Source organism: Pithys albifrons, chromosome 1, assembly GCF_047495875.1.
Source record: "Pithys albifrons albifrons isolate INPA30051 chromosome 1, PitAlb_v1, whole genome shotgun sequence".
Taxonomy (NCBI): Eukaryota; Metazoa; Chordata; class Aves; order Passeriformes; family Thamnophilidae; genus Pithys; species Pithys albifrons.
In genome coordinates, this window is record NC_092458.1 from 99,004,594 (window position 1) to 99,145,666 (window position 141,073).

The window sequence follows — 141,073 nt, forward strand, 5'->3', positions numbered from 1 at the left end:
CACTTGCATCCTGCTAAGAGATTCTGCTGCAAAAGACTTGGTCCTGAGTCTTGGTCGAGAGCCTGTTGGAGCTATTCATATTGCTCAATAGCTGTAAAATGGTCTGGTAAATCCCACAAAAACCATTTTTTCATTAATTTCATATTTTGATCAGGCCAGAATGCCCTTCTAGAAATTTTGCAGGAAAATGCAACTATGAAAATAAGGAAAGGAAAATAAGATACCTCAAATGCAAAAGACATAGTATGAAACAATTGCACTTTGCAGACTGATGCGAATTAATTATTGAACCTGCTCAAAAGCACATGCAAAATGTTTATTTAGAGGATACCTGATCTGTTTCTGTTTTCAGATTAATTATTACTTGAGAGGAGACAAGGAACTGTAAATGTTTAAGCATGTCTAAGAATTTTTTGTGAAAAGTTATGACTTGGGTCCGTTGGCTTTCCCCAGACTATTTGCATGATTCAAGGCTTATCTGTGCAGCCATTCGGCTGAAAGAAAACATTTTAATTGTACTCATAATCATTTGGAGTAATACGAATTTGCAAAAATTTAAGCCACATCGTCAGAAAGCAGAAACATGAAACACGGTTTACCAGTAGAAGTTTGATTAGCAAATGAGGTGTCACTGGTTGGCTGCCCCAACATGCAGTGTGTGAGCCACCCGTGGGCTGAGGGTTTGGATGGTTTCAGCAATGTGATCACAACCACAGAAAAAAGGAAAACACTGAAGTAACAATGAGAAAGCAAAAATGCACAAAAACAATGTCTCAAACCAGCTGTGTCACCTATTTTTATGTCACCTCAAATGAGAGTGTAGGAGCGTACTTGTGAGACAGTAGACCTAGCTTTCCTAGAGACAGGGCTGAGGAAGGATTATGGATTATGGACTTGTGGAGATGGGGGCAACCTCAATGGAAGAGAGAAGAGACCAAAGCTCTACTTTTTCCCCGAGGCATCATATGACCTAGGCCCTGGGACTAGCCCGCGGCTTGATGTGGTCTCCTTAACCTAGAAAAAGAGTTGTGTGCTACAGTAGCATCAGCAGCTTCCAGCTGTCTACTGACCTTGTGTACGAAGGGTGCAGGCCTCAAACTTCTGAGTTACATACTGGGGCCATTTGCGCTACTTATTGTAGCGTGGTTATTAACCTGAGCTCCTTTCCTAGAGCTCAGATCAGGAACAGGGTGGCCTTTCATTCTGCAACCTGCAGACATTGGGTGCTCAGCCAGCTTAGAAAACCTGTGCTTGTATTTAGGCACTTGTGAAAACTCAACCTAATGGAAAAAGTGCTTGTGAAAAACCCATTACCCCTGTCTGTCTAACAGCCCATCTGGGAAATCTTCAGTTTCCAACTCTGACATTTGTTGTCACGTCTTCCAAAAATTTTGTTTTTCAGCTGAGTATCAGAGGGGCAGGAGGTTTTTATGAGGTCTCTCTTACTGTAGTTGAAGGGAGTGGGAATGTCCCTAGAGTAAGAGCACAGTGTATAAAAAAGGGAAGTCACACTTGATGGATCAGTCGTTCACTTGTCTCACTGAGCACACAGTTAAGATGATGATGATTACTTGCCTGCTCCTCTCCAGCATCTGGACCATTGCATCAGGTAACTCTTTTGTCTGTCTGTGTGTCTGTGTCATTACTGTAATGGCCTTGGGGACCTCAGTGGCCCTGCCAGCCTTCTGTGCTGCTGGATGCTGCGGTCGTCATCCCGTACCTGCCTGGGGCAAGCCCAGAGGTGATATGGCACTTGTGGCACTGCACACAACTGCAGTGCTCACCTGGCTTCAGGCATGTCACTGCTGTTTGCATTGACAGCACCTGCTCCTTAGTTTATCACCCGTTCATTTATAATCTCCAGGGAGATGTACAAATTTATTGCAACCAGCCAAACATTGCTTGTAGGTATCAGCTCAGGCCACCAAAAGTGTGTGTGTGTGTGTGCGCGTGCGTGCGCATGTATGTACGCGTGCGTGCGCGTATGTGTGTGTGTGTGTGTTATACCGGTTTTGTATTTTAAAATCATGTATAAAAGCTGAATTAGTTTCAAACTTCAAAGCTGAGTTCTTGGTCTCTAGTGATGATCTGCCTGGCCATGGCCACAGACAGAACGTGATAGCAGTTTGTCAAGTGGGTTAGCCAAGTGTACCTTTGGGCACTGCAGACAGCTTCACTCCTCTTTAAAGCCTGAAAAGATATTTTCTGTTTTCAGTGTTGCACCTGTCCTTGCTGATGTCTCCCTTCCCGTGCTGGTGTACACAAATAAACTTTGAAAACTATTATCCTAAGAGGACTATGGAGCTGAGCTATCAGCCTGGGGGCATCCCTTTTCCTTGCCTGTACCTTTAGTTTTTTTCACTAAACTGGAAGAGGAGACTGTTTTTTCTTTCTTCTGGAGACCTTTAATACCATGGCATTTATGCTGTGAAAGTATTCTGTCTGTGGGCCTTCAGCAGGGTCTGTTTTACAGCTGCTTCCTAGCTGCACGGCCTCAAGCCTGAGATAGTAGGGCACATGCAGTTTATCTCTTGTCTCCATACCTCGCTTTTTCCTTCTGGTTTTCCGTTCTCTTGCCACTCTCAGCAAGTGCAAATGCATGGTGTATAGTGAAACACATAATACTTTTCAGCAGTTTTACTGATTTGCTTCACTCTGCACCACAGGAAAGCTAAGAGAACAGTAATTGCCCAATGACTGTTTGGTCATTAGCACAGCTGAATGTTTAAGAAACCTCTCTGTGGATGCCCATGGGATAGCAGTCCTAGCAGACAGAAATCAGTGGCTCTTAACATCAGAGCTGCCTTTCTCACTGGTACTCTCTGCAGCACAGGTATCAGGCTGATGAGAAGCTTGGTGTGAGAGGCAGATCCAGTGAAATTCTCAGAGTCGTTCTTTCAAGCTACATTTTTTTCCCTGGATAGAGGGGCAGAGAGATCCTCCAGAGTTGCTCTGGTTGGAAGTGAGGGTGAGGGGCTGTGGCGGGGACCTCTTCTAGGGGTAGGCTGCAGAAGAGTATAAGAAATGCTGAGTGTGGCACCTGCTTCTCTCACAGCCTCTGTGCAGGTGATGAACAGAAAGATCCAGTCAGTCCAGGCAGGAGGAAACATTACTTTTTCATGCCGGTCAGTCACAAAAGAAGATGTGATACAGGTGACCTGGCAGAAGGAGACGAACGGGCCTGAAGACAACATAGCGACTTATAGTACAATGAATGGCCAAAAGATAGCCAAGGGCTATGTCAGCCATGTGAGCTTTGCCCACAGCGAGTTGCAAGCCTCGGCCATCTCCCTTCATGCAGTCACTCTCCAAGACGAAGGATGCTACAAATGCATCTTCAACACATTTCCCTCGGGGGCTGTCACCGGCAGGATGTGTCTCAAGGTTTATGGTAAGGCATTGTAATTGCATACAGGCTTTCATCTAAGGACCAAGTAATTTTCCCTGTAAAAAACCTTCCCTGACATTGCTACATTGCTGTGGAAAAAGTGGTTCAGCTTCCTCTTTGGCTCTCTCTCCCTCTTTGGTTTTACCTCTGGTGGGAAACCAGCGTTCAACAGTAATTTAATTTTCTTCCCTTTAAAGTCAGCAACAGTGAGATTCAAAAGCTGATGTGTAACCCATGAACTTCCTCCAAGCTTCCCTGGTTCTGTGCTGTGCTGACAGCTGGGTAGCCACAGCCATGAACCCTGCACTCCTCTGCTTCCTTTAACTGCGGCTCTCACCTCCTAAGCCTGGAACTCAGGCAATTTTTTCCTTGCTCTGCATTTGGTCTTAAAAAAATTGCAAAGTATTTTCAAAAGGCAAAGAGACACATGCATGGCCAGACTAGTTAGAAGCTCATTTTGAAGCAATAGTAAAAAATAGCATTAGTGGTGCTTGGATCAGGAAAAGGATGCAAAAAAAACCCAACCAAAACAAACAAACAAAATAAACAAAACACAAAAGGGCTGAAATACAGCATAGGTCATATGATTTGTCACCTAAATATCTTGAGCAGGTGAGCATCAATTAGCTTAAAGAAGAGAGTTAAAAAAATTGTGAGTCAAGGTGGCAATATTTGTCACCTCCATACGAAATCATCAACTAGCAAATACAAGCTGAAATAAAGACAAATAGATAAAGTTAACTGAAACAAATTAAAAGCTGCTTATCTTTTCTACCTGTGAGCAAGCTGAGACATTAAACATGCTCTGAGGCCACCCTATTGGCTCTTGAGTTTCTCATGGATGACTCTGCTGTGGGGACATAGGCCAAAGATCATATCCCATGTGGAGAATATCAGTGTCTATAGTCTGTTGCTGGTGATATGACCTCTGCTGAGTATTTTATCTCTAGTGTTTTCTGCTGACAAAGACACAGACACACATGTCCACACACATGTGTCTGGAATCATCTACGTGGAAAAAAGATGCCCCTGGATTACAGGAGAAAGATGATTTAAGCAATAGGGGAAAGGGGGTGGTGGTGGGAAATACAAGGGAAAACCAAGTCTGGAAGAAAAGTGCTTCTTCCCCATATTTTGGAAAACTCAGAGCAGAAAAGAGAAATTAGGAGAAATTTGTGCAGTATTTCATATATGAAGAGGAAGGTGTTCTTAAAGACACCCAGCTCTGAGTCATTTGGAGGGTAAATGCTAATTACACATTACAGGAAAAACATGGAAGTATCTTGCAGAAGGATCCCATTCTTGTTTATCATGTAAATCTAAACACAAAGATTTCTTTTGTTTTCTGGTTTTGATTGTTTTTTGAGTTTTTTTATCCAAGTGGGGGAGTTTCTTGCCAAAATCACCAGCCTTGTGGTTCTGGTTCATCCTTCACCAGAGCACTACTTCTAAAAAAAGAAGTTATCTTTTTGCTCACTCATGCAAGTATCCCTTCCTGCATCTTAGATGAAAACACATCAACTGAGAAGGGTTTCAGTTCTTTCATGGGCTCGTGGGCCCGTGCCAGGGGCTGCCTCATGTGGGTCATGGTGGCCTTCCTGTAACGTGCTGTATTAAACTTGTTCTGGGGGGATCAGCATGAACAATCTGAGTATTTGGGACTGTGACAGAAGATTTATGGTGTATTTCATTGAAGCTAACTTATGTGATGCTACTTAAAAGCCACAGTCTTGCTCCCTTATTCCCTGACTCATAATGATGGAAATAACTTGTCTGAACAAGCCCAGAGGGTGCCCTGTGATAGAGTGTGAAGCCAGAAGGAATCTCCCAAGGCTCAGGGGCTCAGGGCAAGGTAAGCAAGTCAGACGCACCAGCTGAACATGAAATGCTGCCATGTCTTTGCCCTCAAGAGGGGACCACCAGGGAGTTTACAAGCTGGTAATTGCCCAATTACAAAAGCCTTGCAAGGGGCTATTCCAGAATGAGCATCATTGCTGCATGGTGAGGGGAAGTGAAACCACATAAGAACTGGATACAACACTGTGAAAAAAAGAAACAGATATGACTGGAGGGACCTCAGACTTGCCTGACTGAAAACAGCAAACCCATGAAGAAGCAGAAATTTCTTACCTTTAGCATAGTACATTTTAGAACAGAAGAGTGTCAATAATTCTTGGTTGCTCTCTCCCACTCCACTTTACTTTGGGAATGTTTTGCCAACCTTCATTGCCAAAGAGGACGAGAATGAAATCCAGGAAAGGGATTGAGGGACACATATGGAGGGAGGAGAATGTGACACATGAGAATGGGCAACACTTGCTGGGTCACAAAATTCCCTGGGCATTTGCTGGACCACCTCTGGAGACCTTCTGCCTTCATTGTAGACAGTACCATTTGCCTGGAAGTCTTGAGCACAGTGGAGAAATGCCATCACTCTCTTGGGCAGGGAAGCTGAGGCACAGTGCTGCTGTTGTATACCCATATAGTTGGAAAAGGCTTGATGTCATCACGAGGCATACTATAATTCCTATAATCTTTTATCCGTCTCTATGACACCACTGTCAAACCTTTAAACGTAAAAAGCACATCATGACCTTACAGTCCCCCTCTAATTACAGAAGCCATTACAGATAATCAAAGTGATGTATCTCATTAGAAACTCCCTTTTTCAAATATTGGGGAATGCCGAGAGAGCTCAAATATGGGAACATCTACATTACTGCTCTTCAAGACCAACTAAAGCAAGTACTTGCACACAACCTTTCTTGCAGAGACTTTTTCACTGGAAACAAATATTTTGATGAAAGGTGAAAGAAGCAAGTAATTTAAGTGTATGCATCAAACATCAACCGCAGGCACACACTAGCAAACACTGTAGCAGGACTTCACTGCAAAAGCAGGCACTTGCAGGTTTTGACAGTGCATCTATTACAGACATTTGCTAGATGCTCAGCCCTATAGGATCATTCCTTGGGGTCCAGTGTGCAAAGAGAGAGAACTGCTTAATCAAAAGAAGAGCAGGCATGGAGTGCATGAGTTTCTGGCAAAATAATGAGCAATTTTTCTCAACTTCTGTGGAAACATCTATGATTGGTCTCTTTGATTGCTTTTGAATTTTGCAACCTAATACTTGAAGTTAATGCTGTGGGTGGATATGTTATTTTTATGCATCCCGTGAGTGAAAGAAGAAGTTCAGAGATCATTTATTAGTTGAAACATAAACTGTTTGTGACACTAGTCTTTTCATACATGGGAGATTTTGAGAAGTTCCAGCTGAAATCCCCCTACACACTTTCCTTGTTGCTCTCAGAGGTTTCAGCAGCTGTGTGGGGTTTGAGTTTCTGTCTGTTGGTAATGTAAAAAATGAGAAGTATGCACTTACTTTTTCTAGGCAGGCACAACCATAGTAAATAAATAAGGTCAGGCTTTTTAAAAAACCAAACAACAAAGAAAAAGCAGCAAAGCTGATGGTATACAAAGCCTAACTTCCACTCTCTGGCAGTTATGGCTCGGAGGATACAGACAACCTTGTGAGGTGTTTTTGGAGTTGTACCAGGTGGTTATAAGTGCCTTTTTGCATCTAGCACAAGCATTTTCCCCCTTTCATGGTGTTTGCTACACCTCATTCCTATGCAAATCTTTGTTTACCTCACAAAAGGAAAAATAATAATTTTTCCTAAGAAGAATAAATAGAACTTTTGTTTCTTTGTTTGTTTAAAATCAGCATTGCTAAATTAAAGTGGTATGTTTGCTAGTGTTGGGAAAAAAATGATTTTCAGTGTAAATATTGCACACTGACCATTATTATTTTTGCTACATAAATAGTAATACACACATGGAGTTCTACTAAATATAATCATGGATACTTTTTTTATTCCGAGGACATTCATAGTAACTCAGGCTTGATTGAAACTAGAGTTGCCACTGCACTTAAATTGTTTTTAAAAAGTAATATTTTGAGAAACAGGGACCTAAAAGTAAAGTGTGGTTTGGACTCCTATTCCATCAGCACATGCACTGAAGTAGAAGGCAAGCTGGTGAGCTGCCCATGGACTGCACTTCCAAATAGAACTAGATGCCTTTATAGTTGTTCACCTGAGCAAACTGACCTAATCAAACTGAGCAGAGGCTTGAACTAGATGACCTCCAGAGGTCTTTTCTGACTTAAATTATGGTATGATTTTATGGCCAAGGATAAATAGGAACAGATGTATCCTTATGTGTTCAGATCTCACCTGGAGTTCTGTCCAGCATTGGGGTCACCCTTTATTGGGGTAATGTAGATTATCTTAGCAGTGGTTGAGGAAGCAGAGACAACTCAGGCTACAGTGTGATCAGAAGGCTCACCAAAGAGAAAGGACTTTATTTTTAGTAACGGCTTCACTTTTATCTACTCTACATATAACATGCCAGTATACTATTGGTCAGTAGTCCACGTAACATACATGGAAAGATTCTACTGGTTACAAGGCATCTCACATTCCACAGGTGCCTCTCTGGTCCTTAAGGATCCATTCATCAATCACCTCAGACCTTAAGAGATCCACACACACTGTCACCCCCACAGTCCAGGTTGAAAACAGATTCCTGAACTCCTCTTCTTTCTCTGTTTCTTGCAAATACGGTTTCTATAAATAAGAATCAACAAGCAGGCTGCATGCGAGTATGAATGTAGTTCATCCTTCTTTCTGACTTAGATTAAATGTGACAGTATCTCCAAATCTTCTAGGGTGAGAAAGAGTTCAGAGGAAGTAATTTTTAATGAAGGTTTTGAGGGATACCATGGTGCACTCAAATCCCCGCACTAGAGGGAAGAAATTTGTAGAAGCATAAACCCTCCCCAAATGAGGGTTCACTGTTACTATCTTGCATAAACACATGCATTTAGTTCTTTGATCCACAGTGCTACACATCTCAAACAGCAGTAAACCTAATCCTGCGGGTAAGTTTAAGGGAAAAGAACAAAAATTTTAACTCATTTAAGTAGTTCAGCTCTTTCAGAGAGAGGACGGCATAGTTTCGTAGTTTCACTACCTACTGATTTTAATTCATCCATAATCACCATTTCTCAGTTGGGATGCTGCAGTGCAGCTGTTAATAACAGAATTGCAACACAGATTTTTCTACCCTCTTGTCTTTTGTTTTTGTCAGGCTCTTCACTTTCAGACTGCTGCCTGATCACTTTCATGTTTACTTGTCACTGAGAAGTAAGATATCAAGCTTGTCCTCCAATATAATTGCAAATACAGATGCTCTTTGCTCAAACATGGGCAGAAACTAATGGATTTTTTCACTTTGTCATTTACAGTCATCTCAGATCCCAAAGTGGAGGCTAAGCTTATACCCAAAGATGAGGATCCTGAGAAACTGGTGAGGATGAGCTGCTCAGCAACAGGGAAACCAGCTCCAAAAATAACATGGCACCTTCCCAGCATCCTGCAGCATAAACCAAGGGAATACCACATCAAGTTCAGCAACCAGACTGTAACTGTCATCAGCAATTTCACCCACATCCACTCCAAAATCCTTCAGGAGTACCCCATTGCCTGTGTGTTCCAACACCCTTCTCTAAATACGACCCTGGTCCTGCCCATGGACAGCCTGGAGCAAGGTCAGTATGTAACTCTGCTCCTGCTCTGGAGTGGGGTGAAGAAACACCTCCTGGGGTAGATCAGAAAACTTAGGTTTGGGGGCACATGGGGAAGGCACCCTGAAGAGCAGCCGGAGGGGGGTTTGGGAGTGATGGAGCAGATGCCCTGGAACATACAGATGCCCTGGGCTATGACATATTATGTCTTTCTGCTCCCTAGGTTCACCTATGTGCTATGATGTGTCCTAGCCTCCCTGTCTCTGTGACAGGTTTCCCTGTCATGTAGCCTGACACACCAACAAGATGTGCCAGTGTTGGGTAATTTGGAGGGCTGGGTTCCTCACACTTGACCATGGCATCAAACCCCAATAACAGGTCTGCTGGCAGTGCTGTTTGTGTGTGTCATGCTGGCATGTGTTCCCAGTGCCTCTATCCACCCAGGGAATGGCAAAGGGACGTTTGAAATTGATTTTGCATTGTTTTTTTACTTCATGAGCAAACCAAGTACCTGCTGCCTTTCCCACAGGTCTGGACAGCACCACGGCACCAGCCATTGCCATTGCAGTGGGGGTACTCGTCCCCCTAATTTCCCTCTTCCTTCTCACCTGCCTCCTCTGCCACTGCCTCATGCACCTATGTGACCCGGAGAGAAACCCAGCCTGGCCATGCTGGGTAGGTCTGCCTTTCCCCAGGGTGCTGCAGGGCTCACCCCCATCAGTTCCAGGGATCATTACCATGACCCAGCTCTGGACAGCCACACCAGGGGCACCTACACACTGCCCAGACCAGGCTGCTCCTGAGCTGGAGCGGGACACAGGGATTAGCCCCCAGCCAGTGGGCAGTGGGACACTGGAAAGGGGAAACCTGATTCTTACACAGACACCCAACAGCACTGGCAGCTAGAAGACATTCACTGTGTCAATGACAAGGCATACTGCAGCAGAAGAGTCACTCTACTACTATATATATGCACAAATTATTTGTGCAAGCAGTGCCCAGACCCTTGCACCATTTTTATGCAGCTCCCAAAATAACATCCCTCAGCACAGCCAGTGCAGGTCACAAAGGCAGCAGCTTCGAGGATATGTCTCAAATAAAACAGCATCTTAGAGAAAAACTGTGCCTCTATAAGGAAAGCCCAGGGTGGCAGGGGCTGAGGTACTGCTGTTTGTTCACCAAGGTCATCCTGATGATGAAGGATGCAAGCTTGAGGTGAAAGCACACTGAGTGAGGTGGGATCATTTCAGAAAATCACAGCCCAGTTTTATGAAAGCTCTTCATCCTCCTTGCAAGATATGCCTAACATATACACCCTGACTTTTGATAAGCATTTTGGAGAAAAATAAGAAGCGGAGGAAATGCAATAAATTATGCCGCTAGGTCCAAGCTGAAGACTGCTGGTGGAATTGCAAGGGGAAAATTTGAGGCTCCCTTCACACAGAGAGATGCAAGGACTCATTTAGCATTACAAATAGTCAGGATCTTTACCCTTACACTTAAAACATCCGTGTATTTTGAAGAACTAAACACCCTCTCTTTCATCAGGTACTTCCTGCCTGTACCAAGGCCAAGAAGTGCAGGCAGTGTGGAGCTGCAGGCAGGTGGGCTCCTGTGGTGTCCCCCAGCCCCAGTACACCACTGAACACCTGAGAAACTAACTACCCTACATATATGCAAGAGAGAAACTCTTACAATGCCACCTCAAGCTTCCGAGCAAACCTGCTGTGATTCTTTTCAAGAATAATACAAAAAAGGACAATTTAAATAGATATTTATTTTGTTACACTATAATATTCTGTTTTGTAGAGAAAAGCTGTATTCATTTGAGATTTAGGCTGGCTGTGTGAATCCACTTAATGAAACTCATTCTTTGTATTTTCTGGGGGTTTGAACATTATGTTTATTCCTTTTCAATATTTTAACATTGCAAGCTCAAAAGCAGGTGGGGGGAATTGCCTGAAACAGGGCAGCATTTTGTAGGACAGCTGGTCTGGGAAGTGTTGCTGATGAGCCAAAGGAGATCCCCACTAGGATCTGGGCTGCAGAAAACTGATGGAGCAGCAAAGCATACTGCTGTGAGATTCAAGTGTTGAACTTGTTCCGCAAAGGGCACAAGAGATCAGACCAGGACTGCAGCTGGCCTGAACCTGTAACCGAGGCACCAGGAGCAACAGACCTCAAGCCAGGAATCATCATGCATGTGGAAGTGCCAACTTTGACTTCCACCAGCCTTTCCTAGAAAGTAAAGCAGAAGGCACATAGCTCTATTCTCCTCTTCTTCAGCGGTTTCCACAACCCTCTTTGTAATTTCCCTGATCTATTACAGCTGCCTTATGTTTTCAGGCATACCATCCACCTGCAGGAGGAAACAGGGCAATAAAAGAGCAGTTGGAGGGATTGTAGGGATGCTTGGTGTATTTTGTTTATCCTGGTGTAGTGGCAGATAAGTACAGTGGGATACAGGAGGCTGGTATGTCTAAGGAGGTGGGTGCTGCATATTGGCAGATACACACAAGCACAGGGCAACAAGTGTTACTTATTACAAAAGTTTTTCGCTTATAACCTGTAGGTCAGATTGGAGCTTGTATAATTCTCTGAATTGCACCATATGCTCATGAAATCTTATAGATCCAGGGAAGGATAAATGAGCCCACCTGTCTGATGTTGGTCTTGTGGGGAACATAAAGAGTAGAAATGCAGGATGTTTCCTTTTTCTGACTTCCTGAAGCAAGTGCATGTGTGCTGGTTTAAAGGCGAACCAGCAGGGGAAATGAACTCACCACAAGAGAGATTATAAGTCAGACCTAAAATTTAATAATAACATTAAAATAAATACACTGACACAAAAGGGAAATTGCTTTCAACTCACAAAAACCCAGCAGTATAACCCAGTGTCCTGGGGCACAAACGCAAGGAGGTTTGTTAGCCCTTGTGTTGAGACCCCTGTGGCTCCCCCAAGTCCAGAGCAAAAAGGAAATGAAAAACCTGTTGGTGCAGGCAAGGGCTGTCGTCTGGGCGACAGCAGTGATCTACTCCTGTCGAGGTCCTGCTGCTCCTCTGGATCCAACAAGAAGTTCCCGAGGTCTTCTTACCCACCACTTATGTACCCTCAGGGAGCACCCAGTCCCTCCCCCAAGGCGGGGAGTCACACAATGGGTGATTAACTCTGGGAGCCAGGGGGTATTGTTGAACTGTTGATGGCCCATTAGCAGCTCCGCCCCCTCAGCCTGGGTGTGAAGGTGATAATGACTCCTTGGGCAGCTGCTGCTAATGGTCCATTGTCCTTGGGGAATGAATAGAGGGGGTAGAATACACAGCTTTGATCACCCCTCACACAGTGTTAACTGGTCCCTCCTGCTGAACTAGGACAGCATGTCATCTAGATTTTCCTCATCCATGTATTTCAAATGGACATCTGTTCTAGTTACAGCAGCCAAGGCTAATTTATCACTACGTAGGTGTAACCAAAACTGTCATTTCTGTTGAACTGTTAATCATTTGCAGCAGGTGCCCAGGGCACACCTGACACCTCAGGCTACAGACTGGGTATGAAAGACACATGGGAGAGAGAGGAGTGTTTCTGTCCTCACACCAATGACTCAGCTGTGATAACTCCCATCTGGGGAGGCTTAGCACCTTCACATTCAGCCTGAGGGGTCATGTGTGCTAATGGGCTGTTAGGGACTGCCACAATAGGGAGTTGCAAGGACCTAGACCATCAAAGATTCCAAAAATATCCCACGACTCACAGAGTTTCACCTACTGTGAAACATCCCAGCCTGGGGGAGGTACTGGGCATTCCCACCTGAACCTGAGTGTTTAATTTTGGGGATTGGGGACTTCTGATACCACTCATCAGATCCAGAGGAGAACCAGAGCCTTGGCAGAACTACAACTGCCACTCTTGACCAGTCTGCAACCGTCATCCTCACCAACAGGTTTTCCTTTACTTTTACTTTTTTTTCAGGGGACCATGTGGTGCTCATCACAGTGGCCATTACACCATTCTGTTAGTGCCCCAGGGTGATGGGTTATACTTCTGGGTTTGGGGGGTTAAAACCAATCTTTCTCCGTATCATTGTATTTATTGTAATCTTTCTAAGTAAATTGTAACTGACTTGTAATCTCTCTTGAGTAGGGTTCATTTCTCCTGCTGGTTTACCTTTAAAGCAGCACAACATCCCAGATAAGTTGTAGTCAAAACCCAAGAAACCTAAAATGAATGCAAGTGGGTGAGTCAAGAATAAATAAACCTGATTCTTGCCATAAAATGCCTTTTTAGATTTCCTAACACTTAGTAATAGTGCAGCTGGTGATTGAGGGGAAAAGGGAACTGGCTGCAGGTGTCACAATTGGGATTTTTTTCTCTTGGGCCCCCTAGTTTTCAAAGAAGGAAACAATGCTTTTTCCAAACTTCTCCACCATTGCATCTTCATTTCTTTCTCTCAGAGGGAAGAAACCAGGGAAGAAGTAGCTTTTCCCCCTGAGTTTTTGGAGAAGGGAAAGGGGGTCACAGCATCTAGCACCATTCCTGAGCAGGCTGTGCAGCCTCAGTTCTTGCCCTTCTGCACAGTCTGCACTTGCAATTTAGAGAGGCTTATTTGAATTTTAATGTAAGGCTTCTGCTAATGTTTAGACTAAGGGGTCCTTTAAAAAAACATAAAAAAATCTCTCACAGAGACAGCGAGTCTGGACATGGGTAATGAAAAGGATTTTCTGAGGAAGAGAGCAAGGTGCAAAGTTGTAAAGAAACCTTTTCAAACCCAGGAAGATGGCAAGGATTACCTGTTATTCTTTTCTACATTCTGATCACCTGGAGTAGGGGAAAGGAGGGTTTGGAGTCATGAAAGTATGTGTTTATGTGTGGGATTGCAATTTGTTTTGCTTTTTAGCTGAATGCTGAAATGCGAAAAGCTTTTTTAGATTTCTACTTAGGAACAGCATAGGTCCAGAGACTGAGTGAAAGAAAGGGATGAGGTGGTTTACTTATAAGCTCCACACAAAATTAATTTTTCTTTCATAATATTGGAAAGGGAACAGCAAATGACATCCAAAGGCAGAACACTTGAAACCTCTACATGTATTTGCCTTCATGCTGTACAAAGTTTCACATAAAAACAAAATGAATGCAAACATACAGACTATGGATAACCAACTGTTAGCTGTTGGCGGGGGGGAAGAGTATGAAATAAAGACAAACCACCTTTTGTGGAACAAATAAGCATGTGACTGAGGAGATCAGAAGTTTTGACTGTGGGTGATGAACATTCCAACTGCTGTTCTGAGGTTTCTTTGTGATTATTTTGTCCTTGTCTGTCTAGTTATCTCTGTTAACTATTTCACAGTGATTCCTTGGAGTTTATATTTCAAGTGGGTTTATACAGATGCCTAAAATTTATTTTAATAAACAGACAGGTTCAATCCCCCAGACCTTTTGGCGGCAGTGGCCCTTCATGGCTGTAGGTGTAGGTAGGAGGGTGGGGTTGGGTGGTATTGGTGTGAGGCTTGAGATGTAGAAATAAAACTGGTAGAAAATTTCAGTAAAAATAGACTGCCCTGTTTTGCTACTTCAATACAGGCAACATGAAACAGGTTAACTTTTTAAGTAAATGCCGGGGGGGGGGGAGGGGGGGGGCGGGGCGGAAAGGAAGAAAAAGATAAAAGCCTAGGCTTTTCCCACTTTTGGGACTGGACAGTTGTTGGTCTCACTCAACTCTGCCTTTGGTCACCTCTTGTCACTGCCACTTGTCCAGCCCAGGGCAACAGTTTGGTATCAATGCAGGGCATAATTTCTCCTAACATAAGGAAAGAGGGCAAGTGAGAACATCACCCTCTTGCTTGCCTCTTACTTGGGTAAAATTGGCTCTGGGTAATGCATTTCTCAATATAAAGCAAATTTAGCCTGCTGTCAGAGACTGAAATGGTTAATGATTTATGCATTCTAAGAAACTTTGCAGGCTTTTGACTTTTGCATTATACCCCTGATGGGCAGTTGGGGCCCATCCCTCCCTCCAGTGCTAAAAGTGTTGATCCCTGAAGAGGCAAGAAGAGCCGTTGCCCTGCCCTATGGGGGTTCACAGCCCGGCTGGCACCGACACTGCTTCATGGAAAACAACCCCCTGCCTCGGGGGGAAGGGCAAAAGGCATGCTGAGGGTATAAAAATGGACTGGTGACTTTAGGAATTTGGTTTCTGTTCCTTGCCCCCGCCGTCTGCAGGACTGCTGAGATGCAACGCTGGATCCCTAGGGCAGTGACTGTTTAACCTTCTCATCTTTTCTTATCTCTTCTTTTTCCTTGCTGTCCTGGACTCTTCTCCTGTCTTTCTTCCCCCTATGCATCTTCCCCGCCCCCCCAATAAGGTTATTTTCTATGTCACACTATACGGAATTGTTAAATAAACACCAGTTATATAGTGTCCTTTCACTTTAATCCACTCCAAAGGGAACAATTAATAACAATCTAAGTTACCCCTGTCCCCTTCCCAGGAGCTGGTCATGACACCTGCACCTCTGGGATCCTTTGATCTTGACATTAACCAATTTGGGTTAAGGTTTTAACTTACACAAGGAGTGTCTTTTTTAACTGTTTTTATACAATACTTATATACCTTGATATATAATGAAGGGTCCTCAGGCTGTATAAAATGCCCATGTTCCTGTTTTGGCATGTGAGGCTTTTTCAGAAATGTATTGTGCTGGTATGTTTCTCGGTCCAGGTCCTGGGTTCTGGGTTCTAAGAGAGCAGTAAGGTGCAAAGGAAGTGCCCCAACAGCTCTGGCTGAAAGCATGACTTTGAAATGCAGCTGAAATGCTGGCCTGGCCTTAGATATTTTACAAGTCAGGGCTGAAATAGAAAAAGTATTCTTCTTCTGAAACCACTACTGGCAGTTGGCTGGGCCTAAATTCATACAGTGAAAATGAACTTCATTTTGGTGATAAAAGTTTGAAAGCATTGTTCATCAAGTCTCTGTTGCATGACCCTAGGGGAATGACTCATCTAAATAGCACACCAGTAAATTTTCTTATTAACTCAGACCTGGAAGAAAATATAACCTATTGTTTTTCATTCAATTTTCAGCACTTGAGCCCTGGAAATCAGTTGAAATAAGAGAATTGCACTAATCAAGTACATTTTTCTCTTTTATAAATGAGACTATCAAACCAGGCAGATACAAAGCAAGAATACTTCTGAACAGATCAGTACCCACTATTACAGAAGAACTTCTACCTGAAAGCCAGTGTGGTTTCAGAGCCAATAGGAGAACAACAGACATGGTATTTGTTCTCAGACAAGTGCAAGAGAAGTGTAGGGAACAGAACAAAGGTCAAGAGAGAAGAGAGTCACAGCTGCTTCAGGACACACTGCAGACTTACTCTTCTGGGGACTGACTTGAACTGCAAGGATAATTCCTGGGAATTATCACCACTCCTTCACTCCCAGCTTTTCCTTCTTTTTGAACAAAGAACAAGGAGGAAGAGAGACTGCTTTTCCCCCACGAAAAAGGCTCCATCCTGTACCACATGAGTTGTCCACACTCTTGTTTCTGCCTATCTGGCAAAAGACTGAAAATTCACCTTGCAGACAGCTGAGGCGTGACAGTTACACTGTTCATAAATATAACTGCACCAGGAGTAACCTACCTTTTTTTTGGGAGGGGAGGGGGGGGTGTTCTTTGTTTTTGGTGCTGGGGGAGTAGTTTGCTCTGGTCTGTTTATGGTTATGTCTGTATAGTAGTTAAGAACAGTTATCCTCCTTATATCCATTTTCTAATTAAAGTTCCTTTTTCTTCAATTTAATAAAGAGTGACATGGTTATTGAGGAGGAATCCTCTCCTCTGGTTTTGGTAAACGTTTTGGTTTCCCTCAAACTTAGACACCATCAGGGGTCAAAAAGAGACCATCCATTGATTATGAACTCTGCAGACTTTGCAAAACAGGACTGTTGCTGATGCTCTTAAGTGGTATGCTTTCCAAGCACTCCTCAAATTCTTTTGCCAATCTACTGGCACATATTCTGTGGTTTGGTTGTCAAACTGGCCAAACTCCTCAAGCCAATTAGTTTGCTAATGCCTGCTGAAGAGAGGCCACAGAGAGGTACAGATTCCAGTTAACATTCTCAATGCAAAGCTAATCTTGTAAGAAGTGTTACTCCTGGAAGCAGCTAAGGCCTAAGCACCCATTTTCTATAACAAATTACCAACTTGAGAGATTTCCTGGGAAAATGATTCCTGCATTTGGCTTCAAGACCTTCCCCCTCTCTTCAGGGTCTGTGTGTGCCCTTTTGCCCTGATCTATCTTTCCCTTCTCCCTCCCTAGCTGCCACTTCCTAGATCAGCCCTATGACAACCCTAGATGGAGAACGAGAGGTGCCCAGCAGGGCAGAGATGATCCCAGCAGGAAGACAACATCTTCAAATGTGTAATGAGACAGAATAACATCAGGGAGAGGAAACAACCTTGAATCAACCAGGAGAGACAAACAAGGTGGCTGTGTCATGCAATAAGCAAAGCAGAGGACAAACTTGTTTGAGGCAGAGGTATTGCATTGTTTGAAAGTTCAATATGAGGTCTGAATCCCATGGACAAGAAAAAGAGCAAAGGAGGAGTAAATGTGATAAGGGAATGAAGGAAACTGTAGAGAATCAAGTAGAGGGTCCCTAGGCCTTGTTTCTCACCTGTCAGGAAAAACATCTGTTCCACTATTGATGACTGGTGCTGTTTCTCGACAGCTTCTGGCTTCATTTTCTCCAAGCTGGCCTCCCAACCCATGTCTGCCAGTTCCACACCAGAATGATATAGAGAGACTAGAGGAGTTAAAACTGAACAATGGCCACAAGATTCTTCTGCTGGGCCAGAGCCCACTGGAGACCCTGTTGCATCACACCCCTTCAGGCTGGCGTGTTATTATCTGTAACCCACAACTTGGCCCCCTTTTATTTTGCATCCTAGTCAGAAGGTTTCGACTCCATAAGAGCCTACAGGATGCTCAGCACTTTCTCTTGGTGGTGCATCAAGGTCTTGGTTTGCCTGCGCAGCCTTGAGAAATGTTTTCTGATTCTCTTGATGTGGTCAGAAATTGTTATAATATGGATTTTCTGAAGAAAATGTTGAATATATACATATATAAATACTGCAGTACTGAATAGAGAGCTGACACCTTGTTTCTATTAATAAATTCTAGAAAGTAAACAGCATACATTTAAATTAAACTCTTAAAATTAAACCATTCTAAAGTAAGTATGCAAAGATTTTCAGAAAACTATTTAGGACATTCCCCCTTTTCTCCTCTTTGTGTATAGGTTCTGGTATTTAGAGAAAAACCTGCAGCAAACAATGATATTTCTTGTTACTCAGATGACAGGCTGAAACCCACCCCAATCTCACTTATGAAAATATCAACATTTCTGTAGACAAGGAAGACTCAGGGCAATGTGGTTTCTTTAAACATAAAATGCAAGCTTGGATGTTTATGATGAAACACTGGACTTTCTGTAATTTATTTGAAGGAGAATATAAAAAAAATATTCTGATTGGAGAAAAAAAATACTTTTTTTAGACTAAAAGTGTAGGGTTCACTGAGAGCAGCAATGTCAATGTTGAGCCATGACAGTTCATGGGCAATTAGAGCAGAACGATGCTCATGACGTCCACTATCCACAGTATCAAGCATGGTTCTGATGTTCCAACATGTGAGTGTTAATTTGAACACACCTTTGGAGGCAGGTGTATGCCTTTGAAATCTCTTTGTTTGACCGCATGGAAGATGACAGTTGGCCACGGTTATGCAACTGGATGTGGAGATGAGCTTTGTTTAGGCCACCTTTGCTAGGCCCCTCTCCGTGTAGAGCAGGCAGTGCTGTCCCTAGAAAAGGCTGCTTGGTCATTCAGGATGCTACCTCAAGAGACTGTCATCTCTGGGGTCAGTCTCGAATGACCCATATCCTGAACCGCCTGCATGCAGGGTTGGGGCTGCGGCTTCCAGTGTTTCCTATCACCTGCTGCTTTGACCCTCGCCTGTCGCTACAGGGCTTTGCAATGGTGGGTGAATCCTTCGAGCCTGCGCAATGGATTTTTTAGCTGAGGCACAGCGTGCGCAGAACTGGCCCCACCCTTTACTCCTAAGGCTCATCTGCCACGGCCTAGCGAGCTTGGATGGTGACAGTGAATACCTCAGGACGTAGGTTTGGTTAGAGTATCCTTCTCTTAGATGGATGGCCTTACAGGGCTAAGCGAGCTCCATCTGCTTGAGTTTGGAGTTAGAGTTGTCCTTCTCCTAGGATGGTTGCCAGAGGGCTAGCGAGCTGTTGTAGTTTGGGATTATTATGTAAATTCTCTCCCCTGCCACTTAACTGCCCAGGCCAGCGGTTAACAAAAGAAGCAGTTAACTGCTGATGGCTGGGGTGGGGGCAGGCTTGTCTCTTTTGTTTTTTTTTTTTTTGGATATTCTCCCCAGTCTTGGCTCGGTGGAACGGGGGAGTGGGGGCTCGAAGGAGGCAGGCTGCCCTGCTGGTTACTGCTGGGGTTTTCCTGGCTGTTTTGCCGCTGCCTACTTCGGACTACTTTTCGTGCCGTGCTGCTGCCTGCCTTGGATTTGCTGCTGGTTGCTCGTATCTTTCTGCTTCTTGGACGGGGAACACAGGGGGAAGAGACTGAGTCCATCTGAAAGCTCACTGCTCGTCTGTCTTGCTGGAGAGGGACTGAAACTCACTCTTCAGCCAGACGGGCTGTGATATGAACACTTGAGTATAACCTTTCCTCCCGAAAAAAAAAACCTGCTGGGTTTTGTTGTTGTTTTTTTTGGTTTTTTTTTCCTCTCTTGTGGTGTTGGGGAAGTGGGTTGCACTAGTCTGTTTACATATATATATATATATATATATATATATATATATCAGTTATCCTTCTTGTATTAAAATTCCTTTTCTTAAATTTGATAAAGAGTGGTGTGATTATCGTGGAGGAGGCCCCTCCCCTGCTTGTGGGTAAAACATTTTGGTTTTTTCCCCTCAAACCGAGACATTTCTTGGCGCCCAACATTTGAGGCTTGTAAACAAAGAAGGATAACTGCTATTTTGTGGCACCATGTGGGTCTTGAGTTTAGGGTTCATCAGGACCATCCTGTATAATATATTGGCTTTTTGTTGGTACAAATTCATGCCAAAAGGAGCGGCAGGTTTAAGTCTTATCAACAAATCAATGAGTAAAACTCAAATAGCCGCAATTATTATTGAGTTCTTACTCTGGATTTATGGTGCCATGAATTCGATGCCTTTGGATGTCATGTGGGTGGTGTTCTCCAGACTGTTTTCCTGCCGCAACCTAAGCTGCTACCTCTGGGGATTCAGTGATAATAGTACGGACCCTTGGGAAGGAACAAAGGGGAATCTCTTCTCCCAACCCTTTGTCCATTCCCCATTCAAGTCTGCTACAACAGCTTTTGAGATGTTTAAATTCTCCCTGGATGCCAGAGATATCTTGCTCTTTATGGTTTTTCTGCAAGGTTGTATCCCTGCGGCTTACAGAGTGTTTGAAGGTAGGGCCAGGTTTTTTCGAGAATGCATTCAGAAGCCTAGCCCAGTGAAGGGGGAAAAGCAAGAGAATAAAACCCCTGATGCCACAGTGAATGGGGAAAAGCAAGAGAATAAAACCCCTGATGCCACAGTGAAAGGGGAAAAGGAAGAGAGTAAAACTCCTGATGTTATAGTGAAGAGGGAGAAGGAAGAGGGTAAAACCCCTGACGTTACAGTGAAGAGGGAGAAGGAAGAGGGTAAAACCCCTGACGTTACAGTGATGCAGGATGGGGCTAAAAAAAGGGAAGAGGATAAAACCTCTGATGTTACAGTGATGCAGGACGAGGCTAAACCAGGAGGACAGGCCAAGCCTATGGAAGTTGCCCCTATCCAGAAAAGGAAATATAAGACCAAATCAGACCATCCAGCGGACGATGAGGGGGCTGCTGCACCTCCACAGCAAGCAGACCCAGAGCCTGAGATCATCACTGAGTCATTGTCATTTGATAATCTCCGTAGTTTGCGGAAAGACATTGCTCGACACCCGGGTGAGCCCATCCTGACTTGGCTGATCCGAGTTTGGGACCTTATGGGTGAAACCTTACAACTGGATGGTGCTGAAGCCAGGTTTTTGGGGGCTCTGGCCCAGGATGTGGCTATTGAACAGGTGTTTGTGAGGGAATCAAAGCCCCTTTCACTCTGGGCATGACTTCTAACGAGTGTAAGAGAGAAGTTTGTTTATAGAGAAATCCTGCAGGAACATCATATTAGGAAGACTTGGAAGACGATGGAAGAAGGAATTTTACGTCTGAGGGAGATGGCAATGATGGACGTGCTTTTTGGAAGAGGTGGGCAAACCAATAATGACCCTGACAAGGTCAGATGCACACCACATATGTGGTGGAACCTTTCACACTCGGGGCCAGCTGAATACACCGATTTCCTGGCATCCATGTATAGGGAAGAGAACCAAGAAACAGGGCGCTGTAGCAAATAAGCTCCGGATATATGAAGGCATGACCCACAGCCCAATGCAGGCCCGTATTTCTGCTGTAGAGACATTGGTTGAGAGTCTCAAGACGCTGTCTGCAGAGGTAAAAGCGATCAGAGAGGAAATTAGGGAAAGTCTCCAAGTGGCACCAGTGCGAATGAGAACCTCTGAAGTCAGAGCCAGACGCCCCCCAGCCAGAGGAAGTGGACAGACCTCACGAACTGAGATGTGGTACTTCCTGGTCAAACATGGAGAAGACATGGGACGGTGGGATGGGAAACCTACCTGTGCCTTTGCAGCCCAAGTACAAGAACTGAAGGAGAATGGAAGAAGGTCAGTGAGAGTAAGTGCAGTCCCAGTTTCCCACGGGCAAGAATCTGACCCACAGGAGGGCACCTCCCAGGTGTACTCATCGAGAAAAGGTTCTGACCGCTATGACCAGGATCAGTGTTAGAGGGGCCCTGCCTCTAGCCAGGTAGAGGCACGGGACAACCGTGTCTATTGGACTGTGTGGATTCGATGGCCTGGTACATCAGACCCACAAAAGTATAAGGCTTTGGTTGATACTGGCGCTCAATGCACATTAATGCCATCAGGACATGTGGGCTCAGAAACTATTTCTATTTCTGGGGTGACAGGAGGATCTCAAGAGTTGACTGTGCTAGAAGCTGAAGTGAGCTTGACAGGGAGAGATTGGCAGAAACACCCCATTGTGACTGGTCCAGCCGCCCCATGTATCCTGGGCATTGACTACCTCAGGAATGGATATTTTAAGGACCCAAAGGGGCATAGATGGGCTTTGGAATAGCCACTGTACAGACAGAAGGGATTGAACAATTGAACTCATTGCCAGGTCTCTCAGAAAGTCCTTCTGCTGTTGGACTGTTGAAAGTTGAGGAACAGCAAGTGCCAATTGCCACCACGACAGTGCACCGTCAGCAATACCGAACGAACCGCGATGCTGTGATCCCCATCCATAAGATGATCCGTGAACTGGAGAGCCAAGGGGTGGTCAGCAAAACCCACTCACCCTTCAACAGCCCCATCTGGCCTGTGCATAAGTCTGATGGAGAATGGAGATTGACTGTGGACTATCGTGGCTTGAATGAAGTTACCCCACCGCTGAGTGCCGCTGTGCCGGACATGCTGGAGCTCCAGTATGAACTGAAGTCCAGGGCAGCAAAGTGGTATGCCACTATTGACATTGCTAATGCGTTCTTCTCCATTCCTCTGGCACCAGAGTGCAGGCCACAGTTTGCTTTTACCTGGAGGGGCGTGCAGTACACCTGGAACCGATTACCCCAGGGGTGGAAACACAGTCCCACCATCTGTCATGGACTGATCCAGACTGCACTGGAGAAGGGTGAGGCTCCAGAACACCTGCAATACATTGATGACATCATTGTGTGGGGGGACACAGCAGAAGAGGTTTTTCAGAAAGGAGAGAAAATCATCCAGATCCTTTTGGGAGCTGGCTTTGCCATCAAACGGAGTAAGGTTAAGGGACCAGCCCAAGAGATCCAGTTCCTGGGAGTGAAGTGGCAGGATGGACGCCGTCAGATTCCAACAGAAGTCATCAATAAGATCACAGCAATGTCTCCACCTACCAGCAAAAAGGAAACACAAGCCTTCCTGGGTGCCATAGGGTTCTGGAGGATGCATATCCCAGCATACAGTCAGATCGTAAGCCCTCTCTACTTGGTAACCCGTAAGAAGAATGATTTCCACTGAGGCCCTGAGCAGCAACAAGCCTTTGACCAGATCAAGCATGAGATTGCTCAGGCTGTAGCCCTTGGACCAGTCAGGACAGGACCAGACATACAGAACATGCTCTACTCCGCCGCCGGGAATAATGGCCTGTCTTGGAGCCTTTGGCAGAAGGTGCCTGGTGAGACTCGAGGCCGACCACTTGGATTCTGGAGCCGAGGCTACAGAGGATCTGAAGCCAACTATACCCCCACAGAGAAAGAGATCCTAGCCGCCTATGAAGGAGTTCAAGCCGCCTCAGAGGTGATTGGCACAGAAGCACAGCTGTTTCTGGCACCTCGACTACCAGTGCTGAAGTGGATGTTGTCAGGACAGGCTGCCTCTACACATCACGCCACTGATGCCACCTGGAGCAAGTGGATTGCCCTGATTACGCAGCGCGCCCGTATAGGAAAATCAAATCGCCCTGGGATCCTGGAAATCATCACGAACTGGCCTGAAGGTGAAAATTTTGGTCTAGCAGATGAAGAGGAAGAGCAGGTGACACGTGCGGAAGAAGCTCCACCATACAATCAATTGCCAGAAGAAGAAATATGCTACGCCCTCTTCACCGATGGCTCCTGTCGCATTGTAGGGACTAATCGCAAATGGAAAGCAGCTGTATGGAGTCCCACCCGACAAGTTGCAGAAGCTACTGAAGGAGAAGGTGGGTCGAGTCAGTTTGCAGAGCTTAAAGCCGTGCAGTTGGCCCTGGACATTGCTGAACGAGAGAAATGGCCAAAGCTTTACCTCTACACCGACTCATGGATGGTGGCCAATGCTCTCTGGGGATGGTTAGACCGATGGAAGAAAACCAATTGGAAACGCAGAGGGAAACCCATCTGGGCTGCCGATATATGGCAAGACATTGCCACCCGAGTAGAGAAGCTGATTGTGAGAGTCCGCCACGTAGACGCACACGTGCCCAAAAATCGGGCCAATGAGGAACATCTCAACAACCAACAGGCAGACCGAGCTGCGCAAGTGAAAGTATCACAGACAGATCTGGACTGGCAGCACAAGGGAGAGCTGTTCTTGGCTCGATGGGCCCATGATGCCTCGGGCCATCAGGGCAGAGATGCCACTTATAAATGGGCACGAGACCGAGGAGTGGATTTAACCATGGACATTATCTCTCAGGTTATCCACGACTGCGAGACATGTGCTGCCATTAAGCAGGCTAAGAGAGTGAAGCCCCTGTGGTATGGTGGACGCTGGGATAAGTATAAGTACGGGGAGGCCTGGCAGGTTGACTACATCACACTGCCACAGACCCGCCAAGGCAAGCGCTATGTGCTCACCATGGTGGAAGCAACCACAGGGTGGCTGGAGACACACCCAGTGCCTCACGCCACTGCTCGGAACACCATCCTAGGCCTGGAAAAACAAGTGCTGTGGCGACATGGCACCCCAGAACGAATTGAGTCAGATAATGGAACTCATTTCAAAAACAGCTTAGTTGCTACCTGGGCGAGAGAACATGGCATTGAGTGGGTGTATCATATCCCCTACCATGCACCAGCTGCCGGGAAAGTTGAGCGATGTAATGGACTGTTGAAAACCACTTTGAAGGCGTTGGGTGGAGGGACTTTCAAACACTGGGATCAACACTTAGCAAAGGCTACATGGCTAGTCAACACTAGAGGCTCTGTCAATCGAGCCGGTCCTGCCCAATCAGAACCCCTTCACACTGTAGATGGAGACAAAGTCCCTGTAATACACCTGAGAGGTATGCTAGGGAAAACAGTCTGGATCAACCCTGCCTCAGGCAAAGGCAAACCCATTCGTGGGGTTGTCTTTGCTCAAGGATCTGGTTCCACCTGGTGGGTGATGCAGGAAGATGGAGAGACACGATGTGTACCTCAAGGGGAACTTATCTCTGGGTAAACGACTCATATTACTGTATTTGTAAACACTTAATTATTTGAAAGAAAATTTAAGTTTAATGTAGAGTATCGGCATGGAAGAGAATTTAGGGGTGGATAATGTTGTAGTTTGGGATTATTATGTAAATTCTCTCCCCTGCCACTTAACTGCCCAGGCCAGCGGTTAACAAAAGAAGCAGTTAACTGTTGATCGCTGGGGTGGGGGCAGGTTTGTCTCTTTTGGTTTGTTTTTTTTTTTTTGTATATTCTCCCCAGTCTTGGCTCGGTGGAACGGGGGAGTGGGGGCTCGAAGGAGGCAGGCTGCCCTGCTGGTTACTGCTGGGGTTTTCCTGGCTGTTTTGCCGCTGCCTACTTCGGACTACTTTTTCGTGCCGTGCTGCTGCTGCTGCCTGCCTTGGATTTGCTGCTGGTTGCTCGTATCTTTCTGCTTCTTGGACGGGGAACACAGGGGGAAGAGACTGAGTCCATCTGAAAGCTCACTGCTCGTCTGTCTCGCTGGAGAGGGACTGAAACTCACTCTTCAGCCAGCCAGGCTGTGATATGAACACTTGAGTATAACCTTTCCTCCCGAAAAAAAAAACCTGCTGGGTTTTGTTGTTGTTTTTTTTGGTTTTTTTTTCCTCTCTTGTGGCGTTGGGGAAGTGGGTTGCACTAGTCTGTTTACATATATATATATATATCAGTTATCCTTCTTGTATTAAAATTCCTTTTCTTAAATTTGATAAAGAGTGGTGTGATTATCGTGGAGGAGGCCCCTCCCCTGCTTGTGGGTAAAACATTTTGGTTTTTTCCCCTCAAACCGAGACACAAGCCCATCCTGCCCATGGGATGACCCTTCAGCTTAGACCTGTCTGGCATGGGAGACACTACCGGAGGCACAAACCACCGCCAGCATAGCTCTCAACCTCATGAGGGCACGCAAGCTTCTCCTCCGCGACAAGGGGGTGTCCCCAGAGAAGTGGAGGAACATACAGTGCTACAAAACTGTTGATGAACTGTCTTCCGTCTTACTAGTAGTTCTCCTCTTTAGCATCAGCCGAAATAGCAAAATTAAAGCCTGAAATAGATGTTGTGTTGCCCCCAGAATGTTGTGTTTTCAACTCAAACCTAGAGCAGTTGGGCAGACTTTAAGACTTTTTTCTTCAGAAAATAAGAATTAAGTAATTAAGGTCAGAGCTTCCAGTACTCACAGTCTGAACACACTGCTTTACGCAAAATTTTGAAAACATTGAGGTCTGGCTTGGACAAGCAATCCTCTGGAATAGTTCTGTCTAAACAAACAACTGCATCTTCCAGAAACTTTGATAAAGTACTGAAAAGTGAAAAGCTAGCTTCTTTTTGTGTACAAACTTCAGGAACTATACACAAAAAGTAAAAGTTGGGGAAGGGGGCTGTGGGAAATAATGTAAGAAATTGGACAATAATCTGACCTGTTACTTGGCCATTCAAGAGCTGTAAGTGGCATTTCTGCATGTTGTTATTTTGAATATGAGGAGGTGGGAACATGTTTGGTGTAACAGTTTGTTTTGGATACATGTCCAGAATAAAGATAATCACAGTCATAAGATACCACAAACAGCATTTATTGCAATAACAAAAAAAGATAATTAAAAGGATAAAATACTTAATACAAAAGAGACTAGAAAGAATAAAATATTTAAAACTTAATTAAAGGATATAAAAAGATACACTATAGTTGAAACATAGTTGATGCTGCAGCAGTTTCTTCCTATTTCTGATGCTTACTTGAGCAGACAGGCCAGGGCTACCAGGGTGGCAGAAGCTGGATGGCACTCATGCTTAGCAGGCATCCCTGTGGAGCTAACACAGCCTCGGTGGAAGGATGGGTGTTGTTCAGCTCCCCCACTCCAGGTGTTCCTATTTATCAGCTATCCATTATACTACGTAGGGCCAGGACACAGTATAAGGTGATGCCTGAGAGGCAGCCAAACACCGCCTATTAATTACATAAAGTGGCAACAGTCTGTGCATGCTCTCCTGTGGGGTAGTGGTCCTACAACCCCTGCCCACCTATTCTTCCTCCCATCATCAGCTTTCTCACCCCCCTGTACAACCTTCACCATTGTGTTCCCATGCGTGCAGCCAAGTCAGAGAGGAACAAGACCTTGATAATGAAGAACATCTAGTGTTACATAGTTACTGTGTATACTAGTCTGCCTAGTTTCCCAGTACGTACTTTCTCACCCTTCTATGCTCCATTGATCACCTAAATTTAAAAGTACTCCCCTTATATTTGGCCACACAGCTGGCAAGTAGGATTGTTGCCCAGGTGAAAAACAGTGAGATTCAGAGGGTAAAGATTGTTGCTGTAATCCAAACAGCTGACCCTATTTTGCTACCTGGACAATGAAGTTTCTAGAGGGGAAGTAGTCACAATTTAAGATAACTGCACCAACCTTCCTTCTCACATAGGAAAGAAACTGAAGATGTGCCTCCACAAAACTCTTAATGTGTGTGACCCTCTGTTACGACCCACCCCTGGAGGATAACCCAGGTTCTTGTCAACAAATTTCTTGGGGTTGATTAGAGTAAAAGGACACTGAATAATTGATGTTTTGTAAACATATTTATGTTGGGTTTATTTTAGAACAATTTTGTTTCAAAGGTAAACAGGTATGTTGTCATTTTGGGTGTTATCATCTATAGTAATACAGCAATATTAAAGCATAAAAATAACATTTAAGGAACTGTATAAGGAATACAGTAATATTAAGGAATAAAAACATCACCTAAGGAAATCTATGAGGAAAAGGTAAAGAAATAAAAAAGAAGGTAGGAAAAAATATATATATATTTATATATGTAGTCACAACCCACTGGATCCAGTAATGAAACTTGGTCCTTGAATGAAGTGATGCTCTTGATCCGTTGGGGGTGGGAGAAGCCCCCCATCCCAAAACTCAAAGATTTCATGAGTTATTATACACTTCAAGCTCAGGTGGGAACCTTATGCCTCCCCTGAGGCAGGGAGTTTTACAATGCATAGTGTCATGGGACATGTCACGAGTCTCTGGCACCTCCTAAGTGGTTATAGCAGCCCGTTATGTCAGCATCGATCATTGGTCCATCATGGTACAACATTTGAAATAAATAGCCCAGTCCGCTTTCCCGTCTCAAACCAGGTTCTGGGGACTGATGTGAAAGGAGCAGACCTGCTCTGCTGTGTCTCCTGTATCTCGGGTGCAGGATCTATGTGGCAGTGATATTTGTGCTGGTTGCTCAGTGTTAGCTAGACTGTCTGTTTGCTTGGGGCAGTGAGCTTGTGTCCCCAGGGAGTTGCCTAAATGCATTGAGCATATTCACCTTCATATGCTCCTTGAACCTTCTAAGCCAGGAAAGTTCCCTGTGTGACCTCCACAGCATTAGCTGCAACCTCTCTTGTCCTTGTCAATCATTTCTTTCTTGAGTTGCTTCTCCAAGAATCTCTTAATGCTTGTTTTGGTTGAAGTTTTTAAGTATGTTAATGAAGTGCCTGAATTTGGTTGGCACTTCTGACCCCAGGAAAGCAGGACATAAGCAAGTTGTCTTGACTTTCCCTGCTACGTGTCAGAGAGTTTGCAGTGGAGCCTCACTCAGCCAGCCCCTGGCAGCTTGCTCTGAGCCATAAATGCTTCTGCCTGGCTAGCAGTAGGGCCACCCCTTCTGCCCAGAGCCAGAAGACTAGAAAGAGGAGGCTGAGATAGGAACCTGCATAGGAGGACAGAGGTGATAGGGTCAAGAACGGGAACAGAAGCTGAAAATTCCTGGTGGACCCTGTAGAAAGGCTCTGACACATGGGTTGGTGTAGACTGGTTTTCCTTCTCTGCTCTTTGCCTTCAGTGCAAGCTGTTCCTGTGAGGCTAAATGAGAGGCTGGACGGAGCACCTTCCTCTAACACAGGTGCCAGGAGGAATGTTTTGGATTCCATTTCACCTTGCTATGAATTAATCTGCAAAATGGGTTGTTTGGAGGCAGGGGGGACTGATATAAACACCTCCAGACCTACAAGAAGACCTGGAACAGATGACAGCTGGAGACCTTGATAGAGGGAAGAGTTAAATTCATAAACAGCAAAGACGAACACAGAATGGTATTTGCTTCTCATATTTTCCTTAATATAGCCCTCTCCCTTTCTTAAAGAAAACTTGTGCAGGGTATGGTAGGTATCATTCTGCAAGTACAGCTAGGAACTTCATGTGGTGCTTAATCTTGATGCTGGGTTACCATGTGGCAGGGAGCTGTACTATGTGGTTTTACAGTAAAACCCACAGGCACAAGACATCACCAGGATGTGCCCAGGAGCACAGCACACCACTGGACTTCTCCTTCTGAAATTATCCAAAAGGCAGACATTTGGGGTGGGGAGACTTCAGCCAATCCTGCCCCCTGTAGTGACTCCTTTCATAATCCATGGTGGGTTTGGTTTGCTTGTGAGTTGGAGTAACGTGGTGGCATCTACGTGTGTCTCCACAAAGCCCTCTTGGTGGAGAATCATCTCCTGTTCTTGCTTATGACTCCCCTGTGCCAGATCCAGGTGAGGAAAATGATCTCCTTCAGAAGTCCAGTATCAGTGCCCAGTGTGGTGTCCAGCAAGCAGCAGAGGCAGTAATCCACAGGCACCATCTTCCTGCCCACTCTCCCTTTCCTGCAAACGAGAAAGGGATTTTGGGCTGTCAGGCCTTGTCTGGATCTGTGGTTACTCATTTCCTTCATCTCCACCAGCCACCACCCATGCTCACCACAAAGATCCTACATTTACACTCTGTGAGGCGCAAGTCCTTCTGATGGTTCATAGCAGAGCCCCAGTAGCACAGGGACAACACCACATATTGTTGGGGGGGCAAAAAAACCAAAGTGGGTACTGTTTGTTTCTAGCTCTGGCAGTCAGTACTATGAGCAGAAAACAATTATTAATGATTCACCAGGGTCCTGGAACAGTTGCTGCCTGGCACTGCTCATTGGCCTCTGAGGAGGGCACACAAAAAAGGTGTAAAAATCTTCAGCCGTTTCCCTGGGCACACCAGCTGTCTTCTGAAGGATACGGGGAAAGGAGTGAGCTTTCTCAGGCAATTGCATTGACCCACAAAGCTTTTGCCCCTGCTTTTCCAGGTTGAAATCTGCCACCTGCTGCTCTGTGGTGACTGCCAGCCAGAGAAACAAGTAATAGGTGAGTGGAGTGTCCTTTCTCCACACCTGGTTAACTCTGGAGCAGCACCAGCCTTTCCTGGCAAGCAGACAGATCCAGATACTGTCCTAACTAAAACATACTGATCAGAGACTGGAGTAATAGCTAAGAACATGGGGAATAGTTAGCAGGCAAACTGGGAAATGCAGGTCAGAGAGCACTGTTTGTCTTTGCATTCAAGCTGTATGTGCTGCCTGTATATTCCCTTTCTTTGTAAGTATTGCAAAGCTCATTGGTACAAGGGATGGTGTAGGAGTGCGTTTTCCATGTACATATGTGGCTGGTGCACACTTCTTTGGAGAAAGGCTGGGGCCAGGGGATATCCCTCTGCAGCCCTTTGCACAGACCTTTGTTTGTGGGGTGCCCAGGGCTCCTCTGCCCACACCCCTGCAGGTGCCGGCAAGAGGGGAGCAGAAGTGTTCTCGGGAGCCACATGTTTTCTGTGGGTGGTTGCTGTGCTTACTAAGGAGCCTGCCCGTCCCCTGTTCCCATGCTGCCTTCCTCTTCTCCATGGGATTTGTACAGCAGAGCCTAAAGATGGGACAGCCACCTGTGAGACCAAAGTGTCTGATGTCTCTCAGTGTGCCACACAGCCTTATGGTGGAGTTCCTTTCTCCAGCGCTCTGCAAGATGGGAACAACTGCAACTGGCTGCAACTGTCTCCAAGGCATTACAGCCCCACAGCCACGGGAACACCAGCCAGCCTGGAGCTGTGGGTACCATGGGGACAAGAGCCACTGGTCCCAAGTGGACACGAGCCAAGCTGGAGACGTGGGTTCCATGGGGACAAGGGTAGCCTAACAGGAGCTGAAGGTCCCATGGAGAGAAGTCCGTCTACTCTTGCTCCGGGAATGCCAGTGTTCCGGGAAAGAGGAGCATGTGGTACTGGGACTCTGAGGCAGCTGCCACAAGGTGGCACTGGTCTCTTGTCATCCAGCCTGGTGTATGCAGCCGGCAGCTCCAGGGTGGGGAAACCCTGGGCAGCCCACCCCAGCGCTGCCACAGGCTCTGGCCCAAATTTAACTGCAAGGATGGGCAGGAGGAGCTGCCGATGGATCAGAAATCGCATGTATAATGATCACTGCAGAAGTTATGTCTTGCAAGAGGGATTTTTGCCCTTTAGAGTCTTCTGGATTAGAGAAAAGAACCATTTTTCCCCCCAATTCTTATGATATGCCACCCTTTATCAGGGTTATCCCCCTTGGGTCACAGCAGAAGAGACTCCAGGCTCACCACATTCATCCTTCTCTCCGAGAAGTGGGAAAAGCAACAAGACACCTTCACCAGGGAGGATTTGGGGTGCCATGCTCACCGTCCAGTACCCATCCCATTCCAGGGCTCCACATCCTGGCCCTGGCACTCAAGGCTGCTCCATGGCTCATCCACTGGAGGAGGACAAACACCATGAAGGTGGAGGAAACTCAAGAGTGCTTTGTGTCTCTGTCCCCAGCTGGCCCAGTTCCCCTGATTTATTTGCAGATAAAAGGTTTATTTTCTTTCCCAGGGCTGCAACTGCAAGATAAACACAGCGAAGCCTCTCCAGCTACTTCCTGCTTGGGCCAGGTGCCGGAAGACACACGTACCTGGACCCAGAAAGACTTGCTGGCTCAGGAATCCCAGTGGGATCAGCCCCAAAGTGGGCTCCCTAAAACCCGTTTCAGGTTTTGTGCCCAAGCTGAGCGCATGGAAAATCAGGAATCAGTTGCTGACCTGCTGCCATATCAATGCCTCTGGTGCCAACATTTCCAGCCCTACCCCAAACACACTCACATCCACTATTATTTTTTGGATTAAGGTTTGTCATCACTGTTCGGGCTCAGGATTGCAGCCATGTTTAACCCTGGAATGCTAGCGGAAAGGCCCCTGTTGGCCAGCTAATCTAGCTGCAATTAAATGGTATTCATTATGCTATTATGAACAGACCTGCAAGATACTGGGTCATCAGTGCTTCCCACAGACTGTTTTGAGTGACGGGGACATTCAATGTCCTGGACACTGGCCACTCCACAGGCAAGGTCCAAACTCAGCCAGCTTAATAGCAGAGCCAAAGCCAAGATGCCGAGCAGGACACAAGAACATCCCTTTCCTGTCCATCACTGCGCCCTTACCCCATGGAAAACACATTTGCAACCTGCAGTACAAAAGGCCAAAGCTGCAGCTGACAGCAGGAAGGAAGCCGGAAAAACCAGCATCACTGTCCAGAGCCTGGAGAGACCTTGGGAGTTGCATGGAGCTACACGACTCCAGCTAGGCTCAGGCAACGCTCACAGTATGCCCACAGCTCCAGCAATATTCTCCGGACAGCAGCAGAGACAAAGCAACTTCTTGGGTGGTGAGGCTTGCTCTACCCTGCTGTAGGGGCTGTGACGCCACCCAGGGATTGCCCTTGAATCCATCCCTTGGCAGCACTCAGGGAGCAGGTTTAGCCCTTCCAGCATACTCTGGGCTCTGATACAGAGTGGTGCCCCATAGACTGTCCCCAATGCCAATTCTGCTCAGAGAAGAAGGAAAAAAAATCCACCTGGAACCTGCCACGTCCTTTAATTCCCTCCCCAAAAAAAGCAAGGCCTAGACCAGCTCAAAAATTACAGGGTTTCAGCACCAGAAAAGCCCATGTCACACAGCTGCTGGGAGCCCAAGGAGGTCACTGCTGGCTGATCCAGCAGGGATCAGGGAAATGAGGAATTCTTTTCCTGTAAGACCCCTGCCAGCTTCATCAGGTGGGAAAGCAGCTACCTTAACTATGAGGCTCAGCCAAGGTGGGCTGCAGCACCAGGACCCGCCTGTGGGTCATATCCTGCCAGCTCCTGCCAGCCAGGAGCTGTATCCTGGTGAGGATGTTCTGGTGCTGCTCATACCAAGGCTGAGCACCTACATGGCAGGGGTTCCCAGCAGATTTGGGGCTAGCAGCACTGCCACATTGCACAGACAGCAGAATGTGCACAGTGACATGACCCCAAACCCACTGGCTCCATAGGGAAAAGGCATCAGGGCCGGCCTCAGACCATGGAGACTCTGTTCTTAATGTAGACATGGTATGGGTCGCTGCGCTTGTCCACTTTCCGGGAGCGGGTGTAGCCCAGGATGAGGCTGCCCACCATGGCGGCAAAGAGTGTCATGACGAAGAGGATGTACATGTAGGCATTGTCGTTCCGGCCAGGATGACCATTGCGGGTGTTCCATGAGGCAGTCGCAGTGGTGATAGGGCAATTGGCAGAGCAGTGGATGACCCCATGCAGTGTCTGGTTTAAGACATTAAGCACAGCCTGCAGGCCTTGGTGCCAGGTCTCTGTCTGGTTGTTCTCTTCCATATTCTCCTCCAGGCTGCAGGGAAGGACAAGGAGACTCAGCACAGGCCACCCTCATGGTGGGGCAGCTCCTGGGATAATGGTCCTTCTGGATGCAACAATGACCCCAAAATGGCCCTTGAAGCACCTCCTCTGCTACAAAGCAGGCGTGTCCAAACCCTTTGCATTCCTGGCAGCCCTTTCCTTAAATTTCACTCCTTCCATGGAGTGGATAAAGCTCTTGGGGCTCTGAAACAGCTGCCTGTCCCCCTCTCATGTCTCTGTTGAGGACAAGGGGATGAAGCTGACCCAGGGGGCCAGGATGGTTGGGTTCAAAGTCATCTTTCCCTGGGGATGTGTGGGGGTGGTGGGCACATCTCCTGCACCCTTGCAGGGCGCAAGCTGGCACAGCATCCCACACACCCCTGTGAACACATCTCTAGGGGTCAATGCCCTAAACCTCCCTTCCTATGGGTCCCAGATCCCCTCTGACCTGTCCTCCTTTGAACATCATGCCCCTCTACTAGCCTCCCCTGGACCTCCTTGTGCCCTCTGTGCCCTTGCCTGAGCCAGGAAGGGACACCAGAACACAGTCCCCTACATGTGCCATCCTTTGGGCCATGCTGGTCCCATAAACCAGTCACTCCCCAGGCATCCACCCTATTTCCCCCTGCTCTCAAGCACCAGCAGCCCACAACACAGGCAGCTGATTCCTCCGCCCGAAAAAGTCACCCCAAACTCAGGATGCACCTCTCAGGATGAGACCCCAGCAGTGAGGAGGAGGAGGAAGGGGCTGAGCAGCAACAAAGGACTCAGATCTGGCTGCCTTCCTGACTTAGAGATAGGTTGAACTTGAGATATTTAGGGCATTATCTGGGTTTATACCAGGAGGGGACCTGCAAATGTGGTGCGGCATGCTGGGGCGGGGGGGGGGGGGCCCACCTTAGAGAGGGTCTGGGGCCAGGGAGGGGACTGGGGGTCAGGGAGTGGGAAAGGGGGATCACACTCACCCAGCGTGCCCTCCCTGCCTGCGCTGCTGCCAGCTAAGCCAGACTGAGCATCGAAGGCGGTAGGAAGGGATGCAGCCAGGCTGGGAATGCTGCCAGTCTCCTCCCCTTCCCGGGGCAGAGTCACCTGTCACAGCCACCCAGCCTCGCCACAGACCACCAGCCTGTTCCCAGTTCCACGGGTCCTGCCACAGCCCCCTTTCCCCAGCCAAATACCAGGGGCCTTATGGGTCCGGCAGGGCTGGACTCTGGATTTTCCCCCAGCACATGCTGGCAGTCACACTATCCTGTCCCTCCTCATCCACCCCCATTGTCCCTGAGCTTTCACACTGGCACCGAGCCTGCCTGGGCACGTTGTTCCCTGCTTGCCATTCCCTTCCAGAGCTCAGCCTGCTCCGTGAAATGAGATTTTCACCTGTTTCCAGCCCCATCAGTGCCAGCTGCACCCTTTGTCCGCCCAAAATCCCAGGGGGGCAGATGCACAGAAGCCTCAAAGCTTGTGGGGCAGAAAGAAGGCCCAGAGCAGCCATGAGGGTCTGTGGGTGAGAGTCAGGTCTTGTCTGAGCAGGGTGTGGGGACTTTAGTCTCAGGGGACTTTCTTACCCCTTAAGAAACCTGTCGATGAAAATCAGTTTATGATGCTGTGGCTGGGACAGCAATGTCAGAAGTGCCAACATGGACCTCAGCAACATCTCCTCCAGCACCACAGACCCAGTGAGAGCAGGTCCCCATCACCCAGCTGGTGTCCTGCAGGGTCCATGACAGCTGTGGTTTCTCTCCTCACACAGCCTGACCTCTTGCCCTCCTCCTGCTTTTCCCACTGCATCCACAATGCTCTGGTGGCCTTTTAACCACCATTTACAGCCATTTTCCATCTTCTCCAACCCCAAAGTGAGGATTTCTCCAGACTCAGGGCAAATAAACAAGGGGTAAATAAACAAGCAAAGCCAATGTTCCTAGCAACTCTCTTTATATAAAATCTACCTCATCTACCTCTGTTAATCCAGCGAGGGAAGGATGCTCAACCACCAATCCCTCTTCTTCTTGTCCAAAGGATGTATGAACATTTACCCAAATTTTGGATTTTTGCGGGGAGAGCAGCAGAAAAAAACAAAAAAAAGCACCTATTTGGGTATTCCCCCAGCAAGTGACACAGGGAGGTGGTAACCTTGGAGGTCTCTGCAGAGGGGCAGAGACCCAGGGGGCTGGGGAGAACAGCCCCAAAGCAGTTTGGATGTTTAAGCAGCAGCCTCTGTGCCACTGTCCAGGCAGAGTCTATAGGCAAAGGCACAAGAGGTCTTGTCTTGCAACAAAGCCCCAGGTAGCTGCCACAACGTCCATCAGTCAAAACACCTGGCCAAGGCACCATGACAGTCCTAGTCAGCAGGGTCGTCTGAAAAGACCAAAGCGCAGTCAAAGACCTCCTGGAAGGAGTCCAGGAAGGGCTCCAGGACGTGGTCAACAGTGATGTGCTGTCCCAGCTCGCGGCTCAGTGAGGTGACACCTTTCCCCTCCAGCCCGCAGGGGATGATGTGGTCAAACCAGGTGAGGTCAGTGCAGCAGTTCAGTGCCAGCCCATGAGAGGTGATGTAGTTCCCACAGTGCACACCTGCAGGGGCCAAAAGCACCCACCCGTCAGCATCCATTGCCAGGGATATTTCAGTGTGAGATATTCAGACACTGCCCAGGTCACTATAAACATCCCCCAGTCTGCATGCTGTGTTCCCCAAATCTGCCCTAACTTACAGGCAGGTTCCCCAAATCTGGGACAGACAGGGTGCAGCTCCCTTCAGCACTGCATCCCCCAGCACCTCCCACTGCTGAAGTTTTCATGAGCTTGGACAGACGGCTGTGCTGCAAATGAGAGTCTGAGGTGCAGGACCCCAAACCCAGGCAGCAGAACCCAGCTGGGGGTGGTGGGTTCCAGAAAGGGGTGCAGGATGTGGGGCTGTGGAGGGTGACAGGGGACGGGCACAAGCCTGGGAACCAGGCTACAGGCACCCACCCTGAACTGATGAGATCCCCTCTCAGTCTTTTCTCCAAACTAACCAGGCCCAGGTCCCTTCAGATAAGAGATGCTCCAGACCTTTAATCATCTTCAAGGCTTCTGCTCGACTCTCTCCAGTAGCTCATCTTTGTTGTACTGAGGAACCCAGAACTAGACACAGAAAACTTTTCCTCCCAATATCCCAGAACTGGGCACAAAAGATATTTCTTCCCAATATCCCATCTAACCCTGCCCTCTGGCAGTGGGAAGCCATTCCCCCTTGTCCTGTCACTCCAGGCCTTTGTCCAAAGTCTCTCTCCAGCTCTCTTGGAGCTCCTTTAGGTACTGGAAGGGGCTCTAAGTTCTCCCTGGAACCTTCTCTTCTCCAGGTTGGGCAGCCCCATCTCTCAGCTAGTCTACTGAGCAGAGGTGCGCGCACACACACACAGCCGGTCCCTGCCCCGCGTCCCCGCTCACCGATGGCACACAACTTGCTGTCGCCCATCCAGATTCCGGTGAAGGGCGGCGGGAGGGCGCGGGCGGCTCCCAGGCCGAGCCTCCGGCAGAGCCGCAACACCAGCGCCTCCAGCCCGGCCACGTACCCGCGAACCGGGAGGCGGCGCCGGCGCAAGTCGAGCACGGGGAAGGCGAGGAGCTGCCCGGGGCCGTGGAAGGTGATGTGGCCGCCGCGCCGCGCCGCCACCAGCCCCGCGCCCCGTGCCCGCAGCGTCGCCGCCGCTGCCGCGTCCGGCGCGCCCCGCAACCCCCACGTGTACACGGGATGCGCCGGCTCGCTCAGCACCACGCTCTCCGCGGGCACCGCACGGGGGCCGCCCCGCACGGCGGGGCCCCCGGGGGCCGGAGTCGGGCTCCGCGCTGCCCGCGCCGCCGCCACGCAGCGCTCCTGCACCCGCAGCGCCTCCGCGTAGGGCACGGGCCCCAACAGCACCACACGCAGCGGGGCCCCAGACATGGCGACATTCAGACCGGCGCCTGCGGCCGCCGGGGCCGCCGGGAGCCGCCGGGCGGGGCGAGCGGAAAACAGTGAGAGGAGAAAGGGAGGGAGCGCCGGAGGACGGTGAGAAGAGGATGAGGGCACGGACAGTGGAATAGGGAGGGCACGGACAGTAGAATAGGGACAGGCAGGGGGATGGGGACAGGAGGCGGGGATGGGGACGGGAGTGTAGGCACAGAGACAGGCAAAGAAGAGCCAATGGGGATAAGGGACAGGGGGTAGGGAACAGGAGCAGGGATGGAAGAACAGGGCAGAGGGAACAGAAATGGATGGGGAACAAGGGTAGAGCATGGAGACATGATGGAGGACGGGGGTGTGGGGAGAGGGAACAGACATGGGGACAGAGATGGAGGATGAGACAGGTGACAGGAGGATAAAGAATGGTGGTTTGGGGTTGTAGAGTGGGAAATGGGCTTGGGAACATGGTACATGATCTGAGAGAAGGTACTGGGGCCTGCAGTGGGGGATAGAAGTGAGGATAGGAGACTGGGGACAGGCAGCTCGTGTCCAAGGACGGGGATTAGAGATAGAGTACAAGCCTGGGGAGGGGGGATAAGGCATAGGGCAAAGGTCAGGGGCCTCAGAATGGCTGATAGGGCCCAGGGCTGCAGGAGGGCAATGGGGAGGAGAGAGGGCCCCTGTCACCATGGAGTGTGGGGCATAGGGCATTAGACTGAGGGACAAGAGTGAGGGGGGTACCACACAGCAGTGACAGGCAGGCAGTGAGGACAGGGCATGGGGACATTCACATACCTGCTCAAAATAGGGCAATATTAGGATTCGAGGCTAAAATCAGGATGGTTGTGGATGCCCCAACCTTAGAAGTATTCAAGGTCAGGTTGGATAAAGCCTTGAGCAACCTGGACTACTGGAAGGTTTCCCTGCCCAAGGCAGGTGGGGTGGGACTGGATGATCTTTAAGGTCCCTTCCAACCCTTAACATTCCATGATTCTTGGCTGGCATCTCAAGGTCATGGACTGTAAATAAAGTCCTTGTATTGCCAAAGTGCTGGTGTGAGCTACATTTGGTCACTCAGGGACTGGGAAAGAGATAAAATGTTCTCGTCTCAGCTTTTCATTCCAAACGTAGAAAATACACAAATCTGGTTGAATTGCTAATGAGTCAACCATTAAAACCTGAGCAAACTGTTCCCAGCCTGCAGAACTTCCACCTTATCAACAAGATTAAGCGTGTGAAAGTATGTTTTGATTTTATAGATCAATTGACTGTGTTAATAAACTCCTGTTTCAATCAAAAATATACCTCACTGGTAATCTACCCTTTGTTGCCGCACGTCTGTTGTTTGACAAGGTTAATTTCTGCGTTACTGACAAGAAAGGGAAGGTGTTCCCTTTGTGCTGTCATTTTCTTGATTAAAAGGATGAAAAAAATGAGGGAAAGCCACCATAAATCTCAGCAGGTGATCATGTCAATCCATGAAGCAGTACCCACCTTGGGGTTCCCACTCATGGTGGAATCATCACCTCAAACAACCTAAGGAGAGCTGGTCCGGGTCTCTGCCCTTGGCAAGAGACACTTGTATTTTGCACCAACATTGTGTGTGTTTCCTTTTTTTTATGATTAAGCCTCAACTTCTTGCCTGGAGATCAAAGTCTGGAGATCAAAGGGCTCTTCCTTTTTGGCTGGTAGCACCACTGCCTGCGTAGGATGAGGAGGGTTGTGTGTCACAGGTCTGGGATCCTCGTAAACAAGATGACAGAGGGGAGTGTGGTTGTGTCACTGGGGTAATTACTGTCAGTATCCTGCATTTGAAGCAGGGAGGAAATTTGTATGGAAGAGAGCCACAGATGGCTCACATTCTATCCTTCTGTCACAGTTTGCGTGTTTTTAAAGTGGGGTGGGTTTTTTGTCTTCATATTATTTGCCGTTCCATCATACCTTTTCCTTTGTGTACCTTAAACATTAGCCAAGCCTCTTCAATCCTCACCAGTTCCTTGAATTGGATTGCAGAGTTTTTATGGCAGGAGAGCCTCCCTCAAGTCTTAATAGCAGGAAGGAGAGGGGAGGACAAAGGTGGTGATTGTGAAACAGGTGCCTGGCAAGAGGGACTGTCACAGCTCACAGGGAGCCACAGATGGATGCGAAGGGCAACATCTTGGCTCTAGTGAAGTCTGGAACAAAATTCCTTTTTAGTTTGGCAAGGCTGGGATGTCACAGAGAGGTGACAAGAGCTAGCATCATGGGCAGAGCCTGGAGTAGAGTACCCATACTGGCACCCCCAAGTACAGTAGGCCCCTCCCCACAAGCCTTTCGACAAAATCCCATTGTTTTTACGAGGAAATTGTACTTGAGTGCTGCATGCTCTGTTTGCAATGGAAGTGTGCAGGCCTTCAATTCATGGGCTGAAGCCCAGCTGTGCTATGGGCCCACAGGCTCAGGAGAAGCAACTTATCCCAAAGCAGCATCTGTGGCTGTGTTTCTGCAATCATCACTGCCTGACTCCCTTCTCTCATAGGGCTGGAAGGAGCTCAGAGGTCCGCCCTCACCCTGGTGGGGTTTGATTCTTGCTGGTCATTCATATTTTCCAGCTGGGTCTCCAAGACTTTGAGTGATGGAGAGGCCTCCTGACTTGGTGCAATAGGAGGCAGTGCTGGCAAGCCTTAAGCTATGGATTAATTTTTCCTTTATCTGATGACACCAGGTTGCCATGAGATACCTTGGAAGCATCAACCAACCCCCCTACACAGAACACCAGCATAAAACAAGTCCTACAAGCACCAGCTACCCACCCTGCAGTTATTTAAATGGACATTTCCACTACATGTTACTCAAAATAAACCTTTCCCTAGGGGCATTGGAAAGGAATCTCTTGGGCTGAGATCCCCAGCTCATTTGGGCTGCATCTTGGTGGAGTTTGCCTCTTCAAACTATTAATTGACTCAAAGAAGCACTTCCTAAGGCTGTGCCAGAGGCGAAGAAAAACAAGGAAATGCATCTGTTAGGCTGTGCACCTCAGGGTGCGTTAAGGAAGTACTTAAGAAAGTTCCTTGATGGCCTGGGGAAACAGGTGAGAGCCCACGTGTGTTTCTGTGTCGATTGCACTTCTTCTGGAAGTCATAATTTATTGGCCTATCTTGGAGCCAACGTGTCAGGCTCCAAGCTTCACTCAGCTTCCCATGCCAGCAGGAGCTGATGTGTCCACTTGCAAACCTTGGATGTATTGTTTGTGCTGCAGCAGTACTAGTGAAGAGTCTCTCATCTCCGGTTTGTTCCCAGCTGCTGGCCAGAACCCCTGCCAGAGGTCATCCTGCCCTCTGGAAAATCACCTTGACTCCACAGACCAGCCAAAGTCATCCCAGTTGGGTTAAACAGTCCTCACAGTGCTGTTTTTAAGAAGGATCCTCTGCAAGAACTCAGTTAGGGGAGGGATGGCAGGTCTTTGGGAACAGCAGACCCAGAAGGGACACCAGACAAATGTCCAGTGCTGCCTCCAGCTCCGGGGCCCCCAGTATCAGAAGAATGTGGAGCTGCTGGAGTGAATCCAGAGGAGGTCACAGAGATGCTTCAAGGACTGGAGCCCCTCTGCTCTGGAAACAGGCTGGCAGAGCTAGGGGTGTTCAGCCTGGAGGAGAGAAGGCTCCACAGAGACCTTAGAGCCTCTTCCAGCATCTAAAGGGGCTCCCAAGAGAGTTGGAGAGGGACTTTGGACATGGGTCTGGCATGACAGAACAAGGGGAAATGGCTGCTAGAGGGCCAGATTAGACGGGATATTTGGATGAAACTCTCCCCTGTGAAGGTGATGAGGCCCTGGCACAGGTTGCCCAGAGAAGCTGTGCTTGCCCCATCCCTGGATGTGTTCAAGGCCAGGCTGGATGGGGCTTGGAGCAATCTGGGTTAGTGGAAAGTGTCCCTGCCCATGGCAGGGCATTTGGAATAGGATGATCCTTAATGTCCCTCCCAACCCAAACCATCCTGGAATCCTAATAACTTCTTATTACGTCCAGTTTGAGCCTCTCTTATTTCAATTTCAATAGAGGAAAGAAATCCTCAGCGAAAGGATTTTTACCTCTCATACTCATTCTTACCTGTCTTGGTTTGAGGGGAAAAAACCAAAATGTTTACCCACAAGCGGGAGAGGGGGCCTTCTCCACAATAATCACGCCACTCTTTATAAAATTTAAGAAAAGGAATTTTAATACAAGAAGGATAACTGTTCTTAACTGCTATATATAAACAGACTAGTGCAAACCGCTTCCCCAACACCACAAGAGAAAGAAAAAAACAAACAACAAAACCCAGCAGGTTTGCCTCCGGGAGGAAAGTTATACTTAAGCAGTGTCAAATGTCACAGCCCGGCTGGCTGCGGAGTGAGTTTTCCAGTCCCTCTCCAGCGAGACAGACGAGTGGTGAGCTCTCAGATGAACTCTCTGTCTCTTGTCCCAGATGAAGGAAAAAGAAAGCTGAAAGTGGGGGACCGCCATGTGTCCTGGAAAGCAGCTGCACACCTCTTTCTCCCGGGTCACTGCCCCAGCCGGGGCAGGCAGGCCGTGACAGTGCAGGCAGTGGTGAGACTGGAACAGAGGCCGGGATCCCAGATGCAGGAACCAGGAGAAACAGCCACGGTGAGGAGAAAAACAGCATCTCAGCCAGAAGCCCTAGCAGTAGCCAGCAGAGCAGCTTCCCTCCTCGGCAGCCACCGCTCCCCCTTTCCACCGAGCTAAGAATGGAATAATGTCCCCAAAAACAAAAGAGACAAACCTGCCCCCATCCAAGTGATCAACAGTTAACTACTACTTTTTGTTAACTGCTGGCATGGACAGTTAGTGGCAGGGCGGAGAATTTACATAATAATCCCAAACTACAACATTACCCTTAAAGCCAACCAGCAGTACCAAGGCACACACTATCCCCTGAGCAGGAAAAGTGTAATTTTAGAGTTCTCAGTCACATTCACCCATGTCAGGAAACCATCCAGAAAGCTCAAAGCAGGAGCTTAAAGGAAGAAAGAACAAAAGATGAAAAGAGAATTTTTTTTAAAAAGAAAGATGTCTAATGCATTTAAGACCTGCACACAAGACAGAAATGTCAAGCCAGGAGCAGAATGTCACAGTGCAAGAATGACTACAGTGAAACAAAGAAAAAGAGACAACAAGAGTGTGAGAGAAGGTGCCCAGGACACAGAAGAAAGAGGATGTATATAATTTTCTTACCAGCAAAACAAACACAGTACCAGCTGAGCAATGCCATTGTTGTGAGGACTAGAGAAACACCCCAGCACTGCAGGGCCATGTGCGTCATGTGAAGTTTATTTTAACACTCATTAAACGTGGACAATTTCCTTCCCCAACCTTTACCAGGTAAAAAAACTGTTGTGTTCAAGTGAGGATCTGCATCCTCCTGGAGTTCTCATGGAGTATGTGACTTTGCCCAGGGCAAGGCACACTCCTGCTAAATGTAGCTACTTTTGGGTGGCCTGCACTCCCCTTGGGTCACCACAACACCCTGCAATACCCCAAGCAGGGGACAGGGTGGCTGGAAAGCTGGCAAAGGCCCTGGAGGCCTGGTCAACAGCAGCTGAACATGAGCCCAGGTGTGGTCAGCTGAGCAAAAAGGCCAAAGACATCTAGTTTGTGTCAGCACTGGAGTGGCCACAGGCCCAGGCAGTGCCCATCCCCTGTGCTGGGCAATGCTGAGGCACCTCAAATCCTTGGGCCAGTTCTGGGCCCCTCACAAGAAGGACATTGCGGCGATGGAGCGTGTCCACAGAAGGGAATGGAGATGGGGAAGGGTTTGGAGCACCAGGAGCATCTGAGGAAGTTGTGGCAGGGGCTCAGCCTGGAGAAAAGGAGGCTCAGGGCAGACCTTCTCACTCTCTCCAACTCCCTGACAGGAGGGTGGAACCAGGTGGGGGTTGGGCTCTGCTCCCAGGGAACAGCCACAGGACAAGAGGAAGCAGCCTCAAGCTGTGCCAGGGAAGGCTTACATTGAAAGGGTTGTCCAGCCTTGGCACAGACTGCCCAGTGCAGTTGTGGAGTTCCCACCCCTGGAGGGATTTGAAAGCCATGTGAATGCGATGTGTGGGGACATGGGTCAGTGGTGGCCTTGGCAGTGCTGGGGGAACAGTTAGACTCAAAGATCCTGGGGGGCTTTTCCATTCTGTGGTTCCAACAACTCCATTGACACTTCAAACTGGCACAAACCTGGGGTGCTGTCAGACACAGCCAAGGCCCTCCACGACTGCTTGTGCTGGCACACGGTTGGTGCTGGAAGTTGGCAGGGAAAAGCAGCAGGAGCTCTGGTCTACACAAGTTGGAGAGCAACATAGTCTCCAGTATTCCCAGCAGGAGCAGTTCCAGGGCTTCCAGCCAAGTGTGGTGCACAGCTGTCACCTGCTGACTTGGAGAGGGAATTGCATAAGCAAAGATTATTATTTTGGGAATGTGGCGCCAACCCCAGCACTGGAACAGCTGCCCAGGCAGAGTGAAGTCTCCTTCACCGAAGACATTCCAAACCCACCTGGAAGAGTCCCTGTGTCACTTGGGTGACCCTGCCTTGCCAGTGAAGCTTCACTGGGTGATCTCCATCCCTGACTATTCGATTCTGTGATCTCGGGGAGGACGTTGATAAAGCCCGTGGGGGCCGTGTCCCCATGGGAGAGGATGGGGCGGGTGGGGACAGGGACCGGGAGGGCGCTAGGACCGTCCTGTAAATGTGCCTGCCTGTCCGTCTCGCACGGTCTTAGTGTCGGCCCGCTCCCGGCGCCCGCCCGCTCTCCTGGTGCTCCGTGTCCTCGCCCGTTCCCAGTGCATGCCCCATTCCCCGTCCCCGCCTGCTCTCCCGGCGCTCCCTGTTCCTGCCCGCTCCCTGTCCTCGCGGGCTCCCCCGGTGCCCCATGTACCCTCTCAGCCGCCGTCGCCCCGGTGCCGTTGCCATGGCGCCGGAGGGCGGGCGGGGCTGAGGTGCGCGGGAAGGCCCGGCCTGGCACCGCCATGGCGGACGAGCTGTATCTGGAGAACATCGACGAGTTCGTCACCGACCAGAACCGCGTTGTGAGTCCTGGCGGCGGGGGGGTTTAGAGGGGGTTCCTTCTCTGCCCCCCTATCCTTCTCTTTCCTCTTCCTTCCTCCTCCTTCCCCCTTCCTGCTTTCCTACCTTCCTTCTCCTTCCACCTTCTTTCTCTTCTCCCCTCTTTTCCATCTCTCCCCCATTTTCTTTCTTTCCCTTTCTTTTCCTCCTTCTCTCCCTCTTTTCCTTCTCCCCTTTTCCTTCTGTCTCCTCGTTTGCCTTGTCTTCCGCTTCTCTTCCTTGCTTTTCTTCCTCTTCGTTCTTCTTTCCTCTTCTTCCTCCTCTTCCCCCTTCCTCCTCCTCCTACTCCCCTTCCTTTCCCCCTCTTCATTCTTTGCCCCCCTTCCTCCTCTCTTCCCCCTACTTCCTCCTCCTTCATCCTTCTCTCCCTTCTTTTCCCTTTTTTCTTCTCCTTCTTTCCTCCTCTCCCCGTCATTCTCTCCCCACTTCTTCCTACTTCCCTCATTCTTTTCCCCCTCTTCTCACACCTTTACTCCTCTCCCCTTTTCCTTCGCCCTCCTCCCCCCTCTTTCCTCCTCTTCCCCCCCCCTTTCCTCCTTCCCTTCCTTTGTCCTCTCCCTGCTTCCTTCTTCCTTCTCTCCCCCATTTCCTTGTTCCTCCTCTTCCCCCCTTCCTTACCTGTTTTTAGGACAGTTCAGAAAACTCATAGGCTTTTGCATGGGTGCATTCTTTCCAAAATTTATTTCAAAATTTATTTTTAAAGAAATAAAAATAAAAGTTAAAAAATTAGTTTTGCCTAGGTACTGGTGCAGCAAAGTCTGCACTTTGTGTGACAAAGTAGATTTAACCAATTCAGAGGTTGAGGTTTTCATATTGAAGTGTTTTGTTGGGTTTTTTTGTTGTCACAGGTGACGTACAAATGGCTGAGCTATACTCTGGGAGTCCACGTCAACCAGGCTAAACAGTAGGTGTTGCTGCATCACCCAAAGCCTCATTAATTGCTGTTAATTCCTTGTTAATTCCAGTTTTCATGATTGTGGTGAGCATATTAAAATTATCTCTCTGGAAATATTATAAAATCTTTTTCAGGCACAGTTAGTTTTGTTGTTCTATGTGCCTGACTCTCTACCAAGCTTCGTGGACATAGGTGAATGTGGGAAGGATGGGAAGTCGGCTGCACTTCTGCAAATTTTGCATCAATGTGTAGCCTTGTCTTATATTTTGAGGAATAAAAATTTCTGTAACCTCTTGAATGGCCTATAAAGCAAAGAATTACCTCTCAGGGATTCCAGAGCTGTGCCAGCACCACAAAGAAAAGTGGAGCATAAGATTTGAAGGCTCCCTAAGAGTGCCAAGCTGCATAATACAGATATTTTCTCTACTTTTTTTTGGCTACAGCCCAGACTTAAAGGGGCATTTGCTATGCACTGTCGTGCACAAACCACTAGAAGAACATCAACAAAGGCATCTCATGGAATGGAGGAGATTGTTTGGTCTCTTTTCTCTGCGTGTGTGTGAACAATTTAGACTGTGTGTAAATGCAAGTGGGCTTCAGATCTGACTGGAGAATCCTTCTGGGAACAATTCTGGTCATAGAGTAAATTAGAAGGAGCCAGAGAACTCCTTACTGGGAAGAAGGTGGCCCTGGTGAAGCAGAGGCAACCTAAGGATGAAGAATTCCTGTCACATCTTTGTGCTTAAAACTCTCTCCTAGAAGCTGGCTAGTGCCTGGTGACACAAGGGAATTATTTTAGAGATTGTGGTGGATGTCACAGTGTGGTCTTTGCAGTCTGTATCTGTAGCAGTAATGATCTTCCAGTATTTTCCCAGGCAGTGTTCCCATGGAGTGTCTGACCAGGTACGTGGGACACTTGTCATGGATCAATGGTGTGAGTGGAAGCTGAAATCTTGAGGCTCAGCTCAATCCTTGTCACCAATCACACTCTTCCCTACTGTTCCCGATCACCCCATCCATGGATGTAACTGCCATTGTACATACACACCTGTCCATGTGATTATGGATCAAAGTCACCAGTACCTCAGGGCTTTTGGAAATGCCTTTCAGGAGGGGGAGACTTTGGGATGAGCTGCCCAGAGGATGTGAAACAGAGCTGTTAAATGTATTCATTCTCCTGTTACTTTCTGTAGTTGGGCTGAGATTCTCCAAAGTGGCAGAGGAGGAAGTTGTCTCAGGAAGATTAATATAATCCTGGGTAAAATAACTGTGCTTGTTAATAAGTGTGTAAAGTTTCCATGTCGGGGTGGCTTTACTCCTTTTTTTTATGTAACCTTCATGGAAATGGTGGCTACTAAGTTCTTTCCTTTCTGGATCATTAACAGTGGTTTCTTTTGTGCAGGATGCTGTATGATTATGTGGAGAGGAAACGGAAGGAGAACTCAGGAGCTCAGCTTCATGTCACCTACTTAGTAGCAGGAAACCTCCTCCAGAATGGACACGTGGTGAGTGTTTCAGTGCTCAAAGGTGTCTGTGAGCTCTTTGTTCTTGGATCTCTTCCACTTTGTTTTGTGATCTTTGGGTCAAAAGCTGAATTTGCAGTTTTTTCCAGGAAGACACTTCTGGATAGGTCTTCTGGACAGGTACAAAATAAGGCACAATCTCTGTCCCAGTGTGCAGATGATGGGGAGGAAGAATCAGTTGGTCATGGCTTGGGAATACAGTGCTAAATAACACACCATGGTTCTTAATTGGTTAACTTAAATCCTGTCATCTCTCAATCCTAGCACTCTTATTGGGCAGCAAAGATCATGAAACTTTCTGGAAGGACCTTTCTGAGATCAACTCATCCATTTCCTGGGATCTACTGTGTAGTGGAAGTATGCTGAGTAGTTTTTAGAGAGAGCATGGAACTCACTTAGAATGGAATAATCACAAATAGAACAACAAATGAATAGCTGAAGTTGCTTTGTTAATTAATGAGCTTTTTAGTCCTGGTAAACAGAAGAAACATACATCTATTAACAGTACTTTGTAGTTAAAATGCTTTGTCTTATTAAGCAAGGATTTGCTGCTTAATGTATTTATTTTTCCACGTTGGAAATCTGCTTGGGAGATTTTTAGGAATGTCATCCAAAACTTGAGGCAGGTACCCTAGAAGTCTTTAAAAGATGAGGAAATTAGTTGGCTATTTCCCTTTGCTCACAGAAGAATTTAAGAGCCAAACACTAAATGCCTTTGACATCCCATTAAGTGTTTTTAAATACACGAATACCTATTACAATATGATCCACTGTCTTTTAGGAATAGTAAATGTCAGGGTTTCTATTTGTAGATTGGCAAAAAACCTCAACAAACCTTTTTTTGTTCTCCTACATGATCAACTGGTTCACACGCATAAAGTGTTCTCTTTAAATGTCCAAATCTACCTGAAATGGAAAGTAATAATTTCATTAGTTCTATATGATGCAATACATTTATTTAAAACTGCACAGGTAGTGTCACATTTATAGCCTGAGTTTAACAGGTTTTTCCCTGATTTCTTTTGGAAATAATGAGTCTCTTGGCTCACTAGGACTGGCCAGGGGGTTGTCAACCCATGCTATTATATTTAAATTTGCCATAATGTATTTAAAACAAACAAGTGACTTCTGACATAGCAACAAATAATTATTTTTAACTCTGTCTTAGCAGCTTATGTATTTTTAAAACAAGTTCATAGGATCCAGCCTTCGGCAGGGAATCTTCCACTAGATCCATAAACACATAAAGGTTACTTTTTCCACTCCTCGTTTTTAAATCTCAAAAAAAATTTTTGAATGCTGCCGTATCAGTACCTGTTAAGAAGGGTAAGCTGCAGGTGCAGGAAGGTGTTGGGGGCAGGGGTAAAGCAATACCAGGATTAGGAATAACCCACAGGACGAGTTCAAAGTTCCTCAGGTTGAGTGTCTGAGTCAGTTTTGGGTAGGAAATAGCTGTGGAAGCTCCAGCTGCATCCCTGGTATCCCTGCAGTACTGCCTGCTGGCAGTAGGTGTAGCTGGAATGCTGTTGGCTTCAGCTACTAGACTCCTGAAGGGAGAGAGGGCTAGAATTCCTTCACAAATAATTCCCATTAAACACTGCACACCCTTTCCTTGCTGCTTTTTATCAGCCTCAGTGAGGGGCCAAGACCCAATCTTTATTTCCTTACTCTTTTTCTGGCTAATTAAAGCAACTTCTTAATTCTGATTTAAAAAAGAAACACAAATTTATTAACAGTATTTTGTGTTTAAAGTGCTTTGGCTTATTAAGCAATGAAATTCCTGCTTAATGGATTTATTTTTTCTCATTGCTTCTTGTCAGATTTTCAAGAACATAATCTAAAACTTAAGACAGGTCTTCCTGACAGCTCTAGTGAGCCAAGACACTTGTTATTTCCAAAAGAAATCAGGGAAAAACCTGTTAAACTCAGATTATTAACATGACACTACCTGTGCAGATTTAAATATGTTCCATCATACAGAACTAATGAAATAAATAATTAACTTCCATTTCAGGCAGATTTTGACATTTAAAGGCAGTATTACAAAAGAAAGGTCTGTTGGTGTTGCTTTCCAATCTACAAATAAAAGCCAGGGACACCCTGACATTTACCATTCCTAAAAGAAGACTCTGGTTATAACTTATTGCATTAGTTCTGTACAATGGGATATATATATTCAAAGCTACACAGGTAGTGTCACGTTGATAGGCTGAGTTTAACAGGTTTTTATCTGACTTCAGGCAAGTTTGTGCTTATCTGTTAAACACAATGGTTGGGTTTTCCCCAGTCTGGATCCTCTCTGTATTAACCACAGCATGGTAGGTGTCCTGAAGCAGATACAGACCTTGAAAGATTGGCCATTTCCAGAAACATTCTTTCCTGAGTTTTTAATTAAATTTAGGTTAGATATTAGGTTAGGTTAGACATAAACGTAATAAAATTAATGCTTAATTTTTCATGTTACTTTGCTCCTGTGGTGCCATGTCTGGGCTACAGATTGCTGAAGTGTATTGCCAATCCAAATATCCAGGGTTGTAGACTGGTGAGGCAGATTTCTAGCTGTTCTTAATTTGCTTTTCTTCTCTGCACAGTTGTTCAGGTTTGGTTTTATCTGTGTGTCATCTCCCAGTGTCATGAGTGGAGTACAGAGCCTTTAGGGATGTGATGATCTGTAAAACTGAAAAGTGGGATGACAGAGCTTTAAAAAGTTGTGGCTAATGAGCTTTTAAAGGCAATGTTCTTTGCAGCTATGAAGCTGCACAAATAATCATTGTACTTTCTTATTCAATAACTGAACATGTTAGTCTTGCACACAGCAGATCTTTTGGAATTACAAAGTTGCCATGTGTTTATTTTTTCCAGTGCCACAAGGTTGCAGTAGTGAGGGAGGATAAGCTGGAAGGTAAGAAAATTGTGAAAATTACATGGATTTAACTTTTTTTCTTTGAAAGAACAGCAAAAGGAGCAAAGCTTGGAACTTGTTGTCTGCACGTCAATGCCCAGACAGACTCTTGGGGTCAGGTGTGTACTTTTTGTACCAGGTTTTCTCAGAATTTGGAGCATCTGAGCCAGCAGCTGAGTAACTTCAGATTTGTGATTTGGTCTGATTTTTTATTAAAAGCTGAACATTTTGTCAGTGATTCTTTCCCTGTGACTGTCCTTGAAGACAACAGTACCCAAGTACGGTCTCAGAACAGTCATGAGCCTTCAGGCCCCCAAGAGTGGTAATTCTGCTTATTGATTCAATGCAGCTGCAGTGTTTGCCCCAAGTCTTGTGGATGTTAGAACATTCTCATGGGACACTGACCTCATTTTTTGTATTTACTTTCATGCTAAAAGGTGAAAAAACACACCACTGTAACATTCTTCCATGTCCTGTCAGTTGTCTCACGATCTTTCCAGGTCTGGACCCACTAATGAAACTTTACCCATATTGGGTACATTGCTTTCAAATGACATCTTTGGCATTTAGGGACACACTGTGGTGTTTGTGACCTTAAATATCCATGCTAATGATCTCACCTTGTTTGAAAGACTTGAGTTATTTTCCTTCTGGAAATCTGAAGTGTATTTCTAGCTAAAGCTGAAGGGTAGGAGATTGTCAAGCAGTGCAACTACTACCTGTCATGTTTGTTATGTGTGCTTTGTAACACTGTTTTGCTGTGGAGGAAGGTGTTGCTCATGGGTTTTGTATTGGAAGGGAGGCCAAAGATATGACTTGTATTTGGAAGAGGCTGGGATTTTTGAGGGAACTGAATAGTCCAGGACCAGCCCTAAGAAGTTTTTATTATACGTATTTTTACAGTGCCTCAAAACTCAGCCTCAGACTAGAACTGTGTGGAAAGAACAATATAAGCCATGAACAAAGAATTCCTAAAAAACAGCCCTAGTCACAAGGGGGTTACAGTCTAAATAGTGTAAAAGAGATAAAGTTTTGATTCTAGCACTCTACTAGAGATGACACTGTTGACACTGCACTAGTGGCACAGTTCCAGCAAAGCTATGACTATCTACATTCCTCTTTAGCTTTAGGTACACACACAGGTATTATGGACCCCAGACACTGCATGTTTTGAAGGTAAACACACAGAGATCACTCTTAGTTCAGTTGTGCAAGAACCAAGAGTACATAGTGGAAAATGTGACAGGCTTGTGGAGTCTGTTACCTTGAATTCTTGATTAGTGAGTGTTGGGAGGCAGTGCAATTAGACCTTTTAATATTCAAAAAGTCTGTCAGTCTTGCTCTATCCTAAAGGCCGTGCTAACAGAGGACTTTCCTTTCCCCCCAGCAATGAAGTCTAAGCTGTCCACAATTGCAAGTGTGCACGTATACAGCATTCAGAAGGCCTTGCTCAAGGACAGCTCCCCGCTCTACAACACTGACTATGACATTGTCAAAACAAACCTACACAACTGCAGCAAGTGAGTCCCATCTTGCTTTTTCTTCTTAAACCCTGTGATTCCAGACTGGTGTTGCCCTTCAGTTAGTGTTGGCTAGATATGTCTGGATTTTTAGAAAGCTAGAAAAAGATATCTTCCAAGTCATGCCAGGCCAGTCCCCAAACAGCACATCAGGTGATTGTTCGGTAAACAGCTATTGCCAGTTTATTTACTGTTTCAGTAACTTTCTCTTCTGATGGGTAGAAACTTACTTCTCATTTCCAGGTCACGCTTAATCATGACCATTTTAATCCATTTCTCAGTTGAAGAGTAAATCAAAACAGACTTAGAAAACTGAGTGATGTGCTCAGCAAACATGAGTTTGCTTTCTGTTTTGTGAGACTGTTTTCATCCACCTCTCTGAAGATACCTTACAGGAAATCATTCCCCATAAGTTTGGCTTTGGTTCTTGCGAATCCCTTCCAAGTCTTTTCTGTGATCTCTGGGAGTCTGAGTCATAGGAGAAGCACACAAAACAGCCCAGGCAGCATGAGTGTCCTTCATGGCTGAACTAGAGAAGAATTTGGAGGGACTGCAGTTCCCAGGAGTCCCCCTCCTAAGCAGTGCCTGGCAGCTGTGACTTTTCATTTATATGACAGCTTCAGCTTGAAGTCATGGAGATATACAGTGCCATGACCAAGCTGGTTTAAAAGGGACATGCCTGAATACTGTATCGTAGAAGTAGTACAGAATTTGAAAGGACAAATGCAGCTGTCTGCAATGTGTTGACAAGAGAGTAGCTGAGAAAATAATGTCCTAGAAGCTGTTTAGGAAATGAGAAGCAATGACCTGGGAAGTGCTGGAATACCCCCTGTCAGTGGAGCCACGTGCCATAGATTTGGCTGCACTTGCCTTGTTCCACTCTTGTTTGTTCTCAGACACCCAGTTTGGTGATGCTTGTACCTTGGAGGAGTCTGCCTTTGGGATTTGTGCATCCAGAAGGTTTAAATTATTCAGTTTCTGAAACAGCTCTCTAAAGCCCGGGTGTAAAGCCCTGCCTGGCTTTGGAGCAGAATTTCTTAAGCAAACTTAAGAAAAATTCGTCTTCATTTGTGATCTGGCTGAACTAAAATCAGCCTGACCATGTTTTGTTTTCCCTTGTCAACTACGTGGATTGCCTTTGGCACTTGGGAAAAGATTCCTGCAGGACCTGCAAAAGCCAGAGGTATAGGTATGTGAGGTTTGTAGCAAACAGAGCCTCCCTGTGAGTCCAAATATCTCATAGCTCTAGGACAAGAATCTTTATTCCCTTCTGTGTTTCTGTAGGACCTGCTTTACTGTGAGGAGGTAACTAGATGCACTAATTGATGTCAGTAACTGGCTTTCCAAGTGGAAGGAGCACCTTGTTTGTGGAGCATAGTCTAAGCTTTGCTTATATTTTCAGTGTTTTTCTAGTAAATTTTGGGTCAAGCCCATAAGCTATACTCACAGAGCAGCATAAAGGCAAGCTGGTTTGAAATATTGGAAGTTTAGGTGAGCTCTGCTGCAGTCAGTGTTACTGACAATATTGTTTGTAACCGGGAGGGTTAGTGATAATGTTATTTGTAATCTAGAGGATTGATGGTGTTTGGATTTGGAGCACAAGCTGTCCTGAGAGCCGTTATTAACCTTGTTAAAAGTATATAGAAGAGCAGGAATATTTTCCTTCAATGTCCCTTTCCTTCCTTTAAAGGTTTGAATGCCAAGTGGTTGCTGCTGCAGCCTGAGAATGCTGTAGAGATGGTGTTGTTCTGATAATACATTACAAACCTTGTTCTGAGTGCAGTGGCCTGTGCATGTGAGCAACCAGTGCTGAGGCACAGAAATAGTTTGTTCCTTGTGCAAATAGAAACCTGGTGTGTAATTCAGTGAGTTGGGAGACATGAACCTGAGCTCTTTTGTGACATTTCTGTGGGACATCTGGAAAACGTTGTGTGTAATTTGCGCAGTGGAAAGCAGAATTCAGTTATTCAGTTATTCAGAACTGCTATTCCTGACTGTCAGTGAGTTGTGCTGTAACTGCAAGCATGTCATTGAGTTCTTTTATCTCCATATCCCCAAACAATCAAGTATTATAAGCTGAGATGCATCTCTGTCTACCAGGGATTACATGGAAATGATTTTATGTAGTTAAATAGGAATGTCTTCTGAGCCATTTCAGTTGTTCAGTTTCAGTTGTGATTTCCTTACCTGGGAAATTGCAGCAGTTGTGGCCTCTGTCAGGGCATCTGAAGGCTGTAAATGTTTCATATCCTCACCCAACCATACAACTTACACCACAAGCTCTAACCCATTTCATAATACAATGCAGCCTTCTCCCTCTCCACTGTGGCTGTGGAGAAGGCCCTTTTCCCCCCAGCAAAGCTGAACAGCTTGTTTAGCATGGGAATGCTCTGCCTCTTGCCTACAGGTCCCACTGATCTTTTCATCAGAGGTCTCTTGTTCTGTGCTAGCCTTTCTTTCTTGTCCCATGCACAGATTAAACTGCTCTTTTTTTCCATAACAGGAGAATGCAGAGCCAGAGAAATGTGGAAAAAAACAAAATGGAAACTCAGGAATTGAAAAGGCTAATTGAATTTTTTCCTCCATTACCCAGATTCAGTGCCATCCACTGTGACGCTGCAGTCCCCAGGGTGCCACCTGACATTCCCAGAGCACAGATGTCCCTGCAAGGCAGTTCCCGGAGGGAGAATGACATGGATGCTCCCAGAGCTCCCACAATCAATGGCCACGGGCCGCCGGCTACCAAGCACCCCTCACAGCAGCAAAAAGGGATCATGGGAATGTTTGCAGCTAAAGCAGCTTCCAAACCCCAGGACACAAATAAGGAAACCAAAGCAGGGGCCCCATCTGTAAGTTACCTCAGACCCCCCCCCGAGTTAATGGCTTTAATGAACGACTTTTACACCACCTCAGTAACCTCAAACACCTCGTGCTGCTCCTCTTTCTAAACTCACTTCCCACTGGGAATGCTCAGTGACACTTTAGAAGTGTTTAACTATGTCCAGTCATCTTGGGCAAAAATACCTCATGCCATGCTCTTGATCTCTCCACAAAAGTGTGTTTGCCATAATTTTGACATTCCCCCTTGAGCCAAGTCTCTGATAGTGTAAACCAGCATAGCTGCCTTATGGACACAATTATTCCGTTGTCTTCAGCTATCCCAGTATATACACCAGTTGAGGATCTTGCTCTCCCCATTGTGCATAAAAGGATTTGTTTTAAGCAATAAGTGAAACGTGAGAGGTCCAGGTCTTAAAAGTATCAAAGGTGTTTAAACTTAGGCTGTGAGGGAAGTCTCCGAACTTGACCTGTGCAAGACTAAATTGTTTATCTTCTCAACTGCTGTTTCTCCAGGATAGGTTTATGTTTTAATTTTAATTAATAGAATTGTTTTTAAAGCAATGTGGCCAGAAAAATGGATGTTAAAATGGTAATGTTCCCTATGTATGGTTTGACTTTTCGTAACGGCTGATTACATTTGTTTCCTTTTCCTGGTTTTTGTAGTGAATTTAGAACTGGTGAAATGTGCCTGTTTTGGGAACTTTAGTGTCTGGTTGCCTTTTATTTGCATGGAAATTAATGGGGTTAGGAGGCCATGCTTCCTTAGGTGCTGGTTTTGTGTGTGTGTGTGATTTTTCACTTGTGTGGTGACTGTACTGATGGAAGAGAGCAGTGATATTCTTTGCAAACAGCCTACGTGCCACAGAAGCTGGATAAAGCCTTTCTGTTGTGGCCAATCCGTGTTCTTTCCTCTGTTGCTGTGAATTGATGCACTGATAGTTTGCAGAAAGAGCAGTTCTTTCCTGGGAACTGACCCAAGTCCCAAGCATTTATTTCAACAACACCATCAGATGGGAAATGTACCCCAAGATAGATTTGAAGGTCTGGCTAAGGAGTCCCTAGTAACTTATTCTTACTCCTTTGATGCCTGTAGTATCTAGTGAGTATCTTCAGATTCTCTAAATGCTAAAATCTAAGGTATTGGTGAACAAATCATACCTATTTATTTTACTTGTGTAGAAGCAATTCCATGCATTTGAGAGCTGTGAACAATTCTGTGGTTACTCCTCTGTTTGCCTCATAGGTGTCCACAGCAAACACCAAACCAATAAAGAACAACATCATCAACAACTTCTTTGGGAAAGCTGCTATGAGTAAGTACTTTTCTGTTTTCAGAGGTGGTCAGGGAACAACTGGTGTAGTTAAAAAAACAAACAAACAAAAAACCCCAAACCTGAGAGTTCTGGGAAATCTCTTTATCTCTTTTTTTTTAATATATATTTTATTTAAGCTGGATAGAAATTTAAAAATATTCATTGTAATCAAGTGTTTTGTTATAGACCTGTAATGGGAGGCATACAGAACATAGCAGAACTCCTCCCTCTCATCCCCACACTGCCAGGCTCACTGGATTTTCTTTATATCCCCTCTTTGCCAATAGTTTTCAAAACTATTCTCCTCTTTTGACCTCAGAGGGGTTAATGTTTTTGCATGCAGCTATTAAGGCAAAAATTAAATGAGTTTCCAGTGGAATTTTTCAGACATAAAGCTTGCTGGAGAGAGATCAATTGAAATGACATATTTGTGCAGACTAACCTGGGAAGGACTTTTAGTGCAGAAGAAATCTGATTTAAAGTGAGTCCTCCTGGCTGGAAGATCAGATATTGGGGAGATATTTGCCAAAACCTGTTTTGCAGAGCATGTTCATAGTGCTTGCTTTTTATCACACAGCACTGAGGAGTCCATAGTTAGTTTTAGGGTTAATTTTTTTCCTAAAAACAGAAGGACTAATAACTGGAGAATAAAAATGAAGGGTGGCCTTCCCCTTTAAGCGGAGTTTTGTACTAGGTGGTCTCTGGAGGTCCTTTCTGAATTATCCAACTCCAAAGAAAATATGCAGAACTTTTAAATAGATGTTGGAAAAGGATTGTGGGACCTTCTCAAAGGTTCCCTTACAACAGTGAGCACAAGTGGCTTCAAAGAAGAATTTTGGGAAAGAGTAAACAGCAAAGTTCACCTTCTAATAGGCATGTGACAGAGTTTGCAGGTGACAGTTCCAGCACTGAGCACACAAGGCACAGCCCTGCTGGGAATCTCCGAGTTCCTGTTTTATTGAGCCTGAGGGAGCTGAGGAAACTCTCAGCCTAAGGACAGTCACCAGAATTAGCCAGAGTAAATTCTAAAGGTCTGAGAAGAGCCATAGACCAAAGTTCATGTGCTGAAAACCCAAGGAGCTGGAAAGGCATGGTAAAAGTAATCCAGTGGGGTTGGGGAACTCTTGTGCATGCTTTTCCACAATTTTCAAAGGGTCCCTTCTCTGCTGAGTCCTGTCCTGGAGCACATTAAGGAAATTTTGAGGTGGGAACAAGGAAGGAGCAAACCTAGCAGAACTGGAAATAATTTTGTGCACAGACAGAAGAGTGGGATTCCAGGAGGAAGATTTATTCCCTACGGGTATGTCTCTCCTGGCTTCAAAGATTTCACCATTGCCAGAAAGTTCTGAGTTACCAGTGATAGGGTTCTTGGGCTTTTTGCTGTTGATCATAGACAGGAGCTGTCATCCAGGTGCTGGTACAGGCATTGTTTGCCCCTACGTCAAGAAGGAGCAAGTGTTTTCCAAGCACTGCCAGAAAGGCTTTGGCACAGAGTTGTGGCCCTCATGGCGGACTCTGACCCTACAGATAATGCAGTTGATGTCATTGCTGAAGATTTTTTCTTGGGCATCTCACGCTTGGCACAACCCAGGTTTCTATCTCACCTGCTCTGCTCTTCTTGTGGGGGTGTGGAAGGCTGCTGGATGAAGCTCACAGACTGTAATTAGGTGGTTATATTGATAAATATATTATTTTGCTGTCTGCTCCCACCTGCTTTCTCTTCTCTGGTACTAAGTGAAGCCTTTTGAATCAGAATTGTCCTTGTATGTGATGCTGTGCAGGCAAGAGAGGCTGATTCCAACCCCTCTACCAAGAGTATCTTTAAGGTCCCTTCCAACCCAAACCATTCTGGGAATGTTGATCATATTGGGTTTGGGATGTGACAAGAAACCGTTATAGTACTGAAAATACTAATCATGGGTTCTAATGTTATGCAAGGAGATTGCACACACATCTTGTTCTCTTCAGTCCTCATTCTCCTGTTTCTGGGCATGTTTGTGCTTAACTATTTAAGTTACATTAGTAGGGATAATCTGAATCTAAACATAGATATGGTGTTGTGTCAAAGGGGTGTCTAGAAGAGGGACTCCCAAGCCTTTTGCAGTGCCTTTATACCTGGAGACTGTATAAAGGAGCCACTGCTTCCCAACCCTCTTCTACAGAGTTTTCACTGCTGCAACACCAGTGGCTTGACATCAGCAACAGCAGAACCATGGGAAATCAGCCAGAAATTTAATTATGCCTTTTTTTTCCCATGTGTGACACAGCCTGGCCAATCTAGATCCCTAATGATAAGTCACCAATTCAATCTGGATCCCTAAATGCATCATCTGGAGTGTTTTCTCTATTTGTGGTGCACAGAGCCAGACAGCTTCTCTGTAAGTTGACGTTCATAATTCATGCCTGGTGTTTGTTCTTTTTTGAATGGTTTATTCACAGATAAAGTCAATCCTGTGCCTGAGCAGCCAAAGGAGGAGAAAGAAGTCATCAAGCCTTCAGTTGTTGTAGCAGAACCAGAGTCATCCACTGATCCTGTAGTAGAGAAACCTGGGAAGAGAACAGAGTCTGCTAGAATTCAACAAAAGGACAGAAAAAGGTGGGTTATATTTTTGAGAGTCCCTGTCACCTGCTTGTTGATAGCCTGCATGGAGCTATCTGGTCATACGATGCTGGCTCACCTCCTGTTTCCAGCTACTAAATTGTATTGAACCCGGCTAAAATTATCTCTCCTATTACTCTTTCCTGGTATTTCTGTTCCTTTGGTGCTGTAGGTGCCTGTGGGCTGTTGCATATGGGAAGGAACATGGTCCTAGTTGTCTCCAGTGGAAGGGGGTATCTTTCCATGAGACAGGCTCTCAGTGTGAGTTCACTTAGGATAGACCCTGAGCTCTGACAGGAGCATATTTTCTGCTGGGAAGGTGGTATATTCCCAAGCTTATATGTACACAGCTTCCAGCACACAAAGTTCTGCTTGTTGGTTCCCATAGCTAATGCACTGCTGCTTTCAATGCCCCTGGTTTACTTTGGGTTGAGGCTCCAAGAAAATTTTAAGTTCAGCCTTTTGTGTGTAATCCAACTCAAACTGACAGAGACAAGGAATCACTACAGTCTGGTGGCTCTCTGGTGGCCTATGAGTAATTAATTGGTGGTCTCAATCCATTTCTTACTAAATAGGTAAGCACACCACCCAGCCCACCATCACGCTGAGCACTAACTGCTTGTCATATTGATAGTCTTGTCCAAAAAGCCAAGGGCCTGGAGGTGTTGGCAGCATGGATTTGGGAAGGCCACTGGGTCTGTCCCAACTGTTTGAGGATACATGGGCCTGTAGCCTCCAGGCTTGTTGGTCTGATGTGTCTTGCCAACATTAAAAAGAAAGAAGCTATTTTATTTTTCCAGTAGTCTTTAAAAATGGCTCCAGGATTCTGAGACACTACCTCATAGTCAGTGGCAAGCAGTCTGTCAAAAGAGCTTCTGAGTGATGCTGTTGGGGACACTGGGAGCCTGAGCTAAAGAGACAAGATCAGAAATAGGCTCTTGCCAGGTTGCTGTGGCCAAGCAAGCTGAGGTACTGGGCTGAACTGCAGAGGGGCTAAAGAAACCTTCCTAGTTTTGGAGAGCTGGATATGGGTAAGGATGAGAGCCTTGGAAATGCTGGTGCACCTATTTCTGATTGTGTAGGAAATTGCATAGTTCAGCTCATGTTTTTAAGAAGTACAGAAGTATTTGATTTCCTTCCATAAGGAATGTGCTCATCCAAACACACATGATGGTTTCATGTGCACGTAAAAGATAACAGGTGTTCATTCTCTTTTTTTCCCTTTTTGTGGCAGTAAAATGAAGCCTGTGGACAGGTCGGATAATGAGGAGGAAAGAGATCCTGAAAATGCAAAGAAAAAGAGGAAGCGAATCAAACAACTAGAATCTGACAGCAGTGATGAGGAAGGTAAAAAAAAGTCTGTAGACAAATCAGGCATGTAGGTCAGGGGCCTGATTTCCACAACATGACTATCCAAGACTGTTGGTCAGTGATTGAGGGAATAGTTTAGAGGACTAAAGATCGTGGTAATGGCTATAGCTTGAGCTTTCTGTTTATTTTTGTGCTGCAAGCACTTGGCCAGAGTTGAGATGCCTCAGTCTGTTTTAGCTTAGCTCAGATCAGATTGTCTCCTCCCCAAGTGTGCTGTCAGTCCCAAAGACATGTGGAAGGAGGTTGCCAAATCTCTTGTGAAAGATATGATGCCTTCCAGTATTATAGGACTGGTCATAACCAGTTTATTTGGTGAGTAAACACTCACAAAGTGACCTCCCACTCCTCCTGGGGTCATTTTTGGTATCTTTATTCTGTCTGTTAATAGAAAGGGTTTGGAAGATGGTGTTTGAATCAGGACTTGGGCTTATAGTGAAGAACAACAGGGCTGGATTGTAAAGAATTTGGATAATTGAGCCGTCAAATGCTGTTCAATACAGTTAACCGGAAAATAAGTTGGGATTGAGCTCTGGAGTATTTGTGAGATAGAACTGGCATCCAACAAGCTGATTGGGGAAAGAATTCAAGGATCATTAGGGATGAGTAATTGAAAACACCAGTTTGGTGTAGAGCTCCAGTAAAAGAAGGTGAAACAGCAAATGGGGTGTATTGGTGAGGAGGGGGAATCCAGTGGGAGAGCTGGAACTATTTCCTCATTTAGTGGCTGCCACTTTGGGAACAACTAGGAAATCAGGAGAGTCTGCAATACAAGTGAGAGAGGTGGCTCGTGTTGATTATCTCTGCAGACTCCATGACACCCTTAGACCTGTTTTCATAGTTTCTCCTCATCCTAGCATAATTTCAAGTGAACCTTGTCTTCACTTTGCCTTAGACTACTCCACTGGATGATAAATCTCTCAGGAAGCTGTTCTTCCTGATCAGATCTCATTTCTTCACATTCCTGTGTGAAGCTTGTTGTTCAGCTATAAAATAGTACATATATGTCCACACTGTGGTATTTATTTCTTTAAAGGTTTGTCTTTCCATTTCCTCATCATTCACCTACTGTGTTGTTTAGCTCTGAAGGGGGAAGATTGAAATCAGCCCATCCTTGCTGGGCTGGAATCTCTCAGAGAGTGAGTGGGAGCAGGCAGGATTTTGGAATATTAGGGCTCTCTGGTCTGCCATGGAATACCTGTGGGACCTTAACATGTGCTGAACAATTAATGCTTTTGAATGTGTCGTCTCACTTTTGTAAAGGTTTTTGTTTATTCTCTCTGTGACAGTGACAGGGCCAGAGGGAATGAGGAAATGGCTGGAGCTGTGTCAGGGGAGGGTTAGATTGGATATCAGGAAACGATTCTTCTCTCAGGTTGGTCAGGCACTGGAGAGGCTTTTTTGTCATTGCTGTTGTTCCTCCTGCCCTCTTTCTTCTTTATGTCTTTGTGTTGTGCATTATAATTGTGAATTTATACAAATTGCAACACATGTGTACAAATTTGGATATTCCTCAGATTCCCCCTTCCAAAAAGGGAAAGTGAGAATTGAGAGAACTCTGCCCTTTGATCCTGCTCCTTGCCCTTCTAAATCCAACTGGATGAAAGAAGGTAGATTGGAACCCTTTGTAATACTCATAATGAATGCAAACTGGTAATATTACATTCAATATTCAAGTAGAAGAATGTAAACTGGATGAAACAATTTGAAAAATAATTATATATATATACCTAATTGCAGCCTTCCAGGACCTGAAGGGAGCCTGCAAGAAAGATGGGGGCTGGAGTGACAGGACAAGGGGAAATGGCTTCAAACTGACAGAGGGCAGGGTTAGATGGGATATTGGGAAGAAATTCTCCCCTGTGAGGGTGGTGAGGCCCTGGCAAGGTTGCCCAGAGAAGCTGTGGCTGCCCCATCCCTGGAAGTGTTCAAGGGCAGATTGGATGGGGCAGACTTAGGAAGGTTTTGAGGGTTTGAAGCTCAGCCCATACAGCTGATGTAAAGCACTGTATGGACACTTTTATGTCAGGGCAAGTCTTTTGCTTTGTTCTGTATTAATCTGCTCTTGGTGTACTGAAACTAGACCAAAGTAAGCTCTTCTTACACCAGCATCAGCCACGATGTAGCAAGTTGAAAATACAGAGAAGGCATAAGGCACAATCCTCTCCATTTAAATGATTTTACATTAAAAGGTTATATTGGTATGAGCGTTCCTTGGTCACTGTAGGTTGTTTTGCTTCCAGTGCCAGAATAAACTCCACAAATGTGCCCATAGAGGACAGGAGGTTTTGGCAGCTTCAGCTGTACCAACACAGGCAGCTTTCACAGTGTTGACAAGTGTTTTACAGCCACTTTGGAAGGTGATTTCAGTGGCCTGTAACCTGCATACTCTGTGGGTTTCAGAGCCACAGCAGAAGCACTAGAGCTTCTCACAATTTTTCCAGGCAGGGTCAGAGAAAACTGAACAAAGCCAGGATTTACATCTTTGGTACATTCAGTTGCCCAGCTTTTATCCATTTCATGCAGCTGTTGCTGTTGAGTAAACTATGGGCAGCAATGAGAGGTTTACTCAGGAGTTATCACATGTCAGAAGGCTATGTTGGCAAGAGGAGGATAATAAAGTAATAAAGAGCTTGATAATAGTTCTAAACACTGGCGTGGGGAAAAGGTGCCTTCTGCCTGCCAAAAGCCGGGGGAACTTTTTTCAAGGAGGCTGAAAAGAAACAAAAAAAGCCCAAATTTCTGCTAAGTGGAAATTTCTCCCCATAATGGAGCTGACACACTGAAAATACCTTCAACAGCCTCTGCTGGAGGCTGGTTTTCAGCCCTTCTTAGCCTATCCTCCCTTAAAAATATATTTCAAATGGATGTGACCAGACTGGGCAGTGCATGAAGGAGATTTGCTGCTGAGCAGTTGCCATTGAGACTGTGATAAAATATTGAGAGTTTTGAGCTCTCTGCAGCTCCTTGGCTGCCCCAGCACTTACACCTCATAGCAGAGCTGTTGTTTGGCTTTATCTTTGCCAGCCTCAGCCCTCTGGAACAAGGTGAAATTTCCAAGTCATGTTATCCCACTCACCTTGCATTTCTGTGCCTTGCTTACTGAAGTAGGTGGGAGGCTGAGTCCTTGTTTGAAGAATGTAATCTATTATTCAGCCTTGGCAGCCAACCACTGTTTCACTTGAGCCCTTTTTAACCCCCAAAGGTCAGTTGACTGTGTGCCTGGCAGGACCATAACTCTTCACACTGCTGGGACAGCTGCAGATACCAAATCCATGTCAGACCTGCGTGATGGAGGCCATGCCACAGCCAGAACCAAGCAGGCTCTATCCACCCAAGCAGCCACATCCTTGTAGGGATGAAGCAGTAGGTCAGATGAGGAATTTGTTCCCCCACATTCCCAGTTCTGCCACACATTTAAGGGCTTGGGTGGCAGTTTTTCACTTGGATCTCTTGGAGCTCTTCCCGCCCCAAGGAAAGGTGACCCTACCTTGCTTGTTTGCCTTTTGCTCCATACAGACTTGTGAAGGTGTCCTAGCCTTGTTCAATTAGTCTTGGCATTGAGTGGATTCCAGTGTCCTTGTACCCAGAGGAGTACAAGCCAATGAGAGAATGGGCTTAGATTTTTGTACTGGTTTGGGGTTTGGGTTTTTTTTTTCCAGATAAAAGCTTGAGATGTCCCTTAACACTCTTTTAGGATAGCTGGTAGTATCTTGCACTTAATTCTTGGATTGTTTGGGATGTGTAGCACCTTCAGTGAAGCAACAACTGTTTTACCACACCTTGACTCTCTTGATTTCTAAACAAATTACAGTCACTTTTAATGAGCAAGTGAAATGCATGGCTTAAACAAGCCACTTTCTGTGCCAGTTTTTAAAGCTTCATTTGGTGAAACTGATTGTTTTGCCTTGGCAAAAATCCCCAATGCACTTCTCCCATCCTATTCCACCCTCCTTTCTTTGGAAACTGCAGCATGTCGCACCTTAGCACGGGATGAGCCTTCTGTGATAGCTTCAGATGACTTGTCCTGATTTGAATTCAACAAATGCAAGTGAGAAATTATAAACTTTGATCTAAACACAGGTTAAAAGAGTTAAATGGAATTATTTGAGACAAAAAAGGACCTGAAAGGGGCCATTAGACACATGTGTTGTCAAGCTGTTCTTCTTAGCAGATGTTAAACCATCACCCACACCAGAGGAAGAGAAAGCTCCATCTCCACCACCTGTACCTGCTCTGAAAACTGAAGTGGAGCCTGCATCCATGCAGGTAAGAGCAAATTAGAGTGATTAACTTCCAGAAACCAAACAAGATAGTCTTGGTATTAAACCTTTTATTGCAAGGGAGCCTGTTGCATGAGGGAGATTGGCAAGAAGTTAAACTCTAAGCTGAGCAAATAGGTGTAGCTTTACTGAAAGAGGGAAAATTTAAGTTAGTTATATGGAAAAATTCTTCCCTGTGAGGGTGGTGAGGCCCTGGCACAGATTTCCCAGAGAAGCTGTGGCTGCCCTGTCCCTGGAAGTGTTCAAGGCTGGGTTGGATGACACTTGGAGCAACCTGGTCTCATGGAAAGTGTCCCTGCCCATGGCATGGAGTGGAACCGGATGCTGCTTAAAGTAACTTCCAACCCAAACTATTCCAGAATTCTATGAAATCACAACAGTTTGTCCTTATTCTTTAGAGGTGTGTTGGAACATCCCTTCTCACATAATAACACATCTCCAAACATCTCATGTCCCAGAGGAGGAATGTGCTCTCAGTGCTAGCACCGGGAGAGCTTGCTGGCTCACTGAGGTTGTGTTTTGACTAAGATAACCTGGGAAAGGACACAATTAGTTGTCAAATCATACTCATCTTCATTAGAGAGCCCAGTTTCCCACCTGTAGCTGACACTTTTATGACCTGTGTACATGGTGGGGCGTTAACTCTTGGTTTCTCACAAAACTGCCATGTCCTTCAGATGTCAGCTGGGGGAAGGAAGCGGAAACGGAAGCGTGTGCTGAAATCCAAGATGTTTATTGATGAAGAAGAAGGCTGCATGGGTAAGGCTGGCTCTACCCTACCCCTCAGTGGAGCTTACTTTATTGATAACTTCTAAACGTTCACAAAATTACTTTGTTATTTCACATGGAACTTGTGCTCACAGATTGAGACAATTGCCCTTCTGTTGAAGACCTGGGTAGGGAGTCAGGGAGCTGAATCCTTACCCCTTTTTCATTATCCACAGATTTTCTTTCAATTTTTTTCCCATTCCTCTTGACAGCATGAGCACCATCTTCATGTACTCGCCTCTCTAAAGCTGCAAGCTTTTAAAGGTGGTAAAGAGAGAGGTTTAGGGTTTGGGGTAAATTCTGGCTGAGGTAAATTTGGATTTGTTGTTTCGGGGTTTTTTTTACCTTTGGCAATAAATCCAGAGCTGTGCAGCAGAACTTAATTATATATTAAAGAAATTTTTCAGTATCCCAGATAAACAAGGAATAAGTTGGGGGTTAAATACTTCAGAGGATTTGTGTTTCTGATGAGGGTGGAAGGAAGAGAGGAAAGAGAGTCCCTGCAGAAGTCCTGGAAGCCAGAGGCTTTGAATTCCAACCTGACTGGACAGTGCTTCCTCCTGTGACTTGGAGAAAGCTGCTGAACTTTTTTACTCTGTGTCCTGACATTGAAGTAGAGCTCCAAAAGTTGAGATTAATGTTAGTTTGGGTCTTGTTTGGTTCTTTTAAAGGTTTTATACATTGAAGAGCGTGGAGTGTATGTTTTGTAATGCTGTTGTCAGCTCAGTTGTATGGGATGCTTAACATTCTCCAGCATTGATGATCAGAGGGGATGTGAAGGGAGCTCAGCCAGTTCTGGAAGATGTCGTGCTGTTGTTCAGGTCTGTTGTGCCTGAGCATGGACAGACATGGGCATTCCTGGCCCACCTCCAGAGCTGCCTGGCCCTGAGTCAACCTGTGTCTGTTTGCACCTGTCTGCAGAACTGGATCTTATGTTTCCTATTAACTTGGTGTGTCTCCTTTAAAGAAATGTAAAGCTCTAGCACTCAGCAACTGGCTGCACTAGGGACTGAAATCCCAAGGCCTGGATTTCTGTCCAAGAATTGGACTTGCACTAAGTTATTGACAGTTTTGGCTTGTGACATGATGGGGTGTTTTGCTTTCCCATCCCAGATAAAACCATTAAAACACTTGAAAGGAAAATGGAACAAAATAACATTAGCAGGGGAGCTAAGCTGAACAAGCTCTGCATCCAGAGCAGAGGAATGACTGTCCCCGGTTCAGCTTCCAGCAAGTAGTGCACTTCTCCCTCTGTTCGACCTTTCCAAATGGACCAGACCTGGAATATTGCCTTTCTCTGCTCTTCACCCCATGGGGTTTCATGGTCCCTTGGGAAATCCAGACTTTTGGATTTATAGTTCACATCCACAACTGTGTTCAGTTGAACTGGCAAAATGCCAAGTACCCAAACAGAGAGTCAGAGCTTTCCTCCCCCACCCCTCCCCAAAGGGAAAAGGGAAAGAAGAAAAAAACCTAAAACTTAAAACAGATTTATATATTTACCCAGAAGAGGGAAAACTAAAAGCCAAATGCAATATATACAAAGGTAGGAAGAAACAACAAATAACTCCACACCAAGTTGCCCACCCAATAATACAGATTCTACCACCGCAGCCCACGAAAACACCCCAAAATGCCCTTCCCAACAGACACACAGCAAGGAAAAGGGAGGGAATAATAATTAAAGGTTTACTTCCCCAAACTAAAACAAAATGCAAATTAGCAGTGGGGCAGCAGCAGCATGTCCTGTCTCTTGCCTTGGCCATGATGGAAAACTGAGCTAGGCACCTCCCTACACTCTAATTATGTTGAGATGACATCAGAATATGGTATGGAATATCACTGGCCAGTAGAAGACAGCTGGCCTGACCCATCTCGAGTCAGCTGATGATCTGAGGCCTGCTCTAAAAATCAAAGTCTAAATTTAGGCCCGCCCTAAGGGAAATGCAAGCCCCTGTTGTGCCCTTGGGAGAAAGATTCTCTTGGATGGAGACAGGGATGGAGCTAGGGTACTGAGGAACTAGGGAAGAGATGCTGCTTTCCCTACTAAAACCCCTCAGAGCCTGTAATATAGAATTTGCTGTCTGGTTATTGCCCAGTTTGTCTCCTCCCTTTCCTCCCTTACCCTTTCCATGCACAGGCCTAATAATTCAAAGGCTAAATAACTTGCCCATCTCCCAGAGTAATGTAAATTGTTATTCTTTGAAATGCAGGCGCTTTTTTTTTAAATCAGTACTAGATTTTAAGAGATGTTAAATCCTAGCATTAGAATGAGGCTGTACGTTATATTTCCCCATGATTTTAAGTAGTGGTTTTCACAATAGCTGGAATAGCAAGGAATTGTTGTCAAAAAGCAAAACTAATTTAGGAATTAGCCCTGAGGGAAACTGTGCCATTAAGGTGTGTGTAGAGTTAAGCACAAGACACGTTCCCTGTGTATCAACAGGGATTCCATGTATTGAGTTCCTGCTCTTAGTCTGTAATGAAGGAGAATTACCAAGATTTAACCCAGAACATTTCTCCCTTGCACTTTCTGGAGCTTGAAAGGACACACATGGGATTGAATATTGGAATATAGACCTGTGCATTGGAGGGATATTTGTTTTACAGCATTTTGGAGCTCATGTCCTTTGAGTTACTGTGATTTGGGGAGTCTGGCTGGGAGTGGGGCATTAGTAACTATATCTGTGTGCTGAAAATACAGACCTTTTAAGTTCAGCTGAGACTGCAGTCAAAGAAAGTTGATCTAATCTGTGTTGTCTTGCAGTTGGAGGGGATTTACTGCACACTTTAGGAGTTCCCAGCAATTCCTCACAGGGATGACAACACAATAAGTTTTTAAAGCTCACAGTGGTCTCTGAAAGCTGCTCCCTGAAAAGCTTGTTGCCTCTGAAGGGAGGTTGCTTGGTTTCCGGTCCCTGTGTGAGGTCCTCACAGTGCTGCCGAGCAGGATTTCATAGCATTCCTCTTCCTGGCCTTTGCTTACGTAGAACACCCACTTTAATTTGATGTATTAATGAAAGTGAAGGCCTATTTCCCAGAGGAAGGGAAGTTAAGACATCTGTTTAAAAGAATACAGTTGCTAAAGAAAAATAGCTTTACTAGAAAAATCCCTGAGCACTGCCGGGAAAGCTGATGTAACAACATCTACCAGTATCTGATAGTGGCTTTCATCAGGGGAGCTGCCTCCAGTTTAATTTCCGTGAGCCTGAGTTTGTCTCTGGTCTTTCCATCACCGAATGCTGACAGCAGTGAGTTGGAAATCCCCTTCAGGCATATCCTCATTTCAGCCACGGTTTTGGTTTTATTTCTTTTAAAAGGATTTTTTTATCTACCCTGTTTGGCCACTTCTCTGAAAAGAAGCTTCCCCCAAGGTTTTGTGCTCCTTCTCTCATGAGTTGGGTGAAGACTGACTGCTTTGCTCTCCCCTGACTGTCCAATGGACTGGTGAAGGGAGGCTGAGGCTGTCTCTAGGATGTCTTGTCTGGATTACAGGACAATCTCATTCTTTTGGCCCCTGTAGAAATCAGACCAAGTCAGAATGATAGTTTTCAACCATAAAATAAGTGTTCCATCATCTACTAACAAATGGATTCTGATCTCATTCAGATTCATCACTTTCTAATAGCCATTTGTCAGCCTCTACCAGATGAATTCAAATCGCTGGGTCAGTGAGCTTAAAAAAGCCCTCTAAGGTCTTTGAGTCCATTTCCCCATCACAGCCAAGGCCATCACTGACCCATGTGACCAAGTGCCACATCCACACAGCTGTTAAATCCCTCCAGGAATTGTGACTCCACCTCTGTCCTGGGCAGCCTGTGCCAGGGCTGGACAACCCTTTCTAGGAAGAAATTTTCCCTAATACCTAACTTAATCCCCTCTGGCACAACCTGAAGTCGTTTCCTACTGTTTAACCTTGAGCAATAGACTTGATTCCTATGTCTGACACATGCTTCTTGAACCCAAAGTGTTCCTTTCCAGAAATGCAGTGGAAAGGCTGTAGTGGGGAGGTCTCTGCTCTTTGGTATGCAGCCTTAACCATGATCATCATCATCATCATCATCATCTGCTCTTCTCTTCCTCCCACCAGTGACTGAGAAGGTATACGAGAGTGAATCCTGCACAGACAGCGAAGAGGAATTCCCCAAGCCCAAGCCATCAGCTGCACACAAACAGCCTGTACTGCCCACGAGGAAAGAACTAAAGGAAGAAAAGAAGACCCTGAAGAAAGGAGCAGCTCCTGCCAACAGAGCCAATAAGCAGGTCTCCATCATGGGCTTTTTCCAGAAGAAATGAACTGGGTCTTTCTCCCCATCCTCTTGGCAGCCTGGGAGTGTTGCTCCCAGTTTTTGTGTGGCTCATTTGCAAGCTGCTGTTGCTGCTGGGGGGGTAGGACAACATGCAACCCTGGATTGCATAAGGGATCCTGCTTACTGTGTAAGGAAGCCCTCTGGACTAGATTTTGTATCAGAGAAAAGTTTTTGTTACTGCAATAATTTCAGTCATCTTCACTAAGCAGTGTGGGAACTGCCAACCAGAAACAACACCTAGAGAAACTCTTGGACGACTGTTAATCTGTTCACATGAAATCATACTTTTCTTATCTGACCTTTGACCTGCTTGGTGCTAAGTTAGGAAATGAGTTGTGGTATTTTTGCCCCCTCTTTTTACACCCTCAGCTCTCCTCAGATTGTTCTGAACCTTCACATTGGGTAGAAGGTGTAAGATCTTCAGGCAGAGGCACAAATATTGAAGATCTGCTTCAGCTTTAACTGAATGAAATTAATTAATTTCTCCCCTAAGACTGGTAAACAGTTTTTGCCCTGCCTTTCATAATCTTTTTTTGGACAAAGCAGTGCATATAAAACCCTCTTACTCTTTTCTTCCTTGAATGTATCCCCTGTAAACTGCTCAGATGCCTAATTATAGACCAGGACACTATTATTGGTGCTCTGGCTTGACAAAAAGCTTTGAGACTTCCCACCCAATTGGCTTCAGAGGAATTGGGGGAACACTTTGCTGTTGTTGGAAAGGCAACTGGAACTTTAACCTTGAAGGCTGATGAGTGAGAGGAGAGGCTGATTAGAGGGCACTTTTGGTAACACTGGGCAGATACCTGCTGGGTTTTGGGATTGGTAGGTTTTGGGTTGCCTGAAGTGGTTTTTTACAGTCATCATCCAGACAAGAGAAGAGTTTTCTGGGACACCCCATCATCTGCCTGCTGAAGGAAGTGTGTCGCAGCACATGGTCCTGAGGAACCTGAGTTATTGGAAAGGAGCTGTTGTTTTGGGTGCCTGCTGCTTTTCTGCTACTAAAGTTAACAGATAAATGTAAAAAAGCCAGATTTTCCAGAGCGATTGATGCTGAGCATTTCTGGAGCTTAGACTGGTGAGTGCTCCCAAACTGTCACCAGTGTTTGGTTGTTAGGCTGACATATGTATGGATGTACATGCTGGTTTATAAAGGGTTTGTGGTTGGCAGAGAGATAAAATCTGGAGACCGTGACCATGGAACAAATGCCACCCAGCTGAAAATATCCTGACTTATGGCCACTAAAATGGCCAACTGCGTGTGTGTTTACAGTTGTTCTGATACGGAGATCAGGTTGGGAACTCAGGAAATTCAAACGTACACCTGACAGTGACCAGTTGACTGGATTGCAGTCATGTCACCAAGGCAGTTTGTACTCCCAAAAGATGTGAGAGTATCCACTGCAAACCAGTGGCATTGCTGGGCTTGTGCTCCTGCTGTGTCCTGGGGAAGAGAACAAACAACCTTGTTCTGACTTACTGAAGAAAATTTAACTGTTAGAAGAAAAACCCACCCTGCTGTAGTGTTTTCTTTTTCTCTTGGTAGAAGGTGTATTTTTGAAGGTAACAATAAGTAACAAACCCCTTTAAACATCAGTATTTTTTTCTATTGTCCTTTTTCATTAAATGCTTTGGCATGTCCTGATTTCCAAGGGTCATCATGATATTTGGCTGCATGGAAATCAAAGATGTTTCCCTGGTGAAGTGTGTAAAGAGTTCTTCCATCAAAAGTGGAAGCTTTCCAAACTAAGCATTGAAACCTCAAAGTAGCAGGATTTGTATTGAATTTGGACCCCAAGAGTCCTATTCCTGTGGCAAATGTTGCCGGATGTGGTGTCCCAGTGCTCTTGCTCCTCACCTCTGCTGTGGTCTCCCTGGAGCTACCTGTAATTCCCTCTGTAACCAGATCAACGTCACACACCACTTCCTCAGGAAAATGACTTAATGTCTGAAGGAGCAGGACCTGGACGAACTTCAGACTTCCAAAAATCATGATCTAATACTCACCACTCCTGCATTCCTTGATCTGCCTGCCCCAGGGGGGCCTCAGGTACCTGGCCTCAGACAAGGTTGGAAGGTTCCTGAAGCACTGCCTGGGAGCAAGGAATTGGAACTGGTTAGAGGGAAAAGGTTCCTTCATGGGTGGATGTCACCCATTTGTCACCCAGGGGCTGGCAGAGGGTGAAATGTCTGGAAGCCAGGCTCTGGCTCTTGGACCAAGGAGCATATCTCCTACCTTGGCGCATGGTATTGGAGCTCAGGGTCCAAAATCTCCTCCTGGAGATACAGAGCTCTTTATATCTGTGTATGTGTGATTTATAGCTGGAGATCCAAATCGAGGGGGATCTCCTCTCCTCTTCCCCCTTGATCTCCCTTCCCATCTCATTTACACCCTTGAAAGAGCCTCAGAAGAGACAGTGTGAGAGGGTTTTTATTAAACAGAGCATATTTTATAGTGTTTCTTTGCTCTCCAAAAGCCCTTTTTTTCAGGCAGGCAAGACTTTATCCTTGTTTTCTATCCTCTGGGCTAAAACTATTGATGCACCAGGCTGCTGGTAGGTCAAGGTACCTCAGAACCAGCAGTCCCTGGGAAGGGGCTGTAAACACTGCTCCAAGGGATGAAAAATACCCATACCTTGTTCAGGAGACAGCAGAGCTGATTTACAGCCCTCTTTCCTGTGGGGCAGAGCCTGCTTGGAAAATGCCCTCCACCTCTTACCGCTCAGAGGGTGAGGTCGAGGGGGATAGATAAAGGAAAACAGAAGGGATCTGAGGAAGCGCTGCTGGATATCTGAGCTGGGCTGGAGGGTGTCCCAGCGGCCTGCTGGGAATTGTTTGCCCTCCCAACAGGCTATGCTAGCTCAGATACTGGAGCAGGGAACAGCAGGGCCTTATAAGGAAGCAAAACACAGCTCAGCAAGTCCCAGCACAAGCAGAGGGAAAAGTTGGCCAGGGCCAGGACTGTGTGTCAGTGCTGTTGTTCATGGATTCACAGGATCAGTTAGGTTGGGAAAGGCCTCTGAGATCTTCAAGTCCAAGCTGTGAGCAATGCCCAGCTTGTCAACCAGACCAGAGCACCGAGTGCCGCATCCAGTTATTCGTTGAACACCTCCAGGGATAATGACTCCACCACCTCCTTGGGCAGCCCCTTCCAATTTTTAAAAACCTTTCTCTGGGCAAACTGGGCCAAGCCTCACCACCCTCACAGGGAAGAACGTGCTCCTAATATCTTGTCTAAACCTTCCTCTCTGTCAGTTTGAAGCCATTCTCCCTTGTCCCGTCACTCCAGGTCCTTGTCCAGAGTCCCTCCGCATCTTTTTTGTAGGCTTCTTTCAGGTCCTGGAAGGCCACAATTTGGTCACCTCTGAAATCACTGCTCTCTTAGACTGTGAAGTGGCATGTTAGGTGTCTGCAACAAAACCAGACGAGAAGGTGTGGCCAAGGGATGAGCACAAGGGCATAGCCACTACCAGAGCCAGCCGGGAGAGCATCACCAGGACCTTCACCTTGGCAGAGAGGGGAGCAAAGCTGCAAGATGCAAGGAGAAAAAGCATCTATGGGATTTTGGAGATGTTTTTTCCACATCCCTCCTCCCACTGTGGGTACCACATCCCACTCCTTCAATAGTTTCCATGTGTAGTAGCCAAGCCACACACTTGAGCCATGAGGGTTCTCAGACTGTAGTGCTGGGGGAGGTAAACCATCCTGCCTGGGTGCTGAGTAGCCCCAACCTTAGTGCTGAGCACCCTGGGGTCCTTGGATGCTGAGCATCCCCCTCAGGAGCTGAGCATTCCCTCTGGGTGCTGAGCACCCTTCCTCAGGGGTTGAGCATCACCCAGCCTTGGTGCTGAGTATCCCACCTTGGGGTTGGACATCCCCCTGAGTGTGGACCACCTTCCCTTGAAGGTCTGAGCATCCCACCTTGATGCTGAGCATCCTCCTTCGGGGTTAAGCATCCCCACTGGCACCGAGCCCTTCAGCTTTATGTGATCCCACATCTCCTTGTGACCCCACCCATGGCTTAGGATGTGTCCTGTGCTGTCCCTGTCCCCTGAGCATCTCCGGAGCTGCAGTTCCTGCGCCTTCCAGCACATCGCGGTGCTTGTTTACTCCTGTCCTGTCACGTCATTTCACCCAAGCACTTCTGGGCTGTGTCTGAAAATAGCCATTTTTAACCTTTTAAAAATAGAAAGTCCCTCAAAACAGCAGCTCCTGTTTTTCCATTCTCTCCTCATTTCATCTCATGGTGGAGGAAGCCAGGAGTGGCGGGAAGGCAGCCCTGTAAACAGCCTTCTGCAAAACGGGCGCTGAGGAAAACACACATGTGCATGGAGAATGAAAAGGAAAAAAAATCAGCTAAAAATCAGCTAAAAAGGCTGTCCACTTTTCTCACGAAGCCTTATTTGGTATTTTCATGAAAAGTTTTATCTTCACACTGTAAAAAATGCCACTTATTACTCATGCTTTACTAGGTAAGTGTGTTTTCCTTGGCAGTGAGCACTCTGATTTTTTTCTCACTTCACTACTCTGGTACAAACTATTTCAAAGGTTTCATGAGTTTCTCCATCAGAACCGGCGCTCCTGCCACTGTCTGCAGGATGGGGCTATTAAACCCAAGACAGAACTGCTGTTTGTTTCAGGACATTTTAGGCTGGACTTAGCAGGGCTGTAAAATTTGTCCTGTGTCAGGGTGCACAGGGCAGCCTTTCAGCCCTGTAACTGCTGCACCAGTGCTGACGGCTGTGTGGACACCCTGTCATCAGTGTCACCCCATCCCTGTGGCACTGCTTGTTCATGGGCATCACCCATTCCACAGTGTGGGTGGCACTGTGGTCATGACATACATATGCCATTACCCTGTCCCCATGTCACTAGTGCAGGGTGTCACCCCATCCTGTGATCGTTACAGGTGCATGGATGTCACCCACATGGTGCTACATACATTGATATCACCCTATGATCATGGACACTGGACAGGTGGGTGTCATGCTGTCCCTGCTGTTGCTATACACGTGGATGTCACCCCATCCCTGTACCACTGCTTGTGTTGGGACATCAGCCATCCTGCAGTCCATCCCATAGATGGATGTCACCATCACTGTGCACAGCCACCACCTTGTCCATGAGGTCACAACATAGCCAGAGACATTGCCTTGTCCCCATGTCACTGCTTGTGCAGGGACAGCCCCCTATCTCTGTGGCCACTGTGCACAAGAGTACATTGCTTCATCCCACTGTCACCACATGTCCACAGGTGTTTCTGTCACCACGCTCACAATGTCACCCTGTCCCCAAGGATCCCTGTACACACATGTATATGGCCCTGTCCTACGGTGCCTGCACACAAACCTGTCATTTTTTCCCTGTGATCACTACATATAGAGAGACCTTGTCCCAGGGTCCCTGTGTACACATGGGCATCACCTTGTCCCCATAGTTACCACACACAGGAAAGTCACCTTGTCCCAGGGTCCCTGCACACACATGGACGTCGCCCTGTACCCAAAGTCAATACATACTTATGGATGTCTCTTGTCTCAAGGTCCCTGCACGCACATGGACATCACTGTCCCCAGAATCCCTGCACACATGCAGATGCAACTTTGTTCCAGGGTCACCTCACACACACTGATATATCCCACCCTCCACTACCCCACCATGTGAAAGGCAAGTAATGGCACAGCCCCTCCACTCGCCCTGTGCCCATCCTGCTGGTCACCACCTCCTGCTGCCAGTGCCTGCCACCAGCACCTGCCACTGCCACCGCAGAGCCCTGGGCCAGGCCTGATGCAGCTGCAGTTCCCAGCTGCTCTAAAAGCCATCTTTGTTTTTTCCAGCCAGGCCCTCGCTTGGCACACGATTTTAATTAGAGTCTGGTTACATGGCTCAGCAGATGTGGAATGTATTTCTTAGCCCAGGTGGAATAAATCTATGGCCATAAAAACCAACCCCCTGTTATAAATTCTCCCTTCTAAATAGCCCAATATTGAGATGAACGGCCCCCACCAGCCTGCCTGCTCACACCCCCTCAATGCAAACCCTTCTCTAAGTACTTAATGAGCTTTAATTTTATTATGTTCCCTGGCTGTTTGGGATGGGCTCCTGGTCCCAGTGCAGGTTCTTGGCTACTGGCCCTGCGCCAAGGGAGGATGCAGGCAGCTGGAGAGGACCCCAGTGCAGGGGACTTACCAGCCAGAGAGGTCTTTGGAGGCTGGCACTGGGATACCACCCTTGCCTGCACTCAGAAGGCGATGAATGAGGCTGAGGAGGGGTGGCAGAGCTTAGTTCCAGTTGCTAATGGACCATCATGTCATATCCAGTGACAGGGATGCTCATGCGGACTGGCCATGCCAATTCGAAGACCTGTGTCTGCTGGGGGAGTACAGAGACGAGCTGCAAGGTCCCAGCCACTCAGAGACATTCCTGCTCTTCCCAGGCTCCTTGTACACAGGATGGCCAGGAGTGTGTCCCTGGGGCTGAGCCCCATCCCTGTACCAAGGCCTGTCCATGGCCCTTGGAATCAGGCAGAGCCACTGAGGGAGTCCAGAGAGGCATTAATGGGGAGATCTGGTCCCTCAAATCTGTGAGCTCAGCCCTACACCCATTCTCATCCCTCTATATTTCAGCCATGGGCCCCAATGTTTGCTCCACTGTCCCCAGGCCATCCCCCCAAGGAGGGGGCACAGCACCAGGATGGGATGCCTGGCATGGCTGGGGCTGGTGCTGCTCCTTCCCAGCACCGTAGAGGGTCTGGCTCAGTGCCATGTGGTGCCTGCCCCATGCCAAGGCAGAGGTGCCAGAAATTAACTTGCTGGGATGTTACCATAGCTCAAGCAGCGAAACAACCTCACCCTCCTTGGGAATGGGGCTAAACCAAAGGGCTACACCTGCTCAAGGATGCTGGAGCTGGGACACAGCACTCCCTTCCCCAAGGAATTAAATCACCTCCCTCCGTGTTGTGGGTGCCAAGGGGCTCTTCGCAGGGTTTTGTGAAATGTTTCCATGGGTTTGGTGGCTGCACCCACACTGTGGATGCACACCATCACATCACCTCCACTGCACCTGACATTCCCCACTGCATCATCCCTAACCAGGACATTCAAAGAACAAAATCCCAAAGTTTTTTTTGCTTGCAGCAGTTTCATCGTCCCTGCCCTTACCTTGGTGTAAAGGGAATTAAACCACAGGCCCTGTGAGGGGCAGAGGCTGAGTGCTCCTCACCTCCCAGCTGGGAGACTTGGCATGGGCTCACTCATGAGTTTTCCCTCAGCTGGCCTCTCCTCTGGCTGGGCTTTTGCCATTGCCTGTGTTCCAACAAGCCATAGATGACGTTATCCTTCCTCCCCAGACCAGGTGCAGAGAGCACAGCTGCTCCCCAGGGTGCAAAACTTCAAAGGGGAGGAGGGACCATCCCCACCATGAACAGCGGTTGGTGAGGGCATCATTCAAGGCTTGCTTTGGAGTTCCTTGCAGTGATCAGGCTACTCTTCTACTGGTCTCACCAAAAGAAAGAACAATGAGCCAGAACGGAGACAGTTCCAGCTCCCATCCTCTGTCTTCCCTCAGGACCTGTAGCATGACTCCAAGGACCACCAAGTCCTTCAGAAGCAAGCCAGCAGCAAAGACAATTCAGACATCTCCATACCAACCTGCACATGTCTGGCCAAGGAAGAGAGGTAAAACTCAAGTTATGGCTCATAGGAAAATAATTCCACCATGGCAGCATTCAGCTGAAAGGTTTAAATGTTAAATTGCCATTTCAAACACAAAACCTTCCTCAAAATCCTTTGGGATGCACTAGAGTTAACCTTGGCCATGACATGAAGGGCAAAACTCCCTGATTTGCACTGAAGTAGCTCAGATCTGCAGGGCAGGTTTAATGGCAGGAGGCACCCAAATGCCTTTTTGGAGGACTATGGTCAGCATTTGGTGAGACTGATATGGAAATCCAACACCGGTCATGTGATCTCTTGTTTATTAACAGATCAACAGTCTTGGGAATCTATCGATGGCTGGTGGTTGTTAAGATGAAGGGCCAAATTATATTCAGTTCTAACTGACCTTTCATTGTTCACTTTTGAGATTCATATTCAGCTTCAAGTGACAATAATCCTTCTTGGGAAGGCAGCAAAGTGATTTCCAGTTCCAGGTTTTCCCCTGGAAACCTCTTGGCCCAGGTGGTGATCCCTGACAGCCTCACCATGAATCAATGCAGCCACAGTCATGTATTAAAACCCTCCACCCACTGTGGAACTGGGTCTTCTTGACTTCCCAGGAAGGTCATGGAGGGCAGGAGAATCTGCAGCTCTCCGCTGCTGCATCAGTAGGTTCCAGATTCCCTCGCTCTACCTGGGAGGAGAAGGAGCCCACAACAGTGTCTGCATAACTTCTCAAGATATGCTAAAAGCAGCTTGGAAGGGGATCAGTATTTCCATTCATTATTCAGGAGGATTGTCCTGCCACAGAACAGGAGCCGGAAGCCTGACAGGGTTTGGAAGGGTCCCTGAGGGTCCCTCTGCAGCTGCCCTGCCAAATCCTTCTTGCAAATTTCTGCCTCAGTGAGCAAAACTCCACGTTACCAGGTTTTCCTGGTAAAACTGCAGCCTGGAGCACTCAGCACCAAGCTAAAACCAGATGCAGAGACAGGCAGAGTGAAAAAAACCCAAATTTCAGCCTGTTTGGATGGACACTGACACTGCAGGTGGCGTTAGGGGGACAATTGCCTAAATTTCCCATCTAGACAGACTGCTCATGGGCAAAGGGAGGGATGACAAGGGTGTGAAAATAAAAGGATAAATGAGCTGGTTCTGCAGTTAATACAGTTTGTCTCATTAATTGGACTCAGTTTCCTTCACTGAGCTGCATTTCTCTCTTCTCTGTCCTGGCTCTATTCTGCAGGTACCTGTGCGTGTTTGGGGGTGTCTTGGGTTGAGCTGGCAATATACCAATTCCCAACACAGAGAGAAAGTTTCCCTCCCCCCCCGCCACTGAGAAAAGGGAGAAAGGAAAAAAAACCTAGAAACTCAAACTAGTTGTATGCTTAAACTAACTATATATAGTTATACAGAAAAGAGAAAATTAAGTATAACTACAATATAACACACACTTACACAAGTTAGAAATAACAAATAACTACCCACTCCCCACTGAAAACAGATTCTATCACTCTAGACCTATAAGCACCTTAAAAGACACCCAGCAAGAAACAGAAAGTGTAACAACAAAATGTTTCTACTTCCCTGAACTCAAACAAAATGCAAGTAGCGGCAGCCACAGCAAGGCCCACTTCAGCAGGACAGCTGCAGCATGTCCTGCCTTTACTTCGGCCATGATGGAACTGAGCAAACACCTCCCACTCCTGCACTCATATCTCAAGTTTGCGTCATCTGGTATGAAATATCTCTTTGGTTGCTTAGGTCAGGTGACACCTGTCTCTCCTAGCCTACGTAGATTCTCTGAGCCTGCTAATTTGAGGCCTAGCTAAAACTACTACGGGGGTCTGGGTGCCAGCAACATAGGTCACAGCTGGGTGTTGGAGAAGCTGGGATGGAGACTGGAGAGACTGTGGCGCTGGAAGTTGGGACTGGTGGGACTGGGAGATCACAACCAGCTACTGGAGAGACCTTGGGACTTGAAGGTTGATGGCTGGGAAGACTGGCAGGGGCTGCCAGAGGTGTCATCACCTCACACGACATGGGGAGCCTTGTTTCTCAAGTGGCCACACCAGAGTGGATTAAGTGAGTCTGTCCTGAATTCCCATCAGGCTCCAAGCCACTCAGGGTAGCTTTGGACCTAGTGAGGCCTTAAAAACCAACAATGCTCCCAGCTGCCTTCCCCACCTTGGGGAAAGCCCAAGCCCAACTTGGCAAACCTCCAAATCCATCTTCCAGCATGCACAAGAAACAGGCCCATCTCCAGAGTGGTCCAAGACCTTCTGAACAGCAGCAGAGGTCTCTCCAACCCCCAGCCTTGCATTGGTGATGTCTTTAGCTTCACCCACTCCAACTCCTGAAGCTTGAAGAGGAGCATGTCCAGGGTGCAACTCTTTGCTATTTGAACACGTGACCAGCTTTTCTCCCCTGCTTCTCCCAAGGTCACCACCTACCCCTTGGGGACACTGAACTGCAGCTCATAGGACATGTGCCAATGTTTGCTCCACAGTCTCTCTCCCTGTGTCTAATGGGTCCATCAGGATTATTTTCATTGTCTGTGCAGCTGAGAGGCAAAAAGGGTCATCTGGGACAAGTAATCTTTCTTACTTCATTTTCAACTGTTCTCAAAATCCTGATCAGATGACCCAGATGGTGCTAAAAGGCCATGAACAACCATTAAACAGTGGGTTATTGTTGTGCCTGTTGAGTTGGATAATTGTGGTGGGCCGGAACTAATTCATTTCTACCCAAGAAACAGCACTGAATCATGGTCGTTTGGCAACACTGGTGAGAAGGACTTGTAAGCAGTTCCCTTTGGATTTAGCCAGCCTATACAAACAGGGGTCTCCACTGGGGACTGTGTGCCCCATGGACAAAAAATAGAAGAGGGAGAAAAACAATTCCTGTAGGCAGCTCTCCCATATCCCATGGGACAAAAGAACCATGGGATAATCCACCAACTCCTTTGTACCACTGTTCTGTCCTTCAGAAACCCCACATTTGAGGATGGCCACATCACACATGGAAGGCAGAGAAGCATCATGATGGAGGAAAGGATCTCTGGGGTTTTGGTCATGCCATGCTGGTTACATTTACTCTATTTCCCATCTGATGCCAAAGGAGTTTTTGTTCTGATTTTCACATTTTGTAGATTTTAGGAACACAGTAGTTGTAGACTTTTAGAAGGTTAATATTTCTAACAGTTTAAGTTTAATGACTTTCTATCACTACCCCCGTCCCAGAACAGGGAGCTCAAATTCCTTTAGTTAATTAATCTTGTTTAGACTCCTTTCCAAGGTAGAGCTGAAGGATATCAGAAGGCCTACAGAACGAAACATAAACATTGGTCAGAGTGACCCAAAAGCCAGAACTGGATGAACTCCAAGAAACCTTTGTGTGCCTGAGGAAGAGGAGATGATGAAGACAGAGGGTCTTGACGACCCCAGACCCAATTCCAGGGGTTGGTCCAGGGGTAGGACTGGGGCTGAACTAAGAAATGTGTAAAGCAATGATTGGAGGGATCTTATTATAAAAGCCATGGAAACAAGAACTGGGGCACATGCATGTCATCATGTATTCCTGTGGGCTGTAGGCCCTGTGTTATTAAAGGACCTTTACCTTTTATCTTACCCTACACTAACGTGGCTCAGAGTCCTGTTTTTGGGAGGGGTCACTCACAGCATCAGTTTGGCTGCCCGAAAGGTGGAAACAGGACCTGATTCACCTCAATTACCTGGTCTGGACCACGGAGACTTTTACGGCAACACATCCCTCCTCTAGCTCCAGCCCCACCAGCTGCCATCTCCAAGGATTTCGCTGTATTCCTCATCACTCCTTTCCCTGCACCCATTTTCCAGTCAGGGGCTTTTTCCAGTGTCTGGATAGTCCTGACTTGCTGGCAAAATTTTTCTCTGCAGGGGTTTCTTTGTTTCTCAGTTTTGGGGAGCTTTGACAAAGCTGGAGGCAAGGAAACATGAGCTCATTTCCCAAGCAACTCAGACAGCCCTCCAGATTACATAAATCCTGAGCTGGTTCAGCATTCAAAAAGGTGCAGAAACAGGAGAAAACCGATTACAGACACATTTCTATGAGAGAAGAGACAGAAAATATTAGGACTGTGTAGTCTGGAGAGAAGACAGGTGGCAAGAGAACAGCCTGTGAGCTCTGCAGCATGGACAGCCCTCTGGTTTCTCCATTTCTCATGGCTGGAAAAAAGAAGGCTGTGCAGAGGAGAGTCAACGTGTTGTGTGGGTCTCTGTGGAGAGCTGCAAGTCCTGTTTTAAGGCAAATCCTGTTTTTTTTTTTAAGAAATCCCTCCCTTTGGCTGGGGAAAGGTGTTATGAGAATGTACATCCCAGTTCATTGGAGATACTTAAAAAGTCAACCCATCTCCACAGCTTCACACAGGACCTATGGAGCAGCACCAAACACAACAAAACCTTCTTTTACGTGACTTAGTTTCCCCATGGCAGAGCCCTAATGATGCAGTGACACCCCAAACTGAGCAGTGGACATCACCAGCACTAGCTCTACTGTCTTGCCCGGTGGGGAACAAGACACCAGTGAATATAACCAAGAGGTATTCGCTTCCCTTTCATGCAGATTAAGGTGAAAGTAGACATTTTGCATGACTGAAAATCCAAGGCAATGTAAAACAGCAAGAGCCAAGGAAGTGAGTGTAGCTGGCAATTATATGGACATATAGTTTGGAGAAGTATTTTACTGACCTGATAACAGAGCATGAAATAGCATGACTGACATGACTGACATAAAGGAAACATAAGACCCCGGAGGCAGAGCCAAGATGTCTCATGGTGACATGCCATCCATCCTGGAACACACAGCCACAGGATAATTCAGGTTGGATAGGACCCAGAAGGTCACTGGTCCAACTCCAAGCATGGATGTCTTTGAAGTTACATCAGGTTTCTCAGGGTTGTGTCCAGGCAAAGACTGAGTTTCTTAGAGGATGGGATTCCCCTCCTTCCCTTCGTCCCAGCTTCAGCATTTCTGAAGGGGAAAATATTTTTGGCATATCTTCCAGCTGAACTGAGTCCAGCCAGTCACTGCCTCCCTCATACTGGAGATCCAAACTGGGCCTAGTACCCGAATGCTCTCTGCATAGTCCAAAAGTGTCTGAGCACAGGTTGGACCAGATGTGGGAGACCTCTGATGCACCTATTGAACTGAAAGCAGGCCACAGCAGGAGGAGAGAGGATGGCAGGAGGGTTGGCAGGAGATACAGGTCCCAGAGAAGAAGCATCAGGAGATCTGGGTCCTGCAGAAGCATCAGGAGATGCAAATCCTGTAGAAGCAGCAATTCAGTCATGACATCAGCCTGAGGATTGCGAAGGGCTCTCCTACTGGCTCAGGTTGTGTCTGAGTCCATATCAGGTTGTGTTGGACAAGGTATTTGAGGTCCCAAAGTTAGGTTTGGATGTCTGCTGTGAGGTTTCTTTGCTCTAAAGACTTCAGGCTGCCTCCATGGGACAGCATCAAGACCCATGACACTCCTCCACCTTGGTGGTGCAACCAGTGGGTGCTGGATTTCTTCTCACAGGTCTTATCCACATCAGCAAAGATCCAGACTGGCTGAAATTCCTTCTGATGCTCTGTGGAAAGTTCAAGAGAAACCTGTCCACAGAGAAGGGGCATCAGCGAGGTTATGCAGAGAGGTCTTGGAAAGCTTCATCTTTTCCCAAACAATCCGTGACTGAGCTTATCATAGAATCATTTAGGTTGGAAAATCCCTCTAAAATAATTTAGTCCAACCATTCCCCCAGTACTGCCAATGCAACCACTGACCCATGTCCCCAGGTGTCACATCCACATGGATGTTAAATCCCTCCAGGGACAGAGACTCCACCACCGCCCTGGGCTGCCTGTGCCAGGACTGAACAATGCTTTGGGGAAGAAATTTTCCCTAATATCCAACCTAAACTACCTCTGGTACAACTTGAGGCCATTTCCCCGTGTCCTGTCATCTGGAAGACTCCCCACCTGACTCCACCTTCCTGTCAGGGAGTTGTGGAGTGCAAGACCTTTTCAAATCCAATTCTATGCTTCTATGGTCATCTCTGCAACCACAAACTGAGGTTTCTCCTCGTTTATGGATACACAAACACAGCCAGTGTTGCAACAGATGAAAGGTCCCATGCCAGTGTCAGCTTGGCCCCCAAATCAACCCTATCTTCACAGCTTGGGGTGGAAACAGGGTGATCCCTGCTGAGGCAAATGGACGCAGAGAGGAGGAGCAGGGCAAGGAAGGCGATGCCACCCACAGTGAAGTGTTGGCTTCTGATCTGTGGCTGCTGATCCAATTAAAAGGGTTAATCCCCAGAGATGCCCCCGCAGGGAAGGCAGTCTTTAAGAAATTCCCTGTGGGAGGTGTGATCCTTAGGGCAAGCTCCTGGTCATTAGGTGCTATGAGCTCCTCTGGGATGGTTCTTTACAGTCCTGGGAAAAATGGACAGCTGCGATACTGGTCAGGATTCAGTGTAAACCAAGAAGTCCCTTCCATGCCACTGCAAGGAATGGAAAGGCAGAGGACCCAAAAGCTTATGTCTGGAAAAGGATGGATGTGAACAGATGGCTGGCTAGCTGGATTATAATAGACAGGGATGATGAATGGGAAGCTGTGGTTGCACTACTGTTATCTGAAGGGAAGGCGCAACCCACCTCTCAGTGCTGCATACAGTTCTGGGGACCCCAACATCAGAAGGATGCTCTCCAAAGGGTTTCTCCTGCTCATGGAACATATAGAAGCATCCATCACCCTCTTGGACATCGTAGAGGAGCTCCAAGAGGTCTGTGTGTGTCTGGACCCACTACAACCTGTATAGGCTCATTGTAACCTTTACGAAGTCAGTGGAGATTATATAGGATCAATAAAACCTGTATGGACTCAATACAATCTAGATGGGCTCAGTACAACCTATATGAGTTCCATATAACTTATATGGGCTCAGTATAACTTATAGGGGCCCAGTACAACCTTTATGGCCTCTGTTCAAGCTGTATGGGCCCAGTACAACCAGTATGGGCTCAGTAACCTACAGATACCTGCAGGTGACCTCATCTGGAGGAGAATTTGTGCTGGTTTTCTCCCAGCCTTCCCCATAAACCCAACAAAGCAGTTTTGTTTTTTTTTTTAACTCCTGCTCCTTCTGGTAAATGAACACAAATTGCACCTCAGCTCAGCTCCAACTAGATCAGCAAGGGTGAGTTAATTAGACTGACAAGCAAGGACTCAGGGTCTGCCGAGGGCTGGCAGCATCCTTTCTGCAGCTACAGCTATGAAAGTGAGGGGATGGCTTTGCCCCTCTCTCTTCACCTCATGCCACAGGGATCATCTTTTTAATGCCTCAACATCAGTGTGATTTTTTCCTGGATAAGTTGAACCAGCTCAGCCCCAGGATCATTGCCTGGCTCTGGTGAACATTGCCAGCTCAGTGCCTGCCGGCTTTTTCAATTGTCTCTGGTTTCTCCTTGCTCTGGGTCTTCTGGGTCTTTGCTCTTTCATGACTCTATCCTTTGGCACCTGTTCCCATTCATGTTGTATCCACCAACCCTGGTTTTTTGGAGCATAACAAAGAGAGAAGAAGAAGGTATGGGGTGGGAGCTGCTCACATGGATCCTTTCATAGTCCTGTGTGAGTGATTTCTTGTCCAAGACAGAGTTACTGGACTCACCTAGCAGGTTGATTGGGCTCCTGGCCATCATTCCAGGACCTCCCTGGCTTGGGTTTGTCACCTGCCCACCATGCCCACCACCAGCTCCAAAATCTGTTTTCAGCCCTAAACCATGTGCAGACCACAGGGAAATAGGGAGGGATGATCCCCTGCTGATGAGCAAAGCATCCGTGGGATACTTCATCCCTACCCTGAAGGATCAAGGGGGTCAGACCCCACCAGGATGGGGTACCCCCACGGGTAGGTAATAGAGACCCTACAGGAAAAGGAAAACCAGCACAGGAAGCTGAATCAAGAAGACACTTTAATAAGATTTATCAGACAGATTTGTATCTTCAAATAAATAGATTTATCAAAACAGAATAAAACAAGAACCCAAGGATAAATACAAGTACCAAAACCAACCTGAAAATCCCCCAAAGCTGTTTCCAGATGGGGGAAGGTAATGCTGCTACATGCCCTCCTCCCCACACTGCAGAAATGTTCCTGTTGGCCCTTTGGTAGATGCCCCACCTATGAATACAGCCCAGTAGATATTATGTAGGATATATATAAATATATAGCATAAAAACCTGCTTAGTAGCAACCTTAGTGCAGTGTTCAGGGTCTCAGACCTTGTCAGCAGTTGGGTCCGCCCAAAAACTACATCTTCATGTGATCTGCAAAGAAGGGAAAAGGGTCCTCCCAGCTGGAACAGAGGAGGAAAGACACAAGCTTTTTCACAAAACACACTTTGGTGGGTTTTCAGCCAAAGAAACCCTTTGCAGATCACAAGGACTCCAGGAAAAGAAATAAGGATGATTTTTCTTTCCTTGTAGGTCATCTTTGTGTTGGCAATTGGAAAGAAGCACAGTCAAGCTTTGCTCCTGGGGGTTTTTTTGGGAGTGCCGGGGTATCAGGGATGTATCCCACCTCTTTATGTCACATAAGGTCTCAAACCTCTGCTGTCTCTCCCTTCTGCCTCTGCAGGATAGCAGAGATGGAGAGAGGCTGCACCTCCACTGCTGCAGCTTCAACACAGATCCACTGGGATCTGCAGTTTCTGGAACTTACGCTAGTGTATCCTTTATTGCAGTGCCAGTCTATTTAATAAATCTGGTTCTCATATACTTGTATATGTGTGGGTGTGTAGATAAATCAATAGGTAAGGTAATATTTTTTTGCTTTACAAGTTCTTTGTTTCCTTCTCTGGGCTCTCTGTCATTCTCAGCTCTGATGTCTGGGCTCGGAAGATGTTCCAGTGACCTGGATGAGCAGAGAAGGGCACCCATTAGCAACAACCTTGGAGCAGGAAAGCACAATTTCCCCCATGTGCTGGAGGATCCCCAGGGACCATGCTGGGAGAGAGGTTGGGATAGAGATCTACCCACAACACCAGCCATGACCAGATCAGCTTATCAGTGATCCATCATCCAGCTCTAGACTTCATCATCTTGCAGTTAAAATGGTACTTGAGGTCAAAAGGGACCTTCTCTACCCACTGCAATGCATTTAATGACACCAGCAACTGCACTTCCAATTCTTTTCCTGGTAAATCCTTGCACGGTCTTAAAAGAAGAGGAGCTCAGACTGAAACAGGGATAAATTCCTCTCTGTACCTCCTCAAAGGGTGCTTTGATGTGATTTTGGGACCATGTCCTTCCTGCCAGGTATGTCTGGGATTCCTGCCTCGCTGGGAGAAGAAGCATTTTGCTTGTCCTCTGTCTCACCTTCAAAAAGCAAAAGTTTCAATTTCTTGGGTATTGGATAGGTAGATTTCTCTCCTCCCTTCTGTGAGCCCCATTTCTCTGGGATGGCTTGCTCAAAACCCCTTATTTTCCTGCTGCTGCCTCAGCCTTGGCTCTTCTACCTCTGATAGTGGAAAATCTTGCTGCAAAAGGAGAAGGAACCCTCCGGAATACCCCACAATCTCACCAGTGAGCTGCAGATTCACAGCAAAGTGAATCTATCAGTGGGAGCTTGGAAAGATACCCCGAGAGAGAAAGTGTCCCAATCCCCCTCCTTGATCCCACAAAACACCAACATCCCTGGATGTGCAGGAGGGGGCTGGAGGTACTTCCCCTCAGGTGTTCCCTTCCCCTATAATCCCAGCAAGGATTATGCAGCCCCAGTGTCTCATCCCAGGGGTGGAGGGAATATTTTCTAGCTCCATTAATCTCCTGTTGTGAAGAAATCACCCATCAATGCTTTCCTAGAACTTGCGGTCATGGCAGAGGGATGGTTTCCCAACAGGGTTGTTTGCCAGGGAAAACTGAGACAAGAAGAAGCAGGCACACAACTCCATGAGAGTGTGAAGCCCAGCCTGGGAGCAGGGACTTGAAAATCCCTGAGGGTTTGCTCAAGAGATGTTGTCCCAAGTGGACTGGGGGTGAAAACAAATCAGCCTCCCTGGCTCACTGGATGCACTGGGCAGCAACACTGTTCCAGACTGACCCAGTGACCTATGGATGCAGGACAATATGGGAATGGCTCTGATCCCAACCTATCCCACTAAACTCCAACCCAGCCCAGCAGGAGAGGCAGCCAGCAGGAAATAGTATGGCAGTTTCACTTTGTACAGGCAATTCCAACATGTACACTGGCATTTCTGCTTTTCGTAACATGTACGCACATTCAGAAACACTCAGAATTATTTTTAAAAACATTTCAAAAGTTTATTTTCTTTCTAATCCCTTGCATAATTTATTTTTTTTCTCCCCTACCCCCTAAGACTAGATGGATTAGATATAAAAATCAAACAGTTTTATGGAATTTGGACAGACAAATCCTTTGGATTTCACAAGGGTGCATCCACTTTTAGAAAAGCTGGCTGCTCTTTGCAATACCATAAAGTGGCTGTTTAACCAGGAGTGTTGCATATGGGTGTGAAAACAGGTCAGCCTCAACCCCACTAAGCTTGCACAAGCCTTTTCCCTATAGTTCAGCTCCCCATGCCATGCTGGGATTTATGCAGCCTTTTCGGAATGGCCAGAGCAGAGCAGGAAAACAGCTGGTTGTTTGAGGAGCAAGGAAAAAGGATTTTTCTTTCCCTACCTTCATTTGTCCTGGTGATCAGCCTGAAGTTTTGTGCTTCTTGCTTGAATTCTTGTTTGCTGATCTTCTTGGTTTGGATCAGGTGGAATATTCCTGCAGAAGGGAACACAAGGTGTCAGATTATAGATTTAAGGCTTACACAGGTTTGGATGTTCTGTCCCCTCCTGAATGCAAAAGAGAAACTGCCTGCCCCAGATGCCCTGGGGTCCTGGTTCAGTGCAGGACCTGCTGGCGAAGCCTGGTGGGAGTTTGGGAGTGAAACCAGGGCTGATCAAGGCCAAGAGAGATCTCATTTGAATATTAGACTGAATATTAGGAAGAAACTCTTCCCTGTGAGGGTGATGAGGCCCTGGCACAGTTTGCCCAGAGAAGCTGTGGCTGCCCCATCTGTGGAAGTGTTCAAGACCAGGTTGGACAGGGCTTGGAGCAACCTGGTCTAGTGGGAGGTGTCCCTGCCCATGGCAGGGGGATGGAACTAGACAAGCTTTAAAGTCCCTCCTAACCCAAACCATTCCATGATCTTATGGTTCAATGCAAACAGTACTGCTCATTAAATCAGGACACAGCAGGGACACTATGAAGCAGGTGAAAACGAAGATTTTGTTGCTCCAGAAAACAACTCACAATGGAGGTTCTTGGATTTCCCCATAAACCATAAAAGAATTAAAGGTGAGACCAAAAAGATGCTGAGATCCCTGTCCCCTCTGCTCTCTCTTGACCACCTGTCTCCCCTGACTGCTGAGACGTCTCCATCCTCAGGTGTTTTCCTTTCCTGGAAGCAGCCAGGGACCAAAGTTTTCCATCTCTCAGCCTCCAGCTCTGAAATTCCTCCAGGACAGGAAAAAACATGAGTGACCTCAGTAGAGTTTGGTATTTCTGCCCATGCCAGCATCATCCCTTCAGTGGAGGGGCCTGACTCAGACGTTTGACCCAAGCAAATCAGAACATGCATTTAGCAATGGAAGTGACCTTTTTGTGAATTAGGGGCTATGATACTCTGAAGCACGACAGCATGACAAACCAGACAGGCATGCCTGGCATATCCTTCCCCACCTCCCACGCAGGCCCCCAGAGCATCCAGTCTCTTGCTGCCAGCAACGTGGTCCCCCCTATTTGGTTAAGACAATTACACATAAAAAGAGTATGAAATTAAAGGGAACCAGCTTGCAATCCATCTAAGCGAGATGTTATGGACTGTGGAAAATTAATACAGGAAGTCAAAGACATACAAAGAAATATGTGGGTATTTGGACTATTAATAAATGCTTTCAGTGGGATGGGAAAAGTAGTCCTACCAGTAACAAAAGAAGATATTGGATGGAGGTTATATAATTGTTAATGAGGCACGAAAGGCACAAGTGTTTAATAAATCGTTCTGGTCTATACTTAGAAAGGGGCAGGAGACAGTGCTTGCAGTTGCCATGGCTGATGAAGCACTTTCCAGCACATTAGTAATGAAGAGGATATTTTAAACACAAGCTACAAGAAATAAACACCCTTTATTCAATGGACCCAGACAAGACTCACCCAAGAGCTCTCTCAGAGTTGGCTGAGACCCTTGCCCTGGGATGGCCATTCCTGACAGATGTGAGGAGATCGGGAGCAGTGCAGGAACACAGAGGATGCTCCAGCAGGCACAAGGAGAGCACAAGGCAGCGCAGATAAGAATATTCCACCTACCAGAGAGGCAGGAGGGCATGGAGCTGGAAAAGGCCAATGCCGCTTCCAGGCAACCTGATCCCATTCAACAGGCAGGATCATTCCTTGCAACATTTTGGTTGAGATGGAGGAAGGGGGGGGGGTGTCAAGCACCTATCACCTTCCTTGTTGCTTATCAGGAAGATGGGGACAGTTTTCAATAGGGTCTGTAGAGAGAGGACAGTGAGTGACTGTATTAAATTAAACAAGAGGAGATTAAAACTATATAGCAGAAAGACATTTTTTATGGTGAGAGTGGTGAGGCCTTGGCACAGGTTGCCCAGAGAAGCTGTGGCTGCTTCATCCCTGGAAGTGTTCAAGGCCAAGTTGGACAGGGCTTGGAGCAACCTGGTCTAGTGGGAGGTGTCCCTGTCTGTGGCAGAGGGTTGGAACAGTGTGATCTTTAAGGTCCCTTCCAACACAAACCAGTCTATCACTCAATAATTTTATGCTTTAGGTGCTGCCTCAGGATCCAAATAAAAGTGGAACACAGTAGAGCACAAGGAACTAATTAAGGGAGCAGTTCATCATTCCTGCAGAGACAGGCTCTTCTGTAGTGCCTTCCTGCCCATCCTGAAATGGGTGGATGGGACACAATTTTCTCTGCTGGCTACACAGAGATCCAACATTACCAGCACTTAACACTGGGCTGGGGAGTGAAGCAAGTCTAATTCAGGAAACTGGTCTCAAGCTTTTCTAAATCATCTGCAAGAAAAAGCCTTAATGAGTGGATGAAGGTGGGATCTTGTGTGCACATGAGAGTATGAGACTCATCTTAGCAGGACACAACCTTTGGCCAGAGACCCACACCCTCATTTGGGCTCTGCATTTCAAGAAAGACACAGAGTCCAGAGCAGAGCTATAGGAAGGACTGAACAACCAGAAATTTCCAAAATCATGGAAAGACTGAAAATATTCAAGTGCTTAAACAGTATAAGAGAGGACAGAGGAAGGAGCTGATGGCATCTTCAGAGGAAAGGACTGTGGTCTTCATATCTGCAGTGGAGAGGATAAGAAGGCATGAGCTTGAGTGCACACTGGGAAAAATCTTTTCTGGAAAAAAGTAGCTGGGCTGTAGAGTCTTCATGGCAGGAGAAAACACCAGAAAAGTACGGGGATGGCTAGTCTGGACCCTGCAGATCTCCTCCAGCCCAGGTGTGAAGAAATATAAGCATGGTGAAACCCCAGGGATGGCTGGAGGTCCCAGAACTGTCAATTTTCAGGATAGAAAGGACTATTTTGATCACTGTCTAATCCACAGCCTGGAAGGGTAAATCTGGAGAAAGGGGTCCATGGATTAACCACACCTTCAATCCAGGTGTAGGGCAGGAATCAACAACAGAGCCTCCAAACCATTCTGGTCCCTCTCTGATCCTGTCTGTTCCTTCATTGTCCTCACTCGCCATGATAACTCTTGCTCAAAAACATTGGAAAGTCACCTTTCAAAACTCTTGGTGGTGTTCATACCCCTAAAATCAAGGGGAAGCCTCCACTGAAACTCTTATGGAGGCTGGTTGTGCACCACCAGGCAACTGGCTAACTTTTGACTGGGTATTGGCACTGGTTTCTCCTCTCAGCTTCTGCTTCATGCAGAAAATCCTCCCAGTACAGAAATAGAGAAGGCCATATAGGTATCATGAGCCCATACAAAGGCAAATGGATAAGGTCCAGCTGTGACTTGCAGCATCTTTACTCCACACACACTGCATTGCTGGTAGAGTAGATGGATCACGAAGAGATGGAATCCATATGTGACTCTTTCCCAGTAACAACACTTCACTCTGACAAGCAAAAGAGCTGTGTTGATCTTGGGGACAAGGGCCTTCCCTGTCTCTGGCTAGCAGGGCTCAGAAGCTCCATGCAGATGAAGCTTTTGGCCTCAGAAGGTGCCGAGAAGGTTTTGGTGGCAACTTCTGCCAAGGAGCAAGGAGAGGAAATGCTAGGGCCCAGACAGTGTGGGTTCAGATCTGTCCTCCAGTTACAAGATGTAATTGTGAAGGAGAAGAGGGGGAGAACAGAGAGAGAGCCACCACGGAGGATGGAGGGTGGCAGTGGGAGGATGTTAACATGGTGTTAATCAGAGCTTCATCTCTGGGGTTAGTTTCTCTGTCTTCCACCCATGTGTGCCCATCCTTGGTGGCCATGAAGAGTCTGGCTGAGGTCTCCCTAGGGAGTGAGGTGAGACATGAACATACCTAAGACATCAGAAAATCTGCCTACACATGTCCAGAAGACAAGGGTTGAGGGTCACTGTATCCATAGGAAAGGTACAACCAACCTCAAATGCTCAAGCTTTTTTGGGTAGAGAATGTCCAATAGAAAACCAGTGTTGGGACACCACAATGCTTTCCTGGGCCCAAGAAAAACACAGTGCAAATATCCAAGGTATCCCTGGGATCCTCTGGTCCATAACTGTTGCAAAACTGAAGGTATGGATAGAGAGCAAGAGATTGGTGCCATTTGACAGTGTATTTGCCATGCTTTGACCTCTGGAGGACACACCAATGGGAGCATCCAAATCCACCCATCCCCCTTTAGAAGCTGTGGGAGGACTAGGGTTAAACAAAAGAGCAAAAGCAAAAACTCAGACCAGAACAATTTTTTTTGTTTGCTTCCCATATGCATTTGGCATGAAAACAGGGAGGTTTAGAGGAAGAGCCCCATGGCCCTTGTCTTGTTTGACCACATACTGTGTTTCCAGATGGTGTTGCAGTTCATGGTGGGGTCCAAAGTGGTTTCCAGCCCCTGGTCTGCATGGAACTGCAGGAAAACAGGGTGAAATGAGGGACCCAGAAAAGCCACTCTGCTGTTAGCAGGGTTTGATTCACCACACAAAGGCTTGAGCAGTGCTAGAAAAGCCTAAAAAAATGACAAAAGCTTGGAAAGCTCCAGGATTCCACACACTCCTTCCACTCCTGGTTTTGTTACAGTACTCACCTTTAATCAGCTTCCAGTTGTAGATTTCCACCTCCTCCACCAGCTCCTTCTCAATGGCCATTGTCCTGAGGATCTCCTTGGAGTTCTCCGAGCGTGGTGACACAAACGTGTATACCAGGACATGGCTGGGGTTCTTGCCACACTGGGTGGTGACTATTTCATCTGTGGGTTTGACTCTGATTTCTGGGCAAAAACAAGGACAGAGTTCATTAAATAGGGGCACAAAGGAGCTTGGAGGAGCCACCTCAACATCCAGGCTATGGAAAAGGCATCTCCTTGAGTTTTGTACCACTGGGCACAGTCACATCTCTGAATAGGACCTTGATCTGATCCACAGCACCAGCAGCAAAGGCAGATGTTAATAACAAACAGGTGGACCTGCTCATCTAGATATTTTCCATTCCTTCTGACTCTGGCAGCAGAGCAAGGGATTTTCTATACCTGGATCTCACCTCAGGGACCTTGGTGTAAAACCATCACCACAAAGCCCAGGCTGAATTCACTTCCCAGCTTACTACTGCTGCTGTCCTGAAGGAGGAACATCAGGTAAATGAAGGGATGAGCTGGCAGTGTGGAATCCAGAACTGTGGCTGGGCTGTCTGGGCAGCATGTTCAGCACAGCATCAGCCTCAGCACAGTCCCATATATAGGGTGCCACCCACACACAGGCCCCACATGACTTCTCTAACATCCTTGATAAAGGAGAGCTGCTAACATTTAATTTTTTTTAATGTTTCTGGAGTCATTAAGAATCCCCTGTGGTTTTGGAAGGAGATTTATTGCCTTTGGTTGTGGGCCTTGGAAAGCAGAGGAGCCCAGAACTGCTGAATTTAGCCTTGTTCTCCCAGTCATTGTGGATGCTGAAACTTATTGTGCTACTCGAAAGAAAATTTCGCTATAAATAGATGCATGTGGTTTATTTTAGTAGGATAGTTATTCTTCGCTGAGAAGGGATAGATATCCCAATTTAAAGGGGTCAGCACTAGGAATAACAGCGTTCAGCTCTGCAGGCTCAGCATAAGGTAAAAGGGGACAGGCACAGCCCAGTACCCTCATCCTTTCCACCATGGGGTCAGGGTGCAGGAAAACCTCTGTCCCAGAGCATTAAACTTCACCTGCTCCAGGGCATTTATAGAATCATGGAGTTGCTAACATTGGAAAAGACCTCTAAGATCATGGAGTCCTTGATTAAAGCTCCACCTTCGCAGCAGGGAAGGAACCCAACATTCAACAGGCATTTAACAGTTTTGAAGCTTCACTCTGGAGCCACTCAATGGCCCAACAGTGTGGAAAGGAGGAGCAGAGACATGCATCATGGTCGCTAGTTCTGCCCACAGCAGCTCTGATGGCCTCCCCATCTAACCAATGCACGGCAGCAGGATCAGCATCCCTTTAGCAAACAAATCACCCAGTGTTTCTCTCCAAGCTACTGGGTACAAAGGAGAAAAGGGAAGGACAGACACAGAAACGACCTAGAGAAAGAAGATGGGCAAAACCTCTGTGCAGTGAAAGAAAGGGCAAGGATGTAAGCTGGCTGAGCAATGTGTGCGTGCGTCTGTGTCTGTGTCTGTGATCACTGTCTGGGAGAACTGGAAAGCAAGAACAAAATCATTTTGGCTGCATCAAGGTGTTTAACTGGAAATAAAAAGAATACTGAACAGCAGACAAGAGATCCAAGCAGGGAAAGTTGTCAACTTGAAAGCAGAAACCCATTTAAATGGGAATGCAAGAATAGAAGAGCTCTGCTTAGGCATCACACCCCATTCCTACCAGGCACCACATCATAAATGCTGCTCATAAACATTTCAGAAACCTTATTAAAACAAGCTGAGCTTCTGCACTTCACTCCTCTGGGGAGGCCATCCCAGAACCTCCCTGCTCAGAGGCTGGAAAACCTTGAAAATTTCAGCTCAAATGATTTTGGAGCCTGTTTGCCACCATTCCAAAACGTGGCAGTGCCCCTTGGTTGTTCTCCCTGGTGAGAGTCCTCCACAAAGCTCCCTTGAAGCTGCTCATCAGAGATCACAAAGAACCTGCTGCACTACCACCCAGGCTTAAAGACACTCAGGTACCTTTAGTCTCCTGAGGGAAGCAGTAGGTAGTCCATCAGCTGAACTTCTACTAAATTACAATACAGAGAGGTATAACCTGGAAAACATTCTCCAGTGGGAACAGGAGATCTCATGCACTGCCACATCTTTGCCAGGGTTGTGGTTTAAGGAAAACAGCTTTCCAAAAACCAAGGAGCAGGTGAGAGACCCAAAACACACTGAACATTAGAAAAGAGGACTTCTCCACCATGGAATCACAGAATCATTACATTTGGAAAAGTTCTCTAAGATCATCCGGTTCAAGCATTCCCCCAGCAGTGCAAAGGCCACCTCTGTTCCCAAGTGCTACATCTCTATGGCTGTTAAATCCCCCCAGGGTGAGGGCTCTACCACTGATCTGAATAGTATATGCCAGGGATGGACACCCTTTTGGGGAAGGATTTTTCCCAATATCCAACCTAAACCTCCCCTGGCACAACTTGAAGCCATTTCCTCTTGTCCTGTTCCTTGTTCCATGGTAGCAGAGCTTGCTCTCCATCTGTTTCCACTCGCCTGTCAAGCAGATGTAGAGTGAGGTCACCCTTGAGCCACTTTTCTCCAGGCTGAGCCACCCCAGCTCCTTCAGCCACTCCTCATCACACTTGTGCTCCAGACCCTTTCCCAGCACCAGCACCAGCCCAGTTGTCCCTGGATCACCCCAACAACTGTGTGTCCAACCCTCACTTTGAGGAATGGGGTACTCCCATTAAAACAAACCATGAGTAATAGAGATAACCCCACTCCTGGGAAATGTCCTCCTCCTTTCACCAACATCTCACCTGCTGCAATTTAACCCTATGACTTTTCATCCTACGTGAAGCTCTGGAGAACAGACCATGTGCCTTCTCCCCAGAAAGCACCTTCTGTCTGTCTGAGCACTCCTAGCATGTCCCTTCATGGGCATCATCCTCCAGAGTCTGCCCTCCCAATAGAAGGAACCTTCTGAGGGTTCTTGCAGCTTCCTCACCTCAGGAAAGTCCTGCTGCCCTCCAAGACAAGCCAACCCTTCCACCTGAACTCATCTGATGTGGATTCGAGTCATCAGCAATGTGAATCCCTATACATCTATCCTGGGATCTGGAAGGCAGCTGCATGAGCAGGTGGGATCCCACCTACCTGGACATATTTTACAGCATTTCCCATCTACTTTTTCTGGATAGTCACACGGATACTCCTTGGGGCACGTGATCTTCTGGCAGTCCTGGACGCCGTCCCTGCAAGTGCAGAGTATGCAGGGCAGGAGGCCGTAGAGCCGGAAAACAGGGTGCCACACTTCCCCATGGGAATAGGTCTTCCCATTGTAAACACAAGCTGGAGGAGACAGAGAGAAGACCTGCTGGTCCAAGGCTTGGTGGAACTCAACACATATCACCACCTCACAAATGGGTGGTTCTGCTCTCTTGAGGAGCAGGATATGGCAGTGGATCCAGCAGCAGAGGGAACTGGGATATTGCAGCCACCCCACCCAGGAGATGCCATGGGGCAGAGGGACCATGCACCAAAAGATGGAGGCTGCTGGGTTCGACCACCCTGGTGTGGGTGAAAGGTAAGTATGGGCAGGACCTCACCTGCCTCCCAACATCTGGAAGCTTAGGGTCCCTCCAAGGCTGTCGCAGGAATGAAGCACAGTGAAGAGTGCCACCTGCTGACTCCTCCATGGAAATTTTTAGAGGTCTCAAAATCTTCTCCAGGGCTTTATCTCCAAGGACTGGAAAGAGCCTTTCTGGAGGCATAATGGTGAGAGAGCCAGCAGGAGGAAAAGGATCTGTTATTCCCCCTCTGGATCAAGAGGGTTGCCTCCTCATCTCATTTTCCTACTCTCTCCTCCATAAGGAAAACCTGGGACAACCTGGCATGTGGCAGGTAGGTGCAAGGAAGAACATCCTCACCCCTGTAGCACTGTCCTGGAAGGTTCATGTGGACCCTTCCAGCTGAGGACCTCCCTTCCCAGGTCCTAGATCTCCAAAATACTCCTATGACTAATCTTTCAACTCCTTTTAGAAAGTGGGAGATTCATGTAGTAAAGAGGCTCTGGGCACCAGGACTGAGATAGCTGGGGGAGGCTGGCAGTGGAAGACTGGGATGTAGGACTTGCTGCTGGAAACCTGCTGCTGAAATATATTCCCTGGGGAATTCAAAGTTCTGGAGAAGTCACCTCAAGTAACACACACACTTCCCAGCATCTTCATCCCTTACCTTTCTTGTGTTTCTCTTTCAAGACAATCTTCACAGTGGTACCACCTGTCCCCTTGGGTTTGAAGTTTCTGGGAATGAACTCCAGGGAAGAACTGAGAACAGTGGACACAGTGGCTCCAGGTGGCTTCCTGCCCATCATCTCTCCCAAACACTGGTCTTGTGAGTGCCTCTGTAAGCAGTCAGAGAAAAGGAGGGTCTCAGACCCAGGCAGTTGAATTGTTCTTACTCTAAAGTATGCTGGAAAGAGCCATACAGTGTTCTGCACACTTTCCATCAAGAGTGGAAGGTCCAGAGACCACAGGGATAAGCAAGGACCCAGAAGCTAAAGAAACACATAATCATTTATGTTGGCAAATCTCTCCAAGATCATCAAGTCTAAATGTTCACCCAGCACTGCCAAACCCACCAGTAAACCATGCATCCAAGTGCACATCCACATGGCTGTTAAATCCCTCCAGGAATGGGCACTACACCACTGCCCTGAGAAGCCTCTGCCAGTGCTGGACAACCCTTTCAGGGAAGAAATTTTCCTGAGCTTCCCCTGGCACAAGTTGAGGCCATTTCCTCTTGTCCTGTCCCTTGTTCCCTGGGAGCAGAGCCCAATCTTCACCTGATTCCACCTTCCTGACAGGGGGTTGCAGAGCTAGGTCTCCCTTGAGCCTCCTTTTCTCTGGGCTAAGCCCCCATCACAAACCCCTCAACCTCTCCTGGTGCTCCAGACTCTTCCCCATCTTGCTGCTGCCACCACCCAAGGACTCCTGAGCAACTGGTGTCAAGGTCCCACACTGATGTCCTTGCTAAGCTACATGTTGGTCACCCTCATTGAGACAGCCCCTTTCTCTCTCCATACTCAACACCCTCAGACAAGCATGTGAGGTCCTACATTTCTGACACAGGCAGGGAAATGGGTTGTTTTTTACCTAAATGCCCACCGGGAAACTGAAGACTGGCATTTGTGTGACCCAGACAGGATAAGAAAGGTAAAGATGGGCCATATCTTGCTCTCTCACTTGGTGGGGCAGCAGGAGGGCAGGGGTGTGGCTGCCAGTCAGCAGGACTGAAATCCCAGGAATAGCCCAGACTTTCAAGGCCAAAGTGCTGGGACAAGACTCACAGCACAAAGGGTCCCCTTGTGCCTATTTTGGAGATTTTATAGGTGGCAGAGCAGTATGGAGAAGGGCAGAGCCAAGAGCTAAGTGACCTAATCCCACAGACCTGGCTCTGAAATATCACCATGAAGGAACCCTTGGCCAAGAAGGAGGAGAACTGTCCAAGATTTTCAGTTCCTGCAGGTCTTTTGCTCTTCCAAAGACATAAGAGGTCATAGAATCAGAATCATTTAGTTTGGAAAAGATCTTTAAGGTCATCAAGTTCAACCCTTAACCTGGCTCTGCCAAGTCCACCACTAAACTATGTCCCTTAGATGTTTCAGAGGAAGAGAAGAGTCTTTCCCTGGTGGTCTTAGGTCTGACCTGTGCTGATACCCCTCACACAAACTCAATTCCAAGACATGATTCCCCTGCAAACCAGGTGTCCATGGTTCTTCTGTCCAAGGACTTGAGTGCTCTCCAAGAGCTGCTGGGGATCATTTCTTTGTAGAAGATAATGGCCAAGGACATTGTTTGAGCTGTTAATTGTAGTGTGCCAAAAGCAATAATCTGAGTTTTAAAATGCAAATATCACGTACAACACCTCTGTTTAACTGCAGAGGTTCCTCCTCTGTGGACTTCTCATAGGAGCCATCTGCAAGGGAAAAACATTGTCCTGTGAGATGCTGGGTGGAGATTTGCTCTCTCTTTGGCTGGAAACAAAGTGTTGGCCCACCTGGGAGATCTGGAAAGAGGGGAGCTTTGAATGTGCAATTCATATTATCCAAAGTAAATGAAGCCATACTGCAAAAAACTTTTTATCCCACTATCAACAACAACTCAGCTCCGAGAAAGACATGACCTTGTAGCTTCTGAAGTTGTGACACGAGAACACCTCAGAGCTAGAGTTGATGGAGTATGATTAAAAATAAATCCAAAGACATTTCTCACTGAGTCAGTGACATGTCCCAGCTGCACCTAAGAAAACCAGGACAGAGAAACACAAATGGCAGAAAAGGAGAGTTTGGAAGAGGTATCTGGAGGAGGTCATTCTGTGTCCATGGCCAGGAGACCACCATGGTCTTCCAGCTTCATAAATACCTCTTGTATTAAAGAGTCATTTTATGCTGTGACTTCAGTGTCAGTAGGGTGTGAACCTGCCCATCCTCTCTTGGATCTGTCTCATCTGGAGACATGGAGCTTGGCTCTCCTCCCTCTCCCAAGTGTGAGTCAGGGGGAAAGAGCAGCAAATTCAATAATTTCTCCCTCACAGAGAGCTGTGAGAATGAAACTCAGTCATGCTATACTGGGGAGGAAAGAGAGTTTTTCAATGACTGTTCTGGAATCTTCTCTGAAGCAACAACAATAGAATGCACCACCTCTACACGGTCCATTCTCCGTTCTGAGAGGTGAGTAGCCTGGAGGATTTTTATCCACACAGGTCCTATCTCTTGCACAACACACCGGTGGCAGGGCAAAGAGCTCAGCCCTTCCAGCTTTTGGGCTGCAGGAAGGTAGATCACAACTTTGTGAAGGAGGGGAAATGTGCAAGGAAAAACCCAAGCCCCCATCTTTTGTTTCCTGGTGCAACCAAGCAATAGGAAGTGGCCTGATTTAAGTCACAGGTTTCCAAAGTCCTCCTAAAGTGTATTGGAATGGCTCCTGCTGACAGATGGCAAACAGCTGGAGTGTCACCCCCTCACCCTTAGCCTTATTACCTTTGCAGACCTGGCAGCAGGAGTCCATCACGGTTAAGGAAGAGGAACACAACACCTCTGGGCAGGTCACCAAACCGCAGTAAATCTGGCCTTCCTAGGATAGCATGGGGGAGGAAAAAATATCTTTGTCAGCATTATAAAAGGTTGTGTGTCTCCCATGTTGGGATGCCAGCACTTCAAACTGCAGATCCACCATAAATCATTATGGAGAAATTCTTCCCTGTGAGGGTAGGGAGGCCCTGGCACAGATTGCCCAGAGAAGCTGTCACTGCCTCACCCCTAGAAGTCTTCAAGGCCAGGTTGGACTGGGTTTGAAGCAACCTGGTCTAGTGGAAGCTGTCCCTGCCTATGGTAGGGGGGTGGGACTGGATGACCTTCAAGGTCCCTTCCAAACCAAACTATCCTGATTCTGTGATTCCATGATCAAAAGCCCCCTGACAGTCCATCTTCAAACCTCACCAATCAGTGCTACCAGCCCTGAAAAAAGCCACCACACACCTTTAAACTCTACATAACAACAGGGGTTGTTATTTGAAGGGGCACAAGAAGATTTGCTCTGTCATCTCCCAGGAAAAGGACTTGGAGGAGACAAGTGGAAATTGGAAGCATGATGCCAAACCCAGACTCAGGTCCACGCCAAAGCTTTACCATCCCTCTTCCCTGGGGTTATTTGGTAAGACCAGAGGCAAACACACAGGCATAGGTCAAGAGCTGTGGGTGGATGTTCAGGTGTAGACTTTCTTCCACTGGCTGGGTGATTGGTTTGGAAACTTCATTCCTGAAGTGATTCAAGCTGAAAACCACAGGTCAAGGCCAGTCTTGACCTTAGTGCATCCCAGTCCAGCTTCAGGCAGTGGATTTATACTGCAACACTAAGTTTTGCTGCTTTGCAGAAGGGTAAAAAAGGATGGTCAGAAGCCACAGCTCAACAGCAAGGTCCTCTTCTTCATGTAGCAATTTTCTCTGAGGTGTCCACAAGCTCCCACTCAACCAAAACCAAGAGATCAACCAAGGATATCCTTAGAAACCAAACCACAGCAGTTTCTCCCACCAGGAAGCCAAACTGCTGCACAAGAAACATGAGAAGGATGAGGAAAGTTTGTTAATCAGCAGGATCTGGTGCAGGTCACAGCAAACCAAACCCTGATCTCCACTTTGGGAAGTCCAGGCATGCTTCCTCCTTCTTTCTCATTCTGACCAGCAGCTCATAGCAATGACCCAACTCAGGCAAATATCATAAAAACACGATTTATCCCAGAGGCTCCAGTCTCAGGTCAATTTTTGAAGAGGGTTAGACCAGCTGTTCCCACAGCTGTTCCAGCAGCTGACAACATCAGACACAGCCCAGAGATCCCTGCACAGCCAGTCTTTTATTTTTCCTTTCGTATCCAGGGTATTATCCTGTTGAATAAACATATCCTAAGTGACAGCCTAGAACAACACAGAACTCCACAGGTTCCTGGGGATGAAGTGGGAAAGCAGAGTAAAGTGGGCTTATAGAGGGCTACTTCCTGGTGTTTTCCACCATCTACCTTAGGTCCCTGAGAGACGAACCAGCCTCAAAAGCTGTATAATTTCTACATCTGAGCTATTCCTCTCACCACCAAGCTCTGAGGTGTGTGCAAGCCATAGAGTCTCAGATCAGCTATTCCAGGATAATGGATACTTTACTACCAAACATTAACAGGTGTAACCCCTGTGTGTGTGCTCCTGGCATGAGAGAGGAAGGTGGTGTAGGCTCTCCTGTCTCTTTCTTTCCTGGGCAAACTTAGTCCAGTTATTTGCTGCAAGCAAGACATGTAGCTGTGGAGGCTGGACCCATGCAAGGGCTCTGATAAGTGGTGAAAGCCACACCTGCAACTCTCTTCTTTTTCATGGCAAAAACAGCAGCTGGCATGAGCAGTTCCCCATAGTGTCCAAGTCCAGTGTCAGCACTTCCAATCCCCCTTCCTCACTCCATCTTGAGAAGAAGCGTGTTCCTTTTATCTCCTAACATTCAGCTCCTGGCACTCCACACACCTTCCCATCACTGCTGGCCTCATGCCTCCTGAGAAGATGTCAGAACTCAGGTTTTGGTGGATTTTCACAGGATCCCAACCCATGGGAGAGGGCTGGGCAGAATAGAGCCAAACACTGTCTCAGCGCACTGCTGAAGGTTCATGGAGAAGGAACATCCCAGTGGAGTTGGCAGTGGATGGTGGATGGGCGTTCCATCACTGAGACACACATTGAAACCATCCTGGCTACTGCCACAGCCCTCAGATAGGACAATCATGACCATCAGGGAAGAAGGGAATACAATAGTCCTCCCAAAGTCACTGGAACTGAGCATGAAAAGGAGCTGCTTCCTGTAAATGCTTTTTGTAGACAGCCTGGAAAGCACATGGACAGTCCTTCTCCAGGGTGCATCTCTGCTGGACCAGAGGGCTGGTGAATGCTGGAGATGATTTTAGCAGAGCCCAGCTCCTAAAGCTCAAGCATATCTCAGTCCTGGGTTCAGCTTCCACTTCAATCCAAGCAAGGGGGATGAAGATCCAGTTGCCATCCCACTGCCCATCTCTGACTGCCCAGCACCTCTGTGTCTCTGCTGTAATCTCCTAGGGTAGCTCCAGCCATGCAGGGCAGGACCTGGCTGCTGGAGGCCCCACGAGACCCAGGAACTCAGCAGTGGTTGGGAGCCATCAAATCCTTTCTGGAGCTCAACTCAATCCCAGCAGCTCAACAGCAGGGTCAACAGTCCATGGAAAGATTTGGTTTAGATAGCAAAAAGAAATTCTTCCCTGCGAGGGTGGTGAGGCCGCAGCACAGGTTGCCCAGAGAAGCTGTGACTGCCCCATACCTGGAAGTGTTCACAGCCAGGTTGGACAGGTCCTGGAGCAACCTGGCTTAGTGGAAGGTGTCCCTGCACATGGCAGGGGGTTGGAATGGGACAAGTTTTAAGGTCCTTTCCAACCCAAGCCTTTTTGTGAAACTATAGATCCCAAGAACCTCTGAATCCCAAGCACTGATACCTCATGTCCATGTTGCCTTGCAGGCACACTGAGCTCCTTCAGGCTCCCTGAGGGCTCAGCATCCCAGCTGGATGTCTCAGACACAGCCCAAGAGCACTGGAATGTTTGATGGGGACAGGGCTATCCCCCTGCCCACTCCAAGGAGCCCCAGTGGGGCCCACCCAAAACTGACCCATGTGATCCCCAGTGAATCTCTCTTCTGAACTGATAACCTGATCCTGATGATAAACCCACCATGGGCTGATACCACTAGGTCTTCATGAGGTTTTTAACCTTGTGGAACAGTCTTGGGGTGCAGGAGCAGAGCCCAAGCCCTCCCCACCTCCCATGGGCTCTGGGGTGGCTTACGGAGCAGCTGCACTGCACACACTGGTTGGGCTGGCGGCTGGGGAACAGGTCACTGGTGGTGAACAACTCCCCTTCCTGGTAGGTTCTTCCGTTGTACTGACAGGACTTGGCAGGTGCCCGGAGGCCAGAAGGGGAATGTGGCTCTGGAAAAGAACGTGAGATTGGAGCAGGGTGAGAGTTAACCCTGCCTGGACCTGACACAGCATGGATGCTCTGCAGATTCCCCCATGGGCCCGACCCAAAGGGACAAGGAACCCTTTATACATGGCATTTCCCATGGAGAAGAGGCCAGGACATTGCATGGTTGGTTGGGAATTATGATCCCAAATGCTTTTGGGGAATGGGGCTGCCTTGACTGCACTGAGCTCAGCACAGAGGTAAAACCTGGAAGTCCAATCTCTAACAAAATCATTGATTTTTTTCCTCCCACTGTTGTAATGATCTCCAAATTCAGGTGGAGTCAGGTAAACAGGATAATTAGCTAAAAATTAAAATTAGGGTTTACTTTCTTCCCACTTTTATTTCCTAATTTCTCAAATCACTGACGGTTTCTTACTGGCTCTGCCAGCACTCAGGTAGGGAAAGTTTTGAGATGATCTGTAGGGTTGAGAATTAATAGATTGAAGCAAACTGAGTAGTAGACAGTTAGGGAAAATTTGGGGGTAAAAACTTGAGGTGAAGTGTAAGAGACAAGGAACATTTTGGAGGAAAAATCTGAAGGGACAAAATGAACAATTTTGGCATAAAATGTGAGTGAAACTGTAGGGGAGGGAATGGAGATTTTGAGGTAAAAATGACATAATCAGAGTGGACTGATAGTGAAAACTGGGGGGGGGGTGAAATCTTAGTAATCTGTAAGGAGAGAATGAATATATTGAGGTAAATCGAGGCCATCAGTAGTGGACAAGTAGAGAAAATTTTAGGGATAAAACTTCAGATAATCACTAGCGTAGAGAATGAGGTCGTTAAAAATCTTTTTGTCTTTTCTTTTTCTTTTTCTTATCCAAGACATTTTACTGGCAAATGATCAAAATAAAGTGCTAGTTTCTGGTTTGCCCCTGAAGTGTGAAATAATATTTTGTCCCTACTCTCACGATGGGGGGCAGAAAGTGGATTGCCATTTTACATTAAAAAATGACATTTTTGGGGGGAAAAAGCATCATGAGCAACCCAAGCTGCTGTGACTCTGTGAGCAGGATCAGACCCAGCATTGCTGCATTGCCACAGGTGTGAGCAGTTGAGGGACCACTCTGCAGGACCACAGCCACCTTGTCCCTCCCTTCCTGAGGGATGTCCACCTACCAAGACACCTTGGGCAGCACTGCTGGGGGTCCATTATGGGGTTGGCACATTGCAGAGCTGGACACTGGATCTGATAGCACCTGATATTGGTGTTCTGGGAAGAGACAAAGATGGTTTGTTTAAGCCCACAGTGAACATTCAGTCCATGTTCACACCTATAGGAGGAGGAAGATGTTGGTTGGTGGCCACATTATTATGACAATTGTGCTGAAATGCAGCCAGCTCATGGTCTCTTATCAGCAAAGACCAGTCATGGTCCAAGAGTAGCCCCAAGCCACCTCCACTCACAGCCCACCAACTCTACTGAGACAGAACCACAGAATCACAGACTTGGTTTGGGTTAGGAGCGACCTTAAAGATAATTCTGTTTCATCCCTCTACCATGGGCAGGGACAACTTCCACTAGACCACATGGCTCCAAGCCCCATCAAGTGTGGCCTTGAACACTTCCAGGGATGGGGGAGCCACAGCTTCTCTGAGCAACCTGTGCCAGGGCCTCCCCACCCTCATAGAGAAAAATTTCTTCTAAAATCTAATCTAAATCTCCCTTCTTCTAGTCCTATCACTTTCTGCCCATGTAAAAAATCCCTCTCCACCGTTTTATAAGCTCCGTACCAAAAGGTTTCCCCATGGTCAATGGCAACTCCTTCAAAAGGTCAATCCAACAATACCCAGGTGGACAATGGCTTTTTCAAAACAGAAGACATTAATCCAATGCCACTATGGGGCTGGAAAGGGCTTCTCAGGTCAAGTTAGACCATCAGGTCAAGTTAGACCATCAGGTCAAATTAGGTGCCAAAGCAAAGCCCTAGCACAGGAGGGTCCCCACCACCTCCCACAGCCAATCGCAGGGAACATGCCTCAGAGCAGCTGCAGCGGATGCAGTACATCAGCCCCTGGGGCTCTAGGTAGGGGTGCCAGGTCTCTCCTGGGCTGTACTTCTTGCCGTTGAAGTCGCAGAATGTATCCAACCCTGAAAATCAACCAGGAGAAGCCACATGAGAAAAACAGATGATCCTCAGGAGAGCTCCCCTCCCTCTGCAATGAGAACAGCAAAGACAGCTCTGTGCCTTCATGCTTCTCCCTGTGAGCAGCTGATGGCCACATTGCACTCACCAAATTCCAGATGGAATGCATTCCCCAAAACCTCTTTTTTTGTTAATGATTTGGTGAGAGGGTTTACGCTGGGACCCATCTAATCAGCTTGCTTGGCAACTCCTCCAAGCAAGCTGAACTCCTTTTGCAAGCAAGGAACAGAATGGGTGATTTAGAGGCCAAAAAATAGTGTTTTAGGAGAGCCTGAATTTAGGAGACATTTTCACTGCTACACACAAAAAAATAGAAGAAGAAAGAAAAAAAGAAAGATAATTCTGGGTAGAAGCACGTTCTGGAGGAAAACCTTTTGCTCCCTCTAGGAACTTCAGCTCATTCTCTACAGGATTTCCAGACAAGCACTATCACCACACCAGCAGCCAAATATCAGCCCTAAGGAGCAGGACTGGGCTGGCTTGTCCCATCTTCTTGGCTTTACCTGCCTTGGTGCAGCACTGGGCTGACTGGAGTGACTGGCTTTTCATTTACAGGGTTGTTCATGGGGACAGCAAATCCACCTTATCCATTTTTTGCCCCCAAAAGCATAAACACATACGGTATTGTACTTCCTGCTTGATCCTATCATCCTGAGAAGACTCAGTTTCCAGCTATGTTCCTGAACAGGAGGCATCTATACCAGAAACGATCCAGACCCAGCCAAAATGGCATGGATTTAACCTCAGCACAGCACAGGGAGAGCAATGAGATATTCGGCGCACAGCACAAGTGGTGAAGGAGGTCCCCTTCAGAGATCTCTGCTTTCCCTGTATTTTAGCAGATCCCTATCAACCTCCTCCATTTCCAAGTCCTTGGTCACACACCAGTCCTTTGGCAGGACCAGGTATGCCTGCAGCAGGAGCCTTTGGGACAAACCATGGCCAGAATCACCACCAAACCCCTAGGTCTCTGTCAAAAAAACCCAAATCAGTTATCCTTAATGTTCACATCCACAGGCATCACCTAGTCCTGCAGTACCAAGCTCCAACCTGCAGGAATCTGGACCCTCTAACAACTCTGGTGGCTGCTGCCACTCACCTGTGACACGTCCTCAAGCCCTGATCAGTTAGAGGGTCACACCAGGACTAACATGGTTTTAGTGGTTTAAGTGCTCACAGCCCCAGTGAAAACTGAAGGTGATTTAAACACGTCATTGAAGGGATTTGAGGTAGTTTGGGCTATGACATTGCTCAAACACAGTGGAGACACTTATGCTCCCTGAAGCTTTAATGGGTCTTTTAAAACCTTACAGCACCCTGGGGATGTGGGAGAGGGCTGTTTTCCAAGGCATAGTGCGCAGCTCCATGAACTCAAATGTTGACCTTGCCAGGCTGCTGAGAGGACTCCTTGATGAACAGCAGAGGACCCCCAAAATTATCCCAGTGGTGTTCACACACAGGGACCACCGGAGAAGGCAGGAACAAAGAGGAAGTTTAATCAGGGGTACAGGTTTATATGGATTTTGGAGGGATGCAGATTCACCAGTAAGGGACAAGAGGGGAGTCTGGATTTTTGCCAATAGGAGTAAGGGGATTTACATTCAATGGGAAAGGGTTTCAGGAAACATGAGGTCACTATCTATCTCCCAGCCCCCTGGCCTGGCAGGGGACTTCTGGGAAGAAGAAGCAATGACAATGCAGTTTTTACCTTTAGTACATTTAAACCACATTAAAAACATCCGTTGTTAAAGCATTCTCAGTGGCTAGTGTATTTTCTTCATCAACCCATTTCTGACATGACATTCTCCATGCCATGTAGTGAGAATGCATTGCTAGAGTGTTCACTACCCCAAAGATGCCAAAAACCATCCTGTGCTCTGCTCTGTCACCTGGGGCTCAGCAGTGGTTTGGAGAGCCCAGCTAGTCTTGTCCCACCTTACCAAAGCTGGAGATGTCACCTGCTCAATGGGTTTCTCCCATCAACCACAAAACTCATCAAAATATGCTTGGGGTTTGCTGCAGTCCCTCCTCCAGCTCCTGACCATCCTGAGGATGAACTCAAGCAGCGTTCTACCGTGGCCAGACCCTCTGACCAGCAGGAAGGGCAGCCCTATGGGCCTGTGATGATCCTTATGGGTCTTTGCCAGCAGCCTGAGCTTCTCATTGGTGGCTTTAAGTATTTGATTCTCCAAGTTGAACCTTTAAAGGAGCTGTCCAGACCTCCTGGTCCAAGCACAGAGGTGTGGGGCCAGCATTGCATCTGCAAACATGCACACATGCAATAATTTTTGAGTGGATGTCATCAGAGGGACAGGCAGATATTTTCCTTCCTTTTCCCTGCTCAGGACTTCACATCATCTACATATCTTGCTCCAAACCTGTTGACAAGCCAACAAACCCCTACTCCTGGCCACACAGGACATGAATTTACAGCAAACTACACAAAACTAGTGACTATGCAACTGGGAAATGCAGAAACCCAAGAGAGAGAGGAAAAAAAATCCACAAAAAATGTTTTACAAAAGGTGAGAAAATTGCTTCATGTTTTCCTGCTTGCAGCATCTTCATGAATTACACTGAAGTGAATAAATCGAGTTGCCTCCATGTGCCATGGCCCTGCTCAGCTTTGCAGGCTCTCCTGCCAGTTAGTTGCTCCGTGCAAACATTTAATCACCAGTGGATCCCTGGTTTGGCTCCAGCACTCGAAAGCAGCCTGATTCATGTCTGCAAAATTGCTGCTGATAAAATAAGGCTGACTGGTAGCACTGGGCAGCAGGAAACACTTGTCAGCATCTCTATTTGGCAAAAGACACCAGCATGTTTGGGTAAAAGCAAGCTGGGGATGGATGGATGGATGGATGAATGGATGGATGGATGGATGGATGGATGGATGGATGGATGGATGGATGGATGGATGGATGGATGGACGGACGGACAGACGGACGAACGGATGGATGGATGGACGGACGGACGGACGGACGGCTGGCTGGCTGGCTGGCTGGCTGGCTGGCTGGCTGGCTGGCTGGATGAGGCTTAAGAGCTGGAGGCTCTGGATCATCTTTTTCCCAAACCAAGCTAATAATTTCATTCTCAGAGGCCAAACTTTGCATATCTTCCTAGTCCACTCTGAGTGAAGAGCCATTTGTGACAGTGAATTGCTCCCATGCTGGTGACCATATTTCTTGAGTCTTCAGCAAGAGAATGCTCTGAAATGTCATGTAAGTTTACTTCTTATTTTCCAGAGCGGGCTTGACAGCTGTGGAGTGTTTTGCAGCACCAAAAATTGAGGTGAAGCCATCACCTTGTTTTTCTTCTCAAGGACTTGGCCAGCCTAGTCCACATCACCTTGGAGACACAACCAGAGCTTGCTGATTGCAAACCAGAAGCTCCACACTTGGAACTGCCCTCTGAGACCTGGAAGCAGGAGCAGGAGTGCAAAGGGGCAAGTTCCCCACTTCAGTCAGTTTCTTCTCAAATACAGGAAGCCTCCATTACAAGAGTCTTCAGAGTTCCATTATGGGTTGTATGGACCAGAAAAAAAAACAACTGAAAGCCATGGAAATGATTCCTTTGCTGCCTAGCAAGTTCTGTGGCCTCATGTCCAAAGGGAGGGTGGCAGATGCTTTGAAGAATGACTCTGCCTTGCCCACCCCACAGGACTCTGCTAGAGATATCCTGAAGGAGGAAGGTTCTCCCTTCCTTCCCATTCAACAGCCACTTTCTGCCATGGCTCCAGTGTTTTCTTGACTGGGGACCACTTGGTTACATCCAAATCATGGAATTTCCCAGCCAGTGGCCTGGTCCTGCTCATGTCCATACTCACCTGCTGGAGGCATCTCAGCCCTGCTGTCTCCAGGCATTTAACAAAGGCCAAGTCAGCATCACCCAAGACCTGCAAGCTAGAGTCTGACACCGTTGGGAAATTCTTGACGCTATACCCAAGCTCTGGTTTGCTTTGGGTATCATTAGTTGTCATCAATTAGCATTAATTGCATCCTGGATGGCAAGGAGGAATGTAATATGAGATGGGAAGTACAACTGGAAGTGTGAGGCAAAATAGGGCTGTTACCAAGAAAGGGGTGATCTCTGTCCATGGCTGAGAAAAGAAAAAGCAACCAGCTTGGGGAAAGACTGAAAGATTTAGGATATGTATTGTGGGAAGCTCTCCAGCTACTAGGAGACTGAAACCCCTCAAGAGGCTGTCACAGAAGATCTGAGATGGTCTGAATCCACTGGAACACTTTCACAAGATGATTTAGAAACACCAATCCAGGGTGACAAAGTGAATGGTGTGGAGAAACGCATAGTGTGCTGCATCCAGTAAATGCTGACATCTCTCACACCATGGGAACAGAATGTCTCTTCAAGATCTATCTCAATAGCCTCATACACCAGTCACTATTGAGATGCCACCCCACGTCTTCTTGACCTGCTCTAGACCAGTGAGAGACCATGAAATGAGGGGGAGATGAGCAAGACCTCACAACCTCCTTGTTGAACCACCAAATTGGCCAATGTCAATGTGCTAATTTGAAGGTAAACTGGCAGACGAAATGAACCCAACTCAAAAAAGAGATTACAAGTCAGAGTTACAATTTAATAAAAATATTACAATAAATACAATGATACAGGGAAAATATTGTTTTTAACCTACGAAACCCAGATGTATAACCCAGTGCCCCAGGGCACAAACAGAATGGTGTTTGTTAGTCCCTGTGCTGAGCACCACATGCCCCCACTGAGTACAAAGTAAAAGAAAAGGAAAACCTATTGGTGAGGATGATGGCTGCAGTCTGGTCAAGAATGGCAGTTGCCATCCCGTCAAGGTTCTAGTCCTCCTCCGGATCCGATAAGTGGTACCAAAAGTCCCCAAATTCCAAGACTACGCATGTTTAGGTTCAGATGGGAATGCCCAGTACCTCTTCAGGGTGAGGAGTTTCACAATTTAACTCTGTGAGTCATGGGATATTTTTGAAATCTTTGATGGCCTATTAGCAGACATGACCCCTCAGACTGGGTGTGAAGGTGCTAATGACTCCCCAGAAGGAAGTTATCATGGCTGAGTCATTGGTGTGAAGACAGGAACACTCTCCTATCTTACAAGGTTCTCTAACATTCAGCTTGTAGCCTAAGCTGTCAGGTGTGCCCTGGGCAACTGCTGCCAACAATCCATTATTAACAGTTATGAGAAATGATATAGAGGGTGTAGAATACACAGTTTGGGTTACGCCAACTGGTCCCAGCTGCTGAACTAGGACAGCTGATCAGAACACTCCCAGATACAGAATCATACAATGGTTTGGGTTGGAAGTGGCCTCAAAGATCATCTGGTTCCAATCCCCTGCTACAGACAGGGACACCTTCCACTAGAATTTGACCACATCTCCTGATCTTGAATGCAGACAAGTCTCCTTGGGCCAGCATGTCCATCAGACATGTCCCTTGAAGCTCTCCAGCCCAGTGGCACAGCCCGTTAGAGCCAGTCCCTTGCACTCTTCCACATTCACAGAGGACAAAGACACCTCCCTGGGTGGTGTGACTTATCCCGCTGCCTGGGCACTAGGTACCAAAACAGGTTAGATCGTCTCTTGCACTGACCCTGAGCATGGCAGGAGGAACCAAGGTGAGTTGTAAAACTTGCACACATGATGGCTACCAAAATACGATGTTCTGCTACCAAATCCTCCATTGGCTCAGGCTCAGACTCAGCCGTGCTCACTTCACCTCCCTCTGGAGGACTCAGTGAAGTCAAGCCACATACACATGCACACATAGCAGACCCTGCTCTGGTATCCTCTTCTCCCACATCAGAGTTTTCCAGAAATGAATAGTCTTTAAGGTGCTTTTACATCTCTGCTCCACCATCCCAGGAAACAGCTCCTATTGCTTCCCAGTCAGGCCTCTGTCAGTCAGTCATGACTGACATTGGAGCTCCTCTATGCTCCAGTACACTGGGAGTCCCCAGGGGTGGGTCCCTGCTGCAGGTAAAGCCTTGACTCATGGCTAGAGAAGAGCTGATGCACCTGAAAAACTTCAAAGCATGGAAAAGGCTCATCCCAATTTGCTCATCCACTACAGGAAACCTTCACAAGTCCCGTGCCTTAGTTTCCCAAGCAGGGACCTTCACTCCAGGTGCCAAACTGGTTCCAACAAGGATGTTACTGAAACATCTCACACTGCTGGAGTAGGGGTGGAGGGACATTCCTACACCCCCAAACAGCACCTCTGGAGCTCTATCCAATCAGGGAATGTCTGAACAGGACTCAGCTCCAGAAGCTCTTTGGGAGGTCACACACCTTCCATCCAGCACTATGCTGGGCATGTGGAGGGGAGTTTATGCAAACAAGTTTGAAAGTTTTAAGAGCAGCCATAAATAAAGTGTAAAAGAAACTGCGACACAGAGTCCAGGTGTTCCTCTGATAGCCCTGTATTTACAAAGGGTTTAAAATGCAACTTAGCTGAGAAGGGACTCGCTAAAACACACTGGGCCCTTGACAAATGGCATCCCAAAAACTCCACTCACATCTCCAGATCACTTTCCCACACACTTCCCTCACCCAGTTGTGGGTTGGGAATATCTTCTTGGGACCTTGGGAGCCTGGAAAACTCTGTAGCTTTGAAAATGGAGCCTCACAAAGCACTTCTGAACTCCTAAGGATGGAGAAGCCAAGCAAAGTCCCAAACCTAGGGTATTCCCATGGGCTCTGGAGCAGCAGATGGGGCCCAAATTCCCCCCACTCCTTCCCAAGAGAATGTTCCATTGTCTAGAGCAGGGTGTGTAGCCCTTGTCTGTCCCTTACCACAGCTGTGGTAGCATTTGCTTTTCATCCTGGTCCTTCCAGTCTTGGAGCATGCAGTCCTTCATCATGCGGGATCCAAACTCATAGGACAGAGGGATCCCTTGAACCCCCTTTTCTCCAGCAACCACATTAAAAAGAAATGAAACAGCAGCTTCCAAACTCCTGGAGAAAACCACTGCCCCATGCTCTCCAGAAATGCTGGTGTTCACATGCTTCCAACCAAAACATCATTGCATTCAACTATTGCCCCTAAATTACTTAGAATGCAGCACCTTTGGCCCAGTAACCTGTGCCTCTGATACTTTTTTTATAGCTGGGAGTGCAAATCCCCTAAAATAGCCTCTTTCTGTGGGCAAATTCTTTTTTTCTGATTTGCCTTCAAGCCTAAGCATTTCTGCTTCTCAACTATTTTTAGCCACAACACTGTAGGTCCCTTGGCTGATGAGCCTTCTCGTAACTAATTTATTCCTGTCTTCACTCTCCCTGAGCACTGGGCCCTGAGAAAAAGCCTAGGCTGCAGAGGTGGGTTGGTGGAGAAAAGTCCACAATTTGATTAGGATCTTATCACCAAAACCACCCTGCTCTGTGCCATGGGGCACCTGGAGCCCTGGCACTGTGAGATGTGCCCTGATGCAAAGCTAAAGTGCTACAGAGCTGGGAGTGATCCTGGATCTCCCTGCTCCAAGCCTGCTTCTATCCCATAGTTCCCAGCATTTTATCACCATTATAAGTCCTGCAAATGGACCCCAAACCTTCCTCTCAAAGCAGACAAACCCCTTCTGCCCCCACTCATTACAGTTTATGCTCAGTTGTGCTCTGCTACCACCAGTAGGCACCTCCAAAGAGTGAAAACATCATGCAATGCCTGTTTCATCTTCTGGAAATGTCTCCATCCTCCTCCTAAGCTGAGTACCACAGCAGCCCTGGCAAAGGCAGGGAGTCAGACTCACATCCCTTGTGCAAGAAACAGATGCTGTGATCTGGGTTTGGTGGCTTCAATGAGCCCAGGAAAGGGAAAATACCAAATTCATCCAGATTTTGCTCTTCAGACTGCACAGCCCCATCCATCCTCCTGCCCTCCCCCATGCCGGGATGAGCAATCCAGTACTCACAGTGCTCCAGGAGGACGATTATTTGCCTAGTACACTGTTGGCAGCAGGCAGGTTGTAAATCACCCTGACACAGCCACCAACTGACTCCGCTGGGATTGCGGGAAAATAAAAGAGAGAATGAAAGTAGGGACACAACAGGTTCTGCTCCGGTTTGCTCAGAACTCCCATGGCTTTGCGATGTTGCAGGGGTGCTCAGCACCCACTAATGGGGTCCCAGTGTTTTTCCGAAGCCAGCCTTCTGGACCCAATTGACACCTCCAGCACCCTCCAAGCTCCTAAATAGCTTCGGCCAAGTTCTTCCATAATTTTTTTGAAAAGTGCCAAACCTCCCTTTCCCATCCCAAACTTTTCTCTGCCCCAGTCAGCCAGGTGGGAGCAGAAGTGAGAGAGAACAAGAGATGGACATGGAAATAGACAAGGGATGGACATGGAGCAAAGCCCCCAGCTCTGGTTTTTGGGGCCTAATTTCCCCAAAGTACCTCTGTCCCCGTCTGCTCTCGGAAGGGAGATGCACTTGTGCTGGGTGGGATCTGGGTAGGCGAAGGGGCGCAGGTCAACCCCCTGCCCTGCGGCACTTCTAGCCAATGGAAGGGGCGTCCCAGCATCTCAGTACATCCCCGCCAGCCTACGGAGGCCCTCAGCTCCCTCACCAGAACGCAGGGGTGTGTTCGGTGCTGTACAACCGCTGAAAGCAGCTGGGGACAGCAGCAGGCAGAGAGGGACACAGCCTTGTCCCCAGTAGTGCAGGACAGCAAATCCGGGACATCCCGGCCATGGAGGTCCATCCAACACCTGCCATTCAGGAGCCTCCCTGTGTCCCCAGTCATGCCCGCAAAGCGCCGCTGCAAATTCTTGGAGACCCCAGCGACGGGGAAACTGAGGCACGGGGGGACGCGGGGCAGCCGGTAGGGGAGAGGGGAACACTTACGAGCCTGTGCTCGGCTCTCGGAGGAGAAGAGAAGCAGCAGGCACCGGAGGAGGAAGCCCAGGGGACCCGTCCCGGGTAGCATAGCAGCCCGGCGATCGGCGTCCGTCCCGGTGCCGGGGTGCGCTGCCCAGTGTCCCGATGCTGCTCCCAGTGAGGCGCCTGGTGATGCCTCCGTGTCTGTGCCGGGGTTTTGCTCCCGCGATCGGTGCCCGACAGTGCCGAGGTCTCGACGCCGGCGCGCAATGCTCGGAGATGCCGAGAGTGCCGGTGTCCGGGGCTGCCGGCGCCGAGGGATGCCGATGCCGGGGGTGCTGCAGTGCCAGTGCCGGAGGTGCCGGTTACAGGGGCTGTCCGTGTCCGGAGGTGCCGCGGTGCCGGTGACGAGAGTGTTGCAGTGCCGGAGCCGGTGCCCGGGGTGTCGGTGCCCGTGCCCGGCGGGGCTCGTCTCGCTCCGATCAAAGGCGCCTCCTTTAGGGAGAACCGAGGAGTTTGCTTGGTGGTATTAAAGGGGTGGGGGTGTGTGTCTGTTTGGAATCAGTAGGATGGGTTTCTGGTTTTGTTGGTTTCTTTTTAATAAGTTGTTATTATAGTCACACCTTTTCGGGGGCCGAGGAGGGGGGTTGGTCTAGGAAACTCCTCGGCGGAGGGAGGCGAGGGGCGGGGCGGGGGGGGGGGGTGCGGAGGGCGGGAGTAGTGCGGGAGTCGCAGGGTTAACCCCTGCCTCCCTGCAGCCCGGACGGGGAGCTGGAAGAATCCCTTCCTGGGTGGCTATGAGCTAAGAGGTGACACTAATAGGTTACACCAGCCCCCTACACAAGGGACTGCATTTCGTCTCCTTCTCAGACCCCATCTGGACACCCGGTTCTGAGATGCTTGAACCTCTCCGGGAGAGGTTTAAACACCTGCATGGGGATTGAGCCCACACAGACGCAACTGCCCCACTCCAGGGTGAAGCCTTGACATAGCCCTGAGCATCCCACACTCCGAGTGGAGCAAAGCAGAAATCCAAGGTGCAGTATTCCCTCCAAGGGCTCTGCTTCACCATAGAGGTCCCCCAGTGCCATAACTCCCTTCCCAGTAAACCCAAGTTCCCTTTTCAGTGCCATGGACAAGCTCCTTCCTGCCTGAGACAGTACACAAGGGACAGAGGTTTCAGCGAGACAAAGCTGTAAAGACCACTCTCCCCACCAGCTGTTTGACACTCCTCAAGCTGCACAAAGCAATTTAAATGACCAGCATAGCCCCTGCCTGCAGGAACCCCTTCGATACCATGCCATGATACCAAATCCTCTTTCCACCATCCTAGCAGTATGGAAAGTGCTCTCACCTCAGCTGCCCTTCATCTCTGCATGCTGGGAATGAAATACCATCAGCTGGAAAGCCACCGGTCACACAGTCACCCCTGGAGAAGCCACCTGGCCTTCAAACAACACTGCTCCTGTTCCCGCTGCTCCCCAGATCCTGCACAAAGTGGTCCAGCTCTGGCTGCCAGCCCTTCTCTACCGGTCTGTGGGGCTCAGCTTTCTGCTTTCCAGAAACCTGATGGAAAAGTCAGACAGCACTGAATCTTACCCAAGCAGCTATGTGCACTCAGCAGTGCTACTTCACCTCAAAACAGATATAAAAGGGGGTTGAGCAAACAGCAGGCTCCTTTCATCTCCTACCAGGAACAGACAGCATCTCCTTTCCCAGCTTTTTCTTTGCACAGGGAAGACTTGAAAAACCTATTTGTAGCACAGGTCTGTGGACAGGTTATGGAAGTGCTTAGAGAAATGGGGACACGAAGCCCAAATCAAGGAAGCTATTTTGCACCTCTGCTGTAACAGCAACGGCTGAATTCAGGACTGTAGATCCTGGCCCCGTATCAGGGCTAAAACTTATGGGAAAGTTCAAGCCTGTCCTAAGTGCAGACCCAGGAAATAAAGGCCAGTCTTGTCAGGAGCAAGGTGCTGTGTTACATCTCTGCTGGGTCTCATACATTCACCCCTTGGCAAAACCAGGTGCTTTTTCTTCATCTGCAAAGGAATCTGTATGACAGCTCAATAGTGCCAACATCAATCTATGAATCGGGCTCCAAAAACAATGGCATTGGTCTGCAAATAATAAAACTTGGGGGGGGCGGGGGGGGTGGTGGTGTTTGCCTTCTGGTTCCTGAGTCTTTAAGTCAAGCTCACTTCATGTTTTCTGGGCAATCGAGAAGACAAGATAATTCCCTTTTTTTTTTTTCTGAGAGTGAAAACAGATTCTCTCACAAAATGAGTAAACAGTGTGAGCTCCAACAACATCCCTGACCTTGAGAGCCCTGTGCCAGAATTGTGAGCTGACCAGGCAGCAGGCTGGAGGAACAGGCTGCATACCTCCTTGGAAGTTTTCAGCCCTGCATCCCTGACATTTGATCCGACATGGGCCAGGAGAAATACGTATGTGAGGGCTGTCACCTGCAGGCAGTGAAGATGGAAACCTGCAGGACCACGAGATGTTGGAAGCCAGATTAAAGAAATCTGGCTGCAGCAGCAAGCTCTGTCCCAGGAATGGAGGAGCTGCTGCATCAATTAATGTCAGGCAGCTAAATCCTGTACCCTGATGTGGGTTTCTTCTGCCTAAGCATGAAGGTTGCCCATCCCAGGGAAGGCAGAAGTAAGTCCCAATTATAGAATTATGGAATTGTTAAGGCTGGAAAATGCATCTAAGATCATCAAGTCCAACTCTTACCTAGCACTCCCAAGACCACCACTAACCCATGTCCTCCCCAAGTGCCACATCCACAAAGCTTTGAAGTACCTCCAAGGCTTGGAACTCCAGCCTCTGCCAGAGCTGGGCAACCCTTATTGGGAAAGGAATTTTTCCTCATATCCAACTTAAGTCTCCCCTGGCACAATGTCTTGGTTTGAGGGGAAAAACCAAAACGTTTACCCACAAGCGGGGGAGGGGGCCTTCTCCACAATAATCACGCCACTCTTTTATCAAATTTAAGAAAAGGAATTTTAATACAAGAAGGATAACTGTCCCTAACTGCTATAAATATATATATATATAGGTATAGCTATAAACAGACCAGAGTAAACCACTTCCCCAACACCAGAGAGAAAAAACAAACAAAACAACAACCCAGCACAACAACAAGTTTCCGTCGGGAGAAGAGTTATACTTATGGCAGTATCAGTGTCACAGCCCGGCCGGCAGCAGAGTGAGTTCCCACATGAACTCTGTGTCTCTTGTCCCAAATGAAGAAAAGAAAGCTGAAAGTGGGGAACCGCCACTTGTCCTGAAAAGCAGCTGCAAACCTCTTTCTCCCGGGTCACTGCCCATCCGGGGCGGGCAGGCCGTGACGGTGCAGGCGGTGGTGAGACTGGAGCAGAGGCCGGGACCCCAGATGAGGAACCAGGAGAAACAGCCGTGGCGACGAGGAAAAAAAAAAAAGCAGCGGCTCAGCAAGAAGCCCCAACAGTAGCCAGCAGCAGGAGCAGGAGAAAAAAAAACAACTTCCCTCCTCGACAGCACACACACTGCTCCTGAGTTCCGCTGAGCTAAGAAAGGAAAAAATGTCCCCAAAACCAAGAGACAACTTGCCCCCACCTAAGCGATCAGCACTTAACTACTTCTTTTTGTTAACTGCTGGCATGGGCAGTTAGTGGCAGGGGAGAGAATTTACATAATAATTCCAAACTACAACACACAACTTTAGGCCTCTTCCTCTTGTTTGTTCCTGGGAGCAGAGCCTGAGTCCCATCTGGCTCTTCTCTCCTACCAGGGAGTTGGAGAGAGAGAAAAGGTCCCCTCTGAGCCTCCTTTTCTCCAGGCTGAGCCCCTGCAGCTCCCTCAGCTGCTCCTGGTGCTTCAGACCCTTCCCCATCTCCATTCCCTTCTCTGGACACAGTCCAGCCCCTCAATGTCCCTCTTGGAGTGAGGGGTCCAAAGTGTCCCCCAGGACTGAAGATGCCTCACGATCACTGCCCTGGTCCGGCTGCCACACCAGTGGTGACACAAGCTGGGATGCTGATCAGGCAGCTACTACACAGGATGCATTATCTGTGATCCTGCAGTGAAAACACAGTCCCCTGCTCATGCCCCACAGCCAGCCACACAATCCAAGCTGGCACCATCTTCCTTTCACCATGACGGAAAAAACACACCCCCATGAATTCATTCTAATTTTTAAGCACTGAGCAAAACCATCACAGCCTCGTGGGAACTGTGGCCTGCAGAAAGCCAGGTAGGGTTACCCAAAACAGAGGTGAGATTCTTGCTGTAATTCCACAGTCTCCCTCCATTATTCCTTAAGACTAGTGACCATGTCCTTTATCCTTGCCATGCATTTGAAAAGGAGTCAATGCATCCCACATCAGATTGCCAGATGTCCAATTTGAGTCAGGGGAAACAAGCATTAAATGGGATGATGCCTCCCTGCCTTATTCCTCTGTGTATAGTTGAATTAAGCAAAATCCATATTTCTTTTGTGCTGCACTTACACAAAATCCCATCCTATGCCTGGAGCCTCATGTGTTTCCTCTTCTCACCTGGGGATTTCCAAGCTTGTTCTTGCCATTTCTGCAAAAAGTCAAAACCTCCAGGTTCCTCCCCAGACCTCCAGGAGGGCAAGAGTCACATCTTCAAGGCCCTCTGAGAGCAGATGTGCCACCAACACTGTCCAGCCCAAGCCTTGCTGCGGAGTTCAAGCAGGGCTGAGGCACAGCCCTGACTGTTCCCCTCTTGTCTACTTTCCCATACCACCTTATTTCGGTGTGTTTATCCCACCCTCCTGCTGCACTCCTCAAGGAGGCCATGACCCAACCATGTGCTCTGGGCTGATCCCAGCAAGGGGCAGCAGGTGAGGGGGGGAAATCTGCCTCTCTGCCCCACTCAGTTGAGACCCCACCTGCAGTGCTGCCTCCAACTCTGGGGCCCCCAACATCAGAAGGACATACAGCTGCTGAAGTGAGTGCAGAGGAGGCCCCAGAGATGCTCTGATGGCTGGAGCCCCTCTGCTCTGGAGACAGACTGGGAGACATGGGGATGTTCAGCCTGGAGAAGAGAAGACTCCAGAGAGACCTTAGAGCTCCTTCCAGTGCCTAAAAGAGAGCTGGAGCAGGACTTTGGACATGAGCCTGCAGTGACAGGACAAAGCATAGTGTCTTCCCACTGCCAGAGGGAAGGACTACATGGGATATTGGGAAGAAATTCTTCTCTGTTAGGGTGGGGAGGCCCTGGCACAGGCTGCCCAGAGAAGCTGTGGCTGTCCCATCTCTGGAAGTGTTCAAGGCCACACTGGACAAGGCTTGGAGCAACCTGGTGGAAGTTGTCTCTGCCCGTGGCAGTGGGGTAGAACGAAACGAGCTTTAATGTCTCTTCCAACCCAAACCAGTCTATGATTCTAAACCATCTCTCTGAGCTGCAAAATCAATCTTGTGTCCATGCACAGTGCCCCAGGAGCTCCTCTCACCACTGACTCCACAGCTCTGATCCAGATGGGGAGAGCTGACAATGATCCTTCAGGCTGAGCCTTGCTTGACCTTTCATATGCTGTTCCTTCTCATGCATTAAGCCAGTGGTGGAGCAACATTGTAATTCACAGCCGTGACACCACAGGAGTAGAGAGAACTCCTTCACATGAGTGACAGTGTAACCCTTGAACTCCTCGCTGGACTCCTCACAGCCAAGTCTGCAGCCAGTCTCCTATTCCCAGAGCCTGGTTTTGACTCAGTGGTGGCAGGAGATGTGCTTCCAACCCAGAAGTCAGCACTGAATGTCTCCTAGAGCTGCAAGGAATCATATTTTCTGCAAGCAATTGTTTAATCACCACCTTCTCATGTGGCTGCAGTTTTAACACAGACATCACTTTATCCAGCACCTGATTCCCTGTTCCTATCCTGATTTCTCTGCTTCTCGCCTCTCCTGTTCACCACGGAGCAGTCCCAGAGATTGCTTTTCCCAATGGAGCACATGCGAAACACAGCCTCACCAGGAGCTTTCTCATGTCTCACAACCCATCTCAAGCTGCAGAGCTCCTTGTCTCCCTGACTCATGCTCCAGGGAAAAGGAGGAACAGCCTTTACATTTATCACCCCACAGTGACCTAACAACCTGCAAGACTCTTGCTGGAGGCAGCATCCTTTGTTACAGCACCTTGGATGCAAAGTGTGTTCCCAGATGCTTTGTGGAGTTACAGCAGTATCCAGTGAAAGCCTCTGAGGCCATGTGTGAGCTCTAGGTTGTGCCAGGGAATGTCTTTTCTCATAAAACAGCCATAAACACTGCAGGCAGGAGTTGTTTTCCCATGAATCTGAGTGGTGGTCGGCTTTCAAGAGCTCCAAAGCTGCACTTTTAGGGAGGCTTAAGGCAGTCAATGATGAGGCTTAAAAAGATAATTTACCAATAGAACCATGTAGTCCAACCTGGAATGGGAAATCTGGTAATTTTTTTAGATTCTGTGCATGTTGCCAAGCACAAATCCAAATAAATAGTAAATCCAATCCAAATAATCAGAGCAAACCAGTAATATAGAGAGGACAGTAAGAGATTCTCCTCCAGGGGTGGAGATCAGCAACCAAATAAGAGAGAGGGATGAAGAAAGGCTGGACAAAGCAAGTGGGAAGGAGAGAGAGGAAAAATAGGGGATGATATGCTATGGGCCTGTCTGTATTTCCTATCTCCTCTGGGACATATCCCACCTGCAGGCCATGTGTCTGTCTAGGGCAAACATCATTGCTGAGAGGATCATGAAGACAAATGGTGGTAACAAAACCCTGCCAGCTCCTCAGGAGAAGTGAGAAGCAGAGAAATGACCCCTAGCAGGCTGTGGAAGGCTGAGGTTCTGGCTGGGGGCAGCAGGATTTGAGGCTGGTGCCTTGTACGGGCTTAGGATTCCCTCTGCAGGCCAGCACTGAGATCCACACATCCAAAACTAGAGAACCACAGACTGCTTTGAAGTGGAAGGGACCTTAAAAACCATCTGCTGGTTAGGGGAGGGACACCTTCCACTAGACCACATTGCTCGAAGCCCTGTTCAGTGCAGCCTGGAACACTTGGAGGGATGGGACAGCCACCAACCTGTGCCAAGGCCTCATCACTCATATTTCTTTCCAATATCCCATCTAACCTTTCCTTCTCAGGGCAAAACCATTGCCCCTTACAGGGAGTTGGGTTGGAAGACAAGCTAGACACATAGAAATCAAGTTCTGTCCAGGGTGGGCTGGATATGCGGAAGTAATTTGGGAGAACATCTGGCAGAGATCCCTTTCCAAATCCACTGTTACTCAAATGCATGTAGAGCCCTAAAGCTCTGCATGGCTACTGTCCCACAAGTAGCTTTGGTGGGGAACTGTCTCCTTTTCCCAAGTTCTCTGTCCCTTCCTGAGGGCTCCCCAGAGTCCAGATCCCAGGCTGATCCTAAGGAATGACACGCTTCATTTGACTCTGTCCAGCAGCAAGTTCCTGGCACACAGCTCGAGGTTGTTTCTTGGGCAGGGATCTTCCCTTCCTCTCTCCAACTGGGGCTTAAAGGTTTAGGGCTTCTCCTCTGACCCTGCAGTAACATTTTTTCTGCTGCTAACCCAATGTAGCTGGGAGGCTTCATCAAAGAGGTGTTAAAATATGATGAAAACACAGATTGGTTCAGTGTCCTAGTAAAGAGATGAAAAGCAACAGAGATTTCTATAGCTACCACTGCAGAGGCTCTGCCTCCTCTGGTTTGCTCTGAGTCACCTTCTGTTGTGATTTAACTCTGGTTGGACTCCAGGTACCTACCAAAGCTGCTCCATCACTGACCTCCTTGGCTGGACAGGGGAGAGAAAATATACCAAAAGACTCCTGGGTTGGGATAAGGACAGAGAGAGATCACTCACTTGTTACTGTTGTGGGCAGCACAGCCTCGACCTGGGAATATTACTGAATTTAGCATCAATCAAATCAGAGTAGGATAATGAGAGGTAAAAAAAACCCTTGAAGACATCTTTCCCCCACCTCCCCTCCATCCCAGGTTTAACTTTATTCAAAATTATCTACCTCAGTCCCAACCTTTTATGACCTCACTCTTTTACCTAATTTTCTCTTGCTGAAATTTAAGCCTGGATTTATCTGGTCCCCCAGGGATGTTGGCCCCTACCTGCTGTCATGCCTGAGTAAGTATTTGTTTCTATTATATATCTCTATGACAAGTAGAAGAGACTACTGCAAATGTCAGCACAGCTCAGGGAACATTTCCAGCATAAGAAGGACATGGAGCTGCAGGAGCGAGTCCAGAAGTGGACACAGAGATGTTCCAAGGGCTGGAGCCACTCTGCTCTGGAGATAGATTGGGTGAGCTAGGGGTGTTCAGCCTGGAGGAGAGAAGGCTCCACAGAGACCTTAGGGGCTCCAAGAGAGCTGGAGCAGGACTTTGGATGTGGGATGGAGGGACATGACAAGAGGAATGGCTTCCCACTGCCAGAGCATAGGGTTAGATATGATATCAGGAAGGAATTCTTCCCTGTGAGGGTGGGGAGACCCTGGCAGTAGTTGCCCAGAGAAGCTGTGGCTGCCCCATCCCTGGAAGTGTTCAAGGCCAGGGTGGATGGGGCTTGGAGCAACCTGGCCTACTGGAAGGTGTCCCTGTCCATGGCAGGGGGCTGGAAATGGATTACCTTGAAGGTCCCTTCCAACTCAAACCATTCTGTGATTGCATGAGGTGTCTTTAATTATCAGTCTGTCTAGTCCCCTGCCTAATATAGCAGAGAGGTTTGTATTTCTCTTGCTCCCAGGAAAAGCATATGTATTTGGATGCCACACCACCTCTCCTCACCCCTTCACTCCAGGAAGAGCATCCCACTGCAAACCCTGCCCAGAAGAAGCAGAAAAAGGGAGACACCACAAAACAGATCTCGGCAACCTGCTCCCAAGGCAGCTGACAATCCCACAGGGACAGAGCTGGGCTTCACATCGAGTCATCCCAGGACCCCTTTCACATGCCCACCCCTCGCTGTCTTGCTTTTCAAATCCTTGCCTGGCTGTCCGCGGCTTCCGCACTCCTGCCTATCCTGCTCTAGAGCCACAGGCCCTCTATGCCAGCTCTGTTATACAAAGTCAGTGGGGTTGTGGAGGGGACAGCGGCATCCTCCAAGGGCCAAAGCCCCATAACGTGACCCCCCTCTCCCCTCTGGGAACTCCTATCCCGCCGAGAAGCCCCTCACACCGGGCACGCATTCCTGAGAGAGCTTCCAACTGAACGGGAACCGGACACCAACAACTCAAAAGAGTAACGTGGCGGACCTCCTTATATATGGCGCTTTATAAGTATTCGCCAGAAAGGCGTGGTCTGCGCAGAGGCGGGACGTGCTACCCCCCCGTGCTTATTAATATGTGCCGCTGTGCGCGTCCCCTCATGAATTATGCGGAGTTGGGAGTGGCCGCCGCGTCCCTTCAAAGTGCGGGAAGATGGCGGCGGCGGGCGCCGGCGACCGGGCCGCGCTGCGGAGGCGGCGGCGGCGGGATCGGCCCGCGGCCGAAGAGGAGGAGGACGCGAAGGTGCTGGCGGTGGCGGAGTGCCCGGTGTGCCGGCAGGCGCTGGCGGAGGCGGTGACGCCGCCCTGCCACCATTCGCTCTGCCTCGCGTGCTCCCAGCGCTGCCTGCAGGGCCCGGGTCAGTGCTGCCCACTGTGCCGCAGCCGCCTCTCCACACGGGCCCGGCGGCAGCAAGCCGAACCCGCAGCCACCACGGCGGCCGGAGGAGGAGGCGGGGAGCAGCGGCCGCCAGACCAAGGTGCGGCGGCGGCGGCGGAACCTGCGCCGCCCAACATTGCTGCGGTGGGGGCGAGGCGGGGGGCTGGGGGCGTGGCATCGGGGGCGCGGCTAGAGCGCGAGACGCGATGAGTTCGCGGGGGCTCAGCCTCCTGTGGGCGGGGTCCAAACGCGGGAGGGGCGATGAGTTTGCGGGACTCAGACGGGCGGGAAGCGCCAAACACAGGAGGTGCGATGAGTTTGCCGGGGCTTAGACACGAATCCTGTGGGTTAGAGCAGGAGGTGCGATGAGTTTTGCCAGGGATCAGCGCCCCAGAGGCCTACGGCACCATGCCCGTCGGGGCCCCGACCCCATGGGGCGTGGCCAGTGCCGGGGCTAGGGAGGCGATGAGTTTGCGGGGATTCAGGCGTCATTTCCCACCCCCTCTCCCCTGCCCTGGGTGGCCACATGCGGAAGGTGTGTGATGAGTTTGTGGGGGGCTCAGCCCCCCCGAGTCCTTCGGGGCCGAGTGGGGAGGGGGCGGCGGGGCTTAGCCCACCCCTCTCCTGTGGCGTCAGGAGATGGAGTGGATGGATGGCGTCATCCCCTGGAAGGGATGCCCGGACCGGGGGGATGTTTCCCCAGTTCGCTGTGCCCGGATCACAGTTCCACGTTCCGAATGGCCATCGGCTCCCTTCACCCTAGAAGGATGCGCTGTGGGAAGTTCTGAGTTCCTGGTTTCCTGTCACGCGTTTCCTCTCTGCCTCCAAAGCCAGCTGCTTTCCTCAGCTTGTGAAAAACCGCTCCTGCGTTTCCTTCCATATAAATCCTGGTCTGAGCCGGCGGTGCTGCACTTGCCCAGTAAGAGCTGCTGGAGATGCCCACCTGTCAGCTCTCAGGATCTTTTGGTTGGGGAGATGGTACAGAGACTGGCCACCTAGGAGCAGTGCCGAGGGGCAAGCCCTGTGGAACAGACAAGGATTGAAGCTACGAATGTGGACCCAGAGTGTGTTCTGGTCTCCCAGTTGGTGATTCTGTCTGCATACTCTGGCTGCAGGAAGAATTGGCAGGATGAGCTTAAACAGCTTAAATTGGTGGTTTGAAATAACCCTGCTAAACTGAAAGAGATTTTTGGAACCTTTGCCTGAAAACATTTGCAGAATCAATGAGCAACTGGGCTATCCAGAGGGAGCTGAGCCAAAGGGATGAGAGTGGTTCCTCTGGGAACTCCCGGAGTCAATCTCTGCTCCAAGGGAGTGCTGTCAATCCTGCTTAAATGGACTTGGCTTGGTCCAGGTGGGCTTGGGTGGGAGTATCCAGCTGTGGTGCAGGAATGCTTGTGCAGTCTTGGTTTAGTTTTTTTTTAAGAGGAATTAGTTTTAATTTTCTGCTTGTCCTGAATTGTGTGAGATATGTATAGGACAAGGGGGAATGGCTTCCCACTCCCAGAGGGCAGGGTTAGATGGGATATTGGGAAGAAATATTGGTGAGGATGGCGAGGCCCTTGCACCAGTTACCCAGAGAAGCTGTGGCTGCCCTATCCCTGGAAGTGTTCAAGGCCACGTTGGACGGGGCTTGAAACAAAGTGGTCTAGTGGAAGGTGTCCCTGCCTATGTCAGGGGGTTGGAACACCATGAGCTTTATGGTCCTTCCCAATCCAAACCATTCCATGATTCTGTTTTGCAAAAAGGCACAGAGTAATTGTGTTGGTTTTAATTTTCTTGCGCTGTAAGTTGTGCTTATGGTGTGGGAATCCAAGGCAGATGATCCATTGCAAACAGGGACCTCCTACGTGAAGGGAGAGAACAGTGGAAGTGGTTTATCCTGACATTAGTGAGGCTGATTGGAGGATCCCAGCATAGCTGAGCCTGGAAGGGGGTGCCAAGCCCTCCTCAAAGAAGGGTCACCAGAACTGTGTCCACATGGGTTAGAACCATCTCCAAGAAACTGTGGCCTCCCTGGACAACCTGTACCAGTGCTTGACCACCCTGACAGTATAAAAATGATTTTTCTATGGTCAATGCAACTTCTTTTATTTTAATTTTTTCCCGTTTCCTCTTGTTCTGTTACCATGGAGAAGAGCCTGGCTCTGTCTTCACCACTCGCTGTTTAACCACATTACTGAGATCCCTTCTCCAGGGTGAAGAAGTCCCAGATCTCTCATCCTTCTCTTGTATGTCAGGTAATCCAGTCATTTGGCCCTACAGTGGATCAGTATAAACAACATCTCTTGCTCTCCACTCATTGTCTGAGCCAGCCATCTCATCATGAAGACATTGGTTAAGCCTGCCTTCCTTTCCATAGACCCAAATTCTGAATATTTTGTCTGGAAGTGGTTTCCAGGAATAATTGCTTCCCAGGGATCAGGGTGGGGCTGGCCCTGTCATTTCTCCTCCTGGCCCTGTTTGAAGGTAGGAGTGACATTTGCTTTCTTCTAGGCCTCACAGACCTCGCCTGATCACCGTGGCCTTATCAATGTATATATAATTTATATATCAATGTATGTAGGTCCCTGAGAGGAGGCAGTGAAAGCAGCAAAGCCCAGCTCGTTCTCGTGGTCCCCAATGACAGGACGGAAGGCAATGGGCACAAACTGAAACACAACAAGACCATAAATAAAAAAAATTCTACTGTGAGGGTGACCAAGCACCAGCACAAGTTTGCTAGGTGGAGTTTCCATCCTTGAAGACAGTCAAAACCCAACTGGACATGGACCGGGCCAATCTGACTCTGCCCTTCAAGTCCATCAAGTGCAACTGTTCCCCTAGCACTGCCAAGACCACCATGTCCCCAAGTGCCATGCCCACACAGCTTCTAAATCTCTCCAGGGATGGGGACTCCACCACTGCCCACAGCCTGTTCCAATGCCTGATGAGCCTTTCAGTGAAGAAATTTTCACCAATATCCAACTGAAACCTCCTCTGGCAAAACTTGAGGCCATTTCCAAGGAAGATGGAGTATCTTACAAATCAGGAAAAAAAGAAAAGGATCTTGTGAAGAAGGACAAGCAGAGATCGTGGCTGTGTCTTCTCAGCAGACACAAAGCCAAACTTCAGGATCAGATACCCACCTGCACTGATAGATTTTTAAAATGCCTGTCAACCCTGACAACATTATCATCTCAGATTATAGATGACTTCAGAGAGCTTGGAAAATTGCTGAAGAACAAATGTTCCCACATGAACTGGGAAACAAAAATGCAGTTTTCCAAGGAAAGGGCTTCATAAGATGGTCAAGAGCTTTAGACTCCTAAAATGAAAGTGGTCTAGGAGCTAGAGATTAAATCATCATAAATCAGTCTACATAGTTGGGATTGGAAGGGCCCTCAAAGCTCATCCAGTTTCACCCCCTGTCATAGGCAGGAACACCTTCCACTAGACCACATTGCTTCAAGCCCTGTCCAACCTGGCCTTGGATACTTCTAGGGATGGGGCAGCCACAGCTTCTGTGGGCAGCCAGAGCCAGGGCCTCACCACCCTCACAAAGAAGAATTTCTTCCCAATATTCCATGTAACCCTTCCCTCTGGCAGTGGGTCCCTTCCAACTCAGGATATTCCATCTGCCCCTGTGAAAAGTCACTCTCCCTCTTTTTTACAAGTTTTGTTTAAGTTCTGAAAGGCTGCAGTAAATGACTGGTGGTGTAGTAGACCCCCCAGGTGGTTTTGGAAGGGACAGTGGAATTCTGCTCTCTGTGCTGAGGTAGGACTGGGGTGTACCTAAACTGTTCCTCACAGACATCCAAGTCACTCAGTCATACACAGACAGTAGGACAGGATCCTACCTTTGCTTCAGCCTGTGAACACTTGGCACACTTTCCCTAATATCTAATCTAAATCTCTATTAGAAAGTCAGTGGATTTCTTTTGTTTCTCTTCTGCCCGGTAATGATGCACAAGTGATGCCTGTAGAAGGCTGTTTTTACCAAACTTTTAACATGACTTCCCCCTGCTTTTTTTGGGGGCTGGGGTTTCCCTTTCCCTGCTGACCCAGACCAATCTAGTTCTGCAGTCTTTACCAGTGATTCCTTAATTTCCTGTTGTTTCTGTTGTTCTGTAGCCTGTCACCAGTTGTTTTTTCTCTCAAGGCCACAGTGGCCTTGAAATTTGGAAGTGGCAATCACAATGAAGCTTTTCCCTGCCTTGGGAAAAGCAGTGTTTTGCCCTCCATATTAGTTTGATTAAAGGCAACACCACTTCTTTTTTTAATCTACCGTTCAAGCTGTTAATGAAGAGAGTGATTAGGACCAGACCCAGTGGCTAGTGTGAGAGCCTGTCCTGGCATGGCAGTGGATTGTTAACTCCTGGAAAATAATTTTCTAGCTAGTTGTGCTTCCATCTGAATAGTTGTTATACCTGTAGTAGGGATTTTTTGTCACTGTGCTTCTAGGAATGTTTTTTTAGATTTTCTTCCCACTGAAAAATCAAAGTACGGGCTCTGGGGAGACCTTACAGCCCCTTCCAGAGCCTAAAGGGGCTCCAAGAGAGCTGAAGAGGGATTTTGGACGTGGGCCTGGAGTGCCAGGCTTCCTGCTGGCAGAGGGAAGGGTTAGGTTGGATATTAGGAAGGAATTCTTCCCTGTGAGAGTAGTGAAGCCCTGGCACCGGTTGCCCAGGGAAGCTGTGGCTGCCCCGTCCGTGGAAATGGGCAAGGCCAGGTTTAGAGCAACATAGTCTAGTGGAAGGTGTCCCTGCCGATGGCAGGGGATGGAACTGGATGGCTTTTAAGTCCCTCCCAACCCAAACTATTCCGTAATTCTATGAAAATCTGTTGAGGAATGTAGTCTCTGCCATTGGCATATCTTCATATCATTTAATTAAACTACTCCTGTTGGAAAACTGTTTCCAAACCTCTCTGTAGTCAGAAAACTTCTTGGTTTGTGTTTTGAAAACATTTTAAAATTTCACCTTCAGCTGCAAGTGTAAACACTGGTTACTGGGAGTTAAAAGGGAAAATAGTGAAAACCTCAAGTCTTTTTTTTATCCCTGCCAGGAATAAGGGGAAGAAGGAAGCTACAAATTCTGCTGGGAGCGTCCTTGAAAGCTAGGGTTGAGGAGGATTCACTCCTGCTCATGGCACAGTTTTGACTCACCATATGGGATTGTATTGGCAAAACCCAGGAGCCTCTGAACAACAGATAGGCAACCAAAGGGTTCTGAGTCAAGTTCAACTTTTCTTTTATCCAACCCATAGTGCTGAATTCACCAGATGGAGGTTTCTGGATCTTTTCCCCATGAATATAAAATGTACTGGACAGGAGTGCAGCTCCACAGAGACAGGTGTGTAAGGCACACTTCAGCCTGGAAAGGATGGAGTCAGAGAGGATTGATGGCTTTCATAAAGAAAACCAGCATTAAATAGTTAGAAAATCTTTTGTCCTCTCAAATAGTGCAGAAATTGTTTTTTCCAAGGCTGAGCCCTATAGAATGAAATTCTTGTCTGCCAGGATAAAAGAGCAGGGTGCAATGTCTCATCCTGTTTTGGTGCTCTCACCTGGGCTTAGAAGGAGTATCCTAGTGCCAGCTGTTCCAGTAGCCCTTCAGAAACCATTTCTGTTGGCCCACAGATCACTCAAGAGGAAGACCAAGCAGGGGATCTGCTGCAAAATCATGTAAAAAGCCTTTTCTTCCATGTTTTTATCCGTTTTATTGTTCTCCCGGGCTGTGGCACAGCTGAACAGCCTTGTCCTGGCCCTGAACATCCAGAATTGGCATGGGGAGGTGTTCTAGGGAAACACACGTGGTGCTCTGGTCATCTCGCTATCCTCCCCAGCTGCATCCAAGTGTGAGGACCAGTCTGGTTCCACCTGGAGGGTTTCTGATGCCCAGGAAGTTCCACATGAACATGAGGAAGAACTTCCTTCCTGTGTGGGTGACCACACACAGATTGCCCAGAGAGGGTGTGGAGTCTCCCTCACTGAAGATATTCCAGAACCCTCTGGACACAATCCTGTGCCATGTGCTCTGAGGTGACCCTCCTTGAGCAGCGGTGGGACCAGATGAGCCACAGAGGTCCCTTCCAACCTGACCCATTCTGGAATTCTGTGGAATGCAGATAGACAGCTGTGCATACACTTTTCTTTCCATCTCTTCTACAGAGTTGGAAATTAGGAGTCTCATCTCTTTTTGACACAAGTGTAAAATATTCAAGTTAGTGCATAAAAATAGATACTATGGATAAAATTGCCTCCCTTGAGCTAGGTCAGCGCAACTTTACAGATAAATGTTATCCGGTTCTTTACAACCTCTGGCTTGCTGAACCCATGTGAGCAATGAGACAGTTGATGTGGCTTATCTTTCCAGCTGCATGTTTCCCTGGAGGGAAGAAAATCCAGCTTTTTAGCTTAGGAGACAAGGTCTGAGACAAGCCTTAAACACTGAGGTGTAATTGAAGTTTGCTGCAGGGGAGTTACAGATTCCTGCTGCTCTCAGGACCATCCCAGTGGAAATTCAGCTTGGTAAAGTTCACGGAGAACTGGAACCACTCAAGGACACAAATAGAAAAAATGTTTAGGGAAACCAGTTTCTAGCATGGGTGGTTGCAGGAGCAAGGAATGCAGCCTGACCTTCCCAGCGCTACCACTGCTTGGAATTTTTATCCCACGTGTTGAGACATTTGGGATGTTTTCCTTCACAAAGAAACCTGGCTCTTGTAGGCACGCGAGGAAGAGGGAATAGCAGCTTATTTGTTTTAAAAGAAGCACCTATAATCTATATGTTGGCTTGCATGTGATTATTTTTCTCATTTCTGAAGGTAATATTAAAGAAATACTCTGTGATCTGTTCAGCATTCCCTCTTCAGAGGCTACAGAGTTTGAACTCTCCCTTACTGGTGGGAGAGACTGACATTATAGGGCTCTTCTATAAGATAAAAGCAAACCAATGGAAAGCAGGACAGTGAAAACAGGATTTAATCAGTGTCTAAGTGGCATGACTGGACACCGGAGCTGTGACCTGTCCCCAGGGAGGAGGGAGATGTGGCCATGAACTAGAGAATGTCCAGCAGGACAGTTGGTGTCAGGTCACTGTATGTTTGATTTACTTCCCTTGCTGTGAACCTTTCATTTTGGATGAAGTAAAAATGCTTCCTAAATAAAGGAAGCCCTTGAGGAGCAACTGAGGGAGTTGTGCAGGGGGCTCAGCCTGGAGAAAAGGAGTTTCAAGGAGGACCTTCTTAGAATCATAGAATCATAGAATTGATTGGGTTGGAAGAGACCTCCGAGATCATCGAGTCCAACCCTTGGTCCAACTCTAGTCCATTTACTAGATCATGGCAGCCAGCGCCACGTCCAATATGTGTTTAAAAATCTCTAGGGATGGTGAATCCACCACCTCTCTGGGCAGTCCATTCCAATGCCTGATTACTCTCTCTGTAAAGAATTTTTTTCTGATATCCAACTTAAATTTCCCCTGGCAGAGCTTGAGCCCATGCCCCCTTGTCCTATTGCTGAGTGCCTGGGAGAAGAGACCAGCCCCCACCTGGCTATAACTTCCCTTCAGGTAGTTATAGACAGTGATGAGGTCACCTCTGAGCCTCCTCTTCTCCAGGCTAAACAACCCCAGCTCCCTCAGCTTCTCCCCACAGGGCTTGTGCTCCAGTCCCTTCACCAGCCTTGTTGCTCTTCTGTGGACTCGCTCCAGCACCTCAATATCCTTTCTGAACTGAGGGGCCCAGAACTGAACACAGTACTCAAGGTGTGGCCTCACCAATGCAGAGTACAGGGGAAGGATCACTTCCCTGGTCCTGCTGGCCACGCTATTTTTGATACAGGACAGAATCCCATTGGCCTTCTTGGCCACCTGGGCACACTGTTGGCTCATGTTGAGCTTTCTGTCAATTAGTACCCCAAGGTCCCTTTCTGCCTGGCTGCTTTCCAGCCACTCTGTGCCCAGCCTGTAGCGCTGCATGGGGTTGTTGTGGCCAAAGTGCAGGACCCGGCACTTGGCCTTATTGAACTTCATCCCATTGGAATCAGCCCATCTCTCAAGTCTATCCAGATCCCTCTGCAGAGCCCTCCTGCCTTCCAGCAGCTCGACACTCCCTCCCAGCTTGGTATCATCAGCAAATTTGCTGATGATGGACTCAATCCCCTCATCTAAATCATCAGTAAAGATGTTAAACAGGACTGGACCCAACACAGACCCTGGGGGAACAGCACTAGTGACTGGCTGCCAGCTGGATGCAGCTCCATTCACCAGCACTCTCTGTGCCCGACCCTCCAGCCAGCCCCTAATTCAGGAGAGGGTACACTTGTCCAAGCCATGGGCTACCAGCTTTTCCAGGAGTATATTATGGGAGACAGTGTCAAAGACCTTGCTGAAGTCCAGATAGACCACATCCACAGTCTTCCCCTCATCCCTCAGGTGAGTCACCTGATCATAAAAAGAGATCAGGTTGGTCAGACAGGACCTGCCCCTCCTAAACCCATGCTGGCTGGGTCTAATCCCTTGTCCACCCTGAAGGTGCTGTGTGATTGCACTCAGGATGAACTGCTCCATAACCCTGCCAGGCACGGAGGTCAGGCTGACAGGCTTGTAGTTGCCAGGGTCCTGCTTGCAGCCCTTTTTGTGGATTGGGGTGACATTGGCCAACCTCCAATCATCTGGGACCTCCCCAGAGAGCCAGGACTGTTGGAAGATGATGGAGAGCAGTTTGGCAAGCTCTTCTGCCAGCTCCTTCATCACCCTGGGATGGATCCCATCTGGTCCCATAGACTTGTTAGGATCCAGCTGGCTCAGTAAGTCAGTAACTATATCCTCCTGGAAAGCAGGAGGGCTATTCAGCTCCCTCTCCCTGTCTACCAGCTCCAGAGGCCAGTTGTCTTGAGGGCCACCTGTCCTACTGGTAAAAACTGAGGCAAAGTAGGTGTTAAGTACCTCAGCCTTCTCCTCATCTTCCTTAACTATATTTCCCTCCAAGTCCAACAGAGAATGGAGGTTTTCCTTGCCCCTCCTTTTGTTATTAATGTATTTATAAAAGGACTTTTTGTTATCCCTAACTGAAATAGCCAAATTTACTTCAAATTCCACTTTTCTTTCCCTAATTTTTTTCCTGCATGACCTAGCTCTATCTGTAAATTCTTCATAAGTAGCCAGCCCTTTTTTCCATAGTCTGTAAACTTTCTTTTTATCCCTGATTTCTTTCAGAATCTCCCTATTTAACCAAGCTGGCCGTCTTCCCCTCCGGCTGGCCTTTCAGCACACTGGTATAGCCCGTTGCTGTGCACTCAAAATTTCCTTCTTAAAACATGTCCAATCCTCCTGGACCCCCTTGCCTTTAAGGGTTTTTTCCCAGGGTATGCTCTGAATCAGTTTTTTGAATAGGCCAAAATCTGCCCTCTGGAAGTCCAGTGTAGAGGTTTTAATGGTGGCTCTCCTTACATCCCTGAGTACTGAAAATTCTGTTATTTCATGGTCACTATGCCCCAGGCGGCCTCCAACCACTACATCATCTACCAGCCCCTCTCTGTAAACAGTACGTCTAGCAGGGCCTTACCCCTGGTAGGCTCATTTACCAGTTGATGAAGGAAATTGTCCTCTATACACACCAGGAACCTCCTTGACTGCCTCTTCTCTGCAGTATGAAGCTTCCAGCAGATATCTGGCAGGTTAAAGTCACCCACAAGAACAAGGGCTGGAGATTTTGAGACATCCACCAGCTGCTTGTAGAACAATTCATCTCCTTAATCATCCTGGTTGGGTGGTCTGTAACAGACACCCACAAGGATGTCAGCCTTGTTGGCCTTGCCCCTGATTCTGGCCCACAGGCACTCAACCTTGTCACTGCTGACCTCAACTTCAACAGAGTCAAGAGACTCTCTAACATATAAAGCCACCCCTCCACCTCTCCTTCCCTGCCTGTCCTTTCTGAAGAGCTTGTAGCCCCCCATAGCAGCACTCCAGTCATCTGAGTCATCCCACCTCGTTTCTGTGACAGCAACTATGTCATAGTTTTCCTGCTGCACTATGGCTTCCAGCTCCTCTTGTTTCCCATACTGCGTGCATTGGTGTACATGCCCTTCAGCTGGGCCATTGATTTCATTATCAACTCAGGCTCTACGCCTTTAGGCTTATCTCTGGAGAGCCCAGTTGCCGTCCCTTCCCCCTTCAAACCTTGTTTAAAGCCCTCCTAACCAACCCTGCCAACTTACGGGCTACAGTTCTTTGGCCCTTCCTAGATAAATGAAGCCCATCTGCTTTGATGAGACTGGGCAACACGGAGTTTGCCCCATGATCAAAAACCTCAAAATTTTGACAATAGCACCATCCTCTAAGCCACCTATTGGTAAGCTGGGCTTTCCTAAACCTCTCCTCGTTCATGCCGGCTAGCACAGGAACTGAGGCAATTACTACCTGTGCTCCTGTCCCATGAAGTGATCGAGTCAGTGCCTTAAAATCTTTTTTAATTACCCTGGTACTCCTTTTATTAATGTCATCACTTCCAACCTGGACAACCAACAGCGGGTAATAGTCTGAGGGTTGGATAAGCTTAGGAAGTCTTTTGGTAATATCTCTCCCCCCTGGCCCCAGGAAGACAGCAAACTTCCCTGTGGGATGGGTCTGGCCGACATAGAGGGTCCTCAGTTCCCCTCAGAAGGGAGTCATCGATTCCAACAACCCTTCTCTTTTTCCTCTTACCTGTAGTTGTAACCTGTCTGGTAGACTGGGGGTAACCAGAAGACCTTGTAGACAGATCCTCCTCCTGACTGTCCTCCAACAGACTGTCCGAGTCCAGGGCCATATACCTGTTTTTTAAGGGCACCCTGGCAGGTGAAAGGGGTCGAGAGGGGATGTTTTTGCCTCTACGACCAGGCACCTGTTTCCATTCATCCCCATCCATATGGTCCGTTCTGTCTGCCTGATGGCAGGAGGGGCTGGGCTTCACCACCTCCTGCTGGGCTTCCTTAGGAGTGGAAAGGGTGTGACTCCACCAGTCAATTTCCCTTTCACTCTCCCTTATGTTTCTGAGCCTATCCACCTCTTCCACCAGATACAGCAAATCGTTCACCTGCTCACATAGTATGCAGGTGCTTCTCACACTGTCCTCTGGTAGTAGGTCCAGGTTCAAACATTCTATGCAGCCAGAGGCCTGAGTGGCTGCATCCTTTTTAGAGGGTTCTGTCTGTATTGACACCCCTCTACTGGTAACAGGAGCAACAGCTTTCATTTTTTTGGGAGGCATGACTGCCTTGAGCTGTGGGGAAAGGTAGAAAAGAGAAACAAACAAACAAACAAGCAAGCCTCAAAAATACCTAGGCTTATGCCCTTCCTGTGCAAACTGCCGTGCCATGCCCTCACTGACATGCCACACCCCTGTTTGCCCTCTCCAGGTCGCTTGCGCTCCCTAGAGATGTTTTTTAAAGCCTTCTCACTCTCCTGCTAACGAGCAAGCCACACCTCCAACTCCCCTCTGAGTCACCTGCTGATAGCTGAAGGAGCAGCAAACAAAGCCTGGCAAACAAAGACCTGCTCTCTTCAACTCCCTGACAGGAGGGTGGAGCCAGGGGAAAGGCAGGAACAAGTGACAGGATGAGAGGAAACAGCTTCAAGCTGCACCAGGGGAGATTCAGATTGGACATGAAGAGGAATTTTTTTATGGAAAGGGTTGTTAGACACTGGAAGGTGCTGCCCAGGGCAGTGGTGTAGCCCCATCCCTGGGGTTGTCCAAGGAATGACTGGACATGGCACTCAATGCTCTAGTCTGGTTGACATAGTGGGGATCAGTCACAGGTTGGACTCAGTGATCCTTGAGGTCTTTTTAAACCTAAATGGTTCTGTGATTCTGTGAAAACATGATTGAGATGCTGGTTTATATCCTTAAATTTTAGCAAGCTGGAAGAAGGAAATACGCCTGATGTTTTCTCCTTGTACCTGTTACATCCTAACCATAGCGCATTGGGATGATGGGCTGTGCTGCTCCCTGCCTGGAATAGGGATACAGATTGAGCCAGGATGATTGTCCAAGGCTTGTTGTTTTATTCCTGTTGTTCCCTTTTCCATCCAGGCTCCTCCAGCTGTAGTACAACTTGCCCAGACTTGCACTCCACAGAAGTGGGAGCGACCTTTGGGGCTCATAGAAGGGAGTCCTTTGAGAATAACAGACTCTGGGAATGGAGATTAAACTATAACCCCATGCTGGTAGGCTTTTGTTTCCTGAATTCCCCAGGGAGAAGGGAGGAAGCGGGAGTAGGATGGGGAATTCCTGCCAGACCTCAGGGAGTATATTGGAAGTTGAAAAAATGCTGTGTTTGCTCCAGATCAGTGGGACAACACTGAAACAGCTGGAAGGGTATGTGGAGGGGAGAAAACATTGTTTATCCAGAAAATAGGGAGCATTCCCGATGCATTGGTGTTGACGAAAGAGGAGCAGGGATGTGAATTTGAGGTGCTGCGCTGCTGGTCTCAGCCTGTGCCTCTTGGATGTGTGGAAGCAGGAGCTTAAAGCCTGAGTTTATTCCTAGGTTTCAGATTCCCTGTGTTTGAAGACTGGATTTATTCCTAGGACTTAGGAGTCTCCTGTATTTAAAGCCTGAGTTTATTCCTGGGACTGAGATTCCTTATGACATCACTTCACTTCCATGTTTACATCCTCCAGGTACACCTCAGATTCCCAGTGCTTAAAGCCTGGGTTTGCTCCTGGGACACATTCCCTGTGCTTAAAGCATGGATTTATTCCTGTGACTTAGATTTCCTGTGACATCTCTAGGCTGTTACTTTACCCCTGTGTTTACACAGCCTCCCAGTACTCCCCCTGATTGCTTAACTGCTTGTCAAGGACTCTTGAGAGTTTCCAAGGAAACTCTTGGAAGTGCAAAGTGATATTGCTTGGGCACTGCCCTTCCAGTGTTCCTGCATGTTAAACAGATCTTTGATAGCAGTGGTGGAATATAAACATCTGGAGTTGGAAAAAGTGCTACAGAACCTCTTGTGCAGCCCGTGGAGATCTTACACTTTTTGGGAACTAATGGCCAACACCATTATCCTGCACTAAAGTGTTGCCTTTCTTTTTTTCCCTTCTCTTTCCAGATTTTATATTCAGAGCACCCATTAAATTAAGCAAACCAGGGGAACTCCAAGAAGAATATGAAAGCCAATTAAGGAAGGTCAGTATTCTGGGTAATTGTGGGTTTTCTTCCAGGAGAACTTGGATTTTCTACAGAAATGCCATCCTATAGGAAAACCTGAAGGGCTCTATTCCTGCTCTGTAACAAAACTCATTTATTCTCTTTATGCTGTTCAGCCACTTCAGGAAATGGCTGTAATTGAGAATTTAGAAACCAAATTTTGCTGTCTTAGTCTGTGTGCTGGTATAAAGGTAAACCAGCAGGAGAAACGAACTCAACACGAGAGAGATTATAAGTCAGAGTTACAATTTAATAATAATATTACAATAAATACACTGACACAAAAGGAAATTGCTTTCAATTCACAAAACCCAGCAGTATAACCCAGTGTCCTGGGGCACAAACCCAAAGGGGTTTGTTAGCCCTTGTGCTGAGACCAGCATAGTTCCCCCAAGTCCAGAGCAAAAGAAAGTGAAAAACCTGTTGGTGCAGGTGATGGCTGTAGTCTGGTCGAGAGTGGTGGTCTCTTCCTGTCAAGGTCCTGCAGCTCCTCTGGATCTGACAAGTGGTTTTTCTGAGGTCTTCTTACCCACCACTCATGTTCCCTCAGGGAGCACCCAGTCCCTCTCCCTGGGCGGGGACTCACACAATGGGTGATTAACTCTGGGAGTCATGGGGTATCCCTGAGCTGTTGATGGCCCATTAACAGCCACACCACCCCAGGCTGGGTGTGAAGGTGCTAATGACTCCCTGGGCAGCTGCTGCTAATGGTCCATTGTCCTTGGGTAAGGAATAGAGGGGGTAGAATACACAGCTTTGATCACCCCCACACAGTGATAACTGGTCCCACCTGCTGAACTAGGACAGTCTGCCTTCCAGAACATGGAAATGTACCTTCCTTGGAGCAACTGGTTGTGGATGTAATTCAGTAAGGGCCTTTGCAGCATAAGGTGTCTTCTGCAATAACATCCTTCTCCTCAGAAAAAACTATTCCAAACCGGAGCTTTCTGCTTATTTTTAGGCAAAGAAAAAAATACCATTTAAAGGTCAAAAAATTATAAGGGAAGAAAAGCTTTTCAGCTGGTTTGGAGTTAAAGTCTGTGAAAATATTTTCTCCATTTAAAACGGGATTTGGGATGGTGTATTACCTTGAGATGGGTCCAACCCGTCTTTGATTATTCCACCTGCTGGGGAAAAGGAACTCAGGGAGCTTTTCATTGTTGAATTTTCTTTGGGTTTTCACTTGAAAGTATCAACAAGGGTAGAATGAGCTGGGAAGCTGAGTTAGAAAAACAGCCCTGTCTGAGTAGGAAAATACTCTTTAGATGATATTTAAGGTAAATAACTAGTCTGGGAAATGCATCTCTGTGAGGAGACAGTTAAAAAGTGTGAAAGGGTCTTCCCTCCTGCTTTCCCTCGTGAAATTAGTAGTGGCACTGATGGGAAATGTCACTGCAGGTTATTTGGGTAACTTTGGCTGACTCATTAACTGATTTTAGGAATTGCAGACTTCTCCCATGCAGGTGCCTTGGCAGGAAGGGAAGGACACTTTATGAACAAAGTCATGGGACGTGGCAATTTCAGCAACAATGAGACACTTGGTTGAGAAACAGTTGGGTTTGGGCAGCAGTGACAGACTTCAAGTGCACAGGAATCTTACTGTTCTAAAAATCAAATTAGTTAAATAATTTAAATGTGCATCACTGTATTTTTCACTGTAATCTTTAGGATGTGTTAACTCAGGGTATCTTTAGCTTAAAGATGAAGAAATAAAGCTTTTTGTTTAGGTATTAACTGGTGATCTAAAGGTCCCTTCCAATGCCTTCAAGGAAGCTGAAGAGGGACTTTTCATCAGGAACTCATGACAGGACAAGGGGGAGTGGCTTACCACTGCCAGAGGGAAGGGTTAGGTGGGATATTAAATCCGTATGGGCATTCCTGTTCCAGTGCGTGACCAGCCTTTCAGGGAAGATTTTTTTCCAACTTAAACCTCCTGTGGTGCAACTTGAGGCTGTTTCCTCTGATCCTGTCATTTGTTCCGTGGCAGAACAGACCAGCCTGGCTCCAACATCCAGCCAATGAGTTATAGAGGCAAAATTGTGACTGTTGTCACTTATCAAGACTTTCTTGGTGTCTCTGTACTTCTGAATTAGGCAGGAGGAGAACTCGCATTTGGGAATCTAAGCATGTTCCTGACTGGGATTCCCTCTGTGTCTGTGTCTGGAAGCACAAGGTCTCAGCTCAGCTCCCCCTGCCTGTGAAGTGGGGAAAACCCAGACTGGCTTTCCTGAGAAAGGGAGAGAAGCATTTCAAACCCTTTTAACACATCCCAGATGTGAGTTGTTTTCTAAATTTGGCTGTTTGTGGAGTGAAGATAGCAAGTGAGCGTTTGCCAAACTTTTGGAAATAAATGTTAATCAAGAGTGATGGTCCTAAAATGGATGTTTCTTGAGCAGAAAATTACCACTTGTACAGCATTTCTTCCCTGCAGTTCCAGTACCATAAAGGGCTGCAAACAGGTTGAAATGCATTTTCTGGTAATTGTGCTGCTAATTGACCTGATGGTCCTGCATCCAGTATTCCAGAGATGCTATTTGGATAACCTTCTTCCAGGACAGATATTTCGCACCATATTGTTTCAGTTTCTCATCCTGATGTCCCAGCATATTTGTATGTGCTAGCATCGCCACATTTTTAAAAAATTCTCAGGGAGATCATTTACACGAGGCTACTTAAATTTTTTTTTTAATTCATACAGATTTTATTAGAGTTTGCTTTTGTTTGCAACCTGAATCTGGACCTAAATTCTTTTTTGTATTCCTTGATTAGGATCCTGTTGTTTCCTTTGTGACTGGTCACTGTCAGCAGAGCTTGTGCTGTAACCTCACACTATGGGTTTGCCCAAAATCCTTAAATATTCCTGTATGATGTTACTTATGTTTGTGGTTTTAGATTTGGGAATTGAGTATAATTTTATCATTTAGCCGGAAAAAGTGAGGCAGTCCATATAGGGTTTTTCCACATGAGACACGGGGAAGGGAGATGAGTGTTGGGTAGTATTTCAGCCAACAAAATCCATCTTTATGATAAATCTTTATATGAATTTTTCAGATACTTCAAGAAAGACTCCTTAAAGAGCAAAACTACTATTGATTTACAGCATACTATTCTTTATGTTTCACTGTGTGGCCACAGGCTATGTTAATCACTGTTGTAGTTATTGCTTCAGATTATTAATAGATGAGGAATTTAAAGATACATCTTCAAACAGCTCCAAGCAGGAAGTCAAACCAGTCTTTGAAAACATTTGCTTAACATGCACAATCAGCCAAACAGTGAAGTTTTTCCTGGTTTCTTTCTACCTTGTTCCTCCTACCTTATCTCTGGAGGGTCAGATTCAGTAGGAATCTTTGGGTCTTTCCCAGCTTGAAAATCATAATGTGATTTTCATGTAATGACTCAGGAATTCTGTTTTCTTCATCATTCACATGTCCATGCTTTTGGGATTTTTCCATCCTTCAGCAGTGAAGAAAAAATATAAGTATTTTGTGAAGAATAAGGAGTTGTTGCAAGTTGTTGCCTTTATGAGTTGAGTGCAATGTAACACAGCAACTTCTGAAGCACCTGAGATGCCCATGCTCAAATATGAGGAAAACCACAAGGATTTTAATTCCTAGTGCTCTGGTTCATCCATGTGATGAAGGTGTGTCAGTCAAATGTCCAGCTGCTTGTTCCAGACAAGGATGACTTACCCACAGAGATTGGATGGAGGAAGCAGGGAGGATCTGTTCTATTTACAGATATATATAGACTATTCATGACTTGTGTCTGAGTGCCTTTGTTGTTCTGAAAAGAAGATAAAATCCCTGATACTTGTGTAGAAAACATAAATGTGTTGCAGAAATGGACCAATTTTCACATTATTAGGAGAGAGAAAGATAGTGGTTCTACCCTGGAGTAGTGAAATGAAGGCACAAAATTTAATGAAGGTACAAAATTTAGGCTCTTGGTCTTGCCAATTTGTGTGGAGGACTTCAAATATTACAAATACTCTGTCTCTCTTCATCTTATTTCCAGCTGAGAGAAGAAAAACTACAAGAAGAAAAGGCATCTGAGGACCTGATTCACAAATTCATTGTAGATGACATGGACATAGGGAAAAGAAAAACAGACGAACAGCAGAAAAAGGGTGAATCTGTTGTGCTGAAAGTGAACCAAGAGTGTGTAAGTAAGCTCATGCTTCTCCTTCCTATCCACATATCCAGAGCTTTCATTCTTTGGCTTACTACGATTATTTGATTGACCCTTTATAGCTCTTGAAGGCTGTGAGCTAAGAGATTATAAAGATCCATGCTGATGACTGCAGATGTTCTTTCAGAGGTTTCTGTCACTCCTTTTACCAACACATGACTCTTCCAAACACAGCAGATAAATCTCTGCTTTGGGAAGATCCTCGTGCATTTCCAGGAACATTTCCCCATGAATCTTCTGCACGATTGTGAAGTTCAGCAGATTCTTTAGGCCAAGTCTTACCTGTTTCCCATTTCAGTTGGGAGGCTTTTTAGGCAGTGCTCTTAAAATTTGTTTGATGGACAGAGCTGTGGGGGCTGAGTAATGAACACCCTGTAATTTTGTTGCAGGATTTTCCCACATTTCTTGATCAATAAATTAAGTTTATTTGCTGACTATACATAGGAGCTGTGTGTTTATTTTTGCATTATTTATGCCTTATCT

At 47.4% G+C, this 141,073-nt stretch overlaps 6 protein-coding genes across 8 annotated transcripts in view; 3 read left to right on the forward strand and 3 right to left on the reverse strand.

The window, feature by feature from the left end:
- Positions 1 to 1,413: 1,413 nt before the first annotated feature.
- Positions 1,414 to 11,239, forward strand: CD200 (CD200 molecule). Its single transcript, XM_071562169.1, has 5 exons — positions 1,414 to 1,609; positions 3,056 to 3,391; positions 8,697 to 8,999; positions 9,505 to 9,650; positions 10,524 to 11,239. The coding sequence occupies exons 1-5, from the start codon at positions 1,516 to 1,518 to the stop codon at positions 10,626 to 10,628; spliced, it is 984 nt and encodes a 327-aa protein (XP_071418270.1). The 5' UTR covers positions 1,414 to 1,515; the 3' UTR covers positions 10,629 to 11,239.
- A 21,556-nt stretch (positions 11,240 to 32,795) lies between these two features.
- On the reverse strand, positions 32,796 to 37,125 carry KCNE3 (potassium voltage-gated channel subfamily E regulatory subunit 3). The gene is made up of 2 exons (XM_071562202.1): positions 37,051 to 37,125; positions 32,796 to 33,616 (listed from the first exon to the last, which is right to left on the reverse strand). Exon 2 carries the CDS (start codon positions 33,601 to 33,603, stop codon positions 33,292 to 33,294), a length of 312 nt encoding a protein of 103 aa, XP_071418303.1. The 5' UTR covers positions 33,604 to 33,616; positions 37,051 to 37,125; the 3' UTR covers positions 32,796 to 33,291.
- On the reverse strand, positions 35,540 to 37,546 carry LIPT2 (lipoyl(octanoyl) transferase 2). Its single transcript, XM_071562192.1, has 2 exons — positions 37,051 to 37,546; positions 35,540 to 36,195 (listed from the first exon to the last, which is right to left on the reverse strand). Exons 1-2 carry the CDS (start codon positions 37,544 to 37,546, stop codon positions 35,963 to 35,965), a joined length of 729 nt encoding a protein of 242 aa, XP_071418293.1. The 3' UTR covers positions 35,540 to 35,962.
- A 6,971-nt stretch (positions 37,547 to 44,517) lies between these two features.
- POLD3 (DNA polymerase delta 3, accessory subunit) lies at positions 44,518 to 70,603 on the forward strand. Of its 2 annotated transcripts, none has more exons than XM_071562222.1 (12): positions 44,518 to 44,598; positions 45,484 to 45,539; positions 46,933 to 47,035; positions 49,916 to 49,955; positions 51,343 to 51,475; positions 54,069 to 54,324; positions 55,560 to 55,629; positions 58,069 to 58,225; positions 59,463 to 59,575; positions 63,768 to 63,865; positions 64,557 to 64,638; positions 68,738 to 70,603. In XM_071562222.1, exons 1-12 carry the CDS (start codon positions 44,539 to 44,541, stop codon positions 68,941 to 68,943), a joined length of 1,374 nt encoding a protein of 457 aa, XP_071418323.1. In that variant the 5' UTR covers positions 44,518 to 44,538; the 3' UTR covers positions 68,944 to 70,603. The 2 variants fall into 2 exon arrangements, with proteins under 2 accessions (XP_071418323.1, XP_071418316.1); XM_071562215.1 differs by having other exon boundaries at positions 44,519 to 44,598; positions 63,771 to 63,865.
- Positions 70,604 to 84,966: 14,363 nt separating this feature from the next.
- CHRDL2 (chordin like 2) lies at positions 84,967 to 113,680 on the reverse strand. Its single transcript, XM_071572606.1, has 11 exons — positions 113,590 to 113,680; positions 104,582 to 104,694; positions 103,722 to 103,815; positions 102,420 to 102,562; positions 99,061 to 99,154; positions 97,942 to 97,997; positions 96,255 to 96,423; positions 95,175 to 95,369; positions 91,969 to 92,151; positions 87,334 to 87,426; positions 84,967 to 85,545 (listed from the first exon to the last, which is right to left on the reverse strand). Exons 1-11 carry the CDS (start codon positions 113,669 to 113,671, stop codon positions 85,466 to 85,468), a joined length of 1,302 nt encoding a protein of 433 aa, XP_071428707.1. The 5' UTR covers positions 113,672 to 113,680; the 3' UTR covers positions 84,967 to 85,465.
- A 9,291-nt stretch (positions 113,681 to 122,971) lies between these two features.
- The window catches only part of RNF169 (ring finger protein 169), a 28,036-nt gene continuing 9,934 nt past the window's right edge, over positions 122,972 to 141,073 (forward strand). For both annotated transcript variants that reach the window (XM_071562242.1, XM_071562232.1), the window contains exons 1-3: positions 122,972 to 123,322; positions 136,302 to 136,378; positions 140,417 to 140,563. In XM_071562242.1, the coding sequence (XP_071418343.1) occupies positions 122,998 to 123,322; positions 136,302 to 136,378; positions 140,417 to 140,563 (549 nt within the window). In that variant the 5' untranslated portion in view covers positions 122,972 to 122,997. The remainder of the gene's footprint in view (positions 123,323 to 136,301; positions 136,379 to 140,416; positions 140,564 to 141,073) is intronic.

What these genes read in the sequence shown, in the direction of transcription:
- CHRDL2 (XM_071572606.1), bottom strand. Translation starts at nt 113,671, where the DNA reads ATGCTACCCGGGACGGGTCCCCTGGGCTTCCTCCTCCGGTGCCTGCTG. An exon ending in GTGTGCAGTGCAGCTGCTCC is followed by an intron (nt 99,155 to 102,419) that starts GTAAGCCACCCC and finishes ATGCTATCCTAG; the next exon opens with GAAGGCCAGATTTACTGCGG. An exon ending in GAAAGAGAAACACAAGAAAG is followed by an intron (nt 95,370 to 96,254) that starts GTAAGGGATGAA and finishes TGTCTCCTCCAG; the next exon opens with CTTGTGTTTACAATGGGAAG.
- CD200 (XM_071562169.1), top strand. Translation starts at nt 1,516, where the DNA reads ATGGATCAGTCGTTCACTTGTCTCACTGAGCACACAGTTAAGATGATG. An exon ending in CATCTGGACCATTGCATCAG is followed by an intron (nt 1,610 to 3,055) that starts GTAACTCTTTTG and finishes CTTCTCTCACAG; the next exon opens with CCTCTGTGCAGGTGATGAAC. An exon ending in ACCCAGCCTGGCCATGCTGG is followed by an intron (nt 9,651 to 10,523) that starts GTAGGTCTGCCT and finishes CTCTTTCATCAG; the next exon opens with GTACTTCCTGCCTGTACCAA.
- POLD3 (XM_071562222.1), top strand. Translation starts at nt 44,539, where the DNA reads ATGGCGGACGAGCTGTATCTGGAGAACATCGACGAGTTCGTCACCGAC. An exon ending in TGACAGCAGTGATGAGGAAG is followed by an intron (nt 59,576 to 63,767) that starts GTAAAAAAAAGT and finishes TGTTCTTCTTAG; the next exon opens with CAGATGTTAAACCATCACCC. An exon ending in TGAAGAAGAAGGCTGCATGG is followed by an intron (nt 64,639 to 68,737) that starts GTAAGGCTGGCT and finishes TCCTCCCACCAG; the next exon opens with TGACTGAGAAGGTATACGAG.
- LIPT2 (XM_071562192.1), bottom strand. Translation starts at nt 37,546, where the DNA reads ATGTCTGGGGCCCCGCTGCGTGTGGTGCTGTTGGGGCCCGTGCCCTAC. An exon ending in CAGCAAGTTGTGTGCCATCG is followed by an intron (nt 36,196 to 37,050) that starts GTGAGCGGGGAC and finishes TGGCCCCTGCAG; the next exon opens with GTGTGCACTGTGGGAACTAC.
- KCNE3 (XM_071562202.1), bottom strand. Translation starts at nt 33,603, where the DNA reads ATGGAAGAGAACAACCAGACAGAGACCTGGCACCAAGGCCTGCAGGCT.